General features: G+C 41.9%; 3 protein-coding genes, 1 non-coding gene and 1 pseudogene across 20 annotated transcripts; 3 read left to right on the top strand and 2 right to left on the bottom strand.

The window, feature by feature from the left end:
- Positions 1–4,844: 4,844 nt before the first annotated feature.
- On the bottom strand, positions 4,845–5,300 carry LOC122440592 (cytochrome c). The gene has a single exon (XM_043467035.1). It carries the CDS (start codon positions 5,235–5,237, stop codon positions 4,920–4,922), a length of 318 nt encoding a protein of 105 aa, XP_043322970.1. The 5' UTR covers positions 5,238–5,300; the 3' UTR covers positions 4,845–4,919.
- Positions 5,301–23,296: 17,996 nt separating this feature from the next.
- Positions 23,297–86,163, top strand: RUFY1 (RUN and FYVE domain containing 1). 3 transcript variants are annotated; one of them, XM_043467015.1, is made up of 18 exons: positions 23,297–23,597; positions 36,762–36,935; positions 38,290–38,407; positions 42,366–42,467; positions 44,047–44,170; positions 48,937–48,998; positions 52,413–52,478; positions 54,785–54,854; positions 58,512–58,613; positions 59,475–59,591; positions 59,980–60,147; positions 71,705–71,802; positions 77,527–77,646; positions 78,311–78,440; positions 80,098–80,192; positions 82,845–82,893; positions 84,586–84,663; positions 85,561–86,163. In XM_043467015.1, exons 1-18 carry the CDS (start codon positions 23,324–23,326, stop codon positions 85,705–85,707), a joined length of 2,094 nt encoding a protein of 697 aa, XP_043322950.1. In that variant the 5' UTR covers positions 23,297–23,323; the 3' UTR covers positions 85,708–86,163. The 3 variants fall into 3 exon arrangements, with proteins under 3 accessions (XP_043322950.1, XP_043322952.1, XP_043322951.1); XM_043467017.1 differs by lacking the exon at positions 23,297–23,597 and adding an exon at positions 36,456–36,583; XM_043467016.1 differs by lacking the exon at positions 23,297–23,597 and adding an exon at positions 36,506–36,644.
- Positions 34,485–34,615, top strand: LOC122441148. The gene has a single exon (XR_006269280.1). It is a non-coding gene; the product is annotated as a small nucleolar RNA SNORA11 (small nucleolar RNA).
- Positions 72,789–75,454, top strand: LOC122439395 (annotated as a pseudogene).
- Positions 86,164–88,828: 2,665 nt separating the features above from the next.
- HNRNPH1 (heterogeneous nuclear ribonucleoprotein H1) lies at positions 88,829–98,206 on the bottom strand. 15 transcript variants are annotated; one of them, XM_043467030.1, is made up of 14 exons: positions 97,817–97,906; positions 97,203–97,358; positions 95,757–95,912; positions 95,404–95,547; positions 93,803–93,941; positions 92,682–92,860; positions 92,531–92,602; positions 92,341–92,474; positions 92,059–92,194; positions 91,612–91,671; positions 91,460–91,519; positions 90,675–90,767; positions 90,175–90,224; positions 89,497–89,584 (listed from the first exon to the last, which is right to left on the bottom strand). In XM_043467030.1, the coding sequence occupies exons 2-13, from the start codon at positions 97,297–97,299 to the stop codon at positions 90,175–90,177; spliced, it is 1,320 nt and encodes a 439-aa protein (XP_043322965.1). In that variant the 5' UTR covers positions 97,300–97,358; positions 97,817–97,906; the 3' UTR covers positions 89,497–89,584. The 15 variants fall into 15 exon arrangements, with proteins under 15 accessions (XP_043322956.1, XP_043322955.1, XP_043322954.1 ...); XM_043467028.1 differs by having other exon boundaries at positions 89,499–89,584; positions 91,430–91,519; XM_043467021.1 differs by lacking the exons at positions 90,175–90,224; positions 97,817–97,906 and adding an exon at positions 98,149–98,206 and having other exon boundaries at positions 88,829–89,584; positions 91,430–91,519; positions 97,203–97,331.
- Between the last annotated feature and the right edge of the window lie 8,354 nt (positions 98,207–106,560).

The following is a 106,560-nucleotide window of genomic DNA, read 5'->3' as shown; positions in this document are numbered from 1 at the left end:
CACTATTCTGTGATCTCATGGGTATTCCCTATGACCATAAACTGAAGAGAAAAAAGTGCAATATGCCAGCACCAGTCTAAAGTGGACAGCCACTCAGGGAAAACCCTAGAAACCCTAGAAAACAGTATTTGGAGATCTTCCCAAAGACGGAACTTCAGACAAGACATCTGGTGGTCCGTGTTGTATGGAAGGAAGGATGGCCTGTGATGTGGGTCTACAGGGGTTCACATGCAGTGGCTAATAGATTGGCCAGCTGGTCTAGGACTTGGAAAGAAGTAGACTACCTAGAAGACAGCATCCATCTCCTGAAGAGAATGTTCTCATAAATGTCAGTCAGCCTCTTCCCCAACCGCCCAGTGCTTGTTCATTAAGTCTAGGTACAAAGTGGCCATGGAAATAAGACGGAGGCTTTTTGTGGACTTTCCTTCATAGAGGTCGCTCTGGCCACAGCCGCTGCTGAGTGCCTCCCCTGTCAAAGGCAGATGCAGTGATGGTACCAGTTCCCAGGGAGACCACTCAGCCCACTCCAGGTGATCACACTGGGCACTTCTGTCATGAAGGGGATCAGCCCACTCCAGGTGACCACACTGGGCACTTCTATCATGAAGGGGATCAGCTCACACTCACACACACTGGGCCACTTCTGGAGAAGGGGATGCTCACTTCCACTCCACACTGGGCACTTCTATCATGGTGCTCATTGGCTCACTCCAGGTGCTCACACCGGACACTTCCATCATGAAGGGGATGAGTCCACTCCAGGAGGTCACACTGGGCACTTCTGTCATGAAGGGGATCAGCCCATTTCAGGTGATCACACTGGACATTTCCGTCATGAAGAGGATCAGCTCACTCCAGGTGCTCACACTGGGCACTTCTATCATAAAGGGTATCGGCTCACTCCAGGTGCTCACACTGGACACTTCCATCATGAAGGGGATGAGTCCACTCCAGGACGTCACACTGGGCACTTCTGTCATGAAGGGGATCAGCCCATTTCAGGTGATCACACTGGACATTTCCGTCATGAAGAGGATCAGCTCACTCCAGGTGCTCACACTGGGCACTTCTATCATAAAGGGTATCGGCTCACTCCAGGTGCTCACACTGGACACTTCCATCATGAAGGGGATGAGTCCACTCCAGGACGTCACACTGGGCACTTCTGTCATGAAGGGGATCAGCCCATTTCAGGTGATCACACTGGACATTTCCGTCATGAAGAGGATCAGCTCACTCCAGGTGCTCACACTGGGCACTTCTATCATAAAGGGTATCAGCTCACTCCAGGTGCTCACAGTGGACACTTCCATCATGAAGGGGATCAGCTCACTCCAGGTGCTCACACTGGACACTTCCATCATGAAGGGGATCAGTTCACTCCAAGAGATCACACTAGGCACTTCTGTCATGAAGGGGATCAGCTCACTCCAGGTGCTCACACTGGGCACTTCTATCATGAAGGGGATGAGTCCACTCCAGGAGATCACACTGGGCACTTCTGCCATGAAGGGGATCAGCCCATTTCAGGTGATCACACTGGACATTTCTGTCATGAAGGGGATCACCTCACTCCAGGTGCTCACACTGGGCACTTCTATCATGCAGGGCATCGGCTCACTCCAGGTGCTCACACTGGACACTTCCATCATGAAGGGGATGAGTCCACTCCAGGTGATCACACTGGACACTTCTATCCTGAAGGGGATCAGCCCACTCCAGGTGATCACAATGGGCACTTCTATCATGAAGGGGATCAGCCCACTCCAGGTGATTCCACTGGGCACTTCTATCATGTAGGGGATCAGCTCACTCCAGGTGATTACACTGGGCACTTCTATCTAGCAGTTTGTCCTAACAGAGACAGACATAGATTTGGTGTATGAATTTGCTTTCCCTGACCACAATATTCTTGGCAGCTGCCATAACCATGACACCAAATTTACACAAACTAGAATATTTTTTAAAAGGAAGAAACATGGAAGGAGGGAAGAAGTAAGAGAAGATGGAAAGAAAGAAGTGAGGAAGGAAGAAAAGGAAGACAGGAAGAAAGGAAAAAGAATGGGAAAGGAGGAAAAAAAACTCCTTATAAAACAAATACAATTTTTCTAAATAAAATATCAGTAAATAGAACCCAGCATTCTATTAAAAGAATAATAATATCATTTTAGTGGAACTTATTTCAAGAATATAAGAATGGTAAATTTTCTTACCACATTAACAGATTAGTGAGAAAAATTTCACTACCATCTTGATAAACACGTTTCTCCCACTATCCAAAAGTAGAGCGTTCCTACGAAATTTTGTAAAACTGAAAAAGGGCAATAAAGCTAGAAGCGATTACCTCAGAATACATCTTGCTAAAGGACACACAAAATACATCTAGATAAAGCACAGATGCTCACAGACATGGTTCACAGCTTCAGCAGCTCCTTGCTGAGGTGCCAAGCGGTTCCCAGGGAAGGAGTTGGGCGGGGCCACTCTATGCTTGGGATTCAGCTGCCTCTATACAGACTCATCTGGCTACCAAAAAAAGCTGAATGCTGTTTTAGCTTCTTGGCTTTTTTGTAAAAGCAAAAATCCTCTTCAGATTTCTTTCATTTCAAAGCAAAAACAAGTCTTTTTTTTTTAACTGAATAAAAATACTTGCTTCACACTGCTGTGTTGGTTTCTGCCATACAACAACTTGAATCAGCCGTAAGTGTGTGTACATATATGTGTGTGTGTGTGTGTGTGTGTGTGTCCATAGCCCCTCCTTCCTGAGCCTCTCACCCCTCTATGCCACCACAGAGCGCCAAGCTGGGCTTCCCACTAGCTATCTATTTTACACATGGTATTTTCGCCTGGAAAATTGCAAGGACACAGGAGCCTGGCAGGCTACAGGACATGGGCTGGCAAAAAATCAGACACAGCTGAGCACTCTATACACACACACTGTGTATATTTCAGGGCTACTCTCCCGACTTGTCCTACCCTCTCCTCCCCTTCTGTGTCCACAAGTCATTCTCTACATGTTCCTCTCTATTCCTACCCTAACAATAGGTTAAAAACAGGTCTTTTTAAGGTAAGTCTTTGTAAAAGTGAAGTGGTGTAAAGCAGCCTGTGTCTATAAAGCATTTTACAATGTTTGATACCATTCCTGATTTTATTTTAAAGTTGGAGAAAGAAGCTTATTTAACTTCATGAAATTTTAAAAAATGAAAAAAAAAAGAAATTAATAAAAAATGTCTCCCCACAAATCTATAACAAGAATCTAAAGCCACAGTCTAAAGCAATCAATCAGTAATAATAGGAGCAAAAGACAAAGACATAAATCTTAAAAAAGGGGAAAAAAACTGACACTGTTTTGCAAAAGATGTGATTGCCTACCTAGAAAATTCAAGAGGGTCAATTGATAGGTGAATAATTAATAAAAGAATAAAGTAAAAAGATATCACAACATACTAAGAAATCAATATTTTACATTTCAAGTAAGTGGAGGAAAGATAGGCTATTGAATAAACAGTGTTTGAATAAATGGCTAACATTTGCGGGAGAAGTTAAGTTCCTGTATTCTATCAGACACCAAAATAAATTCCATACAGATCAATATATCAATATAAAGAATAAAATTGTAATACCACTAAAGCAAAATATAGGAGTAAGTGTTTAGAATCTTGAGATGGGGGGGCCGGGGGGGGGGGTAAAAAAAACCGCAAAGACATAAAATAAAAGAATAATATAAGTTCCAGAAAGAGAAATCCAAGAAAACTAAGCAGACAGGTTTATAAAAGAAATAATGTGAAACCATTCCCAGAGAAGTGGAATACGAGTTGTCAGGTTAAAAGTGCCCACTAGGTGGAAGAATGACCTTTCAAATCATAATTCAAAATCCACTGGGGATGAAATATGCAACATGATGATTAGTTTACACTGCTGTGTAAAACTGACAAAAGTTTTCATCACAAGAAAAAAATTTTTTTCCTTTTTTTCTTGTATCTATACAAAATGATGGATGTTAAGTAAACTTATCATGTTAGTTATTTGCAATATATGTAAGTCACGTTATCACACTGCATACCTTAAGTTTATACAATGGACTATGTCAATTATATATCAGTAAAACTGAAATTAAAAAATAAATCAATAAAATTGGAATTTTATAAATGAAATCCAGAGACCACACAGCCCTACTTCCTGCCAACTTGGCAAACCAAGGCTGCAGACTTGCTCCCAAGAATGTAGAAGGAAACACGAATACCAGGAAATAACCATCCCCCCAAAAAAAATGATCCCCAAGAAAGCGCTGAAAAGATTAAAACTCAAGTAAAGGCAGAAGTTGCAATGAGAAGACATGTTGGAGTAGAGATTTTTACTCCATCCCCCAGAAGAACCCACCCATTTCCTTGGGACACCATGTCCCCCTAGAAACCTGTGGTTAAACAATGGGTGTTACAGATTGTGAGGTGGTATCAGAGCAGTGTAAAACTCTGTTGAGATGAAAGCTGATGAAGAGACACTATTGCACCATAGAAAGGAACGAAAATTTTCCAGCAGTATTGAGATATTATTGATATATAACAGTGTATTAGTTTAAGGTATACAATACAATGGCTTGAAATATGTATGCAAAATCAACTTAATTTTTTCTCTATTTATGGAGAAAGCCACAACTGGAAGAAATTTTAAGAGAAATAATACATTCTCAGAAACTGATAGAACTGTAGGGAGTAATAGCTAGATCAGTAATTTTATTTTATTTATTTATTTTTTTTTGTTTAGCCACAAACCAATCTTATTTAAATCAGGACTGTCCAACAGAATTATTCCATCAGCCGTTCATGATCTGAATTCTAGTGTGTGAGATCAATTTAAATATGGTACACATAAAAAGTCATGAGACACTTCTGTTTCATAATAAATAAGGCAGTGGCCAACTATTACTCATTGGTAGCTTTTTTGAGATAAGCTATCAAGTCCTCCCTCTCTCCCTTCTTCTTAATGCCAGCAAAGATCATCTTTGTTCCAGGGATGTACTTCTTGGGATTCTCCAAGTACTCCATCAGCGTCTCCTCTCCCCAGGTGATACCTTTGTTCTTGTTGGCATCTGTGTAAGAGAATCCAGCAGCCTGACCCGTCTTTCGTCCAAACAGACCATGGAGGTTTGGCCCAGTCTTGTGCTTGCCTCCCTTTTCCACAGTATGGCACTGGGCACACTTCTGAACAAAAATCTTCTTGCCCTTCTCAACATCACCCATTTTTAAATCGTTCTTTCTCTGGGCGCGACCGAGAAGTTCCCGCTCGCAAGCCGAACGCCCCGCTTTCTAGATCAGTAATTTTAACATCTCTCTTGGAACCAATAAATGCAGCAGATAAAACAATAAGCAGAGATATGGAAGACCTACAAAATGCTTTTTAAATTTATATGTATGTGTCTATATCCACAATAAACAGAATTATGTAATTATGTAATTCAGAACATTTATAAGATTTAAACATATGATTGCACCTTAAAGTACACTTTAATAATTCCAAAAATTCAATATAATAACACATCTGTTCTCCAACCATAATGGAAATGAAAAGAAAGAGAGAGAAGAGTAAGGGAGAGAGGGAAGGAGGAGAGAGGGATCTTGGAAGGAAAAGAGGAAAGGAAAAATAAAGAAAGAAAGAAAATTATGTGTGCCTACATAACCCTTCCAGCTGAGCTATTTCAAATCCTAAAAGATGATGCTGTGAAAGTGCTGCATTCAATATGTCAGCAAATTTGGAAAACTCAGCAGTGGCCACATGACTGGAAAAGTCAGTTTTCATTCCAGTCCCAAAGAAAGGCAATATCAGTGTTCAAATTACTGTACAATTGCACTCATTTCACGTGCTAGCAAGGTTATGCTCAAAATGCTTCAAGCTAGTCTTCAGCAGTATGTGAACCGAGAACTTCCAGGTGTACAAGCTGGATTTAGAAAAGGCAGAGGAACCAGAAATCAAACTACCAGCATCCGCTGAATCATAGAAAAAGCAATTCCCTTCCTTTTGGAATTGAATTCAAAATAAAAAAAAATTCTACTTCTGCTTCACAGACTACATTAAAGTCTTTGACTGTGTGGATCACAACAAACTGAGGAAAATTCTTAAAGATATGAGAATACCAGATCACTTTACCTGCCTCCTAAGAAGTGAAAGTCACTCAGTCATGCCGGACTCTTTGCAACCCCATGGACTACACAGTCCATGGAATTCTCCAGGCCAGAATACTGGAGTGAGTAGCCTTTCCCTTCACCAGCAGATTTTCCCTACCTAGAGATTAAACCCAGGTCTCCCGCATTGCAGGCGGATTCTTTACCAGCTGAGCCACAAGGGAAGCCCAAGAATACTGGAGTGGGTAGCCTATCCCTTCTCCAAGGGGTCTTCCCAACCCAGGGATCAAACCCAGGTCTCCCACCTTGCAGGTGGATTCTTTACCAGCTGAGCCACAAGGGAAGCCGCCTCCTAAGAAACTTGTATACAAGACAAGAAGCAACAGCTAGAACCAGACATGGAACAATGGACTGGTTCAAAATTGGGAAAGGAGAAGTACGATAAAGCTGTATGTTGTTATCCTGCTTACTTAACATATATGCAGAGTACATCATGCAAAATGTGGGCTGGATGAATCACAAGATGGAATCAAGATTGCCGGGAGAAATATCAACAACTTCAGATATGCAGATACCACTTTAATGGCAGAAAGCAAAGAGGAACTAAAGAGCCTCTTGAAGAAAGTGAAAGGGGAAAGTGAAAAAGTCTGGCTTAAAACTCAATATTCAAAAAATGAAGATCATGGCACCTGGTCCCATCACTTCATGGCAAATAGATGGGGAAACAGTGAAAAATTTTATTTTCTTAGGCTACAAAATCACTGCAGATAGTGACTGCAGCCACAAAGTTAAAAGACACTTACTTCTTGGAAGAAAAGCTATGACAAACCTAGACAGCATATTCAAAAGTAGAGACATCAGTTTGCCAACAAAGTCCATATAGTCAAAGCTATGGTTTTTCCAGTGGTCAAGTATGGATGTGAGAGCTAAACCATAAAGAAGGCTGAGCACGGAAGAATCGATGCTTTTGAACTGTGGTGCTGGAAAAGACTCTTGGGAGTCCCTTGGACTGCAAGGAGACCCAACCAGTCAATCCTAAAGGAAATCAGTCCTGAATATTCATTGGAGGGACTGATGCTGAAGTTGAAGCTCCAGTACTTTGGCCACCTGATCCAAAGGGCAGACTCATTGGGAAAGACTCTGATACTGGGAAAGATTGAAGGCAAGAGTAGAAGGGGGTGGACAGAGGATGAGATGGTTGGGTGACATCAAGTGACTCAATGGACATGAGTTTGAAGCTCCAGGACATAGTGAAGGACAAGGAAACCTGGCATGCTGTAGTTCATGGGGTTGCCAAGAGTCAGACACGACTTAGTGACTGAACAGCAACAAGAATAGATTGACGCAACTTGTCAAATCCTGGATTGTTAGAAATCCAAATCCATTTTAGACCACTAGATGGAGCCAAACACTGATACTTGTTACATAGTCATGTGGGTCTTTCAGCATAAATTTAAAAGTATTCATGATATTCCCTACTGGGAAGTAGAAAAGACTCCACCTCTCCGCAGGGCAAAGCAGAGCTTCCAGACTAATAAGGCTACTCGGCAGTTAGCTGTTCAGAGATGCTTACATGTTTGGCCCAGGGGTGACCCAGTGAAGTCTGAGGAAGCAAGACTCCCCAAGTGCTACTTCTGCGGCAAGAAATCTTCCATTCATTTACACTGCAGTGTTCTACAACAAACATTATCATGTTCTGAGTGATTCATGATATGAAAAAGATTAGGAAGCACAGCTTTAGGGATGAGAATCTCTCAAACTGATAAAGGAGTACAAAGACCAGAGAGTTTGAGAGTGCCTGTTCAGGAAATGACCAGGAGCATCCATCTACCTGAAAGAGTAAACATCCATCCTGAGCGCTCCATTCTAAAACAATCTGCATACGTAATTAGATAATATCATACATCCCTTCCAAACATACTTAATGAACACTCAATCTGTGTCTTCTCTGCCATACAGAAGTCAGTGTTATTGTCAGGTGGCCCCTTTTCTCAAGGAGCTCCCACTGTAGAGAGGAGCCAGACAGACAAACCAAATACTATCATACAGCAGAAAATACACTGTGCAACTAGCACACAAAATGAAGTTCAGGTTCACCCAGTACCTCACTTAGGAATACTTTCAGCTGCAAGATGAAAGTAAGCCATTTACTGTGGCTTAGACGTGGCTCAGACGGTAAAGCATCTGTCTGCAATGCTGGAGACCCAGGTTCCATCCCTGGGTTGGGAAGGTCCCCTGGAGAAGGAAATGGCAACCCACTCCAGTACTCTTGCCTGGAAAATCCCATGGAGAGAGGAGCCTGGTAGGCTACAGTCCATGGGGTCACAAAGAGTCGGACATGACTGAGCGACTTTACTTACTAAACAGAGTTATTTACCCTCATGCTTGTCACATTATGATGCCAGAATGGCTGCCATAGCTCCAGGCATTGTGTCTACATTCAAAGCAGGGGAAAAAGGAAAAGGAAGTGGATCATCAGGTTTTGAATACATAGATAGACCTGGTAAATGTTATATGGCTTCCCACTTATCAGGAAAAGCAAAAGACTTCCCAAAAGCCCCAATACACTAGTTACAGTTCATTGGTTAGAATTATGCTACATGGCACGCCTAGCTGCCAGGGAGGTAATAAACATCAGTATCCCACCTAGGGTTGAGCCTGTTAACAAAATCAGCATTTATTTAGCAAAAAACAGAACACCTATACTAATAAACAAAGAAATGAAACAAAAGGAGGGCTCTCTGTCACTTATCAAATTGGCCCACATCTCTAAAGGTTGATAATATCTAGTGTTGGAAAGATGGAGGAAAGTGAACATTTTCATAACTTGTTGGTAGAAGTGTGCAGTCTTCATCTACAAATCAAGATTTTCTTTCTTTATTTATTTTTGGCTGTGCTAGTTCTTTGTTGTTGCATGCCAACTACTCTCTAGTTGCAGTGCGCGGGTTTCTCAAGCAGAGGCTTCTCTTGTTGCAAAACACAAGCTCTAGGGTCTACGAGCTTCCTTAGTTACAGAGTGTGGGCTCAGTACTTGTGATGCACGGGTTTAGTTGCCCCGAGGCATATGAGATCTTCCCAGACCAGGGATCGAACTCGTGTCCCATGCATTGGCAGGTGGATTCTTTTTTTTTTTTTTTTTTTTTTTTTTTTTTTTTTATTAGTTGGAGGCTAATTACTTCACAACATTTCAGTGGGTTTTGTCATACATTGATATGAATCAGCCATAGATTTACACTTATTCCCCATCCCGATCCCCCCTCCCATCTCCCTCTCCACCCGATTCCTCTGGGTCTTCCCAGTGCACCAGGCCGGAGCACTTGTCTCATGCATCCCGGCAGGTGGATTCTTAACCACTGGACTACCAGGGAAGTCCCAAGATCTTTTTTTAATGTTAACATTTTGACCCAGATCTTCCATTCCCAGAAAGTTATTATGGAGACAAATACACAAAGATATGCTGCATGTTAAGTCACTTCAGTTGTGTCTGACTCTTTGTGGTCCTATGGACTGTAACCCACCAGGCTCGTCTGTCCATGGATTCTCCAGGCAAGAATACAGGAGTGGGTTGCCATGCCGTCCTCCAGGGGATCGTCTCCCAACCCAGGGATGGAACCTGTGTTTCTTGTGTCTCCTGCATTGTCAGGCAGGTTCTTTACCACTAGCACCACATTGCCTCAGTAAAGAATCTGCCTGCCAATGCAGGAGATGTAGGTTCGATCCCTGATCAGGAAGATCCCTTGGAGAAAGAAATGGCAACTCACTCCAGTATTCTAGCCTGGGAAATAAATCCCATGGACAGAGGAGCCTAGGGGGCTACAGTCCATGGGATCTCAAAGAGTTGGACAGGACTTGGTGACTAAACAACAACAATTTATTTTTAAATTAATACAAGATTAGTTTCCTAGAGTAACTGTCTTGCATAATAAGACAGACACATTTGATGCTCTGCTCCTGGTCCCCAGAACAGAGCTCCCAAAATTTGTAATTTCCTGAGTGAAAGAGAGATGGGAACATCTTTTGTTATTTCTAAAAAGCCCATTTCAACCATACCTGAGTTTATGCTAATAAGGTGACTCTTGGAGGATAACGGCTGGTTGCCAGAGGAACCAAACCTGTGATTAGAGAGTTGGAAATTACATGCCTACCCCACCCCCACCTCCTGGGAGGGGTAAGAGGTTGGAGATTGAGTTCAATCACCAATGGTTAATAATCAATCATACCTATCTAACTGAACTTCCACTAAAACCCTAAGCGGCAGGGTTCACATCAAGTGCTGACAGGGTGAGGCACCCAGAGAGCACAGAAGCTCCAAACCTCTTCCCATGCATGCTGCCCCACGCATCTCTTTCATTTGATTTCCACTGGTTTCTTAGCTACATCATCACCACAAAGAGGACTAGTTAAGTAAGGCACTGTCCTGAGTTCCGTGAGTCATCCCAGCAAGTTATGAAACCTGAGGAGGTGTTAGTAAGAACAGCTTACTGATGGCCGGTCAGTTAGAAGTACTTCTGTCACTAAACAAGGGCTCCTACACCCGCAGCACAGACAGCCAAGCCCTAATAGCAGGTGTCTGCAGGAAAGTGAGAGCGTATTTGCAGGGCATCAAGCAAGGGAGTGGAAGACGAGCCCCAGATCTACTCCAACCCCATCTTTGGGTTGGGGGTGTTTTTTAAAGGGAAGAACAAAGAAGCCGTGTTTAAACATTATCTTGTGACAATTCTTAATCATAATTTCAGAGGTCAGGATATCACTAGCCATGTGTGGTCCATGGCTCAGTAGTCTGTGAGCTCATATTGCCCTGGAGAAACAACCTGAGTTTTTACATCAATGGTGGTATCTACAATAGCAATTTTAGTACTTCAACAATATTATTGACAAGAGCAACTTTAGTCATCCGACTCTGGTTGATTAGGGTTCAGTTAGCATAGGACTGAGGTCAGAGGGGACAAGAAAGGGAATAAAGTTTTGGATAGAGAGATTAATCATAAACTCGGTAGAGGAACTCAGTTTTAGGGGGACTCATTTTCACTGGAGGCCCAGATTGGCCTCTGAATTGAGGGGACAGCCTTTTTTTATTTTTATTTTTTAATGGAAGGGTAATTGCTCTACAGAATTTTCTTGTTTTCTGTCAAACATCAACATGAATCAGCCATAGGAGGGGACAGTCTTGTGGGACTGAGCCCTCACCCTGTGGGATCCACACTAACTCCAGGCAGTTAGTGTCAGAAGTACTGTGAGTAGGAAGACAAGCTTTCCTTCCAGTTGGTTACCCTTTAAACTATCATACTTTGATGCCAGCTCAGCAACAGTACTTACATCTCATTCAGTTACAACCAACCACCACAAGTTCTACAATTCAACTTATCATCGTAGGGTATTTTACCCAAGTCCCTGTAGTTACAAGACCATTCAGAGAAGCAGAAGTCTTTAAAATGTTAAAATATTTACTAATGAGTATATTAGTATTACCACTTATAAAATCCACCCCTGCTCAAAGTTCACTTACTGCTGAACCCCAGAGTATCATACCTTATGTACTGAGCCAATGGCTAACCAGTCTCTGGCTGGTTGTCAGATGTCTACAATGCAAATCAATTGTACAATGAAGCTATAGATCTGCACACAATGCAAGATTTCACGGAGTAAACAAAAGTAATACTAAAGTCCCAGCCAATCCCACACAAAGCCACTGACATATAAGATCAGCAGAAAAGAAAACTAATGCTGCTGACCCAATAGGAACTTCAAAATAGAATCGTTGGGAAAAAATAGTAAATTTAAAACATATGATGGCGAAGGAAATGTCAACCCACTCCAGTATTCTTGCCTGGAAAAGTCCATGGACAGAGGAGCCTGGCGGGCTGCAGTCCATGGGGTTACATGACTGAGCATGTGTGCACGAGGGTGGAGGGAGATGGGTTGGTAGCAATAAAGTGGTAGAACTAAAAATAAAATAAATAAATAAAATAAAACATATGAAAAGTGAAGAGTGAGCTTAGATGGGCAAAATGACTTATTTTTTCCTATGAGATATCCCACCAAAATATCCAGAAGGATGAATAGCATGATAAACAGGATAATTACTTTACCACTTTGGGCCAACTGGCTTGAATTCTATGTACATGCAAAGAGATATAAGCAAAATGAAAAGGTAGCCAAATAACTTTCCAAAACTGAACCAGAAAGAAATAGAAGATCTTAACAGACCCATCACAAGCAAGGAAATCAAAACTGTAATCAGAAATCTTCCAGGAAACAAAAACCAGGACCAGATGGCTTCACAGCTGAATTCTACCAAAAATTTAGAGAAGAGCTAATACCTATCTTACTCAAACTCTTCCAGAAAATTGCAGAAGAAGGTAAACTTCCAAACTCATTCTATCAGGCCACCATCACCCTAATTCCAAAACCAGACAAAGATGCCACAAAAAAAGAAAACTACAGGCCAATATCACTGATGAACATAGATGCAAAAATCCTTAACAAAATTCTAGCAAACAGAATCCAACAACATATTAAAAAAATCATACACCATGACCAAGTGGGCTTTATCCCAGGAATGCAAGGATTCTTTAATATCTGCAAATCAATCAATGTAATACACCACATTAACAAATTGAAAAATAAAAACCATACGATTATCTCAATAGATGAAGAAAAAGCCTTTGACAAAATTCAACAGCCATTTATGATAAAAACTCTCCAGGAAGCAGGAATAGAAGGAACATACCTCAACATAATAAAAGCTATATATGACAAACCCACAGCAAGCCTTACCCTCAATGGTAAAAAATTGAAAGCATTTCCCCTGAAATCAGGAACATGACAAGGGTGCCCACTCTCACCACTACTATTCAACATAGTCTTGGAAGTTTTGGCCACAGCAATCAGAGCAGAAAAAGAAGTAAAAGGAATTCAGATAGGAAAAGAAGAAGTGAGACTCTCGCTGTTCACAGATGACATGATCCTCTACATAGAAAACCCTAAAGACTCTTCCAGAAAATTACTAGAGCTAATCAATGAATATAGTAAAGTTGCAGGATGTAAAATTTACACACAGAAATCCCTTGCATTCCTATACACTAACAATGAGAAAACAGAAAGAGAAATTAAGGAAACAATACCATTCACCATTGCAGCAAAAAGAATAAAATACTTAGGAGTATATCTACCTAAAGAAACAAAAGACCTATACATAGAAAACTATAAAACACTGATGAAAGAAATCAAAGAGGACACAAACAGATGGGGAAATATACCGCGTTCATGGATTGGAAGAATCAATATTGTCAAAATGGCTATACTACCCAAAGCAATCTATAGATTCAATGCAATCCCTATCAAGCTACCAACGGTATTTTTCACAGAACTAGAACAAATAATTTCACAACTTGTATGGGAATACAAAAAACCTCAAATAGCCAAAGTAATCTTGAGAAAGAAGAATGGAACTGGAGGAATCAACCTGCCTGACTTCAGACTCTACTACAAAGCCACAGTCATCAAGACAGTATGGTACTGGCACAAAGACAGAAATATAGATCAATGGAACAGAATAGAAAGCCCAGAGATAAATCCACAAACCTATGGACACCTTATCTTCGACAAAGGAGGCAAGAATATACAATGGAAAAAAGACAACCTCTTTAACAAGTGGTGCTGGGAAAACTGGTCAGCCACTTGTAAAAGAATGAAACTAGAACACTTTCTAACACCACACACAAAAGTAAACTCAAAATGGATTAAAGATCTAAATATAAGACCAGAAACTATAAAACTCCTAGAGGAGAACATACGCAAAACACTCTCCGACATAAATCACAGCAGGATCCTCTATGACCTACCTCCCAGAATATTGGAAATAAAAGCAAAAATAAACAAATGGGACCTAATGAAACTTAAAAGCTTTTGCACAACAAAGGAAACTATAAGCAAGGTGAAAAGACAACCCTCAGATTGGGAGAAAAATAATAGCAAAGGAAGCAACAGACAAAGGATTAATCTCAAAAATATACAAGCAACTCCTGCAGCTCAATTCCGGAAAAATAAATGACCCAATCAAAAAATGGGCCAAAGAACTAAACAGACATTTCTCCAAAGAAGACATACAGATGGCTAACAAACACATGAAAAGCTGCTCAACATCACTCATTATCAGAGAAATGCAAATCAAAACCACAATGAGGTACCATTACACGCCAGTCAGGATGGCTGCTATCCAAAAGTCTACAAGCAATAAATGCTGGAGAGGGTGTGGAGAAAAGGGAACCCTCTTACACTGTTGGTGGGAATGCAAACTAGTACAGCCACTATGGAAAACAGTGTGGAGATTTCATAAAAAACTGGAAATAGAACTGCCATATGACCCAGCAATCCCACTTCTGGGCATACACACTGAGGAAACCAGATCTGAAAGAGACACGTGCACCCCAATGTTCATCGCAGCACTGTTTATAATAGCCAGGACATGGAAGCAACCTAGATGCCCATCAGCAGATGAATGGATAAGGAAGCTGTGGTACATATACACCATGGAATATTACTCAGCCATTAAAAAGAATTCATTTGAATCAGTTCTAATGAGATGGATGAAACTGGAGCCCCTTATACAGAGTGAAGTAAGCCAGAAAGATAAAGACCAATACAGTATACTAACGCATACATATGGAATTTAGAAAGATGGTAACAATAACCCTATATGCAAAACAGAAAAAGAGACACAGATGTACAGAACAAAATTTTGGACTCTGTGGGAAAAGGCGAGGGTGGGATGTTTCAAGAGAACAGCATCGAAACATGTATATTATCTAGGGTGAAACAGATCACCAGCCCAGGCTGGATGCATGAGACAAGTGCTCGGGCCTGGTGCACTGGGAAGACCCAGAGGAATCAGGTGGAGAGGATGGTGGGAGGGGGGATCGGGATGGGGAATACATGTAAATCCATGGCTGATTCATGTCAATGTATGACAAAAACCACTACGATATTGTAAAGTAATTAGCCTCCAACTAATAAAAATAAATGAAGAAAAAAAAAAAAAGAAAGAAAAGGTAGCCAAAATAGGGTGTGGTTTAATCTACCACAGGATTAAAGGGGCCTTGAAAAAAATACGAAGCCTAAATACTTTTGGACCCTCTTTCTTACTCCATTGTGAATCAGATGTGAAATAAATAATGCTATATAATGTGATTTTCTTCAGAAAAATTGTGTAAAGAAAATTTGCACTTATTCATTCTTTACTCATTATACAAACTAGTACATGGTTGCAAACATTTTAAATTCTGTTAAGTATAAGATAAAAGAAACTTATTTTTGTTTTTATTATCAAAATAAAATCTCAGTCAAGACTTTTTTTTCTTTTTTTTTTTTTATTGAGGATAATTGCTTTACAGAATTTTGTTGTTTTCTGTCAAACCTTAACATGAATCAGCCATAGGTATATATATATCTCTTCTCTTTTGAACCTCTCTCCCATCTCCCTCCCCACTCCACCCCTCTAGGTTGATACAGAGCCCCTGTTTGAGTTTCCTGAGCCAGACAGCAAATTCCTGTTGGCTATCTATTATACACATGGTAATGTAAGTTTCCATGTTACCCTTTCCACACATCTCACCCTCTCCTCCCTTCTCCCCATGTCCATATGTCTATTCTCTATGTCTGTTTCTCCATTGCAGCCCTGTAAATAAGTTCTTCAGAACCATTTTTCTAGATTCCATATATGTGCATTAAAATATGATTTTTATCTTTTTCTTTCTGACTCACTTCACTTTGTATAATAGGTTCTAGGTTCATCCACCTCATCAGAAGTAACTCAAATGTGTTCATTTTTATGGCTGAGTAATATTCCATTGTATATATGAAACACAAATTCTTTATCCATTCATCTGTCGATGGGCATCTAGTTTGCTTCCATGTTCTAGCTATTGAAAATAGTGCTGCAGTGAACCATGGGACACATGTGTCTTTTTCAACCCTGGTTTCCTCAGGGTATATGCCCAGGAGTGGGATTGCTGGGTCATATGGTGGCTTTATTCCTAGTTTTTAAGGAATCTCCATACCTTCTTCCATAGTGGCTGTATCAATTTACATTCCCACCAACAGTACAAGAACGTTCCCTTTTTTCCACACCCTCTCCAGCATTTATTGTTTGTAGACTTTTTGATGATGACCATTCTGACCGGTGTGAGGTGATATCTCATTGTAGTTTTGATTTGCATTTCTCTAATAATGAGCGATGTTGAGCATCTTTTCATGTGTTTGTTAGCCATCTCTATGTCTCCTTTGGAGAAATGTCTGTTTAGGTCTTTTTTTCCCACTTTTTGATTGGGTTGTTTGTTTTCCTGGTATTGAGTTATATGACCTACTTGTATATTTTGGAAATTAATCCTTTGTCAGTTGTTTCATTTGCTATTATTTTCTCCCATTCCAAAGGTTATCTTTTCACCTTGCTTATAGTTTCCTTTGCTGAGCAAAAGCTTTTAAGTTTAATCAGGTCCCACTTGTTTACTTTTTTTTTGAATGGCTAGGATACTTAGAGTTGAGTACTTCGAGCAAAACTCTGCTCCAAGTAGTGGAGCCTCCAATGGCCCTGAATGAAGTACAAAGAGAAAAAAAATCTGTTATGTTAAACCACAAAGATTTAAGGGTTATTTTTGTTACTGTAGCATAACCTAGCCTGATAGACTATTAAAAGTATTCTTCCTTATGCAAAATGGAATCTGGTTCCAGTCTCTAATCATTATAAACAAACTTTTCGTCTACATGATTGTCCGGTGGCATCAAAAAATCATGAAGGATTGCAGACAACAATTTGTTTTTCCAGACTACCTAACACCTCTATCTACTTTATTCCAGTAAAGGCTAGTAGCATCCCCTCAATCATTGTGACAACTCAAACAGCATGCCCACAAATTACTTAGTCACTCCCCACCCTACTCTCCCCACAGAAAACAACTGGCCTTTAAGAACCAGTCAAACCACTAAAACTAATTAAAGGGGCTAGACGAAGATAACAGGAGAACTTGGGCTTTAAAAGGGCAGCCATCTCCAAACAATAAATGCTGGAAAGAGTGTGGAGAAAAAAGAACTCCCTCCTACACTGTTGGTGGGATGTATATTGGTACAGCCACTATGGAGAATAGTATGGAGGTTCCTTAAAAAACTAAATATTTAGAGCTACCACTATGATCTAGCAATCCAACTTCTGGGTATATATCCAGAGGAAACCACACTTCAAAAAGATACATGCACCCCAATGTTCATTACAATGCTATTTACAATAGCCAACACATGGAACCAACCCAAATGTCCATCAACAGATGAGTGGATAAAGAAGATGTGGTATATATATCAATGGAATATTACTCAACCATAAAAATGAAATTATGTCATTTGCAAGCAACATGGATGGACCTAGAGATTAGCACACCAACTGAATTAAATCAAAGACAAGTATCGTATGATATCACTTATATGTGAAATCTAAAAAAACCATACAAATGAACTTATTTACAAAACAGACTCACAGACTTAGAAAACAAATGTATGGTTACCAAAGGGGAAGAGGTGGGGAATAAATTAGGAGGTCTGGATTAACATATATATTCTACTATATATATTAAGTATTTGACAAAGGTCTGAAGAGTCAAAGCTACAGTTTTTCCAGTTGTCATGTATGGATGTGAGAGTTGGACCATAAAGAAGACTGAGTGCTGAAGAATTGATGCTTTCAAACTGTGGTGCTAGAGAAGACTCTTGAGAGTCCTTTGGACAGCAAGGAGATCAAACCAGTCAAACCTAAAGGAAATCAACCCTGAATATTCATTGGAAAGACTGATACTGAAGTTCCAATAATTTGGCCACCTGATACAAAGAGCCAACTCATTGGAAAAGACCCTGATGCTGGAAAAGACTGAAGGTAGGAAGAGAAGCGGGTGACAGAGGATGAAATGGTTGAATGGCATCACAGATACAATGGACATCAGTTTGAGCAAACTCCAGGAGACAGTGAAGGACAGGGAAGGCTGGCATGCTGCAGTCCATGGGGTTTCAAAGAGTTGGACACGATTGAATGACTGAACAACAACAATATACATTAATAAAATAGATAATCAACAAGGACCTATTGTATACCACAGGGAAGGCTACTCAATACTCTGTAATAACCTAAATGGGGAAAGAATCTGAAAAAGAATCTGTATAGCTAAATCACTTTGCTATACATCTGAAACTAACACAACACTGTAAATCAACTATTCCTCATTTTAAAATTTTTAATGTATTTTAAAAATTTTAAAAGGGCAGCCATCATGCACTCCACCAGTTTGCTGCCATCAGAGAATATATTGAGCTGCAAAAGCTTCCGATGTCTCAAAAGAAGGCCAACGTCCAAATTTTTATGTAAATTCTTTTGATTTCTAAATATCGGTCACTTAAATATTTTTACTTTGAAATTCAAATGTTCTGGGAATCAAAACATTTCTCCTAGTTTGATGAGGCCTATATGCCAACACTTTGCAAACAAAGTGTTAAATGTTAGTGAAATTTGAGTTTCAATTTAGTCAAATTTCCTTTTTTTCCAAGTGAGGAAGCAGAGTACAATATCATACAAGCAGATCATGTCTTGCCCAAGCCACATAGTTGAGAAACAGATATTCAGTGCAATTATTCATGTCTGCCATGTGCTTCTTATTTAATAATGAGATTGGCTCTATTATTATCACCAATTAGCTAATTAACAGCAGAGTCATCTGTTGGATCATAAGAAATAGAGGAAAGAAATAGAAGAAAGACTAGAGATCTCTTCAAGAAAATTAGAGATACTAAGGGAACATTTCATGCAAAGATGGGCTCCATAAAGGACAGAAATGGTATGGACCTAACAGAAGCAGAAGATAAGAAGAGGTGGCAAGCATACACAGAGGAACTGTACAAAAAAGATCTTCATGACTCAGAATATCACGATGGTGTGATCACTCACCTAGAGCCAGACATCCTGGAATGTGAAGTCAAGTGGGCCTTAGGAAGCATCACTATGAACAAAGCTAGTGGAAGTGATGGAATTCCAGTTGAGCTATTTCAAATCCTAAAAGATGATACTGTGAAAGTGCTGCATTCAATATGCTAGCAAATTTGGAAAACTCAGCAGTGGCCACAGGACTGGAAAAAGTCAGTTTTCATTCCAATCCCTAAAAAGGCAATGCCAAAGAATGCTCAAACTACCGCACAACTGCACTCATCTCACATACTAGCAAAGTAATGCTCAAAATTCTCCAAGCCAGGCTTCAACAGTATGTGAAACAAGCACTTCCAGGTGTTCAAGCTAGATTTAGAAAAGGCAGAGGAACCAGAGATCAAACTGCCAACATCTGTTGAATAATCGTGAAAGCAAGAGAGTTCCAGAAAAACATCTATTTCTGCTTTATTGATTATGCCAAAGCCTCTGACTGTGTGGATCACAATAAACTGTGGAAAATTCTGAAAGAGATAGGAATACCAGACCACCTGACCTGCCTCTTGCGAAATTTGTATGCAGATCAGGAAGCAACAGTTAGAACTGGACATGGAATAACAGAGTGTTTTCAAATAGGAAAAGGAGTACATCGAGGCTGTATATTGTCACTGTGCTAATTTACATCTCATGATGCAGGGTACATCATGAGAAATACTGGGGCGGATGAAGCACAAGCTGGAATCAAGATTGACGGGAGAAATATCAATAACCTCAGATAAGCAGATGACACCACCCTTATGGCAGAAAGTGAAGAAGAACTAAATAGCCTCTTGATGAAAGTGAAAGAGGAGAGTGGAAAAAGTTGGCTTAAAGCTCAACATTCAGAAAATTAAGATCATGGCATCCAGTCCCATCATTTCATGGTCAATAGATGGAGAAACAGTAGAAACAGTGTCAGACTTTATTTGGGGGGGGGGCTCCAAAATCACTGCAGATGGTGACTGCAGCCATGAAATAAAAAGACACTTACTCCTTGGAAGAAAAGTTATGACCAACCTAGACAGCACATTAAAAAGCAGAAACATTACTTTGCCAACAAAGATCCGTCTAATCAAGGCTATGGTTTTTCCAGTAGTCATGTAGGGATGTGAGAGTTGGACCATAAAGAAAGCTGAGCACGGAAGAATTGATGCTTTTGAACTGTGGTGTTGGAGAAGACTCTTGAGAGTCCCTTGGACTGCAAGAAGATCCAACCAGTCATCCTAAAGGAAATCAATACTGAGTGTTCATTGGAAGGACTGATGTTGAAGCTGAAACTCCAACACTTTGGCCACCTGATGTGAAAAGCTGACTCATTTGAAAAGACCCTGATGCTGGGAAAGATTGAAGGTAGGAGGATAAGGGGATGACACAGGATGAGATGGTTGGATGGCATCACCGATTGAATGAACATGAGTTTGAATAAACTCCAGGAGTTGGTGATATGGACAGGGAGGTCTGGTGTGCTGTAGTCCATGGGGTTGCAAAGAGTCAGACACAACTGAGTGGCTGAACTAAACTGAACTGTTGGATCATAGGAAAAGCAACAGAATTCCAGAAAATCATCTACTTCATTGACTATGCTAAAGCCTTTTTTCTGTGTGGATCACAACAAACTGTCAGAAATTCTTAAAGAAATGGGAATATCAGACCACCTTACCTGCCTCTTAAGAAACTTGTATGCAGGTCAAGAAGCAACAGTTAGAAGCAGACATGGAACAATGAACTGGTTCAAAATTGGGAAAGGAGTGTCATGGCTATATGTTGTCACCCTGCTTATTAAACTTATATGCAGATTACATCATACAAAATGCCAGGCTGGACAAAGCTCAAGCTGGAACCAAGACTGATGGGAGAAATATCAATAACCTCAGATATGGAGATGATACCACCCTACTGGCAGAAAGTGAAGAGGAACTAAAGAAAAAGTTGTGGTACATATACACAATGGAATATTATTCAGCCATAAAGAAGAATGCATTTGAGTCCATTCTAATGAGGTGGATGAACCTAGAACCTATTATACAGAGTGAAGTAAGTCAGAAAGAGAAAAATAAATATCATATTCTAACACATATATATGGAATCTAGAAAAACGGTACTGAAGAATTCATTTACAGGACAGACATAGAGAATAGACATATGGACATGGGGAGAGGGGAGGAGAGGGTGAAATGTATGGAAAGAGTAACATGGAAACTTACATTACCATATGCAAAATAGATAGCCAACGGGAATTTGCTGTATGACTGAGGAAACTCAAATAGGGGCTCTGTATAAACCTGGGACTTCTCTGTAGCTCAAACGGTAAAGAATCTGCCTGTGATGCAGAAGACCAGGGTTCGATCCCTGGGTTGGAAAGTTCCTCTGGAGAAGGGAATGGCAATCCACTCCTGTATTCTTGCCTGGAGAATTCCATGAACAGAGAAGTCTGGTGGGCTATAGTCCACGGGGTCGCAAAGAGTAGGACATGACTGAGCAGCACACACACACACACACACACACACACACACACACAGAGTCGGACATGACTGAGCAGCACACACACACACACACACACACACACACACAGAGTCGGACATGACTGAGCAGCACACACACACACACACACACACACACACACACAGAGTCGGACATGACTGAGCAGCACACACACACACATACACACACACACACAGAGTCGGACATGACTGAGCAGCACACACACACACACACACACACATCACCACCACCACCACCCCCCCCACCCCCCACCCCCCCCCACCCCCCGCCCCCAGGGGTGGGACGGGGAGTGAGATGGGAGGGAGGTTCAAAAGGGAGGGGATATATGTATACCTATGGCTGATTCATGTTGAGGTTTGACAGACAACAACAAAGTTCTGTAAAGCAATTATCCTTCAATTTAAAAATAAATTTTCTAAAAAATAAAGAGCCCTTTGCTGAGGGTGAAAGAGGAGAGTTGGCTCTTTCTCTTTTTAAGACAAAATGTTGGCTTAAAACTCAACATTCAAAAAACTAAGATCATGGCATCGAGTCCTATCACTTAATGGCAAATACATGAGGAAAAACTGAAAACAGTGAAACTTTATTTTCTTGGGCTCCAAAGCAACTGCAGATGGTGACTGCAGCCATGAAATTAAAAGACGCCTGCTCCTTGAAAGAAGAGCTACTATTAACCTAGAAAGCATATTAAAAAGTGGAGACATCACTTTGCCACAAAGGCCCATATAATTAAAGCTGTGGTTTTTCCCAGTAGTCATGGATGTGAGAGTTGGACCATAAAGAAGGCTGAAAAAATTAAATAAAGAAAGAAAGAAGGCTGAGTGCTGAAGAATTGATGGTTTTGAACTGTGGTGTTGGAGAAGACTTTTGAGAGTCTTTTGGACAGCAAGGTTATCAAACCAGTCAGACCTAAAGGCACTGAACCCTGAACATTCATAGGAAGGACTGATGCTGAAGCTCCAATACTTTGACCACCTGATGGGAACAGCTGACTCATTGGTAAAGACTCTGATGCTGGGAAAGATTGAAGGCAGGAGGAGAAGGGGATGACAGAGGATGAGATGGTTAGATGGCATCGAGTGACTCAATGAACAAGAGTTCGAGCAAACCCCGGGAGACAGTAAAGAACAGGGAAACCTGGTGTCCCGCAGTCCATGGGTTTGCAAAAAGTCAGACACGACTGACCAACTGGGCAAAAACAACCGGACCTTCTGCTTCCCATTCCACCAGTGTGTTCGAAAGAACACTGCCAAGCTGTCAGTTTTCAGTTAATTTTTTTTAAGTCCTGCCTTCCTGCCTTAACTGTTCCAGAGTTTCCTTACTCGCTGTTTAGGGCTTGTTCCGAAAACTACCGCAGAATAATGGCTAAGCATAAGTAAAATATTAAATGAACATTTAAAAGAGGGAATTCTGTCACAAAACTACGGCCTTTTGGGCTCTGTTTTAAGGCAGATAGGAGGCACCACGAAACAGAGAAAACCCAAGGGGAACCTGAACGGAAACAAGTCCTCCCAGCTGATGAGAACGTAGATGCTTGTTTTATGACTCGCGCCTTCCCGAGCTTTTCTAAACTGAAAGAGAGGAGAGAAGAACTGTAAAGAGGAAGCAAAGCCGGCGCGAACACGAAACCGAGCAGCAAGGGCGTAAATGCGCCCTCCCGCGCGCCCGCCAGCGCCCAGTCCGGCGCCCGCCGGGGGCACGTGACACGGCCAAAATGGCTGACGGGGACGACGGCTGCCGGCCCGAGCAGGAGCCGGGGCCGGAGCCGGGAGAAGAGTTTGAGATCGTGGACCGGAGCCAGGTGCCGGGCCCCGGCGAACTGCGGAGGGCGGCGAAGTCGCGGGCGGCGACGGAAGGCTGGTCCGCACCCATCCTGACCCTGGCGCGGAGAGCCACAGGCACCCTGTCGGCAAGCTGCGGGAGCGCGCTGCGCGCGGCCGCGGGTCTGGGCGGTGCGGAAGGCGGCGCGGACGACGCGGCGCGCACAGGTAGGCTCCGGCCGGGCGCGCTGCGGGAGCTTTCGGTCACACAGGTGGTTGTTTTGCCATGGGCGCCAGGCTGGCAAGACTGTTTAACTGACTCAGCTTGTTAGACAGGTTGTTAACACGCGTAACTACTCGTCGGTTTTCTTTACACCGTGTGTCCGAGTCACGATAAATACCTGGGCGTGGGTGGCCTGAGACTGGAGCAGTTTCACTTCCTATGATGTGCCCCAGACAGCTTTCTTACTCTCATTGGTGAACTTTATACTAAAAAATGGACGGGTTTAAGCTTAGTTAGTCCTTATTTATTTTTAAAGGACTTACTTAGGAAATGAAACTGTACTTTCCTCTGCTTTAAATCTCAAACTTCCATCCCAGCTCACATCTCCCGTTGTTGATGGTGCATACCGACTCACCGTGGAGTCAGAGAACCAAGTGGAGTTTAGAGGGTGAGGGTTCCAGTTCAGTTCAGTCGCTCGGTCGTGTCGGAGTCTTTGCGACCCCGTGGACTACAGCAGGCCAGGCCTCCCTGTCCATCACCAACTCCCAGTTTACTCAAACTCATGTCCATCGCGTCGGTAAGGCCATCCAAACATCTCATCCTCTGTCGTCCCCTTTTCCTCCCGCCTTCCATCTTTCCCAGAATCAGGGTCTTTTCCAATGAGTCGGTTCTTCACATCACGTGGCTGAAGTATTGGAGTTTCAGCTGCAGCATCAGTCCTTCCAATGAATATTTAGGACTGATTTCCTTTAGGATTGAATGATTTGATCTCCTTGCAGTCCAAGGGACTCCCAAGAGTCTTCTCAAACACCACAGCTCAAAAGCATCAGTTCTTCGGTGCTCAGCTTTCTTTATAGTCCAACTCTCACATCCATATGTGACTACTGGAAAAACCATAGCCTTGACTAGATGGACCTTTGTCGGTAAACTAATGTCTCTGCTTTTTAATGTGCTGTCTAGGTTGGTCATAGCCTTCTTTCCAAGGAATAAGTGTCTTTTAATTTCATGGCTGCAATCACCATCTGCAGTGATTTTGGAGCCCCCCAAAATAAAGTCTCTCACTGTTTCCATTGTTTCCCCATCTATTTGCCATGAAGTAATGGGACTGGATGCCATGATCTTAGTTAAGCCAACTTTTTCACTCTCCTCTTTCACTTTCATCAAGAGGCTCTTTAGTGCTTCTTCGCTTACTGCCATAAGGGTGGAGTTGTATACGTATCTGAGGCTATTGATGTTTCTCCCAGCAATCTTGATTCCAGCTTGTGCTTCATCCACCCCGACATTTTGCATGATGTACTCTATATATAAGTTAACTAAGCAGGGTGACGATATACATCCGTGACGTACTCCTTTCCCAATTTGGAACCGGTCCGTTGTCCCATGTCCAGTTCTAACTGTTGCTTCTTGACCTGCATACAGATTTCTCAGGAGGCAGGTCAGGTGGTCTGGTGGTATTCCCATCTCTTTTAAGAATTTCCACAGTTTGTTGTGATCCACACAGTCAAAGGCTTTGGCGTAGTCAATAAAGCAAAAGTAGATGTTTTTCTGGAACTCTTTTGCTTTTGGGATTATTCAACAGATGTTGGCAGTTTGATCTCTGGTTCCTCTGCCTTTTCTAAATCCAGCTTGAACATCTGCAAGTGCTTGGTTCATGTTACTGTTAAAGCCTGGCTTGGAGAATTTTGAGCATTACTTTATTAGCGTGTGAGATGACTGCAATTGTGCAGTAGTTTGAACATTCTTTGGCATTACCTTTCTTTGGGATTTGGATGAAAACTGACCTTTCCAAGTCCTGTGGCCACTGCTGAGTTTTCCAAATTTGCTGGCATATTGAGTGCAGCACTTTCACAGCCTCATCTTTTAGGATTTGAAATAGCTCACCTGGAATTCCATCACTTCCTCTAGCTTTGTTCATAGTGATGCTTCCTAAGGCCCACTTGACTTCACATTCCAGGATGTCTGGCTCTAGGTGAGTGATCACACCATCGTGATCATCTGGGTCATGAAGATCTTTTTGTATAGTTCTTCTATGTATGCTTGCCACCTCTTAATATCTTCTGCTTCTGTTAGGTCCATACCATTTCTGTCCTTAATTGTGTCCATCTTTGCATGAAATGTTCCCTTGGTATCTCTAATTTTCTTGAAGAGATCTCTAGTCTTTCCCATTCTAATTCCAGGTGACCACTACAACCAAGCTGTGTGATACAAGCAAGTCATCACATTTTCCAGTCTGTAAAATAGGAATTTTGTGATTCACAAAGTTCTTATAGCCCTCAATGATCTCTTATAGGCAACTCTTTTAAGCCTTTGTCATCTAGAATAGTTTCAGCACAGAGTAAGAATGGAAACATTAAATGATTGATAGAGTGTGACTTAGAAAGCCCTGTAAAGCCAAATATTTAGAGCCTGCCAACCAATACAATAGCCACTACCCACATGTGATGTTTAACGGTTAAAAATTTAGTTCCTCAGTCACAAGAGCCACATTTTAAGTGCTCAGTAATCTACATGTAGCTAAGTGTCTACTGTATTGGATTGTGAACTGAGAACATTTCATCATAGTACTATGGGGCAGAGCTCACTAAAGACTGTGAAGTACTCTCTAAGAAGTCTTATAGTGTGCCTTTGAGGTTTCTTGATTCCATCCTATCCAATGTATATTTGATGTGGAAAGCACGGATAGTGAATTGTGATAGTTTCAATGGCTAAGAAAGACTGATAAAGTTTAAAATCTCACTTGTTTTGAAATAGGAAACAGTATTTCTCTGGCAATAGACAGTAGGACTAGAAGGTAATGAAGGAACCTATTTAACTCAGGAATCTAGTTCCCACTAAATTGCCACCTTTAGACACGTTTTGACTGTATGCCCACCCACTGGTGTTCAGTCCAGAGAGTCAAGGCTCGAGGTCTTCTTACAGGCTTGTTAGTAAGCAAATACTGTTAGCTGTTTGGTGAGGAAATGTGCCAATGCCTAGAACTGTGCTTAGCACAGAATAATATTTGTTGAACAAATATTTGAAAAATACTTTTCTATTTATGGTAACGCTATAAATAATAACCAGCACTTATGTGCTTCCTAGGTGCCAGAAATTAGTCTTAAATCTGTACATACGTTAGTTCATTTCATCTTGACAGTAATCCTACGTGATAGCTGAACTGGCTTCATGATGTTCATGAAGTGCAGGCTTTAATCAGTATGACTGTGCCAGGCCAGACCCTCAGAAGTGCCCACGATAGAAACTCTTATCTTTAGATTTGTGTGAAGTGCAGTCTGATGGGACAGAGGACCAGGTGTGGGGCCTTGGAGCTGGGCTCCTGTGTGGTCCCGTCTCCCCCTGTCTCCGTGGGACAGGGCCTCTGCCACCCTGGTCCCCTTGGACTTCCCTCGGGCTTCTCCCTGCCTGTCCCTGCCATACTGCGTGACCATGCTGCCCCAGGGAGGCTTGCGATGTGCCGTTTGACTCTCAGGGCAGGGCCAGGTGTCCACTGGCCTGCCACAGGCTGGCAGCACCACAGCCCATTAGGCAGGAACTGGGCAGGGACTTCTCACCCACCCAACGGTATGGGGACCACATCCCTGCAGGAAATTGCAGTCCCTTAGGGCCATGGGAAGGAGGGGTGGACTTCATGCCTCCACTCGTGTAGCCTGCCCCATGTGATAGGTACCATTATTATTCCTTGTTTATAAAGAGGGAGGCTGAATTAAAAAGTAAATAGACCAAGTTACTTAGAAATGGCAGGGCCGGAACTTGAACTAAGACAAGCTACCTCTCAAGCCAGTGCTTAGTTACATCACCTCAATGCCTTGATGTTTTTAAATAATGTTGTAAGTAGTATGCTGTAATATATACATATGGATTTTTAAATTAGTCAATTAAGTAAACAACTGCCACTCAAATCTGGCAAAAATTGTTAGCGTGGCTTACTGAGGGCAAAAAGGTGGGGAACAGCTGGTATGAGCTATGTGACCAGTTTCCCAATGGTAAGCCAGATTTGAAGTCATCAGATAAAGCAGGAGTGGGAATGGGGGAAAGGAACTGAACGCCAGGTAGCATGCTCTGCAGAGGCCTCAGAAAAGCAGGTCAGAAGATGGTGGTCACCACTCCAGCCAGGGCTGGCTCATTTCATTTCTTTTCCTTTGATCTGCTTATCTGCTTACAAAAGCAGTGAGGTCAGAGATTGTTCAGAGGGAACAGTGAAGGAGCAGAGACTGAATATGAGAATCACTCTTGCCAGATAGTTTTTGTGGTGATCCAGGTGTAAGGAAGATGCTGTGGAATGTCATGAAATGACTTGTATTAAAATATTAGCCCACATGGGGTCTGGTAGTGCAGCTTGCCACAATGATTGCATTCTCTGTAGTTTTTTGGTTTGGGGGTATTCTTTTTCTAAAGGATGAATAGCAAAACTCACTGAAGAAGTCACTCTTTAATTTTAAAAGTATTTAGATACATATTTGCCATTAGGTAAGTGGCATTATACCTTTCTCTGTTGTCTTCCAGTGGCAAATTTTATTTTACATGTGTGAGAGCTCCACTGCACAAAGTAATATGCCTCCTTCCAAAATGAAGTACAATGCCTTTTTCATTTCATATTGCTGAACTCCTTAAGTTAGCCATTGAGATGATAAGTGAAAATTAGGAAAGTGTAAAATGGTTTTCTTGTCAGTACAGTGTAATACCATATTGTATTATAAGATCTTTTGAGACACCAAAGGGCTAATCAAAAGTAAAACTCAAATTTATAAAGAATCTAGTTACTTCTCTTTAATTCAGAACCCAATAAAAAAAATCTGTAGAGCCCACTCTCCTGAATATTTATTCTCTATACCAAAGGTTACAACAAACTGGCAGCCCTTTGAGATGTTTGTGCTGGTAGCTGCATTTTTTTCTCCTATCCTGCACAATGTAAAAGCATTTAGTGTGTTTTTTGTTTTTTTTTTTAAGCCAATTACCAGGTTTTCTATTAAAAATCCAGATCACCAGTTTCTCCTAACTCCCATCTGGCACACATGATCAGTTAGCATTCCTCTAGCAAGAAGGTGTCTGTATGTCTTCTCCAGCTTTTCCTCACACTGGGTCACTCTTTTATGTTATAGGCTCAGCCCCTCTGTAACAGTCAAGGTTGAGATCCCTGATCAGACCATTTACTAGGCAATTCAGTAAGTGTAGAATTTTATAATAGTCTGTGTGCTGGGTTGAACTATTATTAACGAAGCTTAGAGATGTAAATAGCTTAGCCAAGGTCACAAAGCTAGTAATATGGAGAAATGAAATAACTTAAAGATCCTTCCAATCAAATTTTCCAAGACTCTAAATTGAGCTTGAATGGGAATTGGTGACTAACCTAACTGGCGCATGGATGAGATGGCTGCAAAACACTACTGTGTTCCCAAGAATGACTGCAGGAGCCACTTCCTGAAACACTAGTCTTCACATTTTTTGTTCACATGACCCCCTAAAAAAAAATCTTACACTTTTAAAGTTGGTACATAAAATTCATCATAATTTTCAATAAACTTTTTGGTTTATTGTAAAAATTGACTTTTTAAAATAAAACCACTGTACATTATTTTAAGTGTATCAAGTGATAAATACCTTAACAGCTTGATAACTCTACCATCTATCTTGTTAATAAAATAAATAATAAAATTATTTAATATTTGTAAATTTTACATTTTTCCCTTTTATTCCTTGAATTTCCAATCCACTTAATGTATGTTTTAAATTTTTTTATTGGTCATCCTATCATACATCTCAGAAAAAAAAAATGTTAATTAAAATATAATAAACTTTTCTTCTGACTAAAGCTCTGAGTGTATAAAACTTTTTTTCTTCTATAATGAATTACCATTAAAATTATTAGTAATGCTAAGTTGATTAAAGGGATATAAATATGATTTTATAAGTAATTATACATAAATTTTTCTTGGAATTACTTCTCTTAATGAACTGAATGGTGTTGTTGGTTTTTTTATTAAAAAAATGCAGATGAATATACATGATTTACTGAAGTAAATGTGATGGAACTCAGCATCAATTTTATTCCCATTTTTTGGTTTTTTTATAGATGTGATTCTTGAGAACTCTGACTCACATAAATAAAAAACAGAACTGGACAGGTTGGTTTGTTTTCCCCCCATTGGTAAATTCTACCAAACATTTAAAAAAATTTTATTTAAGTACAGTTGATTTACAATGTTGTGTTAATTTCTCCTGTACAATAAAGTAACTCGGATATAAAATGGATAGCTTTGTTATATTAATGTTATTCAGGTCTTGGAACTCCTTCTAAGTTATATGCCACAAATCACATTGATCTAAAAACATTTTTTTTATCAAAAAATTTTTTGTTCAGATTTTCATTTTGTTTGAATGAAAATCACCTTTCTTGCAAACATGAAAGATATTTCTCTTTCTGGGAAGTTCTCCAAAAAAGGCTTTACCAAGACCTATCAAATGATAATTATGCCTTATAATTCTTTCACTTTGTTTAACCTAGACACTCAAAATGGTTGGAGACATCTAAACATTGCTTATTTAATTACATCTTGCCAATACATTATGTTTGGACAAAAAGAGTTTAGGAAATTCCCTGGTGGTCCAGTAGTTCAGACTGAGCACTTCCACCACAGGGGACATGGGTTTGATCCCTGATCAGGGAACTAGGGTTTCACATGCCAAGATGTGGCCAGAATTAATAAAAAAGAGTTAGTGTACATGTTCTTCAAGGGCTGCAGTTTGGCTCATTTGATTTATAGAACATGTCCATCAAGTTAATGGCACATCCAAGGAATAAGTATTGAGACCAACCGAAAACAATTACATATATTTTTACTTGTAGATAAATTTTTTTTTTAAACTTTGTAAATTCAGGATACCCAACAGACGGGTAGAAACCACTCCTCTCCCCCAAGATCAAGTTTCTTTAACTAAGTTCAGCAAATGAGAGACTGGAATCTCTTCATGTTTTTGGTGATTTGATTAATCATCAAAGGAAGCTTCACCCCTCTCTGGTATGTGGTACTTTCTGTACCTCAGGTCAGTGCCTCAGGAGGAAGATATGGGACAAGGAGTGAACTGTGATTCTTCTGTAGAGTGGGAAAAGAAAGAGTGCCTGTGAAACTTGAGGATCTAAAAATCAATTTCCTCAAAATATCTGGACCTGCCTAGCCCTCTGCAGGACTTCTTGCATATTTATTCCCATTCGAAGACCACTAGACTTTATTTATAGCCAGGGATTGGTATCTTCTTTAAGGATCAGTTCAGTTCAGACGATCAGTCAAGTCTGACTCTGCAACACCATGAAAAGCAGCCGCCAGGCTTCCCTGTCCATCACCAACTCCCGGAGCTTGCTCAAACTCATGTCCATTGAGTCGGTGATGCCATCCAACCATCTCATCCTCTGTAGTCCAAAAGAAAGAGTGCCTGTGAAACTTGAGGATCTAAAAATCAATTTCCTCAAAATATCTGGACCTGCCTAGCCCTCTGCAGGGCTTCTTGCATATTTATTCCCATTCGAAGACCACTAGACTTTATTTATAGCCAGGGATTGGTATCTTCTTTAAGGATCAGTTCAGTTCAGACGATCAGTCAAGTCTGACTCTGCAACACCATGAAAAGCAGCACGCCAGGCTTCCCTGTCCATCACCAACTCCCGGAGCTTGCTCAAACTCATGTCCATTGAGTCGGTGATGCCATCCAACCATCTCATCCTCTGTAGTCCCCTCCTCCTGCCTTCAGTCTTTCCTGGCATCAGGGTTTTTTTCCAATGAGTCAGTTCTTTGAATCAGGTGGCCAAAGTACTTCAGCTTCAACATCAGACCTTCCAATGAATATTCAGGATTGATTTACTTTAGGATTGACTGGGTTGATCTCCTTGCAGGCCAAGGGACTCTCAAGAGTCTTCTCCAGCAACAGAGTTCAAAAGCATTAAGTCTTTGATGTTCAACTTTCTTTATGGTCCAACTCTCTTATCCATACATGACTACCTAAAGACCATAGCTTTGACTAGACAAACCTTTGTCAGTAAAGTAATGTTTCTGCTTTTTAACATGCTGTCTAGGTTGGTCATAGCTTTTCTTCCAAGGAGCAAGTGTTTTTTATGGCTGCAGTCACCATCTGCAGTGATTCTGAGCCCAAGAAAATAAACTCTCTCACTGTTTACATTGTTTCCCCACCTATTTGCCATGAAGTGATGGGACCAGATGCCATGATCTGAGTTTTTTGAATGTTGAGTTTTAAGCCAGCCTTTTCACGCTCCTCTTTCACTTTCATCAAGAGGCTTTTTAGTTCTTCTTCGCTTTCTGCCATAAGGGTGGTGTCATCTGCATATCTGAGATTATAGATAATTCTTCTGGAAATCTTGATTCCAGCTTGTGATTCATCCAGCCCAACATGTTGCATGACGTACTCTGCATAGAAGTTAAATAAGCACTGTGACAATATACAGCCTTGATGTACTCCTTTCCAAATCTTGAAGCAGTCTGTTGTTCCATGTCTGGTTCTAACTGTTGCTTCTTGACCTGCATACAGATTTCTCAGGAGGCAGGTCAGGTGGTCTGGTATTCCCATCTCTTGAAGAATTTTCCACAGTTTGTTGTGATCCACACAGTCAAAGTCTTTGGTGTAGTCAATAAAGCAAAAGTAGATGTTTTTCTGGAACTCTCTTGCTTTTACAATTATTCAACAGATGTTGGCCGTTTGATCTTTGGTTCCTCTGCCTTTTCTAAATCCAGCTTGAACATCTGCAAGTGCTTGGTTCATGTTACTGTTAAAGCCTGGCTTGGAGAATTTTGAGCATTACTTTACTAGCGTGTGAGATGAGTGCAATTGTGCGGTAGTTTGAACATTTTTTGGCATTGCCTTTCTTTGGGATTGGAATGAAAACTGACCTTTTCCAGTTCTGTGGCCACTGCCTAGTTTTCCAAATTTGCTAACGTATTGAGTGCCATACTTTCACAATATCATCTTTTAGGATTTGTAATAGCTCAGCTGGAACCACCACCTCCACTAGCTTTGTTCATAGTGATGCTTCCTAAGGCCCACTTGACTTCACACTCCAGGATGTCTGGCTCTAGATGAGTGATCACACCATCGTGGTTATCTGGGTCATTAAGATCTTTTTTGTATATTTCTTCTGTATATTCTTGCCACCTCTTCTTAATATCTTCTGCTTCTGTTAGGTCCATACCATTTCTGTCCTTAATTGTGTCCATCTTTGCACGAAATGTTCCCTTGGTATCTCTAATTTTCTTGAAGAGATCTCTAGTCTTTCCCATTCTATTGTTTTCCTCTATTTCTTTGCATTGATCACTGAGGAAGGCTTTCTTATCTCTCCTTGCTAATATTTAGAAATCTGCATTCAGATGGATGTATCATTCCTTTTCTCCTTTGCCTTTCACTTCTCTTCTTTCCTCAGCTATTTGTAAGGCCTCCTCAAACAACGATTTTGCCTTTTTGCATTTTTTCCCTTGGAGACGGTTTTGATTACTGCTTCCTGTACAATGTCATGAACCTCCATCCATAGTTCTTCAGGCACTCTGTCTATCAGATCTAATCCCTTGAATCTATTTGTCACTTCCACTGTATAATCATAAGGGATTTGATTTAGGTCATACATGAATGGTCTAGTGGTTTTCCCTACTTTCTTCAATTAAAGTCTGAATTTGGCAATAAGGAGTTCATGATCTGAGCCACAGTCAGCTCCCAGTCTTGTTCTTGCTGATTGTATAGAGTTTCTCCATCTTTTGCTGCAAAGAATATAATCAGTCTGATTTCATCTTTGTCCCCCTGATGATGTCCATATGTAGAGTCTTCTCTTGTGTTGTTGGAAGAGGGTTTTTGCTATGACCAGTGAGTTCTCTTGGCAAAACTCTGTTAGCCTTTTCGGTGCTTCATTTTGTACTCCAAGGCCAACCTTGCCTGTTACTCCAGGTATCTCTTGACTTTCTTCTTTTTCATTCCAGTCCCCTATGATGAAAAGGACATCTTTTTTTTGGTGTTAGTTCTAGAAGGTCTTATAGGTCACCATAGAACCGTTCAACTTCAGCTTCTTCAGCATGAGTGGCTGGGGCTTCAACTTGGATTACTGTGATATTGAATGGTTTGCCTTGGAAACGAAAAGAGATCATTCTATCTTTTTGAGATTGCACCCAATCACCCATCTCATTAAACTTTTCAAATTTATAAATAATACATAGGAGTCTCTCAATATTTAAAATATACCATTCCCACCCAGATGCTTTACTTAAAATCCAATTTTTTAAAAAAATCAATTTTTCTTTTTCCAAAACCAAGATGAAATATTTAGACCAGTTTTTCTTTCCCAGTAGCTGTCTTCTTGGGTTTTGCTGAGAATTTAGAATTTTCAGTCCCAGGCTGTCTCGAGTCTCATTCATATTTACTTAATACTTGTATTATAAATTCATAGTCATAATATCATTATTTTCAATTAAGCTATACACATACATGCTTTTTAAACTATATATTTGTAGTAATTATTGCTGATGAAAGAAATCAGGTAAACAAAGGATTAATACCCACAATACACAGACCCTTAAGACAAAAGCAAACAAATCAAGAAAGTTAAAAGATTTAACACACAAGTCATAGAAAGAATACTAGGAAACAATAAACATGAAAATCTGCTTAACATATATAATGAACAACTGGTAAACAAACAAAACAGTCCCCACTCCATCCTTCAGTCCAAGGGGCAAACATTTAAAAGACCAAAAGGTGGCACTTGTGCAGAGAGAGGGGTGCACCAACAAGGACTTATTTTTCCTGCTAGAACTAGGTTATAGTTTGAAGGTCTATAATAGTTTTAATTTCCAGAGTGACAGTTTCCTGGGCTTGAGAGGTCACTTGGTAAGAATTTGTTATAGATTGGGTTGAGCATAGAGCGAGAGGGTCTAAATAAATGACTCATCTGTTTACAACCCACCAGACAGGAATCTGGGTTCACTGTGACAAGAGGCACAAAACTTCTGGTGTTTCAGTGAACAAATATCCAAACTGTGTCCTTGTTCACCTCCATGTGGCTACTGGGCAGGACCAGTGGGACAGGGCTCAATATTGGAAGAAGAGCTGTGGTACTTAGTCAGGGAGCTTGCCACCTAGAGCTGATCTGGTCCATGCATGGGTCGGCCATGAGTGGTCTTAAAGAGGCTTTGAACCTGTCAAGGAGAAAGAAAAAAAGAAAAATAGATTCCAACTAAATGCCATTCTGGAAAAGGCAAAACTATGGAGACAATAAAAAGATCAGTGGTTGCCTGGAGTTAGCAGGGAGATGCATACACAGAATACAGAAGTTTTTATGAGCAGTGAAAATGCTCATAAATAATGAATGTCATTATTTGAATGACATTCAAATATATGAATGTGATTCATATAATGAATGACATTATAATGATGCATATATCATACTTTGGTCCAAACCCATAGAAGGTGCAATACTACTTACTTCATCAGTGAACACAGAGGATGAACTGGGACCTTGGTCATCATGTGTCAATGCAGCTCATCCTTATTTTTTAAAAAAAAGTTCCAGTCTTGATAACCGCTATGCATGTTCATTGGAAGGACTGATGTTGAAGCTGAAACTCCAATACTTTGGCCACCTGATGCAAAGAACTGACTCATTTGAAAAGACCCTGATGCTGGGAAAGACTGAAGGCAGGAGGCAGAGGATGAGGTGGTTGGATGGCATCACTGACTCAACTGGACATGAGTTTGGGTAAACTCCAGGAGTTGGTGATGGACAGGGAGGCCTGGCGTGCTGGTGCATGGGGTCGCAAAGAGTCAGACATGACTGAGCGACTGAACTGATGCATGTGCTACTGCTGCTGCTGCTAAGTCGCTTCAGCTGAGTCCAACTCTATGCGACCCCACTGACTGCAGCCCACCAGGCTCTGTCCCTGGGATTCTCCAGGCAAGAACACTGGAGTGGGTTGTCATTGCCGTCACCAAGGCATGAAAGTGAAAAGTGAAAGTGAACTCGCTCAGTCATGTCTGACTCTTTGCCACACCGTGGACTACAGCCTACCAGGCTCCTCCGTCCATGGGATTTTCCAGGCAAGAGTACCGGCACTCCAGGTGCCGTTGCCTTCTCTAGATGCATGTGAGGGAAGGGAACTTCTGTACCTCCCTGTCAGTTTTGTTGGAAACCTACAACTGCTTTAAAAAAAAAAAGAATTCTCCCCCGCCCCCCCCCCCAAAAATTAACTCAGGAGTCCATGCCGTGGTCGCAGAAAAGTCTGACACAATTTAGCGACTAAACAACATAATATATGCGTATTTGTTGGACTGGAATGTAAAATGTATTTTTTAGATTAAAAAAAAAAGTTTGCAGCGCACTGAATTTATACTGGCAGATAAAAGCACAAATTAACCTAAAAAATTTTGTCATAGATATCTGATATTGATTACAAACTTTTACTCTCAAAGCGACGAGATTAATGGAGTTTAAGTGTAAACTCAGCTAAATTCATTTTATTCTAACGGTTTTACCTTACAAAAGAAGTGTGAAACTCGTAACAGTCCACTAATTGTGTACGAAAGACGGGCAACGAGAATTTGAGCCCTGTACCAAGGAATGGATGCTTCCCCGAGTGCTCCGGGTGGCACTCACAGACAAACCAGCTGGGTTAGGAATCCCTCTGGTTAGTATACCGCCCACTCCAAGCAAGCCCGGAAGCCGCTACCTCCCTCCCGGCAGAGAAGTCAAAATGGCGCCCGCGCGCTCTGGGGGCGAGGCCTCGAGCTGGACTCCTCCAATAGGAACGAGAGGGGGTGGTGCACTTTCCCAGCAAGCCTTCTAGCTTAGGGCAAGGCTTTCTGGAGTATGCGTTGTTCCATTGGTTGAAAATGGAATAAGGGCGTGGGGGGCACCAATCGCAGTGGGTGCTGGTAGGGCCGTCGCCGTAGCAACGCGCGGAGCTACCTGGGAGAGGCTTTCGGAGTCTGAGCCAAGGCCTCAGCCGCCCGGGTGAGACTGTGACCTCCCGGGGTTAGGGGCCGGTTGGCTGAGAACTCCAGTTAATCCGCACGTGAGTGCTCAGAGCAGACCGGCTGACGGGTCTTCCCTTCATTGTTCTGCGTCTAGCCCCCTCACCCGGGACTCCATTCAGTGCGCTAACGAAGCTGTCCCTGCTTCCACTCTGCAGTTTCCAAGTGCCAGATGATGGAGGAGCGCGTCAACCTGATGCACATGATGAAACTCAGCATCAAGGTCTTGCTACAGTCTGCCCTGAGCCTGGGCCGCAGCCTGGATGCAGATCATGCCCCCCTGCAGCAGTTCTTTGTAGTGATGGAGCATTGCCTCAAACATGGGCTGAGAGGTGAGCCGCGGCGGCGGGGCGGGGAGGGGCGGGGGGCTTCGGAGGCGTGAAAATTCAGGCTAACTTCGCTCAGCATCTTCAATGCCAAACATTGTTCTGGGTGCTGGGAACTGTGCGCGAAACAAACAAGATCCCTGCCCACAAGACATGACATTCTAGAGCAGCGCTGTCCAATAGAAATGCCACGCAAGTCACATGTGTGATTTCTAATGTTCTAGTAGCCACGCTTTTAAAAAGCAGACAGAAACACGTGAAGTTTTAGTAATTTATTTTATTGAACCCAATATAGCCAAAATAGTATCATTTTGACATATATAGTCAGTATAAACCTTATTAATGAGATATTTTACATTCTTTTTTAAACTGAGGCTTAAAGATCCACTGTGTATTTTACACTTACAGCACATCTCAATTGCACTGGCTACATTTCAGTACCACTTGTGGCTAGTGACTACCTTGGACAGCACAGTTCTAGAGAGGAGATAAGACAACAAATTCAGAAGCAAAATAGTTGTAAAACGCTACTAATTCAGGGGTACAAAATTGGTTAAAAGATAGAGAATCAAGGGGAAAATCTTTCCAGTTAGGGTAAGAGGGGAAGGTCTTTCTGGGGACTGAAATATAAGCTGAGAGCTAAAGGAGAGAAGGAGTCAACTATGCAAAGGTTTGGGGCAAGAGCCTTTCTAGAAAAACAAAACAGGTGCAGAGGTCTTGAGTGGGACCAACCTTGGTGTGAGGAAGACACCAGGTAAGTGAGGCATGCCAAGCAGGAGGAGGGGATGTCAGGGTAGTTGGGATGGGCTGAATCACGTCGGCCTTTAAAGGTCAAGTTAGGAGTTGGATTTTATTTCATGAGTATTTGGAGGATTTTCAGCAATGGAAAAATAAGATCTAACATACATTAAAAAAAAAAAAATTTCACCTATGTGGAAAACAGATTAGAAAGGTGGGGTGGTAACAATATTAGGAGTAAGGAAACCCATTAGGAGGTTATTGCAGCAGTTCAGATGAGGGATGGTGATGATGATTTGACAAAGTCAATCGAGAATTGACTTTGGCATCAAGTAAGAGGGAGAAAGGGCAAGGATTTCATAGATAATTATTTGAGCACTTGTTCTATTTTGTGGGCAATAAATACTTGAGGGAGCATGTTGGGTATGGCAGAGAAACCCTGTCATCAGAAGCAGGGAGAGCTCATTTGGTACTTGGCTTCTCCTAGTCCCCATGACTGAATCAGAAGGAGTAAGCAGTGCAGCTCCATAGCTTTCATTTGGCTTTTGGGAGAGAGACTGAGGGCCCCTGAAGACGTTTTGCAAACTGTTCTTATGAATAATACTTCTGTTTTCCCTTTTAGTTAAGAAGAGTTTTATTGGCCAAAATAAATCTTTCTTTGGTCCTTTGGAGCTGGTGGAGAAACTTTGTCCAGAAGCATCAGATATAGCCACTAGTGTCAGAAATCTACCAGAATTAAAGTGAGTGAGAAGTAGTTACATCAATTTGATGTTTTTAAAAAAAAAAAACAACTCCCTTGTATTTATCCATTTCTCAACTCCTTGCTAATAAAGCATCTTCTAATTTAGAACAAACTGTAGCACAAGCCACACTTTACTTAGACTTTAGTCTCAGCTCTGCTTTCAATCTCCACATAAACTTGAGCAAAATTTGCCCCACTCTGAGCCTCAGTTTCCTTTTGTTTAAAATGAGGACAGTGATTCCTGCTTGTCGTACAAGGTTCTGTAATGAAAAGATATTGTCACTGGAAGAGCAGTTACAGGAGGAGAACGAGATTCTGAGGTCTGTACAAAAGAGCCCCCTGCAGTCTTCCACAAGGAACTTAACTGTCCAGACTCTCTTTGACCTTCTCCTGCAGAGCCAGCCCATTCCATTTTAGGGTAATTACAATAGCCACCACCACTGACTAAGGCCCTGCCAAGTGCCAGGCATTGTGCTAAGGACATTTCAGGATTTACTTTCATCCTCCACAAATCTCTAGGAGCTAAGCTGTTGGTCTTCCCATCTGCTAGTGCAGAAACTGAGGCTCAGAGTGGTTGGGTAACCTGCCCAAGGTCCCTTGGCAGCTGAGTGGTGGAACCAGGAAGAGAGCACAGGTCTCCTGGCCTCTGAAGCCCTCTGCATCTTGCCAAACTCATTCGCTGCTCAGCCCCCTGCGTTCGTGGGACTGAAGCCTCCTCCTTTATCTGGGTCTGGCCCTTTGGGCCCATGCCACCTAAGGTGAACGCCTGTAGCAGGGGATAGACGTTCATACATTCATCTGCTGACACTCCCCCGCTGCCCCTGCCCAGCCATGATCTTCCTGGTGAAAGCCTGTAGCAGCGGACAGACTCTCACATACTCATCTGCTAACACCCCCCCACCCCCGCTGCCCCTGCCCAGCCGTGATCTTCCTAGTGAAAGCCTGTAGCAGGGGACAGACTCTCACATACTCATCTGCTGACACTCCCCTGCTGCCCCTGCCCAGCTGTGATCTTCCTGCTGAAAGCCTGTAGCAGGGGACAGACTCTCACATACTCATCTGCTGACACCCCCCCGCTGCCCCCTGCCCAGCCATGATCTTCCTGGGCTTCCCTGGTGGCTCAGACCGTAAAGAATCTGCCTGCGATACAGGAGATGTGGGTTTGACCCCTGGGTGGGGAAGATCCCCTGGAGAAGGAAATGGATACCGACTCCAGTATTCTTGCCTGGAAAATTGCGTGGGCAAAGACCCTGGCAGACTACAGTCCATAGGGTCATGAAGAGTTGGACATGACTGAGCAACTAACCCTTTTACTTTTCACTTTCACAAGCCTCCCACATCTTCTGCCTTGTTTCCTCAGTTCTATATGTAGTCCTATTGTCCATCCCTTCCAGCCAGCTCACTCCCTCAAGAGCCCCTGTCCTTGGGTGGTCTGATTGGATGGAACAGGTTTCTGCCTTCTGCACTCACACTTCTATTCCCAGTTAGGCACAGGGGCATTTTTGAAGTCTTGTTATGCTAACAAAGAGCTTCTTGTCAGCTGAATTCACTGCTCCTGTTCCCTCATTAACCCAGTGGATGCTCAACAAGTAAGGAGTTTAAGTATCAAAACCCTCCCTTTGTCTGCCAAAAAGGAAATGCAGAGTAGCTCCCTCTTCTTGATGCCTCTGGAGTAGTAGCCTTTTTGGAAGCCATGTGAGAAAAGACTTACAGGCTTTGCCCCATGAAGAGCTGCAGTGTTTTTACTATTTCATTAAACAGGAGCGAAAGTTCTAAAATTTCTACCGTATTTTGGAAGTTATGATTAGCATTTTTTGGAGGGTAGAGACTGTTTGCTCTAAGATAGTTTGAAACTTGCAGGACAGACTTTGTGTCCTGAGAGTCATCTCTCTGGAGTTTAATTTCCTTGTCTAATTGAGATAAAAATATCTTTTACAGTGACCCAGTACCCAGAACTTTTCGCTGTTTTCATATCATAGTTTATTATTAAGCACACTGTTACATAATGAATACAATTTCACATATTGGCATTTAAACCCAGACAACAGACAAGGTTCTCTCCTTTTATGGAAATTAAAAACGATCTTTTTTCTTATTACGTAATTTTTAATTAGGAAACAAGAACAAGCAAAACAGATGCTTCTATTAGCTTACTACTCAGAAAAAACAAAACTACAATTAATATCTTGGTCAGTATCCTTGTAGATCCTTTCAGTACAAAGTCAGACAGACAAATAGAGAAGATTCTATTTTAATTCACCTTTGCCTCCCCCAGGGGCATACTATTGCACTCCTCATGGAAGACAGTTTAGCACTAACCACCAAAACCACCAGTGCATCTACCTTTTGACCCAGTAATTCTGCTTCTAGGAGTTTTATCTCGTAGGCCTAACATGTGAAAATGACACATGTACAGAAATAGCTGTTGCAGCATTATTTGTAACAGCAGAAGATTAGAAATGGCCTAGATTAAAAACTAGGTAAATAAATCATGGCACAGTCTAATAGTGAAACACTTTAAAGCTATGAAAAAATGAACAGGAAATTCCCTGTGTACAGAAAGAATTTGAAAATGACAGATATTCAATAGAATAAGCAAGTTGCAAAATGGCATATGTAGCATACTAATATTTTTGTAAGAAGGGAAGAAAAATAACATTTATTTCCAATGCAGAAAAATGTTTCAGAAGTGAACCTAAACTAGGAGCAGTATATTAATGAACAAAGAAGGAGAACTGGGGAAAACTGTATTAAGCTGTGCATACTGGAGCTTTTTTCCCATTTAGTAGTAGACTATTTATTCATCCCCAACTGTGCTTTTGAAATGAGCACATAGCCCCTCCCACTTTGGGCTTTGCGCTTGCCTTCAAATTCTCGTCGTCCAAACTGCAGTGCTGGCCATCCCCAACATACACCTTTGTGTACATCCTCAACTAGTTCCTTATATTGCTAGATGTAGGATTTTGATAACCTGCAGGCATTAAATTGCCTGCTAGAAGAATTGTACCAGTTTGTACTCCCACCAAACAGAACATGTCAGTGTCCATTTTTCCTATCATGCCAACATCATATGTCTTTTTTTTTTCCTATTTCTTTTCTTCTTTTACTCTGGCTTCACATCATTTGTTGAAAGGTGGAGGGAATCAAAAGCTTGTTATATAAAGTTGGGTGCCTTCTAGCCCTTTGAGGCAAATATTGATTATAGCAGTACATCTAATACTCTCTTGGATATTACAAATGCAGTTACTCCACTTAGAACAGTATCTTTTTTTCCTTACACAGTGCTAGGTCTATATTTGGGAGGCTTTTTTTTCTTTTAAAACAGATCTTTTTCAAAATTGCACCTTTGAAACTGGTTGCACAGCCACCTGAATGTCCTAACACTACTAAACAGTACACTTAAAAATGGATGAGGTGGTAAACTTCATGTTGTGTGCATTTTACCGTGTCAAAAATAAACTTGACGTAGTAAATTTCGAGCTAATACCTTAGAAATCTTGTGAGTTCAGTACTTTAATAACTGTGTTCTATATTCATCTTTTGAAAGAATGTTTATCCATGATACAATCTAACCTGGTATTTCCTGGCTTCCTGTGAAATTTATGAATACATGCAAAGTTTTATCTAATTGTGTTTGTTCCAGAAATCAGATGTTTCTGGCTTAAATTTTTTTGCTGGTTTTGTTGTTGTTGTTGTTTTTGAGGGGGAGGGAGGGAAATATATGCCTATGATACAGGCTTCAAATAGTCCCGAAAAGAATCCAGTGAGCCATTTCCTCAGCCTTCCCAGAGTGTTCCCGCAACCCCCAGGGCAGCTTTGCATTCATAGGCGTGCATGTGTTTGTGTGTGTGTGTGTGTGTTTGTGTGTGAATATATTTCTCCTTGGCTCAGTTGGCTTTTTTCCCTTTGTTTTTGTTGTTACGCTTTAATAGTCTGATCCTCTGTTTGAATTACAGGACAGCTGTGGGAAGGGGCAGAGCTTGGCTTTATCTTGCGCTCATGCAGAAGAAACTGGCAGATTATCTGAAAGTGCTTGTAGACAATAAAAATCTCTTGAGGTATTTCATCACCTATCTTCGCTTAGTTTTTGCTTCGTAATTAGAACGTAGTTTTGTACATCATTAGGAATTAAAATAAGAATGTATTGACTTGGCCAAATGGTTCATTCATGTTTCTCTGTAAGATGTTAACACAAAAACCTGAACAAGCCTGTACAGTTTTTATTCAGATTATTATGAAGTGTAATTATTCTGTGGCTTACTTTTAAAATAGCAGAATTTTATTTTTTGAGCACTGGTGTCTGAAAGTCTATGAATGAAGATTCATATTTTCGTTTTGAAGATAATTCTTCAAAAATACCTAAGATCAGGTAACTGACAGCATACTCCTTTAAGTTTCAACAAAATAGTATTTGATTGGGTGATAATACGGGGAAAATGACTTGAACTAGATTCAGTGGGCAATTTTAAATTATAAAACCCTGCTTTTTATAAGAGAACATACCTAGATTACCTATTTTAGGATTCCATATTCAGTTTGTAAACTTTTATATCTCTTGGCATCAGTAAAGACGAACTATCTCTGAAATTTATGACTGGGTTCTTTTTTTATAACTTTATAGACAAAAGAAATCATTATAAGAGGAATTTTCTCTATGATATGAGAATTTATGAGGAAAAAATCTTTATAGAGCTAATGCTGTTATCTAACTGAAACAAAAATATCTTTTACAGTATGGCATATCATCCAAAATTTTCGTTTGTTTTCAAGTCATGGCTTATTACTGAACAAATGTTTTCATGATAGATACTGATTTCAAATAATTTACATACCTTGTACTCTTCTCTGACTGTTACACTGAATAACTTTGAGGTACGGATTTTGTTCTAAACAACTAGTTCTGGGACTGCCCTCGTGGTCCAGTGGTGAAGACTTCACACTTCCACTACAGAGGGCACAGCTTCCGTCCCTGGTCTAGGAACTAAGATCCCACATGGCTCACTGCCAAAAATAAAATGATAATAACAAATAAATAAACAACGAATTCTGAGGATAACAAGTTCTTATGCACTCACACACACGCTGGTGTATTAGCTAATCACTGGTGACCAGAGCGGTGATGGATGGAGCCTCACTACACATGGCCAAGGGGAGTGGGAGGGAAGGACGTCAAAGCAGGCAGTGTTCCCCGGGACGCAGGGGAGAAGGAAGAGTGTTGTTCTGGGCCGGGGGCGAGGTGGGGATTGCAGGATCGCACTTCATGTCGACATGAATGCGAGTGTAGAAGTATTCACGTAGGAAGACGAAAGACGCAGCCAGGTGGACAAGAGGGACAGAGTGGCGTTTAGGAACACAGGGGCCTAATGAGAAGAGCTGGGGTCCAGGTCCAACCAGAGACGTGAGCCTTAGACCAGAGCTGGGAGGGGTCCACTCTAAGCCCCAGGAAGAGAGGAGAGGCCAGAGGAGAGATCACAGAACTTAAAGTGAGAGGGAATAAAAGGCAGAAGGGGATGCACACATAGCAGCCTCTGGCTCCTGGTGAAACTGGCGGCCAGGCCACGAGCCCAGAGCTGAGGCAGCAAGATAGGTCCAGCGGAAGGGTGGTGAAGGTGCTCCTGTGGAATCCACCTCTTGCAGTGAGTTCTATGAGCCTGAGGCGTTGATGATGGAGGAAGAAGGGACGGTGATTGTTGGTCTGCTGGTGGGACTCAATGTGCTGGATGCCAACCTCTGCTTAAAAGGAGAAGACTTGGATTCTCAGGTAAGATGGGAGTTTTAACTCTAGATCAAACACCTTATTTGGGCCAGGGATTTTACATTGGCTCTGCAGACGTGTGCAGGAAGGGGCAGATGGCAGGGGGTGTCTGGCAAAGGGCTGTGCAGGGTGCTGTGCTGGACCAAAGCTGGAACACTGGCAGAAGTCTCGGGGAAGAGCGAAAAATAGCTCAGGCAAAGGCACAATGGCTCACACAGAGATTAAGCAAACATTAAGCGTTATTGACTTCCTGGTAAGTCAGGAAGTCTGGGGCAGACAGGTCTGCATGAGGAGTGGGAAAACAGGCTCGGGAGAGATTTGGGAAGTTAGATGGTAAAACTGAGCAGGATTTTCAGGCCATGAGGTGCAGAGTGCCCCTTGCTGGAGACAGCCTTCTCGTGATGGGCTTTTCCTCCTGCGTGGGAGCCAGTAGCCAGGGCTGAGGCCTAAGCTCCAGGTGGTGGAGGCTGTAAATCCAAAATCCAGACACTCTGCCCGGTCCTAACCTCCACCCCACTTCAGGAACTGTGGCTGGGCTGTTGCCCCGCCTTCTCCCCACTGCATGTTTGGGCATGAACCTAAAGCTTCCCCAATCGCTCCGTGAAGGAACCTAAAGCTTCCCCAATCGCGTCGTGACCAGGTCAGCTTTTTTTCTCCCCAGTAGTTTTCTTGTTTTGGCCTGTTGAATATTTTTCAAAAAATATAAAGAAGTTTTTTTGAAAAGAAACAAAGTATCATATATTGTCCTGTTACATAGAAATAGCTAATTCAGTGTTACTCTTTGGGATATATCCTTCCAGCACATGAATAAAAGGTGTGAGAGAGAGTGTGTGTGTGAGTGTGTCTTTGTATCTCAGAGACAGATGTTTGGAGCGTTCTTTTTTCATTAAACCAAAATGTGATTATTCCAAGAACACCATTTTGCAATTTCTTTATTTAACAATGTGTTCCACATAGCTCTTGATGTCAAGAGATATAAACCATTTTAAATGACCATGTGGTCATCCATTTTATGAATATACCATAATTTATTTAACCAATACTTTTTTTAATTGAAAAATAATTGCTTTACAATGGTGTGTTGTTTTCTGCCATACGACAACACAAATCAGTCATAATTATATATATATACATATAATTATTATCCCCTCCTTCTTGATTGTCCCTCCCTAACCAATACTTATTAATGTAAGTCATTTTCATGTTATAATGACAGTGTTATAAATATCCTTATACTTGTTTTTTAGTCTTGTCTGTTTATTTTCTTAGGATAAGTTTTGAGATTGCTGTGTCAGACTGCACAAGTTCTGCATGAGTGTTGTGAAAGCATGTGAGCGTTCTTGGTCTTTTTCAATCAGACAGAAAAAACTCTCTATCTCAAATTCGTGTTTTTGAGAACTAGGATGATGGAGTTTTGTTTTTTTTTTCATGTTTTATTATAAATATTATACAAGATTTTTCATGTTGTATTACAAACATTAAACAAGCCATTGGTGGTTCATCTTTTCCCACTCCTTTATTATAGATAAGGATATTTACCATTTGTCAGAATATTTGTTATAAAATTTTTTTTCTGCTCTCTCAGGGTTCGTTTTCCCTATAGACCTTTTTTTTTTTTCTTCCTGTGCAGTCGTGTTTAATGGACTTTTCCTCTATACCTTCTAAACTATTGTGCCTAGAAGGTCCTTCCACATCTAAAAATTAACTTAATTTTTAAATCACATGTATGTAATTTACATTTAAATAATCTGCCTGTCATTCTTTTTGACACAGTATGAAGTGGAAATCCAGATTTCTTATATAAGTACAGTAGTAAACCAGTTTTCTCAATATCATGTATCAAATATTATTATTTTGCCTACTAATTTGAAATTCCGCCTTTATCATGTGTTGAAATACCCATTATACTCAGAGGCTTATTGGTAGGCTCTCTATTTAGTCTCTGGATCTTTTTATTTCTGTGCTAGTAACATAGTCTTTTAACTACCAAAGCCATATAGTGTGCTTTATGCTCTGGCAGTTCACCTCCTACCTACTTTATTATACCACTTTTTCAGATTTAGTTGAGGCTGTCCATTTTCCATTCTGCCAAATGACCTTGAACATCATTTATTTTGTCAGATTCCAAAATGAAAATTTGTCTGGGATTTTTATTAAATAATAGATGTGATTGAGCCCCTGGCCTGTTCTTGTCATCAACATAATGCGTCTTACATGTCACTGTGAAGCATGAGTGTTTGCTGTTGCTATCTGAGAGGTCCTCTTCTCATGTTAGAAAGTGCTATTCTCTTCTAACTTTGCATTTTTATTTAAAAATGAATATTGACATGTACCAGCCACAGGTGTACATGTGTGCCCCCATCCCAAACCCTATGGCAAAAACCATCTCAATATTGTCAAGTAATTAGCCTCCAATTAAAATAATTAATTTTAAAAAAATGAATATTGAATGCTATCCAACACTTTTCGGCATCTGTTGAGATGTCATATCCATTTTTAGCCCATAATTACAATTGAATTAATTCTTGGGCTTCCTATTGTGATATTATTCCTGCATTCTTAAAATAAATCTTACTTGGTCATTGTACGTATACTTTTAGTGTACTCCTAGACTTAATGTCTGTGGTTTATTTGAGATTTTTGTGTTTCCACTTACAGGTTACACTTGTCTGAATCTTCCTTTTCTATACTGTCTTCCTAACTTTTCAGTGTCAGGATTGTATAATTTCATAAAATAAGTTGGATAATACTCTTTTCGTTCTTATTTTCTACAAAAGTTTGTTATAGCAAGAATTATTTTTCTTTAAATGTTTGTTAAAACTTGCTGGTATAACCATTTCAGCTCTTTATGATCTGCATACTTTGACCACTTTTATTTTTTGCATAGCTTTGGTCAATTTATTGGTTTCCTAAGCCTTATAAAAACCTTTGGTTTCCTAAGCCTTATAAAAACCTTTAGTCATTATATTTTTCCAGAAATCATTTATTTCATTCAGATCTCCTCTGTTAGTTGCATGAGAGTATTTTCTTGCAGCTTTTTAAAATCTCACTTTTCCAAATTGTAATATTGTGCACATGATAGAGTTTGTCTACTGTGTTGAGCTCAAAACCCAGATCTTGCTCTTTATTCATCACTTCTGCTTTGGGAGGAAGACTTTATCTGTCTTCTAGTCCATTAATTTCTACTTTGGATATTAATTCTTTCTCATTCTTCTGTTGTTTCCTTTTTTCCAATCAAATGTATATATATATATTTTTTAACTCTTTTTATATTATAGAAGAAGTACATGCTTGTTGGAAAAAATTAAGCAATTATAGAAGCATGTAATGTGAAAAGTGAAATTCAAGCTTCCCTTTTCTCCTCCCCCTTCAGTCCCACTTTTGTCCCCACAGGTAATGTAAAAACTTGAGGGACTACTTTCTCTATGCATTTATGTATACATAGGTTTCTGTTTTTGACTAAATCTTTTCTGGCTTTCTATTGCAGTGTTACAAATTAAGTCACATTAAAAATAGCAATCACTCATAGTTGATGGTTAGCTGAGCTCAGCAAGTTGATTCTGAAACACACCTGTGATTATAGGCAGTTGGTGGGTAGGACTGGAGTAGCCAAAGGCACGTGCTCACTGCCCTTTGAGTTGAGAAGGTCAGTGAGCAGGCGCTGGAGCAGCAGGGGTTTCCTGGGCATCTCTGTCTGCATCTGGTCTCTCCACATGGTCTCCAACATGGCACCTCAAGGTAGCCAGACTTCCCCACAGAAGCTCAGAACTTCAGAAGCATGTGCCCAAGGGAAAGAGCCAGGACGAAGCGTGTACTGCCTTTGTTAACCTAGCTGCAAAATTCACAGCCTCCTTCCTGCTGCTTTCTGCTCATTAAGACAGTGAGGCCACCCAGGTTCAAGGGTTGGGAATAGAGATTGGTGGGAGGCAAGACAGAGAAGTTGCAAAAGATGTATATATACGTATATATATGTCATATAGCTTTGGTTTTTAACATAAGTGGGGTTACTATAAGGAGTTAATGCTGTACATAGTATTCTTTGACTTAAAATTTTATCCTGGAGCTTTCTTCATTTCATTACATTTTCATTCCCTGCGTTCTTTGTTATGGTTGCATAGGGTTCTGCAATATGGCTATAATGTGACTGATTTAAATCTTTCTGTATTGATGGACCCAATTATCCTGTATTTCAGAGGAATGGCTTCACTTTCACTGGAGTCAATGGTGGCAGGCTAGGGCTCTCATTCACTCTCTCTCAAGTGCTTTATTTCTGGACAAAGCGCCTAACTTTGAGATGTTGAGGGATCTTGGACCTCCCTAGTTTCCTATAGCGGAGAATTTTCCCTGAAATACTGACTGGACCTTTTTACCCCAACTTGGGGAAAGGAGTCAGAGTTATCAGTTGAGGTCACCACTTTAAAGATCCAGGTCTCTCTCTTTTTTTTTTAAATTAGTTTGTACCCGAAGAACTTTGTTGATTTTTGTCAACAATTTGATTGTTGAATAAAGACAGAAAAACTAATCATTACTAAGTGGTAAAACTTCAGAATATTCCCTTGAATTCTGATTTTTAGTAAGTTTTTCTTCTAGAAGATGATGGGGTTATTTTTCTTTCGGTTTGTTTGCTTAATTGATACTTTAAGCTGATCCATCTAACTGACTGTTTAGGAAGGAAATAGGAGCATAAACACCATGGATTTTAAAGATAGTAAGGTTTGTGGAAAGTGGGGAAATTATCTTTCATTTAAACTGGTGCATTTTCTTTCAATCAGGTTGGAGTGATCGATTTTTCTCTCTACATTAAAGATGTGCAGGATCTAGATGGCGGCAAAGAGTAAGTTCTGCATTGTATGCTGCTCTTCATGATTTTAATGAAATTCTAGCAAAGAATGCTACTTTTTTAAAAATTGAGGTGTAATTGACATAACATTACATTATTTTCAGGTGTGCAACATAATAATATGATATTTGTGTATATTGTAAAGTGATCACCATAGTACATCTAGTGTACATCCATGACCTTAACATAGTTACAAAAGAATTTTTTTCTTGTGACAAGAGCTTTTAGAATCTACTGTCTTAGCAACTTTCAAATACGCAGTTTTGCTATTAACTGTAGTCATCATGCTGCACATTGCATCACTAAGCCTCCTTTATTTTATAACTGGAAGTTTGTACCTTATGACCCCATTCACCTTCTCCCCCACTCCCCAAACCTCTGGCAACCACCACCAGTCCCTGTATCTGTGAGTTTGGTTCTGTGTTTGTTTGTTTGTTTTAGATTCCACATATAAGTAAGATCATAAGGTATTTGTCTTTTACTTGTTTCACTTAGCATAATGCCCTCAAATCCACTCATGTTGTCAGAAATGGTAGGATTTTTTTTTGTGGATGAATAATATTTTATTATATAAATATACCACATTTTCTTCATTCATCCACTTAGGTTGTTGCTATAAAGGAGTGAAGTGAAAGTCGCTTGGTTGTGTCCGACTCCTTGCAACCCCATGGAAAATATAGTCCATGGAATTCTCCAGGCAAGAATACTGGAGTGGGTAGCCTATCCCTTCTCCAGTGGATCTTCCCAACCTGGGAATCAAACCAGGTCTTCTGCACTGCAGGCAGATTCTTTACCAACTGAGCTATCAGGAAGGTTGTTGCTCTATCTTGGCTATTATAAGTAATGCTGCAGTGAATTATGGGGGTGCATATACATATTCATGTTAGTTTTCACTTCATTTGGGTAAATACCCAGAAGTGGAATTGCTGAGTCATTTAGTAGTTCTATTTTTAATTTTTTGAGAAACTGCCATGCTGTTTTCCATAGTGGCTGCACTAATTTACATTCCCACCAGCACTCCACAAGGGTTCTCTTTTCTGTTTCCTGGCCGACACTTATTCTTTCTTGTCTTTTCGGTGATAACCATTCTAACAGGTGTGAGGTATTACCATACTGCGATTTTGTTTTGCATTTCCTGATGATTAGTGATGCTGAGCATCCTTTCATGTAACTGCTGACAAAGAATACTACTTTTGTTTTTGCATTGTTTGAAATTTAGTTTTTATTTAGCTGTTTTTAATTACAATGGTAATATGTTACTGTTCCCGTTGTTTGAGGAATTATGCTCTGAGGAGGAATAGAGAGTGCAAGGGCAATTTCCCCATTCACACTATCCCCCAGTCTCCATCTCAGTCCCACTCCCTGCCTCCTTCTTCAGAGGAAGCTACTCATGCATGACTCCTTCCGAGTCTTTTTTTTTTTTTTTAATGGCTTGCAAATGTATATTTGTTGGTAGTGTAATTTGCTTTATGATTTGTTTGGATGTAAATGGAAAAGCACTATTACATACTTAAGTTGCCACTAGACTTACTCTTAGATCACAGTGTGTCTTGGATGTCTTTTCATGCTGCATGTAACTACCTCATCTTTGTTAACAAGAGCATTAAAAGAAGTTACCCTGAAAAAAGAGACAGAAAAGAAGACAAAGCAAACAATGTGTATAACATGCTAAAATTTATGTTATAATAAAGAAGACATGATACTTGTATTTATATGTTGTACTTCCATATACATGGATCACTTCTAGAGAGGCACATAGACCTGAACACAAGTGTGGGAGGGAGTTTCACTGTAAAGCCTTGGGCTGTGTTTGAATATTCTACATCTGTTGTCTTTCACACGTCTTCATATTGAGGACTCTTCTGGTCTCAGCATCCTGGCAGTGCACCTTACCAAGGAAGGCATGCACCCAAAGTACCAAGTACTAACATTTGCTCACTTGGAATTAAAAATATATTCTTAATGTCTAAAAGAACTGGAAATGAGCTGATTATCCACCTTTAAGGGAATGCAGTCAGCCTTTCACACCTGAGGATGTTGAACCCACAGATATAGAGAGTCAGCAGTGCTATCCCATTTGTATGAGAGACGAGCAGTTGCAGATTTTGGTATCCACAGAGGTTTGGTATCCAGCCGTCCCCTGTGGATACTTAGGGACATCTGTAATTGAATGAATTGTGGAACATGCAAAATATTCCACACTGTGGTATGTTATACAGACATGAGAAAAGGCAAATTTTACCCAGTGTATAGTAGATTTAGAGGGATTTCCACAGGTATTATTGAGTGAGAAAAGTATAATACTGAGAAGTATATATATTCCATTTCTAAAACCCTCCAAGTCTCTTTTATATTTTAATTGCATATACTCTATATAAAAATATAGACAGATATTATGATTATCTGCACAGAGGCTACTCAACAAGCTGTCAGTATGTGTCACCTGGGAAAGCTATGTGAGGGCAGAAAGGTTAAAAAAAAACTATACTGACCAACAAATCCAGCATCTGTGGCATGAGTGTGGGTTGAATAATCTCATTTATGTACATGTGTATGTAAAGAAATTGGTGGGGGGAGGCTAACTTTAAAATGTTGAAGTCTTTTATGTATATAAATATATATGAAGTTTGCTGTTGTTGTTTTGTTTGTTTGTCACACTGCGTGGATTTTGGGATCTTAGTTCCCTAACCAGGAATTGAACCCACCCCCTTGGCGTTGAAAGCAGAGTCCTAATCACGGGAGCACCAAGGAATTCCCAGTGTCTTTTTTTTCAAACCCAGACTAATCAGCTTTGTGTTTTGAAGAGTCTTGTGATCTTCTTTTATGAGCCAACTTCTTTTCCTTCAGTATACCAAGGGCTGCTTCATCTCCTACCTCAGGAGCCATTTGCACATGGATTTTGCTGTCTCCACCTTGCATCCTGCTGGCATTCTCAAATGCTAGGGATGAGGTGGGAGGAGCATCTGTAGGGAGGACCCTTCCTGGGCAGCATTTCCAGTGTGTTCCGTGTCTTCCCAACCAGCCCTGCTGGTTCACTCAGGACCATGTAGACATTATTACACTCTGACTGTCTGTTGGTTTCCTGATGGCATTAATGACATTGGTACTCCTGCAAGGTGATTGGAAGGTTGGGGGACAATTACGAAGTATTAACCCTGAGTGAAAGGAATTCCTTGGGACTTCCCTGGTGTCCCAGTGGTAAAAATAATCCCTCTTGTAATGCAGGGGACACAGGTTCAATCCTTGGTCAGGGAGCTAAGGTCCTACATGTCAGGAAGCAGCTAAGCCCGTGTGCCACAACTGGAGTCCACATGCTGTATCAAAAAGACCAAGCGCAGCCAAATAAATAAATTTTAAAATATTCGTTGCAAAAAAAGAATTTCTCTATTTTTATGCTCTTTTTTAAAGGCATGAAAGAATCACAGATGTCCTTGATCAAAAAAATTACGTGGAAGAACTTAACCGGCACTTAAGGTAGGACTCCCTTCTTTTTCCAGTGTTCATTCTCAGTGCCCAATAATTGCCTCATGGAACTTTTTTGAGTTGCCATATATTTATAACTAACTTTTTTTCTAATCAGGAAGAAAGATTGTCATTCAGTGCTCGTGTGTTCAGGCTATAGAAGTATGATTTCTTGATAAAGAGCTTTGGGGAATCCTTTGGTCCTTTGTTCTGTGTAGTTATGCAACTTAGAGAGTAATGAATGAAACCTGACTCTCCACCCCTCAGCCTACAGCAACTTAGCTGGAAATCACTGCCTAGAAAGCACTGTTGCTGCTGGGAATCAGCGCACATCCCTCCAGTATCCTGAGCAGGAAAAGGAGTTGAAAACCACTGGGTTAGACCTTCAAAAGCAATTCAGTAGAGATTTAATATCTAGTGTTTTTTCTTTTTTTTTTGAAAGCAGGTATCTTTATCTTGAGTTTTCTTTTTAATTGGAAAGCTGCTCCTGTGTGTCATGAAACACTAGTTGTTGCAGGCGTTGAGGGGAGTGGATGGAGATTCTCAGCCTAACATTTTTGGGAGATATACTTCTCTCTCTGAACCCTCAACCCCTTTAGAAAATTTACTGTGCACATTAGCAGTGCTGTACGGGAGCAGCGTCTGTGACCCCCAAAGCCAATGAAACAGGCAAAGGATCTGGCGTGTTCTTTAGAACATACCTAAGTGGGGAATACATGTAAATCCATGGCTGATTCATGTCAATGTATGACAAAAACAACTACAATATTGTAAAGTAATTAGCCTCCAACTAATAAAAATAAATGAGAAAAAAAAAAAGAACATACCTAAGGAAGTGCACTTCTGAGCTCTCTGAGGTATGATGCTGACTACTGTTTTGAGAGAGAGATTCTTAATTCATTCCTTGTTTATTGAGAACTTTTGTAAGAAATAGATGTTGAATTTTATCAAATGCCTTTTAGCATTCACTAAGTTAATCTTGACTTTTATCCCTTAATCTATTGACATGATATAGTTTACTAAATGTATTTTTTCCACAGGGATAAACTACTTGATCATAGCTTGAATGATTTAATCATTCTCTTAAGGCATAATCTAATGTAACTATTCCATAATTTTCCCTCTGGCATGGTCTCAAGGTTATGCAGCCTCACAAAATGAATCAGAAAGCTTTGCCTTATTTCTGTGCCTGAGAACACCTTCTAGTTCATGAGCTCCTTGAAAATGTGAAGCTCCAAGCATGTATAGAGGCAACACTTTGCCAGCTTTTCAGTCTTTCCTGAGTTGTTAGTTCATCTAGCTTTTCTCCTCTTGAGGATGTATCTTGTTTGGTAATTTGTGTTTTCTAAGAAAAAGATAGGAATTTTATTGATACTTTGTGAGTTATATAGTCAGTACAGAATTGAAAATGCCATAGTCTTTAAACTTGTAATTCCTTCCATATCTTTTGTTTTGTTGTCTTTTTCATTTTGTGTCGATTTGTATTTTTATCTTTCTCCCACCCAATTCTTGAACCTTGTTTCCTTAGCCTTGAAAGATTTGTTTCTTGGTACCCCCCTCAATGGCAAAAAACACCAGTTTTTGGTAGTAGGGTCTATTGCCTAAAAGTGCAGGTTCTAGAGCCAGACTCCCTGGGTTCATAGGGGTATGAACTTAGTGACTTTTTCAATGTAAAGTTATGGTTTCCTCATCTGTAATACAGATTAACAATAAAATTTGCCTCACAGAATTGTGGAGAGGATTACATAAGTTGATGCATTTAAAATGCTTAGAACAAAAGAGACCCTGGTACATCATCCAAAAAGAAAATTACTACTATTATTGTTGTTGTTTATCAAGTCTACACTAGTTTTTTTGTGTATTTTTCAGTATGAAAGTAGAGCATGTTACTTAAAGAGTATGTGAAAAATGGGACAAAGTGTAAAAAATATTCAAAAATCAACTTTGATCCTACTACCCAAAAGTACCAATATCTTGTTATGAATATTACTTTAGATGTATGACCACCAGGGCATTTTGGTTCCCATCTATTGTGTCGGGAGAAACTCTGTTTTCTTTCCAATTGGCTAAAAAACAAATGGGTAGCATCTTTGGGGAAGAAAACATTGAAAACTTTTCAATTAATATACATATGTATTTAAAATCCTCATCTAAAAAAAAAATAAATAAATAAATAAAATCCTCATCTATGAGTTAATTGGAAACCCTTTGACTCTGCATTTCATACAGGAAATCTGGAAATCTCCATTCTCATTGTTTACAAATTGGGAAGACAACCTTCATAAGTTCACATTCACTTAATATTTTCTGTTCTACAGCTGCACAGTTGGGGATCTTCAAACCAAGATAGATGGCTTGGAAAAGACTAATTCAAAGCTCCAAGAAGAGGTTTGTGCCTTACCGAAATGCTTAAACCAGAATGACCTGAGGCTAAGAGAAATGGTGTGGTTGGGACATCTGACCAGAGCTGCTCGCTGGTAGGAGAGGGAAGTGCTAGCCTCAGACTGAGCTGCACGCAGGGCAGGCATTCTCAGAATTTCACACCCTCGGGATGTCTATGATCTGCCCTGGCCAGGGCTGCCGAGAGTCTGTGCAGCTGATCACGGACCAGTTCTCAGTGACTCAGGCTTCCTGACCTTGCAGTGGTCCAGCAGGAGACAGGTGCAGGTCCTCTTATGAATGTGCTGCTCCCTTCCTCTCTTACCACCTGTCCTGTGATGTAGTGTGTCTCCCTGCTGTCCGGAGGGCGCAGGCTCTGCCATGGGGTAGAAGTACCCTTGCCCGCCCCTCTGGTGTTTCGGCCTCGCAGGAGCGTGGAACCGGTCTCCCCACAGTGCGGTCTTTCTCTGCTTTCTCACTAGGGAGAGAGAGAATGAAAGGACAGGAAGAAGGAGGGCTGAGGCCGAGGAAGAAGGCTTGCTGCCCGTGCCTGGCAGGCTGCTTGGTGGACACATCTTGTCTCCTGCTAGCAGGAGGGGGGTTGCGCGCCCACAGGTAGCGGTCCCTGGCTGCTCGGGCCCCTCCAGCTCTCCCTGGCAAGGAGGGGCTCTGAGAGGGGCCAGAGGACGGCCGCCCCGTGGTGCAGGGCGGGTCACGGCCAGAAGGAGAGTCGCAGAGCACGCCTGTTAGTAAGGACTCCAGTTTAAGGCTCACTGCAGACTTCCTACGCTCTTCTCAGGGCCATGACCAGAACAACTTTCAGGAGAGGAGCTCAGATTTGTGAGAGGAGGTAGAAACTCAAAGATGAGCGTCACAGGAGAGACTTCATCGCACTTAGAACAGAAGCACTCCAATTCCTCTGGGGATGGAGTGGGCCTTTGGGCCTCACTTTCCTCATCTCCAGCCTGGGTGATAATTCATACCTTACAATAGTGTTGTAAAGATTAAATTAGGTTAATACCATATAAATGTGCCTTGCCTGACACTTGGCGTGTGGAGGCCCTCAAAGAGACCTTAGTTGATTTTAGAACAAGCAGATTCACTCTTTGTTCTCCCAGATGAGGTGGCATGATTTGTTTTTGTTGTTGTTGTTTTAGTTTTAGGGTTTTTAAATCATTTTTATTGAAGTGTAGTTGGTTTATAATGTTAAGTTACTTTCAGGGGTACAGAAAGTGAATTAGTTATATAAATACATACATCCACTCTTCTAGATTCTTCTCCCATATAGACCATTGCATAATATTGAGGAGAGTTCCCTGTGCTATACAGTAGGTCCTTATTATTACACGTTTTATATATAGTCGTGTGCATATGTTAGTCTCAATCTTCCATTGTATCCCTTTCCTCCCCCCTTTTACCCCTGGTAACCATGAGCTTGTTTTCCACATCTGTAACTCTTTCTCCACTTCGTATAGAAGTTCATTTGTACCTGTTTTTTAGTTTCCACATATAAACAATATCATATGATATCTCTGTCTGACTTACTTCACTCGATATGACCATCTCTAGGCCCATCCATGTTTCTGCAAATTGACATCATTTCATTCTTTTTTATTCCATTATATATATGTATATATATATATATATGTACCATGTCTTTACCCATTCCTCTGCTGATGAACATTTAGGTTGCCTCTGTGTCCTGGCCATTGTACGTAATGCTGCAGTGAACACTGGGGTACATGAATCTTCACATTATTGCTCTCTCTGCTTACATGCCCAGGCGTGGGATTGCTGGGTCATGGTAGCTCTAGTAATAGTTCCTTTTTTTAAGGAACCTCTATACTGTTCTCCACAGCGGCTGTACCAGTTTACAGGCCCACCCACAGCATAAGAGGGTTTCCTTTTATCCACACCCTCTCTGGTATTTATGGTTTGTAGGTTTTTTATGATGGCCATTCTGACTGGTGATATCTTACTGTAGTTTTGATTTGCCTTTCTCTAATAATTAGTGATGTTAAGCATCTTTTCATGTGCTTTTTTGGCCATCTGTATGTCTTTGGAGAAACATCTCTTTAGATCTTCTACCAATCTGTTGATTGGATTTTTTTTTTTTCTTAATACTGAGCTGCAAGAGTTGTTTGTGTATTTTGGAGATTAATCCCTTATTAGTTACTTTGTGAATATTTTCTCCCACTCTGAGGAGAGTTGGCACACCTTGAATGAATTTAGCTTTTGAAACTGAACCAACTGGGTTATTTTTTCTTCAAAAGCAAACAGTTGTAATAGAAAATGTGCTTTAAAAAAAAAAGAAAGAAAGAAAATGTGCTTTAGAGAGAAGTACGCCTCTTACCCAGGGTGTGGTCTCTGTCCTCTGAGGGTAGGACTGGAATTAGCATTTGGTTTTTGTCTGCTTCTTCCCTTGTAGCAACTAGCGCCTCCTTTCAAGCCTTAGTTTTTAGCTTGGGCACAGAAGTTATGTTTAGAAACCTCAGTCCTGGCTTCTGAGTCCGCGTGGACCTAGGCCTGAGCAAGAGAAGGCTTCAGGGCCCCATTCATGAATGGTGCTAGGAGCATAGCCACACACCAAGGGCACACGTCTTGCTTCTTTCTCCCTACCCAGCCTCACCTTCTGTCTCAAGGCTGGTTCACAGGCTGGATAAGGACAAGTTGGTTGGGGCGTTACTCCTCTATCTTGTCTTTCCTGCTGGCCTCTCCTCAGCAGGTCCATGAAGGCACCTGCTCCTAGATGCTTTTCCCTAAACTATACTCATTCAGGCAAGGAAGATGTTTTCCTCAGGCACATCTTTAGTGGTTTGGTTGTGATTCCACCCCCAGATTGTTTAATTATCTCTCTAGTGATAAGATATACTTTTGCTCATTGGCTAGAAAAACTAAAAAGAATGGGGGGGGGGCAGGAAATGCATAATCCCTTGGCTAAATGACAGCTATTTTTAACCCTTGGTATATAGCGTCCCCATCTCTTCCTAAGTTTTGTTTGTTTGTTTGCTTTTGATTTTCTTCTTAAGCATTTTTAAGTTGTGGGGGTTTTTTGTTTTGTTTTGTTTTAGGCCGCACCCTGTGGCATGTGGGGTCTTAGTTCCCCAACCAGGGATCAAAACCATGTCCCCTTCATTGGGAGCACCAAGTCTTAACCCCCACCAGAGAAGTCCAGTTGCTGTTGTTGTTTTTTTTAAACTAGACATGAGAACATACTCTATAACCTGCTTTATTTGATTATATCATAAGTATGTTCTCAAGTCATTAAAAGTTTTTATAAATATTTTAATAACTACTTGTTTCTTTTTTTTTGCTTTCACTATGATTTGTTAAACCATTTCTAGTATTCGACATTCAGGCTGTTTCTAATATTTTGTGTCCATAAATTTTTGCCCATGTGAAATAGATGGTATATTGTCATTTTTGTGAAAGAGTATCTGGGAAGGGCAGAGATCACTAGGGGCAAGGGTGGGAGAGAGATTTTACTATGTTTTTTTATCTTTGGAATTTTGTGACTGTATTACCTAATTCAAAACAAGGATTAAAAACAAAATTTCACATATGTAAAAATGCATTGTCAATTTTGAGGATGCTAAATGTTAGCTTTTAATTTGAGCAGTAAGATTCATTTTGATGTTAAGAAATATAAAAATCTTTCTTAATAAGCTTTCAGCTGCGACAGACCGAATTTGTTCACTCCAAGAAGAACAGCAACAATTAAGAGAACAAAATGAATTAATTCGTGAGAAAAGCGAAAAAAGCGTAGAGGTGAGAAATAGGCCTTGCAGGCACTCAGACATGTCCATCACAGACCTCAAGCTTGAAACGTGCAAAGATGCTCTGTTTCAAAGACGCCTTGGTACCCTAATGCCCCTCTCAGGCCGCCTGGACCACTTGGGGTTTCCCAAGTGCCTCTAGGCCTTTGTAAGTGAAAGTTGCTGTCCCCCCCTCAGCGTCTCTGGTGGGCCCAGTCCTCTGTGATGCTGTCCCGGTGCCCGTCCGGAGGCCTGGGCCCTTCTCCTCATGTGCTCTCATCACTCGCTGCGTTTCCCTCCATCATAGAATCCATTTGCTATTTTGTAGAACCGCTGACTTGCGGCTGTCTCACCCAATGACTTGAGGGTAGAGACCGTATCTGATTCATCTCAAAATTTACCCAGTGCTAAAAATTATGCTAGATAAATACTGAATGTGGACCTTTCCCACTCAGAACGACTTTTCTGTTTTAAAGAAAATTAAATTGTTTCTGAGCCCACCTTTTCAAAAATCTGTTAGTTTGCTTTCATCCTTCAAGTTCAAACATATTAAGATATCTTTAAAATTTTAACTTTTCTCTATTATTATTTTAAAAAATAGAAATTAGAAATTGTGCTACTTTTAAAAACATTTATTTGGTATATTTTAGCAACTTATTGACCAGAGATGTATTAATACATCTTTTGTTACCTGAACATTATTGACCAGAGTGTTTCGTTATTCACTTACATAACAAATCACCAGTCACAGGCAATAGTTTCTGCAATAATTCCCCAGTCAATAATGTGTTAAAATACTTTGTACTTGGCCAACCCAGTAGTTAGCTTGCTTCTGTAAGCAAACCATTCCTATGGTGCTCTTGTTTGATCACAGATAACAAAACAAGATACAAAAATTGAACTGGAGACTTATAAGCAGACTCGGCAAGGTCTGGATGAAATGTACAATGATGTGTGGAAGCAGCTGAAGGAGGAGAGGAAAGCCCGTTTGGTGAGTATGTAAGCCTGAGTCGTCAGAAAGATTCCCCAGTTCGTCCCCTGAAAGCTAGCTTCTATCAGCGCTTTGCAGATGTATGCTTCAACCTTCTTTAAAACAAATTAGTTTTATGGAAATAAGGCTTTCAACATGTTAAAAAAATATCCTGGAGTATCCCTCATTACCACCTACCTACTTTCTGTTGACTTGATACTGAGCCAGTGTTTATTGTAAAATGAGAAAAGGGGTAAAATTAAATCTAGCTGTGCTCCAGACAGACTTGTCTGCATTTCCCTAACCTATTCTGACCTTCGTATGTTCAGCACCGCCCAAAATACAGTATCAGTTAAGTTCATTTCTCTGATCTACTTTAATAATATTCTCCTTGTTAATATCCTTTAAGGAATTAGAAAAAGAACTGGAGTTACAAATTGGAATGAAAACCGAAATGGAAATTGCAATGAAGCTACTAGAAAAGGACACCCATGAGAAGCAGGACACTCTGGTCGCCCTGCGCCAGCAGCTGGAGGAAGTCAAAGCCATTAATTTACAGATGTTTCACAAAGTCCAGGTGGGAATTGGCTCTGTGTCCACATCACACAAAGCCCTGACACAGTGGGCATGGATTCCGTCTTCAAAGTTTGAGCAAGTGGCAGTTTGACTTCATGTTGGCCATAACTCGCAAGGCTCATGACATCTGCTGTGGCATCACCAAACCCCTGTCTGCAGAGTCAGCACAGCGTGGTTGGATTCCCAGGAAGGACCACCCCCACGTCCCTCTAGTGCTGCTGGAATTCCGGCTTCACACTCTTTCTCCCTCTGGGCTTCAGATGCAGAAGGTTGAGTTGACACTTATATCCCTGGTCAGGGCACTATAAAAAAACATCCCTCTTGTTTTCTTATTTCCTTTTATCCCCCATCCCACTGCCATCCTCTTTCCTATAGCCCAGCATTCGAAAGTGTTGATCTTTTCATTTGTATTCATCATTCTAAAATGGGTATCATTTTGAGATACAAATTTTAGTTTCCATCAGTGGTATCGTGCTGTGGCTCTCCTGTTCCTTTTTCTGCCTCGGCGTGACGTTCATCTGCATACTTACCTGCTGTTGGCTTCTTAATACAGGTTAGCTTCCCAATGTGTGTACCCACTGCATTTTCTTGCCCAGTGACGGACAAACAATTTTCCTCCACTATGCTAGCACAAGCCACACCCTGGCAAGTAGTGTACCCATCTCCCTTTGAGACCTGGGAGAATCTCTCTGGCAGACATAATCATAGCGTCCTCCCAGCCAGACGCTTCTTTCTTCCAGCCACACTGCTTTCTAGAAGGGCTGCACCAACATACACTCCCTCGAGCTGTGGCATGTGGTACCTGTATTGTGAGTGAGTGTACAATTGTTTTAATATTCATTTCTCAGTCTAATGAGTTTGAGCATCCTTTAATATGACAGCTAACCATTTATGCTTCCTCTTTGTGGCTTACCTGTTCATTTGTTTTGTCCTTTATTTCTTTTGGGTTTTCTCTTTTCCTTGTTGATGAGTAGTCATGTATAGTGTAAATATTAGTCCTTTACTGGTCTACAGATTGTAAGTATCTTCTCCTAGTCATCTACTATCCTAAAGTCCCTAGTTTTGATGTAGTCGATAATGTGTTGATTTTTCAAATATGGTTTGCACTTTGGGGGCTTCCCTGATAGCTTGGTTGGTAAAGAATCTGCCTGCAATGCAGGAGACCCTGGTTCTATTCCTAGGTCCAGAAGATCCACTGGAGAAGGGATAGGCTATCCACTTCAGTATTCTTGGGCTTCCCTTGTGGCTCAGCTGGTAAAGAATCTGTCTGAAATGCGGGAGACCTGGGTTGGGAAGATCCCCTGGAGAAGGGAAAGGCTACCCACTCCAGTATTCTGGCCTGGAGAATTCCATGGACTGTATAGTCCGTGCGGTCACAAAGAGTTGGACACGACTGAGCGACTTTCACTTTCACTTTCTTTCTTTGCACTTCGGAGGTTTTGTATTAGAAACTTTCTCATGCCTGGGTGTCAGAGATAGTCCACACTAGTTGTCTCAACCTTTCACGTTAGGTTTGTCCTGTTATCAAGAGTTAGCCTTTGTATATGGCATTACCCAGGGATTCAGTGTTCTTTTTGTCCATGTAGTAAACTGCTTCAGGGTCGCTTGTTGGCATGTGGTGCCGCCTTCATCATGTGTCAAGTTCCTACGTAAATAAATGGAGCTCTCTCTGAGGTCTCTGTTCTGCTTGAGGGTTTGTGTATTTTGATTGCCATAGCTTTGTGGTGGGTTTTACTGTCTGGTTGGTTCTGTGAGTTTGCTCAGGCTGCTGCAGTAGAACACCACAAGCTGAGTGGCTTAACAAGAACTTACCACCTCGCAGTGCTGGAGGCCAGGAGTCTCAGCGTCAGGCATTGGCAGGGGTGGTTTCCTCTGAGGCTTGTGAGAACGTCAGTCCCAGCCGTCTCTCCTAGCTTCTGGTGCTTGCTATCAGTTCTGGGGGTTCCTTCACTTGAAGGAGTTACCACCCCATCTCTGCCTTCTGTCTTCACACAGCATTTTCCCTGAATGTGCATGCCTCTGTCCACATCTCCCCTTTGTATAAGGACACCAGCCATATTGTATTGGGAGCCCACCCAACTCCATTGTGACTTCATCTTAATTAATTATGTCTGCAGTTAGTGACCCTGCTTCCAAATGAGGTCCTGGGTCATACTGGGGGTTAGGACTTCAACATAACAGGTTTGGGAGGGACATGATTCGGCCAAGAACGTTGGTCAAGCCTGCCCATGTTTCCCCCTGTTTTCTCCCTTCATTTTCCAATTGACTTATCTATTTATAAATGTTTGTTCTTTTTTATCTTCTTCTCAACTGGAGTATAGTTAATTCACAATGTTCTGTTAGTTTCTGGTATAAAATGATTCTTTTTCAGATTCTTTTCTATTATAGATTATTATAAATTATTGAATATAGTTCCCTATGCTATATAGTAGGTCTTTATCTATTTTATATATAGTGATATATATCTGTTAACCATAAATTTCCCTTTGGTAACCATAAGTTTTTTCTCCAAGTCTGACTCTGTTTCTGTGTTGTAAATAAGTTCATTTGTATCATTTTTTTAGATTCCACATATAAGTGGTATGATATTTGTCTTTGGCTGACTTACTTCACTTAGAGTGATAATCTCCAGGTCCATCCATATTCCTACAGATGGCATTATTTCTTTCTTTTTATGGCTCTGTAGGGCTTCCCTGGTGACTTAGTGGTAAAGAATCCACCTGCCAATGCAGGAGACTCAGGTCTGATGCCTGGGTCAGGAACATCCCTGGAGAAGAAAATGGGTACCCACTCCAGTACTCTTGCCTGGGAAATCCCATGGACAGAGGAGCCTGGAGGGCTGCAGTCCATGGGGATGCAAAGAGTCAGACACGACTTAGCAACTAAACAACAGCAATGTTCCATTGTATGTGTGTCTGTATGCACTGTGTATACACACACACACACACACACACATACACATACACACACACATACACATATACACACATACACATACATACACACACATACACATACATGTATACACACATATTTATATATATACACATATACACACACATACACACATTTTTATATATACACACGTATACACACACATATTTATATATATATACACACACACATATACACACACACACATATATATATACTCACCATATCTTCTTTATCCATTCATCTGTCAGTAGATATTTAGGTTGCTTCCACACCATGGCTGTTGTACATAGTGCTGCAGTGAACATGTATCTTTTTTAATTAGATCTTTCATCTTTTCTAGATATGTGCCCAGGAATGGAATTGCTAGATCTTACAGTAACTCTATTTTTAGTTTTTTAAGGATTCTCCGTATTGTTTTCCAGCGTCTGTACCAATTTACATTCCCAGCAACAGTGCGGGCGGTTCCCTTTTCTCTACATCCTCTCCAGCATTTACTATTTGTAGACTTTTTGATGATGACCATTCTGACTAGTGTGAGGTAATTCTTCACTGCAGTTTTTATTTGCATTTCTGTATAATTAGCCGTGTTGAGCATCTTTTCATGTGCCTGTTGGCCATCTGTATGTCTTTCAGAGACATACAGATGTCTAATTAGGTCTTCTGCCCATTTTTTGATTGGGTTGTATGGTTTTTTTATATTAAGCTATGTAAGTTTTTTGTATATCAAGAAGAGATAAGAAGGCTTTCTTCAATAAACAATGCAAAGAAGTAGAGGAAAACAACAGAATGGGAAAGATTAAAGAACTCTTCATGAAAATTGGAGATATCAAGGGAATATTTCATGCAAGGATAGGCACAATAAAGGACAGAAACAGTAAGGACCTAACAGAGCCAGAAGAGGTTAAGAAGAGGTGGCAAGAATACACAGAAGAACTGTACAAAAAAAGATCTTCTTGACCAGGATAACCATGATGGTGTGGTCACTAACCTAAAGCCAGAAATCCTAGAGTATGAAGTCAAGTGGGCCTTAGCACTACAAACAAAGCTAGTGGAGGTGATGGAATTCCAGCTGAGCTATTTAAAATCCTAAAAGATGATGCTGTGAAAGTGTTGTACTCAATATGTCAGCATTGGCCACAAGACTGGAAAAGATCAGTTTTCATTCCAATCTCAAAGAAAGGCAATGCCAAAGAATATTCAAACTACCAGCCAGTTGTGCTCATTTCACATGCTAGTAAGGTTATGCTCAAAATCCATGAAGCTTGGCTTCAGCAGTATGTGAATCAAGAACTTCCAGATGTACAAGCCAAGTTTAGAAAAGACAGAGGAACCGAAGATCAAATTGCCAACATTCGTTGGATCATAGAGAAAGCGAGGAAATTCCAGAAAAACATCTGCTTTATTGACTACGCCAAAGACTTTGACTTTGTAGATCACAACAAACTGGAAAATTCTTAAAGAGATGGGAATAGCAGAATACCTTACATGCCTCCTGAGAAATCTGTATGCAGGTCAAGAAGCCACAGTTAGAACCTGACATGGAATAACTGGTTCCAAATTGGGAAAGGAGTACAACAAGGCTGTGTATTGTCACTCTTTATTTAACTTCTATGCAGAGTACATCTTGGAAAATGCTGGGCTGGATGAATCACAAGCTGGATACAAGATTGCCAGGAGAAATATCAGCATCTCAGATATGCAGATGATACCACTCTAATGCAGAAAGCGAAGAGGAACTAAAGAGGCTCTTGATGAAAGTGAAAGAGGAGAGTGAAAAAGCTGGCTTAAAACCCAGCATTCAGCCACAGGTGCACATGTGTCCCCCCCATCCTGAACCCCCTTTCCTGTGGCTGATTCCTGTCGATGTATGGCAAAAGCCACCACAATATTGTAAAGTAATTAGCCTCCAATTAAAATAAATAAGTTAATTTTTTTAAAAGAACTCAGGATTCAAAAAACAAAGATCATGGCATCCAGTCCCATCACTTCATGGCAAATAGATGGGGAAACAGTGACAGATTTTATTTTCTTGGGCTCCAAAATCATCACAGATAGTGACTGCAGCCATGAAATTAAAAAGATGCTTGCTTCTTGGAAGGAAAACTGTGACAAACCTAGACAGCATATTAAAAAGCAAAGACATCGCTTTGCCAACAAAAGTCCATACAGTCAAAGCTCTGGTTTTTCCAGTAGTCATGTACGGATATGAGAGTTGGACTGTAAAGAAGACTGAGTGCCAAAGAATTGATGCTTTCAAACTGTGATGCTAGAGAAGACTCTTGAGAGTCCCTTGGACTGCAAGGAGATCAAACCAGTGAATCCTAAAGGAAATCAACCCTGAATATTCATTGGAAGAACGCTGGATCCCTAGGAAATGCCATATATAAAAGTTAACTCTTGATACATTACAAACCTAAATGTGAAAGGTTGAGTAAACTAGTGTGGAATATCTTTGTCACCTAAGCATGAGAATGTTTCTAAAACCTCCAAAGTGCAAACCATATGTGAAAATTAGACTATATCTAATATGAACATTAGACTATATCAAAACTAGGGACTTAAGGACAGTAGATGACTAGGAGAAGATACTTACAATCTGTAGACCAGTAAAGGACTAATATTTAGACTATACATGGAATTACTACTCATCAACAAGGGAAAGATAGGAAATCCAAAAGAAAAAGGGACAAAAAATATGAACAGGCAAGCCACAAAGAGGAAACATAAATCTTCAAGCTGAAGCTCCAGTACTTTGGCCACCTGATGTGAAGAGCCAACTCATTGGAAAAAATCCTGATGCTGGGAAAGATTGAAGGCAAAAAGAGAAGGGGGCAGCAGAGGAAGAGATAGTTAGATAGCATCACTGACTCGATGGACATGAATTTGAGCAAACTCCAGGAGACAGTGAAGGACAGGGAAGCCTGGCGTGCTGCCGTCCATGGGGTCACAAAGAGTCAGACACGACTTGGGGACTGAACAACAACGATAAAGCTGGCTGTTGGTATGTTTTCAAAATCCCTCTGTTGGTCACATCATTAGCAAATATTTTCTCCCATTCCATAGGTTGTCTTTTCATTTTGTTTATGGTTTCCATTGCTGTGCAAAAGCTTATAAGTTTAATTAGGTCACATTTGTTTATTTTCACTTTTGTTTCCATTACTCTAGGAGATGGATCCAAAAAAATATTGCTGTCAGTGTTTATGTTAAAAATTTATGTCAATGTTCTGCCTGTGTTTTCCAGTGTTATACTATCCAGTGTTATACCTTGATCTTTAATCCATTTTGAGTTTGTCTTTGTATATAGTGTTAGGAAATGTTCTATTTTCATTCTTTTACATGTAGCTGTGCACTTTCCCACTTTCCCAGGACCGCTTGTTGAAGAGACAGTTCTTTTCTCCATTTTCTCACCTCCTTTGCTGTAAATTAACTGACCATAAGTGCGTGGGTTTATTTCTGGGCTTTCTCTCCTGTCCCATTGACCTCTGTCTGGTTTTGTGCCAGCATCATGCTGCTTTGGTTACTGTAACTTTGTAGTGTAGTCTGATTCTTGATAAATATTTTAGAATAAGGTATAAACTTCCTTTTTTAAAACTCCAGCTGAATTTCTTAAGTGGGAATTGTGTTGAATTCAAAGCTTACTCTCCTTTTTGTTCCGTAAGAGTTGCGTTTTCTCCAGGTGAGCCCTTGATCCTGTCTCATCCTTGATGGCAGCATGGCTGTTTCCTTATTTTGGCTGCATCTTCTAGTGAGTTCTTACTAACATGGAGAAGTGCTTTTGTGCTTTATAGGTTGATCTTGTGTTTGACAGCCTTGCCCACCCCCCACCTAGTTCTGATGGTTTGTCTATTGATCTTGGTGGTAATTAATCATACTGTAGGCAAATAAAGACAATTTAGTCTCTTCACTCTCAAGTCTTGTACCCATTATTTTTTTGTTTCTTTTAGCACTGGCCTCCATGACTACATTAGACAGTAACAGAAATAGTGAGCAGACTTGTGATTCTGATCTTAAAAGTAATGCGTGTAAAACTTTCTCCATCAGGCCTTCCCGGGTGGCTCAGTGGTAAAGAATCCGCCTGCCAGTGCAGGAAACACGGGTTCCCTCCCTGATTGGGAAAAAATCCCACGTGCCTCGGAGCAACTCAGCCCGTGTGCCACAACTATTAAGCCTGTGCACTGGAGCCTGGGAGCCACAGCTACTGACGCCCACACGCCTAGAGCCTGCGCCCCGCAGCTGGAGAGTGGCCCCTGTTCTCCGCAACTGGAGGAAAGCCACACAGCAACAGAGACCCAGCACAGCCAACAACAAATAAATAAAACTGTTTTTTTAAAAAGATTTCCCCATCAAGGGTAGTGCTTACTAGATGGTTGGTGTATAATCTTTACTGAATTAAAGAAGTTCTTTTTTTTTTTCATTTATTTACGTTACTGTGCATGGGCTCCCTCTCGCCACATGGAGCGGAGGCTGCTCTGATGGTGGAGCGCAGGCCCCTCACTGCAGTGGCTTCCCGTCGTGGAGCACAGGGCTTGTGGGCTTCCGCAGTTGGGGTGCGCGGGCCCTAGAGCAGAGGCTCAGCAGTGTGGCGCTCAGGGTCAGTTGCTCATGGCATGAGCGAGTTTCTGTGATCAGGGATGGAACCCGTGTCTCCTGCATTTTCAGGCAGATTCTTAACCACTGGACCCCCAGAGAAGTCCGTGAAGTTCTTCTTTATTTCTTGTTTGCTCAGAGATTTTTCTCATAAATAAATGTTGAACTTTATTCAATGTTTTAGGCTTTTTTGCATTTTATTTATTGTGATAGAACAGTTCTTTTTCTCCCTTATTTTTTTTTCTCCCTTATTTATGTGCCAATTTATAGATTTACATTCTTGGATTCCTACTTGATTGTGACATATTTAAATACGTAGCTAATATGTATGTTTATACACGAGACAGACCTCTAACTTTCTTTCCTATTACTAACCTTATTTGGCTTCAAAATCATGGTTGGACTGGTACTGTAAAATAAGGTTTCCTGCTCTCTTTCTTAGAAGTAACTCTTATAAGATAGCAAGTATCTGTTCTCCAAAAGTTTTGAGAATCCCATCCATGTTATAGGATTCATCTGGGCTGGGCTTTTTGGGTCAAGGAGACTATGACTGCCATTTCAATTTATTGAATGCTTACTGGTTTATTCATATTTTCCATTTCTTCTCAGACCAATTTCAGTATATTTTATACTTTTTCCCAAAATGTGTCTTATTTTATTTAGGTTTTCAAGTATTTTAGCTCATAATTGTTTATAATATTCTTTTGCAGAATTTTTTAATCTCTTTAATTCAGTGTTTTCTTATTGCATTTTCTGTCTTTCTTCTTTATCTAATCTTGCCAGAATTGTGTCTGTTCTAATAATCTTCTCAAAGAACTGGCTTGTTTTCTAATATTCCTTATTGTGTTCTGTTATTGTTTCTTATTTCATTGATCTCTACCTTCACCTTTATTATATTCTTTATTATTTCTTAGGGTTTACTCTGTGGCTCATTTTCAGCTTCTGAAATGCATACTTAGCTCATCTGTTTTATTTTATTTTTTATTTCATTAAATATTTTATTTGAAGTGAAGTCACTCAGTCGTGTCCGACTCTTTTCGACCCCATGGACTGTAGCCTACCACACTCCTCCATCCATGGGATTTTCCAGGCAAGAATACTGGAGTGGGTTGCCATTTCCTTCTCCAGAACATCTTCCCGACCCAGGGATCGAACCTGGGTCTCCCACATTGTAGGCAGACACTTTACCATCTAAGCTACCAGGGAAGTCTAAAAGTTTAAAATTGCCCACAAGTACCATTTTAGCTAGGCTTCCCCAGTGGCTCAGACAGTAAAGAGTCTGCCTATAGTGTGGGAGACCTGGGTTTGATCCCTGCGTTGGGAAGATCCCCTGGAGAAGGAAAGGGCAACCCACTCCAGTATTCTTGCCTGGAGAATCCCATGGACAGAGGAACCTGGTGGGCTAGAGTCCATGGGATCACAAAGAGTTGGACATGACTCAGCGACTTCACTTCACTGCTTTAATGACACTCAAATTTTGATCAAAGTATTTCATTGATTGGGTTGGCCAAAAGGTTCGTTTGGTTTTTTCCATAAGACAGCTCTCACAACATTTAGTCTTTAACTTCATTCAAAACAGTTTTGTTAGATTGTATCATGACAGTTGTCATATCGGCTTGCATTTTCAAAAAACTTAGCAAAATTGGTGAATTTTTGTAAAGCTATTTTAATATTGAAGATGGAAGGAAAAAAGCATTTTTGGCATATTGTTATTATTTATTATTTCAAAGAAGGTAAAAATGCAACTGAAATGCAAAACAAATGTATGTGTGCAGTGTGTGGAGAAAGTGCTGGTCAGTTGTGTCAGAAGTGGTTTGTGAAGTTTCATGTTGGAGATTTCTTGGTGGATGATGCTCCCCAGTCAGATAGACCTGTTGAAGTCAATAGAGATTAAATCAAGACATCCATTGACAACAGTGTTAAACTACATGAGCGATAGCTGACATACTTAAAATATCCAAATTAAGTGTTGAAAATTATTTGCACCCCCTTAGTTATGTTAATCATTTTAATGGCTTGGGTTCCACATAAGTTAAGCAAAATAAACCTTCTTGACCGTATTTCCATGTGTCATTCTCTACTGAAACATAATGAAAACACTCCTTTTTAAAAACAAATTGTGAAGGGCAACGAAAAGTGGATACTGTATGATAATATAGAATAGAAGAGATTGTGGGCTGAGCAAAATGAACTACCACCAACCTCGCCAAAGGCAGGTCTTCATCCAAAGAAGGTGATGTTGTATATATGGTGGGATTAGAACAGAGTCCCCTATTACAAGCTCCTTCCAGAAAACCAAACGATTAATTCCAATAAATACTGCTCCCAATTAGACCAACTGAAAACAGCTGTTGATGAAAAGTGTCTGGAATTAGTCAACAGGAAACACATAGTCTTCCATCAGGATAACACAAGACCACATGTTTCTTTGATGACCAGGCAAAAACTGTTACAGCTTGGCTGGGAAGTCCTTCTTTAAAAAAAAAAAAAAAAAAGATAGAGTTTTGTTTGGTTTTATTTATTTATTTGGCTGTGCCAAGTCTTAATTGTGGCATGCAGGATCTTTAGTTGCAGCATGTGGGATCTAGTTCCCTGATCAAGGATCGAACCTGGGCCCCCTTCATTGGGCTCTCAGCCACTGGATCATCAGGGAAGTCCCTGGCTGGGAAGTTCTGATTCGTGCATTGTATTCACCAGACACTGCACCTTCGGGTTTCCATTTATTTAAATCTTTACAAAATTCTCTTCTTGGAAAAAAATTCAGTTACTTGGAAGAATGTAAAAGGCACCTGCAACACTTCTTTGCTCAAAAAGATAAAAAGTTTGGGGAAGATGGAACATGAAGTTGCCTGAAAAATGGCAGAAGGTAGTGGAACAAAATAGCACGTTGTTCAGTAAAGTTCTTGTTGAAAAATGTGTCTTTTATTTCTTACCTAAAAACCAAAGTACCTTAATGGCCAACCCAATAAAAAGCACATTTTTCATATCTGTCATCTCGGAAATTGAGACACGTCTTATAGTCAATGTCATGACACATTTCAAGTAGCAGTTTTTTCCTTTCTTAGTGGTATATAAAATTAGGATGCATCTTCAATGTAATGAAATTCTGCAGTGTTTTCATTGTGTTTCAGCTCTAAGTATTTCATAATTTCTCTTCTGATTTTTTTAGCTCAGTGTATTTTAGTAATATGCTATTCCATTTCCAGATGTGAGGTGTTCAGCTATTCTTTCGTTGCTTACATCTAGTTTTATTACATTAAAGCCAGAAAATATAGTCTGTGTATTCCTAGGAATGTATCAGTGCTTCTTTCTGTCTTCAGTCTTTCTGCCTCCTTGTATTTAAGAGTGTCTCCTGTAGACACACAGAAGCACGTTTGCTTGTTTGTTTTGCTGCCGCCTGGTCACTCAGCGTCTGCCACAGGTAAAAGCTTGGGCTGAGAAGGTCACGTGGGCGTAGGTACGGACCCAGCTGCACCACACTTGTGCTGTGACCTTTACCCAGATGCTTGCCACTTCTGAGCCTCCCTCTCTTGCTCAGAGCAGTGGGGCTCACAACGCCCATCGTGAGAAGCCTGCAGGACTCATGTGAACTCATGGAGGTGCCTAGCGCACGAGAAGCCTCAGCAGTGTTGAGTCAGATCTGACTCTGAAGTTCCTTTTCAAAAAGGGACTTGGCCTGTTCAAACACAGGGCTTCATTACCTCCCTCTCTGCCTTTTTCTCGCCACTCTGCATGGCTTGCAGGATCTTAATTCGCTAACTAGGGACTGAACCCAGGCCACAGCAGTGAAAATGCCAAGTCCTAATCATTGGGCCACTAGGAAATTCCCCCTCTGCCCTTCTTTATGTTGATGACACTGGATGCGTTGACCTAGTTTGTCTTCCAGGGCTCTGGCGAAGAGCAGCAATTAATGAAACACTCTTGAAAGTATTATTAAAAAAGTACAAAGAGAACAGTTGAACCCTCTTGTAATCCAGAACAGGCAGGGGCGTGAGACAGAAGCAGAAAATGACCCTCTTTCCTTGCTTTTATAGAATGCAGAGAGCAGTTTACAACAGAAGAATGAAGTCATTACATCTTTTGAAGAAAAAACCAATCAAGTCATGTCCAGCATGAAACAAATGGAAGAAAGGTAAACGCTTCCTCCTGGCAGATATTCCCTAGAAGGTACTAGGCATTGTCTGAGCCTGGAGACTTACTCAGAGTCTCTCTCAAAAGTATAGACATGTTGGAATGACTTTCCTTCAGGTCTTTAGTCTTTCCCGGAAAGGGGACTGGATTCCCGAGTTTTCCCTAAGCATGTATTCAGTTATTCAACTTTTGGGCTACTGTATCACTTTGACTTCTCAGGGAGTCAGAACTATCCAGTGAGCTCACATTTAGATCAGGTCAGGGACTTCCCTGGCAGTCCAGTGTATGTCTGCAGTTCTGTTGCAAGGGGCAGAGGTTCGACCCCTGGTCAGGGAACTAAGACCCTGCATGCTGCACGGCATGACCGAAAAATAAGAATTAAATAAATAAATAGCAGGTCAGTAAGGTATCAGAATACAGGTAAAAAAAAAATAGACTCATACAAATATAGGTGACTGGTTTGTTTTTTTTTTTTTACAAAGGTACAAAGGCATTTCAATGGAGAAAGGACAGTTTTTTCAATAAATGATATTTGAAACAGTTGGGTATCCATAAGCCAAAAAATGAACCTCAATTTAGACCACACCTTTATACAAAAGTTAAGTTCAAAGGAATCATGAATCTACATGTAAAACCAAAGACTAAAAACTTCTGGAAGAAAACATAGAAAATCTTTGTGGCCTTGGGTTAGACGAAGAGTTGTTAGATGTGACATAAAAGCTCTGTTCATAAGAGACAAACTTGATAAATTGGACTTCCTTAAAATTTAAAACTTTTTTTCAGTGGAAGATACAGCTAAAAAAATAAAAATCCCATATCTAACAAAGGACTTATATCCAGAATATATAAAGAACTCTCAAAACTCAATGAACAATCCAGTCTAACACAGACGAAAGATTGAAAAGACCCTGCATCAAATAGGACATATGGACAAATACGCACACAAAAAGATAGTTAAGAAATCTGTTGGATTTCTTTACTCTAACTATGAAATGTCAGAAAGAAAAAGTAAGAAAAAAAAAATGCTGTTTAAAATCACATCAAAAAAACCTCGGGATAAACCTAACCAAGGAGGTGAAAGACTTTGAAGATGATTCAAGGAAATGTAAAGATATCCCGTGTTCTTGGATTGGAAGAAGTAATATAGTTTAAATGACCATACGACCCAAAGCAATCTATAAACTTAATGTGATCCTTATCAAATTACCTATGATACCTATTTTTCACAAAACTACAACAAATAATCCTAAAATTTATATGCAACCATGAAAGACCCAGAATTGCCAAAGCAATCTGAGGGAAAAGAACAAAGCTGGAGGCATAACCCTTCCAGACTTCAGACAATAGTACAAAGTGATAGTAGTCAAAATAGTATGGTATTGGCACAAAAACAGACATGGATCAATGGACAGAATAAAGAGACCAAAAATAAACCCACGTACCTATGTCAATTAATCTTTGACAAAGGAGGCCAGAATATACAATGGAGAAAAAAAGGTCTCTTCAGCAAGTTTTGGCAAAGCTGGACAGCCTCATGTAAATCAGTGAAGTTAGAACACTCCCTCACACTACATGCAAAAATAAACTCAAAATGGTTTAAAGACTTAAATGTAAATTGTTGTTATTCAGTTGCTAATAAGTCATGTCCAACTCTTTGCAGCCCCGTGAACTGTAGCACTGTCCTCTACTCTTTCCTGGAGTTGGTCAAATTCGTGTCCACTGAGTCAGGGATGCTGTCTGTCCAACCATCTCACCCTCTGCTGCCCCCATCTCCTTTTGCCTTTGATTCTTCCCAGCATCAGGGTCTGTTCCAATGAGTCTGCTCTTCGCATCAGGTGGCCAAAGTATTGGAGCTTCAGCTTCAGCATCAGTCCTTCCAATGAATATCCAGGACTGATTTCCTTTAGGATTGACTGGTTTGATCTCTTTGCAGTCCAAGGGACTCTCTAGAATCTCCTCCAGCACCACATTCAAAGGCGTCAGTTCTTTGGTACTTAGCCTTCTTTATGGTCCAACTCTCACATCCATACATGGCTACTAGAAAAAGCATAGCTTTGATTATATGGATCTTTGTTGGCAAATTAATGTGTCTCTTCTTTTTAATACACTGTCTAGGTTTGTCATAGCTTTTCTTTCAAGGAGCAAGCGTCTTTTAATTTCATGGCTGCGGTCACCATCCGCAGTGGTTTTGGAGCCCAGGAAAATAAAATCTGTCACTGCTTCAATGTTTCCCCTCTATTTGCCATGAAGTGATGGGACTGGATGCCATGATCTCAGTTTTTCTAATCTTTTTCAAGCCAGCTTTTTCACTCTTCTCTTTCCAGAGGCTCTTTAGTTCCTCTTTACTTTCTGCCAGTAGGGTGGAATCATCTGCATATCTGAGGTTATTGATATTTCTCCCAGCAGTCTTGACTCCACCTTGTGATTCATCCAGCCTAGCATTTTGCATGATGTACTCTGCATATAAGTTAAATAAGCAGGGTGACAGTATACAACCTTGTCACGCTCCTTTCCTGATTTGGAACCAATCAGTTGTTCCATGCCTGGTTCTAACTGTTGCTTCTTGACCTGCACATAGGTTTCCCGGGAGACAGGGACGTTGGGGGGGGATTACTTGAAGACCATTGAGGACCTAAGGGCTCAGATTCTTCCAAATTCTGTGGACAATGCCCGCATCGTTCTACAGATTGACGATGCCCCATCTCGTCTTGCTTCTGATGACATCAGAGTCAAGTATGAGACAGAGCTGGCCACACGCCAGTCTGTTGAAAGTGACATCCACAGACTCTGCAGGTTATTGAGTCTCTGCACCTGTGTCACCCAGCTGCAGCCGGAGACTGAGATTGAGGTTCTCAAGCAGGAGCTGCTCTTCATAAAGAAGAATCACAAGGAAAAAGTAAAGGGTCTGCAAAGCCAAGCTGCCAACTCTGGGTTACCATAGAATTGGATGCCCTCAAACCTCAGGACCTCAACAAGATCATGGCAGACATTGGGCCCTGTACATTGAGCTGGCTCAGGAGAACCAGGAGGAGCCAGACCAGTACTGGTCCCAGCAGATGAAGGAGAGCACCACAGTGGTCACTTTACACATTCTGAGGTAGGAGCTCCTGAGATGACTTTCTCAGAGCTGAGACACCATCTAGTCCCCGGACATCATCCTGTACTCCATGAGAAATCTGAAGGCCAACTTGGAAAACAGCCTGAAGGAGGTGGAGGCCCACTATGCCATGCAGATGGAACAGGCCTTGGGGTCCTCCTGCACCTGGAGTCAGAGCCAGCCCAGATGGAGGCAGAGGGGTAATGCCAGACCCAGGAATACGAGGCCCTGCTGAACATCAAGGTCAAGCTGGAGGCTGAGATCAACACCTCCTGCCACCTGCTGGAAGGTGGGGAAGACTTCAGTCTTGATGATGCTCTGGACAGTGACACCTCTATGCAAGTCATCCAGAAGACCACCAACCTCAGGCTCATGGATAGCAAAGTGGTGTCTGAAGTCTCAGACGCTCAAGTTTTGAGGCATTGAATCAATAGAAGCAATGTGCCCTGCGGAGCAGGAGGCCACTAATAGTTGAGATGTTAGTGCACTAAAAAAAAAAAAAATGAGCAGAAGACCTAAATAAACATGTCTTCAAAGAAGACAGATGAAAAGATGCTCAACATGGCTAATTATTAGAGAAATGCAAATCAAAACTACAATAAAGTGTCATTTCAAACCAGTCAGAATGGCCAACATGGAAAGTCTACAAATAAATGCAGCAGAGGGTGTGGAGAAAAAGGAACCCTCCTGTACTTGGTGGAAATAAAAAATTGGTGCAGCCACTAAGGAACAGTATGGAGGTTTTTTTTAAAAACTAAAAGTAGAGTTGCCATATGATCCAGCAGTCCCACTCTTGGGCATATATCCAGAAAAGATGAAAGCTCTAATTCAAAAAGACATGTGCACCCCCAATGTTCCTAGCAGACTATTTACAATAACCAATACCTGGAAGCAAACTTAATGTCCATCAGTTAATGAATGGATAAAGAAGATGTGGTACATATATACAGTGGAATATTACTCAGTCTTAAAAAATAATGAAATATTGATTTGCAGCAACATGGATAAACCTAGAAATTATCATACCAAGTAAAATAAGTTAGAGAAAGACAAATATATGATATCACTTATATGTGGAATCTAAAAAAAAAAGTGTTACAAATGAACTTATTTAGAAAACAGAAACAGATTCAGAAAACAAACTTATGGTTACCAAATAGGAAGGTGGGGAGGGATAAACTGGGAGTATGGGATTAACAAATATATACCACTTCAAACTAGGTAAACACAGTGATTTTTTTGATACTTTATAGTACAGGGAGAGCTATATTCAATATCTTGCTCAGTTCAGTTCAGTCACTCGGTCGTGTTCGACTCTGCGACCCCATGGACTCCAGCACGCCAGGCCTCCCTGTCCATCACCAACTCCTGGAGCTTGCTCAAACTTATGTCCATCAAGTGAGTGATGCCATCCAACCATTTCATCCTCTGTCGTCCCCTTCTCCTGCTGCCTTCAGTCTTTCCCAGCATCAGGGTCTTTTCCAGTGAGTCAGTTCTTTACATCAGGTGGCCAAAGGATTGGCCTTTCAGCTTCAGCATCCGTCCTTCCAATGAATATCCAGGACTGATTTCCTTTAGGATGGACTGGGTGGATCTCCTTGCAGTCCAAGGGATTCTCAAGGGTCTTCTCCAACACCACAGTTCAAAAGCATCAATTCTTGGACGCTCAGCTTTCTTTATAGTCCAACTCTCACATCCCTACATAACTACTGGAAAAACCATAGCTTTGACTAGATGGACCTTTGTCGGCAAAGTAATGTCTCTGCTTTTTAATATGCTATCTAGGTTGGTCATAACTTTTCTTCCAAAATCAACTATATTTTCATTTTAAAAAATTGTTCAGCATTAGCCATTAGGGAAGTACATGTTAAAATCATAATGAGATGCCACTGCACACATATTAGAACAACTAAATATTTTTTTAATGACAGTACCAGATGCTGGTGAGGCTACAAAACAAGCGGAACACTCATACATTACTAGTGGGAATGCGCTTTGGAAAATAGTCTCTGAAAAAAGCCAAACATACTCCTATCATATGATCCAATAATCCCATTCCTGACTGCCCTAAAGGAGTGAAAACCTATGTTCACAAAAAAAAAAAAAAAACAACCTGTACACAAATGCTTATAGCATCTCTATTCATAATTGCCAAAATCTAGAAGCAACTCAGATGTCTTTCATCAAGCGAATGGATAAACGGGACGTCTACGCAATGAAATTCTACCCAGCCATAAAAAGGAATGACCACTAATACACACAAAAACTTGGATTGATCTCAAAGATGTGCTGAAAGAAAGAAGGCAGTCTCAAAAGATTTTGTGAAATATAATTCTATGTATTAATATATAACATTTGGGGTGGAGAGGTGTGACTCAAAGGGGCAGTGCTAAGGCGTTTTGTGGGGTGATGGAAATAGTTTATGTCACCTGTTAGAATGGATTGTGGTAATGCTTACATGAATTTATGCCTATGCTAAAAACTCATAGAATTATACACACAAAGGAGTCAATTTTATCATATATTAATTTTTAAAAATCAAAAAAAGCTAGCAAGGCTATGCAAAGATCATATGGTCAGTGTGAGGAGTGGTCCTGTCCTTACAAGTGTTTGGTCCCTTTGGTCTAGGTTGCAGCTCTCAGAGAGGGCGAGGCAGGGGGCCGAGGAGCGGAGCCGCAAGCTGCAGCAGGAGCTCGGCGGGAGGAGCAGCGCCCTGCAGCAGCAGCTCGCCCAGCTGCACGAGCAGTGGTAGGAGCCCCAGAGGCGGCAGGTGGCTTCGTGGTGTGGCGAGGACTGGGGAGGCCATCTCCCAAGTGGGGCAGACAGTGTCCCGCTTCACAGGTGACCCCTGCAAGGCTAGCATTAGGATTAGGAGAGATGCGGTGTCTATTCCCCGCTTCACAAGTGGGAAAAATGACTTCATGGGGGCTCAGTATAGTCCCCAAGGCCACTCAGCTGGTGAGAAAGGCATCGGGATTCAACTGAAACTCACTGCCACCCCTTAGTAGCTTTTTCCTTGTCCCCAGCCCCCCAGTATCCTCCACTGGTAGCTGGCTCCTTTAAAAAGCAGGATAAATGTTGCAGAATAAATGTCTCCATCTCAGTAGTAGGTTCTGTGTGTGCAGCCACAAGTGTTAGAGCTCTTTTCCTCCCTTTCCGTTTGTGGAACTGTCAAGTGTGTGCCCGTGCCTGCTTTCCTTGACGTGTTCCTGGTCTTTCTTATGGAGGTGCAGATGGCCCTGGGAGGAGAGGGAGCCTTATTTCAATGCTTTGTGGAAGGGTCTGTATGCTCACATCACAATTCAGATTGCTGGGAATCCCCTGTTTCTTATGTGGTGACTTGGGTTGTGGGTTATGCGTTTCCATGAAGATCGCTCATTGAGACTAACTCAAGTTCACTGTGCGAAAACAGCGCAAGTCTAGAGAAAGAGCTGAAATCAGAAAAAGAACAAAGACAAGCTCTTCAGCGAGAGTTACAGCGTGAGAAAGACACTTCCTCTTTACTCCGAGCAGAGCTACAACAAGTAGAAGGATTAAAAAAGGTAAGATGGACTGTCTTGGGTAGAAAAAGAGCTTCTAGATCTCCAGAAACTCCTGCCCAAGAGTCTCCCAGCCAGCAAGTGAGACGCACGCATGACCCTTCAGTCTGCGGCTGCAGAGTCTGTCCCCACTGTGCACTCGCCGGCTCCGGGTCCGGGACACTGTTCCCACATCCTCAGAGCCTCCGCTTCAGGAGGAAAAGCAAAGACAGATCATAAGCCAGCGAGCAGACCAGAGAGACTCAGTGATGAGGGCGATGAAGATGAGCACGCAGGAGCGTGTCCCCACACCGGGCTGGAGGGTGGCCTGGGAAGAGTGATGGTTAAGGCAGAGAACTGAGTGGTGAGCAAGGGCCAGCCATGCAGAGCCGCCCGGAAGTGTGAGGGGCCGTCCCAGTGCAAGGCCAGAGAGGAGGGCTGCGTGCCCAGCATGTGACGGCAGGGAAGGGAGGGCTTGGCGGCCCCACACAGCCTTCCCGTGCCGCTGGGGCAGTTCCCAGACACGGGTTTTGTCTCACTGAGCACAGTAATGGGCACCACTGCAGTCTGAGATAAAAGCCCTTTGATTTCTATTGGGAAGTAGCTAGAGTCCCTCATGGGAGAGCCTGCTAGGCCCAGCGTGGGGCTTGCTAGTGAGGAGAGAGCTTCCAGGAGCCACTCAAGCTCAGAGATGGGAGGAAAGGACTTCTAGAAAGTTCTGCATGATGGAACACTCCCCCTTCACTTCAAATTACACACACCCTGCAGAAGAAACATAACAGCGTATCTAACCTCACCGGGAAGTCTTAGGGTGCCCTTGTGAGCCCATGTTAAACGGTCTCCGGGGCAGAAGGCCCAGGGTGGCTGAGGTGGGAACTGCCCACCACTCAGGCCGTAAGCCCTACTGCTTGCCCTGGGATCAGCCCTGAAAACCCAAGTTACTTTTCCGGGTCTTCGTCTCTGCCCTCGCCAGCCCCAGTTTACAGTCGTCAGCATCGTCCCTGCTGAGCTTCGCTCCATGGCTCGGGGCCTCAAGGTGTGCTCACCCCAGTTTACAGAGTCGCCAGCATCGTGCCCGGTGAGCTTCACTCCGTGGCTCAGGGCCCCTGGAAGGGCTTGCCGCCCTCAGGGCCACATAGGAGATCCCAGATCTTGGCTTTCATCAGCCTTGTTCATTTATTTTCAGAAAATTTTGACCAGCTCTTCCCAAAAAAAAAATTTATTCCTAAACTAGCTTTCCCTGATACAAATCTGTCTTTTAACAGAAACAGAAAAAACTTATTTTGCTCTGTGCCAATCTGTCTTGAATGTTTCCTGCCCTACATTCCACACTGCAGAGCCACTCATGAAGTGCTTCCCTTCCAGCTGTCCATTCTAGAGAAACTGGAAATAACCCTGTTGTGAATGAGATTGATACAACAAAACTGTTTCTTGCTCTTACAAAACATTCTAGCGACTTCACTGGTGGTCCAGTGGCTAAGACTCCGTGCTTCCACAGCAGAGGGATGAAGGTTCAGTCCCTGGTCTGGAAACTAAGACCCTGCATGCCATGCAACATGACCAAAATAAAAAAAGGAAAAAAAGATAAACATTCTGACCTGCTTGTCACTGTGATGACTAAACCTTTTTTTAAAAAAAGGACTTTGAGTTCTGTGTCAGGCGTCTGGTTTGTTTGTTTTAGGAGCTGCGGGAGCTCCAGGACGAGAAGGCAGAGTTACAGAAGATCTGTGATGAGCAGGAACAAGCCCTCCAGGAAATGGGTCTGCACCTCAGCCAGTAAGAAACCCACTCCCCTTGTCTGCCACCCACATCAGGGCCACCGGGCCCACCTGCCCCTAGAGAGTCACGCCAGCCTGCCCACTGCATCCCTCGAGCCCCAAGCCTGTGTCCTTTTGTGCAAGGAGGGAAGGGCAATCCGGGAGGCGTGCCAGCAGTTCGGGGGGAACCCCTGCCCAGGAAGTCAGGCTTCAGGGACACGGCACTGGTTTGCGTTGATTAATTCATCAGGAACAGCCTTTTGTGGTGACCGGAAGTCTTACGGTCACAGACTGAGTGTCTGTGTCCCAGGGGAACCAGGTGGGTCATAGAGGGTTGTGTGTTTAGCTCGAGGGAGTGCTGTGGCCTGAGACTGTGGGCCCGCCGCAGTGCAAGCCTGGCGCCGCTTCCCTCCCTGGAGCCTGTATGCTCACCTGGGCCAGAGGCCGTCTGTCCACCCCCAGCAGGGATGCTGCGGGAGTGCGCCCTCTGCGGCGCTGTCTGCCCTCTGACTGAACAGGTCTCCTCCTGGCGTCCCAGTCCTGCCAGGCTGCTCTGGACAGTTTGCTAGGTCACACCGTGGACGGTGTGACTTGCCCGTTTGTGTGACTGTTGCATTTTTAAACGAAGTGGTTAGCTTTTTCTCCTCAAGTCACAACTCTTTTGGTTGCTAGTGACAGAAATCCAGTTCAGACTGGCTTAAGCAGAAAGTCACCAGCTGTCAGTGTCTACCTCCCTCCTCTGCCATGCGCCTCGCGGGTGGGTCTGGCCCCACCTGGGTACCCAGCAGGGCTGTCTGTCAGAGAAACGAGCCTTCCGCTTTCCCGTCAGTCCACAGAGATCCCAGGCTGGCTCGTGGCTCCCGCCTGAGTCTGGTGCAGGCTCAGTGAGCAGCAGAGCCCGGCTCGGGCCCGGCGCAGGGCACGCTGTGACCAGAGACAGGAGCTCACAGGAGAGGAAACCAGAGCCGCTGAGGGAGCGCACGTGTGTGCAGACTTGGGAGTTTTCTGTCTGGAAAGCTGGAAGGTCTCCAGCAGTGCAGTGGGCTAGCCCACAACAGTGTAGGGAAGGATGTTATGGCTGATGAGAAGGCGGTCTTTTCAGGAGTTTAACGTGAAGATGCTGCCCATTTGCCATCCTCGCCCATTCGCCGGCTCTTTCTAGACCAGCTCAGGGCCGCTGGTCCCTCTCAGACGGAGCGTGCGGTGCTGCTGGCCCCACCTGAGGGGAGCCCTCAGAGAGCAGACAAGGCCGGCTGTCTGCCCCACGCTCAGAGCCCCGGCCAGCTCTGAGGGCTCCCTGAGGCTGCTGAGAACCAGCTGTGGAAGCTGGCGTGGTGCTAGCTTCTTGGATTTGAGTGGCATTTAGAGAGAGGGAGAGGGAGGCATCCTCAGGGCGCCCTCCCCCTTCTCACAGGGCTAGTCCCATCTTTCTTCTCCTGCCTGTCCTCTTCACGTTGGACAAACGGCAGAGTCAGAGACACACCCCCAGTGAGGCAGAGGCCTCGGAAAAGCAGGCAGACTCTGGCCTTGGAAAGGCAGGTACCCCTGCCCTTAGCGGCCTCGCAGTGCTGCTGCCCAGCCCACCGCCAGTGCCCTTCCCAGCCGGGGTGTGTTAGCAGTGCCGGCCAGACTCGCATTTCCTCCCCGGTCCCCTCTTCCTGCAAGCCCACACCGGACAGCAGAGACGGGAAAGCTACTCTCAGATGCCTCCACCAGCTGCAGACCCAGGTGCCCAGTTTTATCTTGGGAACATCTGGATTCTCAAATTGTATTTCCCAGGGAAGTTCTTACATGTTGAGGCTACTGTCTTGACCTTGCCCGTCTCAGGCAGCCTCTGGCCCTGTCTGTCTACTCACCTGCTTCTGTAGCCCTATAGCCGGGCAGGGGAGGGGAGGAGCCCCTGCAAGCATTCCTGGAGGCCACGGGGTGTTTTCTTTCAAAGGCTTTGATGTTTGGTTTCCTCGTCCCTCCCCAGAAGTCTAACCTGTGACTCAGAGCCTTGCCTCTCTGACACTTAGGTTAGGCTAATCCAGTGACAGTTTAAGCTAACCCCAGCTTTTAAAAAAGGGCTTTGACATATACAGTGTTTTGCTTTATCTGGTTTAACTCTGCCATTTTAGACCGTGTTCGGTCCTGTCTTCTATGTGGAGAACTAAGGAATTATTCTTCCACCAACTAATGAGGATGGAACAAGAACAAACAATCTAGAGAGAGCAGGCAGCAAGAAAGGGGCTAGAGAGAGGCCTACAGATGAGGGGTCCCACACCTGATGAGGGAGTGCACCTGCTCCTCGCACATGTCACAGGCGGGAATAGTTGCTCGGAGAAGCCAGAAACATGGGCTTTTATGAGGTAATTCTCAACTTTTAAATGATTGCAGCTATTTCAAAGCCTTTTTAAATCCTTGCCGCCACTGAATAGTTTATATCTTGGGCCAGATTCAGTCCAGAGGCTCAGCCTCAAGACTGCCCCAGAAATGAGCCAATACAGTGAGATGACTCTGGGATTATAAAAAGGTGGAAACAAGTTATTCTATAAGAACTCATGTTATCACGTTCCTCTCTTACAGTCTTGTTGCCCTCACAAAGCCAAAAAGTTATTGTGGATTTACTTCATGAGAGCTTGAAAGTCCCTCTTAGTGAGGCTGTGAATTTCTCTCTTCTCTTTTTAAGGTCAAAGCTGAAGATGGAAGACATCAAAGAAGTAAATAAGGCACTGAAGGTACTGGACTATTAGTGTTATTAAGAATCACTACTAGTAGCTATCAGTCAGCTCATGCTAATATATTAGCATGCTCTTAGGTTTTCTCACAACAGTCAGGTGAGAATATGTGGTTGGTTCCTGGCTCCCATCACTTATTTACAGGTAAAAAAATGCTGCACAGAGCTGTGTATCTAGGCCCTGGTGATGGTGAGATGGTGATGCAGACAAGCGGCAGGGCCTAAGCTGGTCCTGGAGGAACCGAGGTCCTCTGGTTCTGGTCTCCCCGCTGTCAGCTGCAGTTTGACATTAGACCTAGATCATCGGTGCCCTAATGAAGGAAACGAAAAGTGGCAGAAAGAGATCCAGGTTGCCTTTTTTTTTTTTAATGATCAGAGTAAGACCTTTCCCTCCAGGTGAGGTGCTAGAGGCCACACTGGCCCATAAAAGTGCCCTGTGCCATTTCTGGGGACCACTTAAGCCCTCAGCTGAGCCAAGTTTCTGAACCATTCTGGGGAGGGCAGAATGGCACAGGCCACTTAAGAGAGCAGGAACATGTGGTCCCGGTGACCCAGTGTGGTGCTGAGCTAGCCTGCTGAGGCCGAGAGCGGAATAGGAGAGGGCAGGAGTTTCTGACCCTCAGTCCCGCTCTGGCAGCAGTGTACAGACAGCCTCTTCCCTAGGCACCCTGCCGCACGTGCTGAAGCAGAGACCCTTAAGTCTCTAGGCACTTGACTACCAGGCCGCCTCGGGTCAGAAGCAGCAAATTGTCACAGCAACTAACAGCAGCCTGGACTTGGCAGTTCACAGTTTTATTTTATCTTCCCTTGTAGACTGAAAAGCTCCTTAGATGTCATTGCTGTGAGCTGTTTTTATCCCCTGCAGATATAAACAAGTGTTTGCGCAAAATGTCAGCTGACCGTGCTAGAGGGAGGATAAGTCATAAAATGGGACCCTAGAGCTTCCTGGAGCTGTGGAACACTAGGCTGAAAGCATGACGGGCCTGTGCTGCACCTCCCAGTCATATCTCTGTGTCATCAGGAAAGCAATAGTCAACAGAAGCCAAGGCGCCATTAAAGTGCCTGGGGCGCATGACCTTTGAACAGCTCAGTCCGAGACGAGCAATGGAAATCTGTTTTCCCTTAGAAAGACCTCCAGAAAGGCATCTCTATAAGCTTCAGTTGCCTCCTCTGCTTCCCCACGAAGCTCTGACAATCAGGACGTCGGTGTGTATGGAGAAGCACCTCCTGTCTCCGAAGCACGTTGGCCTTCTTTCTCAGTGGGGACTGCTGCCACAGGTTTTCTAGTCTGGCTGCCAGGGTTGGCCCGTCTTCCTCCTGCCAGTTTAGGGGGCAGTTTGCATGATGTCTCAGCCAGGGTTGGAGTTACAAGCACCAGACCCTGATTCTGATCACTTCAGCCCTAGGGCACTTGGTGAAAGGGACTGGAAGTCTCAGGTTAATGTGAGGATGGAGAATCTGGCAACCTGCAGAGACGAGGAGGCCACAGGGCAGGTAGGCTGCAGCACGAGCTCCAGCTGTGGTCAGGGTCGGGGGACAATCCTGGGACCACTTCTAGTGCAGAAGAGGCAGTCCCTCAAAAGCAAACCAGGTGCTATTAGGGACGGTGGATGCTGGGCTGAAGGATGAACATAGCTAAAGGCTCATCGGGAGCCAAGCCATAAAATAGGATTGTGTGTTCTTCCTTCCTCAGGGCCATACTTGGCTGAAAGACGATGAAGCAACACACTGTAAGCAGTGTGAAAAGGAGTTCTCCATTTCCCGGAGAAAGGTATGTGGGGTAGCCCTCCACTTGCTCGCCCAGGGACTAAGTTGGTTCCCTGCCTGGGCCCTGATTCTGGAGAAGGCCCGTAGGACTAGGCCCGCTGCACTGGGTTCATGCTCACTGGTCTGCCGGCAGATGACTTCCCAGCCTACCCCCCTTCAGGGACCTCAGCCCATTAGCACAGGCCTTGTCTCCACCACAGTCCTGTCAATGATTTGGGAGTTGGGGCTGCTTGTTTGCAGAAGTGGTCTAGGTGTGTGTGTATAAGCTGAAAATTCTTTGAGAGCAACAGGACCAAAATCTGGCCTAGTTAGGCAAAACCACAGGGAACCTATGGGCAGTAAGTCTTAAGACAGGCATCCAGGTGGCAATCTGGGCAGGGCACTTGCACCCAGTGAATCTACCTCTGCCTGTGTAGCCCGCCTTCAGGTTCCAGGAACAGGTCTTGGGCCCAGCCTTCAGTCCAAGGTTGAGCAGGCCTTGATTGACCAGTTGGGCAGGGCAAGATATAGATGTCACACAAAATAGAGAGCCTTTATTGAAGAACTTCTCATGAGTGGCAGGCTAAAGAAACCTTGGGTTACCACCATGGAATGCAGCAATTACAGGGAACATACCCAGGCACTCTATCATTGACTGCCAACTGACAGAGTTGTCAAGTCCAATAAAACACAAAGAAAAAGAACTTGACTCATGCCATTGGACACCCCCTCCAACACTCCATGGATTTTACAGGAACAGAAATGTAGAAACACGAGGTCTAGAAGAACCCCTTTCAAAATGATACAAGCCTCTGGAGGAGGGATTTTTAAAGTATTGAACTTTTAAAGGTTGGTCAGCTAGAGCGGGTGTGCAGACCCAGGCAGCACAGCATTCTGTAACTGCCTCTTTTCCATCCTCCAGCACCACTGCCGGAACTGTGGCCACATCTTCTGCAACACGTGCTCCAGTAACGAGCTGGCCCTGCCCTCCTACCCCAGACCAGTCCGGGTGTGTGACAGCTGCCACACCCTGCTCCTTCAGCGGTGCTCCTCCTCCACCAGCTCCTAAGGCAGGGGCCTCAGCAGGGCCTGCTTTCTAGACCAGTTGCCAGCCTATCTTCATGTCTGTGGGCAGCCTCAGAACAGTGCCAAACTCTCTGGTCTTCAGTTAGTCAGGGACTTGGAAGGTTGGTTCCCAAGCCGGGCTGCTGGCCCTCTGGACGCAGCACACGGGACTGGAAGCTGCTTGTGCCTCTCCTCTCCAAGTTGTATGGAATCAACTCCTCTGGATTGACATTCTCACTTGACACCACCGGCTTTGGTTCAGATGTAACTTCATGATTTTGCTATTATCATTTTTCAGTTCCCAAAGAATTAACCTCTTTTGCAACAGCCCAACTAGTTGTAGGAATCAGTTCCTTTTCCTCCCCACCACCCCAGCATGCCTTCCCTGCTTCAGAGTCAAGAAATTCACACCCTTGTGAATATCCATCATTAGCCCTGCAATAAAAGTCTTTATTTTTCATTCTGGTATAAATAATGAAGGAGCTTATGTCAGCTTCACAGGATGCCCAGGACAACCCCCATTTCAGGACTAGAGGCCCTCAGTGAGGGTGGCTGCACCTGAGGTAGGGGCCTGAGCTTGCTGGGTTCTGGGGTGCAGGCTGCTGCCCAGCTGAATAAAGGACAAGCTGAGCTGTTAATGTTCAACAGGCATAGCAGAAGTATCTCGCCAAAGCTCAGAATGTATTCCTTTATCTAACAGGGTTAGTGTAGTTAATTACAGATGGAGGCACCTGTAGGGAAACATTTTGGATTTCAAGGTATTTGTGGGCTGTGGAAAACTGGCTCAGAGCCTTCCTCTGGATTCCCACCTGAGCACATGCTTGCACACACATGCGCACACACACCCCCCTAACTTCCCTCCACCAGTTAATGGCCTTGAGTATTCAGGTTACAGAAGTGTAACAAGCACTGTAATCCAGACAGGTCAGTCCATCTGCATGCAAGGCCTCTTTCCAGTGCCCGCGTCCACCTCCCACCAGTGTTCTGACCTTGGCTGTCCAGCCTCTGCTTAGAGCCTGGCTCTTCTTTCTGTACTGTCCTAGCACAAGGCACACCCACAGCCTGGATGATTCCACATCTGCTCCCCTAAACACACCTGTTACGGATGGGAAATATGGAAGGTTCAGTGACGTGAGGTCCAAAACTGTGCCCTGCTTCAAAGCTACATTCATTCCGAAGTGCAGATTTTTGAATGGCAACCCACTCCAGTACTATTGCCTGGAAAATCCCATGGATGGAGGAGCCTGGTAGGCTACAGTCCATGGGGTTGCAAAGAGTCAGACACGACTGAGTGAACTGAACTAAGGAAGCACATGGCAGCAAAAAGAGACTTTCTCCTCTTCCCTAACTTAATCTGAGCAGCTTTCTTAACCTCATTCAGGGCCCAGCTTTTCCCGAAGTTCACATACCACACTTCCCCCAACTGGTCTAGCGTTAGATTTGTACCGTTTTCAGTGTACCCAATTTTTACTCCGACTTGCTGGGGAGCCGTAGGTAAGTCATGTCTCAGCCTGTGTCTCATCTGCACACAGAAGAGGAGCGGGGTACCTCCCTCCTTCAAGACAGTTCTGACAGTTCCCACCACTACCACACGAAGTGCTCTTCCTTTATCATCCTGATTTCTAAAAGCTGCCCCTGCCCCCATGCCCCAAGCGTTATTCAGAGGATGCCAGTGCTGGAGACTAAGTTATCTAGCTGCATGGAAAGAATTTAAGATATCCATTATGCACCTGAACTTTGGAGCCCTCAGTTTCCGGTTTGGCAGACTTCCCCTTACTTGGGCAAACAACGAGGGACAGACAGGAGGCAGTGTTTCTCCAGCTTAAATGCAGGCTGTGGACGGGTAAGGATCATGATAAATGACACCAAGTTTGAAGACTCTGACCTTTCCTAACAAACTCTCAGGTGATGATGCTGGTCCATGGAGTACAGTGTTCCAAAGAAACACAATGTTTCTAGGTATTTTTTCAAGTTTCTTCAACAAAGATGTTCTTTGTTAAAAAAAAAGAAAAAAAACTAAAGGACTATGGAGGATCAAGGAACACTCCTTGATTTCCCCAGACACAGACCAAGTAAAGATCTCAAGGGCATTACTAGGTTTAGAACACCAATGCTCTAACAGTGCATCCCCAGAAAATTCTCTGAGCCTGCAGAAGACAATTTATATAACATTAGAATACTTCTGTATCCCCAACCCAACTGAAGGTATGCACCCAGTTTTCAGAGCATGTGGAAGGGCAAGAGGATCTGCAGAGTCCTTCAATGTATCTTCGTGTAGTGCTGCCAACTGCAATCTTTAAGAAGTGCTATCATTCTAAGCAGTTTTTCTACATTCACTAATCATACCTTCAGCACTGTCAGCAAGAAAAAAAATGGCTTTGAACAGCACAAGCCTACGTTCACAGCTCCAATTCTGAATTCTAACCTCAATGCAGCAAACTTAATTTCTATTAGAGGGATGATGAATGAGTGGAAATTCCCAAATTACCAGTGCTAAGTGTCTAAAGGTAATTCTAGAACTATACCTGTATTGCTTATTACTTTCCTAGCAAATGCCAGAGTTTTACCTAGATTTTCAATTAAACTAATCATTTGTTTGTTCTCAGAAGTACCTGATAGTTTTATACTTTATAAAGTAATTTTGCTCCTAAGCAGACTTGACCTTGAGGAGTGAGGCAAAAATAAAAGACTGAATCTCATTTCAAAGTCCTCTATGAGCTAGCTCCTTCTAGAAGGTACCTCATAGAAGCAAAATTCAAAAGATGCCACAAGAGTGCCTCTGGCACTTCCTCAGCCATGCTCAAAACGCTTCCACAGACATGCAGAGCATAACCGAGGACACTTCTGCCTCCCCCTTGGCCTTGTGCAAGTGCTTAGCAAGTCAAAGGCAATTCAGATCACATCCTGTGCAGCCGGGCCAAACACAGACCTTCCACGGGCCCCCAAAGCTTAATTTACCTTCAGTTGTACTGGAAGGAGAAGTCTGAAGACATCTACACAACATCCACAACTGCCAAGCCTGTCTGCCACAGCCAGAGATGCGGGTCACTGTTCACCTACGCCCCAGGCAGCAATAAAGCACCAAGAAACAGTCCACATGACACTGAAGCACAGACCAGACAAAGTGCAGTTTCTAAAAGGAAGATTTATTCGACAAGTTTCACTTAGCGCAATACACCTAAAAGGAAAATCACAATACAATGAAAAATTTAACTCAAGGCCTCAGAATTTCATACAAACACCAAGACCAAAATCCTAAAGTATTGGTATTGCGTGTCAAATTTCCCCCATTAACTTAAAAAAAAAAGCTTAAACTTACGTGCCATAGAGGTTATTAAATGAAACTAGAATTAACAAACATGCCAAATGTTTCACTTTTAATTGTAGACACAGCTCCTATATTGAGTTTTACAAAAAAGCATGTCTTTCAACATGCATCCAGACAGTGTTCAATGTAATGTGATGTAAGAGCAACATTTAACATAATTCAACTGCTTTAACCTAAATACACTTACTGCTTAAGTACATCCTACAATAGAACTAACTTGAGAAAAGCTGAAAATTATTTAACAGTAATAGTTTACCCAACCTAGTTGTTACATCCTAGATGAATGTGTGTTCAAAAATACTGAACCTTAAGTCTTTAAAACAATCCTGATTTCCACTTAGAGTAAGCATAAATCACAAGCTTGTATTGCAAAACTGTTAAAACTTAAGTTTTTCTTTTAAAAAACGTTGACCAAGGTCAGCGATCAGGACCGATCACATTCCCCATCCACCACTCATACTGGACATGCCAGACACCCCTCCCATTCCGTTCACGCCCACAGACGTTCGGCTCCCGCTACTGTAGTAGCTGCTGTTCACTGCTGCTTGGCCGCCTGCAGAGAGATCAGTGTGACAAGTCAGGGCAAGTATCAGATTAGCAGTCAACTAAAATACAGCATTCCAAAAAAGTTTAAAAAGTATACGAGTACAAAGGGCTGCTGTCCAAGTGGCGAGAAGCATGTTTGGGAAAAGGGACTCCCGACTCCAAACAAGTCTCAATAAACCCCTTTTCTCTGCAGTACCAACTTGCCAGACTCGTGTGCTACCATTTACTTGGATGCTTCAGGATCAACGTTGAAAAAAGTTTAAAGGAAAACTAGTGTTTTTCAAAAATTGCAAAATTACTTCATGTTGTTTTTAAAGCTAAACAAAGCATTTTAAAAAAAATTTACCGTAAACATTCACAATGTGTCCATCGAATGGCATGTATGAATAGGGAGCACAGGGGCAATCTCTTGCTTTTCCTATTCATGGTGGGCAGGAAGTGAGACAACAAAGTTGGACTAAAGGCAACTCACTGTGCCCAAGATGGCAGCCTCCATGGAGTTAAATAAGAGCCATTGACTGCTATAGAAAGTGTTATTACAACATATCAATATTTGCTATTGGGAATTTAAATTATATTTTTTGAGAAAATATTTACCTATGCAATGTTTGATTGAAAATCACTGGAGTTTTCCTGTAAAACTTGGTCTGCAAAAGGATTTTGTAGGGTAAGACTATAATACCAAAATCACCATTCTTTAGACCAACTGAAAAAATTAATTAATAAAACCAATCCTAGGTTAACTGACTAGTAAATACGGTCTTGAACCCAACCACCATTCTAAATTCTCCCTCCATCTAACATGGATTTACTGCTAACAAAAAGACAGAAAAAGAGAACGACTTTAATGTTTTAACAAACGGAGGCAGATGTTTTCTGGCTCGACATTATTCAAAGTTGCAATATTGACTATTTTGAATTCATAGAATACTTCCCCCTCCCAATGATTGATTCTGAAAATTAAGCTATTTGAATATTTATATTAGGATCAAGAACATATATTTAATAACCCAATTTTACCAAAAAAGGAGCCTGAACATTCCCAACTAAAGAAACCTGCCTGAAGCTTATTCTAAGTATATTAAAAAAACACTTACCATATCCACTCATGCTGCTCTGGCCACCATAGCCGCCTCCATAACCACCACTCAGCTGCTGGCTGGCCGGGCCACCATAACTGGACTGGTTTGCTGTTAAGTTAAGAGAACATTAGAACTTTGTTTCTTATGTAATGTGGTACCTGGTGGTACCCGGCTTGTAATTCTAAATCTATTATTTTCCAGTCTTGATCTTAACATCACTAGAACCCGCTGTACCACCTTCTGTCTATTACCTATGATCAGACTACCTTTCTGTCCATCATATGAGCTAGTCAAACACTTAAAAACCACAAGGCCAAAAGTATACACATCAGCAGGACTGAATCCACGTTTCCTTAAGTAGAGGCATTTTGACAACACCTTATGAAACTGCTTAATTGGATTTAATGGGATTTTCCCCCATGATTCCATATATTAAGGGTGTTTCAATACACAGGTATCACTGAACACCTAATTATGCCCAACAATTTATTTTGATCCTGTGTTTTGCTAAATATTTTAGGCTTATACTTCATACTTAAACAATTCAACTAGTTTCTTTCTACAGTCCCCTCCCCCAAAAGTACTTCAACCAACTTATCTATTCTAAGCATTTTATGTAACTCACAAACATTTAATGCATACTATTCAAATCAAAACTTTTCTTTGCCTAAATTTTGCTAAACCCCTTATATATAAATTAACTTAACTTATATAAATTGACTTATATAAATATAAATGTTTTGGTTTTTAAAAAAACTAACGATATTTACACAAGCCCATGCCTCCCATCATTTGGCTACCATAAGCACCACCGCTTGCTCCTGCTGTAGAATTCAAGAAGAGTTCTACATATCTGTGTTCTGAAATGAGAGAAAAGGCATACAAGGTTAGCTTAAAAAAAAGACACTAAAGTGATATTTACACAAACCCATGCCTCCTAGCATTTGGCTACCGTAAGCACCACCGCTTGCTCCTGCTGTAGAATTCAAGAAGAGTTCTACATATCTGTGTTCTGAAATGAGAAAAAAACAGTTTGAAAATGTTTGTTGGTGAAAGAAAGATAAGCTCTTTTAAATTCTTTTAAGTTGATCTGTGAACTTATTACTTTTTGTAAAAAAAAAATTCTAGCTGCTTGTTCTCAGGTGATTTACTTCATGCAGGTTTTTTAAAAAGCAGTCAAGCATTCATCTATATCACTTAAGTCTGTCAATCAAGCATATACCTTAAGTCAGTGTTCTTATCAAAGTCGTTTTAGTCATACCACCCAAGAACTTTTTAAAGATCCACAGAACCCTATCCCTGGATTAAAAAATTTTCACATCCTCAGTATTCCTCTGTTATAATCATTAGTCACACAACTATCTGTAAAGAGACCCCAAAATCCTTAAATTGCACTTACGCATATTTGCTTTGTCTTTTGACATAGCTGCCACAGCATCTTCATGAGTTGCAAACTCGACATCTGCTTCACCAGTTACTCTGCCATCAGGACCAATTTCAATATGTACTCTCACAGGGTTGAGTGGTGAAAAAAACTAAATACAAGGTATTTCAAAGAATCAAAATCAAACCTTGTTAAAAGAAACAAAATTTTAACATGCTGCTTCACTTAAGTAGAATAACAACCATGTTTTTACTGCTGTACTGAAATAGACAATTTATCAATCTATCCTCCACTTACATTATAAATGTCATTCTCAGTAGCTCTGTAAGGTAATCCCCGCATGTGTACACAGTGTCCTGTTGTGCTCTGGAAAGTAGAGCCACCATCCCCGTATCTGTGATCTGACATTCCTGAAAAACAGTAATTGAGGTCTAGATGAACAAGAGTGTAAGTATCCCTCAGAAGAGAAATTCAATTCTTACCTTACCTCTTCCAAATCTATCTGACCCAAATCCATAGCCATCATTATAGCCATTATAATCATCATAGCCTCCATAACCTGAAAGACAAAAAGTACTATCACTACATGAAAACACTCATAAAGAACAGACCTCCTGACACTTGCACAGTCCACATACCTCCACCATAAGCACCACGCCTCATCCTTTCAAAGCCAGCTCCTCTTCCAATGCTGTTATACCCTCTGCCAGCCCCAGGTCTGTCATAGGGACCTGGTCGCTGCATGGCCATAAGTTTTCGTGGTGGATCATAGTGAGTTCTAACTTCAGCTCGACTGCTCTTAAAGATTTCGATATACCTAAAGCATTGTTCATGAGGAAGGGGGGTGGGGAAGGGAGAGAAAACATTAGTTCATTTCATACAGGTATTTAGTTACACAAGAAAACAATGAAGTCATAGCCATGAAACTGACTAATATTTAAAGCCAGATTTCTTATATTTGCATAGGCAATGACCAGAAATCACTCAATTTTAAGATTTAATGTAAACTTTATGAGAAAAATGTCCTCCTCTGAGGCAGAGTGCCCAACCTTAGGGGTAGAGAGGAGCACTGTAAATGTCTTAGGAGGGAAAGAATTCCACTCAACTTTCAACATTTCATGTCTTAAATCCATTGGCATCATGTATAGCAAGTGGGCTAAAAAGCCAGCCTCCACCAACAGTCTAGCCCACACTACACATCTCTTTCCGCCAATAAATTCCCCAGCCTATGCTTTTAGTAGGAATCAGCATAGGTAAGCGCATGCTTCAATGAAAAATAGTCACAAGCAAAGAGAATAAAACCTTTTGTGACAATTTCTTGAAAGCTATGCTTATTAATACATATGCAGAATATTTATACAGCAAGAAAGTTTGTTGCATTTCAACTTTAAAAACAAGATCAGAAAGTATCACATTTTCTTATGGTAATATTAATTTACTAGGTGGGTGTTATTACAGCTAAAGCCAGGTTTGCATTAACATTTTTAAAACCATAGTCTCTCAACTCCACTGACTGGGGTTAATTAGGAATCTTACAAAATTGTGAAGTAGATCAAATTAACTGGGGACAATTTTTAAATCTAAAATTTAATCTCAAAGTACTATCGGACTTTGACACTGGACAAGTTTGAAAATTGTGGCAAAATATCAAATAGACTATGAAATCAGATTTTCTTCCCTTGATTCTAAGCAGAGAGAATATGGATTTAATTGTTTACCATAAGAAAAGTGACAAATCCAACCAACCATCCATCCCCACCTGTGCCCTATTCTTTCCTTGTGTTTCTTTAGAGCCTTTTCAGCTATTTCCTGTGAAGCAAACTGCACGAAGGCCTCCCCCGTACTCCTCCCCTGGAAGTCCACCGGCAATGTTATCCCATTTGGCACGATTTCCAACCCTTCAACCCAAGGACAAATAACCCCAGTAGGGGGGCAATATTAACATCACAAGCCCAGAAATGATTCTTCTTATAGCTTTAAATAAACCAGAATTTTAACTTTAGGTGAATGGTATGCTTTCAACAAGTACTCTTTAAAAAAGCATTGCAGTAATATGAAGTTCCATTATTACAAACTATAACTCAATTCTTAACACATCCCATGACATGGTATACAAGAAAAAACTCTGAACACAGGATGCATTAAGAATTCAACAATTAAGAACACTTATTTATCTATGCAACTTAATGTTGAATTACACAAGAATTATACACATTTTCAAGCATTAAATACAATAGTTTTGCTAAATTCAAAGATACACCTTTTACCTCATTTCATATTTTTCAATGTTTTAAAGTTAGTGGAACTTCAATTTTAAAAAATTACATATTTAAACATTTTATATACAGATTGAAACATTGCTTAGTCATACAATTGACAAACATACAATCTAAGCTTTCAACAAACAACTGATCTAACACAGCACAATCATGCACTCTTATTCTCTAACAGTAGTATGATTCACTTCTGGAAATTCCGTCTATGAAAAATCCTTTCCGTGGATACATTCCCAAGCTTACAAAAAGGACTTAAAGCACTTTCCTAGAAGATATGAAATTATGTTCATATTTAACGATGTTGACAGATAGCATTCAATTCTCACCAATTTAGACAAAAACAGTAAAAATAGACTTGATTTCAAAAATTCTGGCAAAACATTAGGACTTGATACATATCTAATAGTCAAAATTTTAATACATACTACACTAAACCATGAAAGGATTTGTTAATTCCAATTTATAACATCATGAATATTAAGCAACAATATTTAAAATATACGCTCTAACATTCTGCTAAACATTCAAATACTTTAGGCCCAAAACAATTTCAAAACACTTTCTGTACTTCAGATACTAAAACTACATTCAACCTACACTTCCTCTCAGTAAGTTTAATTCCCTGGCTAAAACCAATTATTTCCCTATGTTTTTTTCTTGCATAAACAGAATGAGATCATTAGAGACATTTCTGGCCCCAGTACCTACTGTGTCTTACAATATAGACACCTGCCATAAATTACAACAGCCTAACATACTATTCTAATGTTAAGGGATCTTACCTTTAACTTGAAGTATTTTGCTGAACAGCAATGTGAGAAAGTAGTTAAGTTGTTGAGGACAATCCTCAAAGATCTACTCTGAACTACAATACTAAATATAAGCAAAGTTAGCATTTTGGAAATAATTAATCCACCTTTAAGATGGGCTTAAATTATTTGAAGGTCTCCAGGAAGAAGAAAACATCTGCATATACTCACAACCTATTTAAGTATCTAAGCTTCTCAACTTTTAAGTCTATTCAATCACATGTTGCCAGCTGCTAGCCAGAACTCACTGCTCAACAACAAACACGACTACATACCTGAGAAGAACTGAACAATTTCTTCCTTGCTACATCCAAAGGGGAGTCCTCTAAGCCGTACAAAGCCATCATTGGCCGTGTCAGGACTATTTGGACCAGTATGCTTCAACACCCAATCCATTTCAACGTTGTTTGACTTGAATACTGAAAGAGGTGCTTAGAATTAGTCAACTTCGGAAACTTATAGAACAACGTTCAGACTTCCTGGGTCTTTAGATAATCTAGGAAGAGCTGCCATAAACTCTTAGATGACCATTTCCATGCGGTCAAATACCTAAAATTCAGAAGGGGTAAGATAGATTTCTATTTGTTTAATGTTTTATTTACTGTTACTAGGGCAATGTAAATCAAACCTTCAACATATCTGTGTCCCATAGTTTCTCTGTCTTTTTTCAGGGCCAATTTGACTTCATCTTCTGATTCAAGTTCAACAAAAGCCTCGCCACTCGGTCTGCCTTCTCTGGTGTAGATGAAACGAATACCTTGAGCCCCATTTTGAATTTTGCAGTCTGGAAAGAAAACAACCGTTAATACAGAATTTAAAACTAAAAACCACCTCTGGGTGATACAGATGAAATGCCTATACATACCCCCACTACAAAGCAAATCATTTGCAAAACCTAGAATGAGCAACATTATTACTAACTCCTAAGGTGTCTTAGTAATTAAGCAGTTTTCCTCTTATGACCAAACTTTCTTATTACCCTAAATGCATTCCCAATCCATCAAGAAAATCCAATATTCAAAGCCGTTTCTTACCGAACTTATTTCCAACTCATTACTCAAGTGTGTCCATTAAACGTACTTTTAATAATAACTCCTCAGCACATTTTTCAATCTGGACTTTGTGATTTTATGGTCTTTTCTGAATACACTTGATTTGGACTTTTGATTCGAGGTATTTGATAGTTTTACCTTACTAGAAGCAACATCACAGTTTCTTGCTCAAATCCGAACTGCAGGGCCAATACTCACCTGAAAGGGGATCAATGTTACCAAGCTAAAATGCTCCAAACGCACAGCTGAAGCCAAACCCAGTCTTGCTCACTGCAAGGTGGCTTCCAATGTACTTGCTTCTTGTTTTACAGGTCGTTTTCCGTTACATACACTAAATTCAGATAGTAAGTCAATACTACAAATATCCTTCCAACCTGTAAATTTCTTCCAAATATTATCTTTCAGTCTAATCTTACACTAATAATGAGAACAAGGACATTTGGCAGACATTCAAGGAAACCTACATACTGGAAAAAAGCTACACAGGCAAGAAAACTTTCCTGGGTTTCAGTGCCCTCAACTGTAAAGTGAGCCGACCACGAACTCTTCAATTACCAAATCCTGATTAGGAAAAACTGTCTTAAATTCAGAGCGATATTTTCTCTTTCCGAAACAGAATGCCCCTTTTCAAATCAATAACCAAATTTGAAAAGTGTTAGCAGTTTAAATTTGTAAGGTATTTGCTCAGCTGCTCGGCAAATTTTTCCAAGATTCCGGGGAAAATCCGGTCTATCCCCATTTATCCTTTCTAAGAAAAGACATCCACAGAAAAATACTTTAAAAAGATAAACAAAAATTCCGCCAGAGGCCGCATTCCCCCTAGGAGCGCCGGGCGGGTGGGGCTTTCGCAATTTCCATTGCGTAACCGCAGCCGGCTGGGCGCGCTGGACAACGGGAACAGTTGCCGCCCGCGCCCCACTAGGGGGCGCCACGGGCTCGGCCCCGCCGTTGTCGCCGTCGCCTCCTCGCTCGCCCGTCCTGCGGCCTCGGGTGCTTAACTCCAGCCTCTGTTTCAGACTCACCAGAAAAAAACCGCTGCACTTCGTCTGCAGAGCAAGACCAAGGCAAGCCCCGGACCTTCACCACGAACCCCTCACCGCCTTCGGTGCCCAACATCATCGTCTCTTAGTGGGTGCTGGCGTCGAATCAGACTGCAAGACGGGGGATGGCAGTCAGACCTGGAGAAACGTTAAAATGAAACTGCCCTCCGCTCTCGAGACGGCCCGACTGCCCGCGGAGCCTCAGGATGGGTCGAGCCCGTGAGGACGTTCCGACCCTGGCGAATGTAACAACGAGTGCCCCACTTGCCAGCAGCCGGACGCCCGAAGCCGCTCTGCGCACCAGTTATCGTGGCCTCAAGCCGAGGGGGAACCCGGCCTAGCGCCAGCGTGGAGGCTAGGAAATGGCGGCGGTCGCTTCCGCTCCGCCTCCTCCGACATCTCACACAATAGAGTCGGCGCGGCCTGTAGGCCTCAGCGGCCTGCCGCAACTCGGCGAACCATTCCTGGCTCCTAACGGCAGCCTGCACCTTGCCAAAGACCCTCACGCTCTACACAGACCTAGGGGCAAGCAATCCTCGCAAAACTGACAGCCTCGGGCGACGCTGGGTGGTAAACAGCGAACAACAAACACTCACCTGCTCACACAACTTCGGCGCGGCAGAGACGAAATGGCTAGTGGGCGCCTGCGCAACCTAAATAAGGCCCTTTGAACAAGCTCTGCGCACGCGCACCCAGGTGCCCGCACCGCCCTCTTGCGTCACACAGAGCTCGGACGCATGCGTAGTTTTACGAGCCGGCCCACTCCAGCCAGCTAATTATTATTCGCATGCGTATTTGGTTCAGCCCCGCCCACCTCCTTAAATACACTGGGCTGTTTTGCGCCTGCGCCTTACCGCGATTAGCGAGCCTTAGCGGTTTAGTTTAGTTTCTCGCGCGTGCGTTTTCCTTCAAACTGCTCTCTACTTACCCGTCAGAAGGGGGAGGGGAATGGCGGCGGCCAGTTCTTTATAGGAACTGTGTAACAGTTTCGGGCTCTGGGTTGTGATGAGGCGTCCCTAGCGTGTTAGCCACAGTCCTTGACCGACCTGGAGGTACAGAGGCTCCCCGCCCTCGCGCCGCCAGTACTCCTCCCTAGATTCAGTCCGTGACCAACCGGGCGCTGCGGAACGGCATATTTATGCGCCCGAAGCCACCCCCGCGGCGCCCGAAGCCACCTCCGCGGTGCCCGGAGCGCATCCGAGGCCTCATTGCCCCTTACCTGCCGCTGTTGGGCCTGGGGCTTGGACCCACGCGGGGTCTCCGTGCCCGTGCCTCAGTCCCGTACCCTACTTTTGCCCTAACGAACTCCCACCCTGCGACCCCCGCTTCCTCGCCTGGGGTCAGCCGGCGGGGCGCTCGCACGAGAGTGGGGCGCCTCGTGAGCGCAGGCTGAGCCGCCGATGCGAGCCCGACTTCCCTCTCTCGAGCAGGTTCCCGCTTAATTCTCCCAAAGCTAAGCAGATAACCGTTATGGCTTCCCCCGAGGTGGGTCACCCCGTGTGCTCATATGACACTAGTGATGTTCGAGACTAGTGATAATTCCTGATATCCTGCAGCACTGCAGAAACGGACCATTCCTGTTGCCTCCAGTTGTCCTCCCCTTGTCTGATCCCAGTTGTCCTCACAGCACAGGTCTGTCTGAGTACCACCATGGGTAGATACAAGTAAAACATGTTTTCGCCCCTGCAATGGTGTAGAAGCCACATCCAGTTTTTGGGTTTTTGTTTTTTGTTTTTTCTTAAAATCTACTTTTGAGACAGGACAGGAGTCTTACAGATACACATGGAAAAGCCAACCCATGATCACCGTTGAAAGCGAGGACAATGTAGTCAAAAGTTTTTATGCCTGTCAGCTAGCTAATGCTGAAGCTCTGAGTATGACATGCTATAGGGCTCAAAGGAATGGTAATTAGTATTCCTCTACTTCTTCCTCTGCCTCTCCTTCAACAGAATCCACACAACCTCATAATCCTTCTGGAGGGCAGCCATGTCCTCACAGGCCTCAGAAAACTCTCCTTCCTCCATGCCCTCACCCACGTACCAGTGAACCAAGGCATGCTTGGCATGCATCAGGTCAAACTTGTGGTCCAGGCAAGCCCAGGCCTCAGCGATGGCTGTGATGTTGCTCAGCATGCACATAGCTCACTTTTTTTTGGCCAAGTCTCCAACAGGTACCTCAGTGGGAGGCTGGTAATTAATGCTAACCTCTTGAGAAACCTATATGCAGATCAGACCATCTCAACCACTCTGTATATTCTGATACATTTGCTTTTTCTACATGCGACAGAAAAACAAAGGGGTCCCCAACAGCCAGCCCCCACAGGGAGGCCCAGCTGCCTGGCCAAGGAGAGGGGCTGGTGCTCCTGATGGAGTCAAGTCAGCTTCTGGGGCCACCTGGAAAGGGGATCCTAACACCCTGTCTTCAGTTCACTCAGCATGTCTCCTTTGGGCAGAATGTGACTGCCATTGGTTTTGAACCTTCAAGGTATTGGCCCTGAATACTGAGAATATTCTGATTACTGAATACTGAATATTGAAGCTTCCCACAGCTTCAGCCAGGACACTCACTGTGGTTGAATCCTTCAGCCATGAATTCAAAATGTACTGATGACTAGTGTCTTTGTTGTTATTGTTTAGTCTCTCAGTCGTGTCTGACTCTTTGTGACCCCATAGACTATAGCCCACCAGGCTCCTCTGTCCTTGGAATTCTCCAGGCAAGGATACTGAGTGGGTTGCCATTTTCTATTCCAGGGGATCTTCCCTAGTCCAGGGATCAAACTTGTCTCCTGCAAGTCCCCTGCATTGCAGGCAGATTCTTTACTGAGCTGAGCCCAACTAATAACATTACTTACCTTTTAAAATGTTTTATTATAATAAAATATACATAACATGAAAGTTACCATTTTAAATGTACGATTCAGAGGTATTCAGTACATTTACAATGTTGTGCAAGTATTTCCACTCTCTATCTGTAGAACTTTTTCATCTTCTCCATTGAAATTCTGTACCATTTACATGCTTAACTCCTCAGCCCTTGGTAACCTCTGTTCTACTATCTATCTCCAGGAATTTGCCTTTTACAGTACCTGACATAAGTGGAATCATTCGGTAATTGTCCTTTTGAGTATGGTTTATTTCACTTAACACTGTTTTCAAGGCCTATCCATGTCCTCAAGAGTTTTCTTCCTTTTAAAGCTGAATAACATTCTGTTGTGTATATATATTATATACATATATATATATACTACATTTTGCTTATCCATTAATTCACTCAAGTGTTGGTTCCACCTTTTAGCTATTGTAAATAGTGCTACTTTGAACTTTGATGTGCAACTATCTTTTTGATTTTCTGCTTTCTATTCTTTCAGTCTGTATGGAAAACAGTTGGGCAGTTCTTCAAAAAGTTAAGCATAAAATTACCATTTGAAAAAAAAATTACCATATGATTCAGCAATTCCATTCCTAGACTGAACTATTTGACATCCCTCTCAGCAATACATGGGGCTTCGAAGTCTCTCTTTATTCTCACCAACACTTGTTATTTTCTGGGTTTATTTTTGTTTTTTGACAATAACTGTCCTAAAGAGTGTGAAGTAGTATTTCACTGTGGTTTCGATTTGCATTTCCCTAATGTTTAGAGACATTGAGCATTTTTTTCATGTGCTTATTGGCCATTTGTATATCTCCTTTGGAGAAATGTCTATTCATGTCCTTTGTCCATGTTTGAATTGGGTTGTTTGGTTTTTCTGTTGTTGAGTTTTAAGGGTTCTTTATATATTCTGGATATTAATCCCCTGTCAGATAATGATTTGCAAATATTTTCTCTCATTCTCTGGTTTGCCCCTTACATTTTTGAGTCTTTTTAATTTCATCCTCCCTTTGAAAGGTTCCTTCACCCACTGCTTCCTAGCTTTCACACATGGATTCTGTTCATGAGTTTGTTCACCCAGCGAATGGTGAGCCCTAGAGCCGTGATCCCAGGAGGCAACATCCCTGCCCTGAGAGCGCCCTGTCTAGAGGGGCAGATGAGCAAAAATTAATAAACATGCAATTCAGTCCATGACTATAGACTGTGCCAAGTACTATGTATCATGGCAAGAGCCCCTCATGTAATTTGAGGGGTAAGGAAGTTGCTGAGAAAGTGGCACTCAAACTGGGATTTGACAGGTGGACCAGGCCTGGTTAGAAGAGGGTGATTTGGCAGAGGGAAGACTTTGAGGGTGGGAGACTCCAAAGCAGGAGTGGCAGCCCCAAGGCCAGATGAGCAGGGAGGGGTTCCTTCTACTTCAGAGGGAAACCGCTGAAGGCTCTAGGTGTACGGTGACACAGTCCAATTTATACACTTCCAAGACAGTCTTACTCCTATGCTAAGAACAATTTTATAAGGAGTCCTTCTTCCTCCCCTACCTCACCCGACATTCACCACATCCTGCCTTATGTCCATAGGCATCACTTTGTTCATCTGATGTCCCCTAGCCATCTGATGAATACAACTGATCTCCCTGGCTATACTCTTGGCCTTTGTCTGGTCACTCTCACCACAGTAAGAGTGATTTTTTTTTCTCCCTGCCAATATTTTTCTGAGATACAATTTACATGCCATACCATTTTTTAAAAATTTTTGGCTGCACTGAGTCTTCATTGCTTCCCACAGGCTTTGTCTAGTTGTAGCATGCAAGGGTGACTGTCCAGTTGCAATGTGGTGGCTTCTCTTGTTGCAAAGCAAGGGTTCGTGGGCTTCAGTAGTTCTGGCGCGCGGGCTTAGTTGTCCTGCGGCATGTGGAATCCTCCCAAACCAGGGATCAAACCCATGTTCCCTGCATTGGCAGGCAGACTCCCAACTACTGGATCACCTGGGAGGTCCACAATTTTTTTTTTAAATATATTCACAGAGTTGTCCAACCGTGACATTCTAAGTTTAGAACATTTTCATCACCCCATAAAGAAACACCATGCCCATTATCCAGAGTCACCTTTCAAAACTGCAAATCATATCCCATAACTCCCCTGCTTTATATCCTCCATGGCTCCCACTGCACTTAAGTTAAGAGGACCATTTCTTTGCCATGGTCCTCAGTGTCCTGCATGGTGCGATGCCATGTACCTCTCCATCACCCCATTACTTTTCTACGACTTTTTCTACACCCCAGCTACACTGACCTCCTTTCTGCTCTTTTCTACCCACAGGCCTTTGCAAATGGTATTTCCTTTGCCTGGAGCACTCTCCCCAAATGCTCATCCTCACTAACTCCTTCTTCAGGCTTTTCTCTATCAAATTCCTCTATTCATTTCCTTCATAGTGTTTCTGCACTCTGTGATTATCTTATTTATTTATGTAACTACTTTTTATTGCCTGTTCCCTACACTAGAATGTTGGTTCCATTGCTAACACCAGATGGAGTGCCTGGAATGTACTAGGCATGAACACATAATTGTTGGCTGAGAGATGAATTAAGGAAAGGAGGGAGAAGGACATGTGAAGGTCAGTACACTGAGGTAGATGAAGGTGGGGAACACTGGAGGTAGACGGAAGGAGCAAGTCAGTAGGTCCATTTTGAACATGTTAAATTTGAAATGCCTCCAAGATATCCAAGTGGAGATGTCCTGGCTTAGCTGACATTTTACGAGTTTAAAGCTAAAAAGAGCAATCTAGATGGGATATAAAATGTGGACATAACAGGATACAGATGATATTTTCTTAGGAATAAATTAAGGGGCTTACCTTTGAGAAGTGGCTCTTGGGGATTCCATCTCCAGGTATCACACACATTGCAGATTGGGAGTCTGTGTCAATGAAAGAATGAGTGAATCAGTAGGAGAAAACAGCAAAAGAGGCTGAAAGGGAGTCGCCAGAAAGATGGGCAAAGCCTGGGAAGCATTAGGGTAACAGAAACAAAGAACAGGGTTTCTGGTGAAACAGTTTGGTCAACAGCATAAAATTATGGTGAGAGGATTCAGAAGATACAGGAAACAAAGCCCCAAAATATATGTCTCTGATGCCTTTGCAACAGGAGTTTAGGTTGAGCAGAAAGACTGGAAGCCAGACTAGAAACGCAGAGAAGATTAAGGGAGGGCATATGCAATATCAGCCTTCTTAGAATCAAATGTAATAAACATATGTTGATGTAGGCCACTGAATTTGTGGTAATTTGTTACAGCAGTATCAGAAAATTAATACAAGGTTTATTCCAGGAATCAAATTAAGAACAAAAATCATATGATTACATATATCCATAAACAATAAATAGGATTGATGGATAGATCTCTATCCCTAATAAAATCATAAATAGGAATAGAAGTAAAATACTTAAATACCAAAAAGACTTTTTACCAAAACTCAAAAGCATAAAGCAAAGTAAATATAATTAGCAAAGTTGTTTCCACTAAAATTCAGATCAAGACAAGTACGCCCACTACTTCTTAAAATTGTGTTGGAGGGTCTAGCTAGACCATGCAATTAGAGCTGGTTTAAATGACCTCGGAGTCCAATTGGAGGGCTTCCCTGGTGGTTCAGTGGTAAAGACTCCACCTACCAGGATAAGAGGTTCCATCCTTGGTCCAGGAGGATCGCACGTGTCGCAGATCGACTAAGCCTGTGCAGCATGACTGTGGAGTCTGTGCCCTGGAGCAACTACTGAGGCCCACGCGCCTGGAGTCCGTGCTGCACAACGAGGCCACCACACTGCAAGCAAGGCAGATCCTGCCCCAGAAGAGAGAAAGCCCTCGCACAGGAACAGAGACCTAGAACAGCCAAAAATAAGTAAATAATAAAGTCCAACAGGAAGAACCAGTGCCTGCGTAGATCCCAGAACACTGTGAATAGGAGAATGGGAGTGGAGTAGAACTGGCCACGAAAAGGACAAGAAGAATTCAGAAATAGCCGCAGATAGATTTTGGAAATTAATACGTGGCTAAGACGGCATTACTGTTGAGTGGAAAGATGATTAATCTGATAAATGATGTTGACATTATCGGCCATGATTACGGGGAAAGAAATAAAAGCCAGGCTGGGCTGTAACCCAGCAGTTCTCAACTAGGGGGGATCTTTACCCCCAAAGGACATTTGGCAATGTCTGGTGACATTTTGGTTGTCACACCTGGGGCCTGCTATTGGCATGTAGTGAGTAAATGCCAGGGATGCTGCTAAATAGCCTGCCACGCACAGGACAGCCCACAACAAACAGTTACCCAACTCCAAGTGTCAGCAGTGCTGTGGTTTAGAAAACTGGCTCTGAAATAACACAAAACACCAAAATACTTCTCTGATGTATTAAAGGTTTCATAATAAATATTTAAATATAAAACAAGATAGCAGGGGGGAAAAAAAAAGAATATATAACTTTGGGGTGGAAAGTCCTCCCAAAGTCTGGAAACCAAGAAGTCTCTCTCTTCTTATATATAAGGTTTTTTTGTACTGCACATAAATTTTGAGTTTTTCTAGTAGAAAGTAAAATATATAAGCAAATGAGAAAATAGTTATAAAATTTGTGAAAGACAAAAAGTCAAAAGCCCAATATGTTGTTATATTACAATTTTTAACAGATCAAATAAAAAAAACAGGATATGTAAATATTTTGTGAATAGGGGTTTATGAACTTTACTCATAAAGTTTGTGAATAGGGGTTCAACCTAACAAGTAGAGAAATGCAAAGTAAAGCAGCAACAGGATTGGCTAAAATTAAAGAGCAATTTGTGTCCACAATCCCTTATTTATTCCCAATCCAAAATTCATAAAATCCTGGAAACCTGAAAAATGTTTTGGCTTTGTCAAATTTGAGGCCAGTTCATTAAACAGCAAGACTTAACCTGAGCTACTATGAGGCTCTTTGCAGTCTTGACGTAACTTGTTTGGTGAGAATATTTCTTATATCCTGCTACAGAACCATTAATTAATGTGTTTGATTAGGAGATGCTACCTCAGAGCCTGCTGGGAGTGTCATAGAACTTTCTAAAATCCAGAAAATTCTGTATTCTGAAACATAAGGATTTTGAATAAGAGTTTATAGATCTGTAATTTCCAGAGCTGACAAGGATGCAGTTAGTGAGAGAAGTATATATTGACTGATTTTCAAGTATTAAAACAATGTTGCATCCCTGAGATAATCCTACTTGGTCATAAATGTATTATATTTTATGGAATGTAGGTTTGATTTGCTAATGTTTTATAAGGATATTTAAGTCTCTATTCATGAGGGCTATTGGTCTGCAATTTTCTTTTTGTAATGACTTCATAGGTAATGCTGGCCTCAGAACAGGTTTCTTTAGAGTTCCTCATTCCTTTGTTTTCTGCAAGTGTTTGTATGAGATTGTTGTTTGTTTCTACTTTAATAAAATTGACCAGTGAAATCATCTGAGCCTGGATTTTTCTTTGGGAGAATGTTTGGATTACAAAATCAATTTCTTAACCTGTGTTTTTGTTGTTTTGGTTTTTTTTTGGTGGGGGGGAAGCCTGACGGCAAATACCTCCCCACCCCCCCACTGTCTCCACAGTCAGAACTTTGTTGCGTTCTCAGCCTCAACCAACCAAGGGCAGGGAGGTGGTTCTGCTGTGATTACCTTAAACAAGTCATGATTTATCCCTGAATCAGGATAAGGGGCACCTTCTCCAAAGATGGAACACAAACAGTCACAATTCTGTAGGCAAAGAAGCAGAGAATGGAGATAATACAGGCAACCCAGTGTCTGCTACATAATAAGAAGGAGGAAAGAAAGAAAAATGGAAAGACTGAGGAATTGTCCCCTCAAAGACTAAATCCAGAAAGACTGTCACCATTAAAGAGCAGGTTAGCTTGGTTCAGTAGAAATGGGGCTCAGAACAGGATACGCTTGAATTTGAGGATACTTTGACCTGTCATCCATTGTTCAAGAAGGAATTCTAGATTCTCAGGGCTCACAGTCTCAAGGGTAATAATCTGTGTGCTTGCTTGTTTGTACTGTTTTGTCTCAGAAAGGATTTCATTTCTGTTCAGTTCAGTCGCTTAGTCGTGTCTGACTCTACGACCCCATGGACTGCAGCATGCCAGCATGACAGGGATCCATCATCAACTCCCAGTGTTTGCTCAAAATGTCCATCGAGTCAGTGATGCCATCCAACCATCTCATCCTCTGCCGTCCCCTTCTCCTCCTGCCTTCAATTTTTCCCAGTGTTAGGGTCTTTTCCAACGAGTTACTTCTTCACATCATGTGGCCAAAGTATTGGAACTTAAGAAAGGATTTAGCATCCATTAGTCAAGATGTGCTACATTATCCTGCAATAACAACCCAAAATCTCAACACAGAAAAGTTGATTTCTCATTGTTTTTTTTTTTTTTTTCCAGTGGGTTTTGTCATACATTGATAGA

Source organism: Cervus canadensis, chromosome 4, assembly GCF_019320065.1.
Source record: "Cervus canadensis isolate Bull #8, Minnesota chromosome 4, ASM1932006v1, whole genome shotgun sequence".
NCBI lineage: Eukaryota > Metazoa > Chordata > Mammalia > Artiodactyla > Cervidae > Cervus > Cervus canadensis.
The sequence above is the reverse complement of the archived record's forward strand: the minus strand, read 5'-3'. Positions and strand labels throughout refer to the sequence as shown.

Coding starts and splice junctions, on each gene's coding strand:
- LOC122440592 (XM_043467035.1), bottom strand. CDS start 5,237: ATGGGTGATGTTGAGAAGGGCAAGAAGATTTTTGTTCAGAAGTGTGCC.
- RUFY1 (XM_043467015.1), top strand. CDS start 23,324: ATGGCTGACGGGGACGACGGCTGCCGGCCCGAGCAGGAGCCGGGGCCG. Junction 60,148..71,704: donor AGATGTTTCACAAAGTCCAG/GTGGGAATTGGC, acceptor TTGCTTTTATAG/AATGCAGAGAGCAGTTTACA. Junction 77,647..78,310: donor GCCCAGCTGCACGAGCAGTG/GTAGGAGCCCCA, acceptor GTGCGAAAACAG/CGCAAGTCTAGAGAAAGAGC.
- HNRNPH1 (XM_043467018.1), bottom strand. CDS start 96,039: ATGTTGCTCATTCTAGGTTTTGCAAATGATTTGCTTTGTAGTGGGGGT. Junction 91,672..92,058: donor AAAAGACAAAGCAAATATGC/GTAAGTGCAATT, acceptor TTCTCATTTCAG/AACACAGATATGTAGAACTC. Junction 89,585..90,674: donor GAGCAGCATGAGTGGATATG/GTAAGTGTTTTT, acceptor ATCTCTCTGCAG/GCGGCCAAGCAGCAGTGAAC.